We start from the raw sequence: 138,312 nt of genomic DNA, 5'->3' as shown, positions 1-138,312 counted from the left end.
TCAATGATGAGAGAATAGTCAGATGAACTGATAATTGATACAGACATGGTGGTGTGGCAGGAAGTTAAGATTGTCATGAAACAAGAGGTTGTGAGTTCAAATCCCAGGTGAGGACATGTTGAATAATAATTACTGTATAAATGAACACGCGCAATGTGTGTCAAATATGTAAATTGAACACATTGTACGTTACAATCTGTTTGTGTAACTAGATACAGTACACAGGCTTTTTTTGAAGTTAAGATGGCAAAAATAAACATTTGGGGTTGAATGAACATACAGTAAGACATTAAGAGAAAATACATGATTTTAAGTGGACAGAATTGTTTCCTATGTTTTCTCAAGTTGGAACCAACTAAAAATGTCAAGTTCAGGTAACACTTTGACCGTAGAGTTGAGTAAACAAAAGAAAGGCTGTGGAATCATGGTACTTAATTATAATGAGTTGATAACTAGATTTGTTGGTGTTTTTGTAACTGTGTGTGCGTGCACAGCATATGTGAACAAAGAAAGTCGATATCCACAAGTCTGGACACAGAACTGTTGTAATGATTTCGAGAAGTCATTCAAGAGAGGACAACTACAGACTCCAGTAAACATTTTGGCTGTGCTTGTTGTGTGTAAAAAGAAAGCACAACTGTATAATTATTTCCTGAATTTGACTATAGTTGATTTTCAAATAAAATCCTCATCATCATCATCACCATGGCCACCAACACTTCCAACTGCTTGTAATCTATAAGTAGCGTGTGATCGTCCTAATTTAGGAGGGGAGATGAGTACATGCGAGAACAGCTGTAGCGACGTGGCTGTTGCCGTGGAGACACTGCATGACATGTCGTCGTGGTAATTCTGTTCTGTTTGCAGTTCTAACTCACGTTTCCACTGTGTCCAGATTGGCCCGGGGGTTGGTTCCTCTCATTTCTCTGACTAATTGCTCGGAAAGTGGAGACGTTTCTTGACTCTGTGCATCAGTGTGTAAAGAAAGACAAAGGGGGCTTTGTTAATGGATGTGGTTCAGATGGAGAACCACACTCACGTAACTATACCGAACAAAAATATAAACACAACATGAAAACTATTTTGAAGATTTTACTGAGTTATATTTCGTATAAGGAAATCAGTCAATTTAAATAAATCCAATAGGCCCCAATCTATGGATTTCACATGACTGGGAATAGAGATATGCATCTGTTGGTCACAGATACTGTACATAAAAAATAGGTAGTGGCGTTGATCAGAAAACCAGTCAGAATCTGGTATGATCACCATTTGCCTCATGCAGTGCTACACATCTCCTTCGCATAGAGTTGATCAGGCTGTTGATCGTGGCCTGTGGAATGTTGTCCCACTTCTCTTCATTGGATGTACGAAGTTGCTGGATATTGGCGGGAACTGGAACACACTGTCGTACACGTCGCTCCAGAGCATCCCAAACATGCTCAATGGGGTACATGTCTGGTGAGTATGCAGGCCCTGGAAGAACTGGGACATTTTCAGCTTCCAGGATGGGTGTACAAATCCTTACAACATGCATTATCATGCTGAAACATGTGGTGAAGGATGAATGGTACGACAATGGATCTCATCACATTTAAATTGCCATTGATAAAATACCATTGTTTTTGTTGTGCGTAGTAGCTTGTGCCTGCCCATACCATAACCCCACCACCACCATGGGGCACTCTGTTCACAACGTTGACATCCGCAAACTGCTCGCCCATACAACACCATACAAGTGGTCTACGGTTGTGAAGCTGGCTGGCTGGACGGGCTGGCAAATTCTCTAAAATGACATTGGAGGTCAATTATGGTAGAGTAATGAACATTCAATTATCTGGCAATAGCTCTGGTAGACATTCCTGCAGTCAGCATGCCAATTGCACACTCCTTCAAAACTTGAGACATCGGGGCTTTACATTGTGTGACAAAACTGCACATTTTAGAGTGGCCTTTTATTGTCCCCAGCACAAAGTGCACCTGTGGAATGATCATGCCGTTTAATCAGCTTCTTGATATTCCACACATCTCAGGCAGATGGATTTCTAGGATCTTTCATTTCAGCTCATGAAACATGGGACCAACACTTTACATGTTGTGTTTATATTTTTGTTCAGTGTAGTTTACCTGAGACCTAAGGCCTTGCCTTAGCTAAACAAAATAAGCTTCAGTTCTACAGGCTAACACAGTCTTGTGGTGTGCAAGAGACGGGGATTTGAAAAATCCCATGTCTTGTAGAAACTCAATGTTGGGGTCTGACTCGCTAAGTGTTATGTATAGAGACAGAGACAGTACAGTGATGGATCAAGCACAGGTTACTACGGAGGCTGTGATGTAACATGTCATTACAGGCTCCGTCCCAAATGACACTCTATTCTCTAGCTACTGCACTACTTCCACCAGGGCCAATATGGATCCTGTGGTGGGAAAACAGTTGTAGAGCTTTTCTCTGTAGTGATTTCTGTCCTTTGATTAAATCATGCATTTGAATTAGTTTCATAAGTAATGGGGTAACTGGTGAAACATGACAGATACAGACCGTTAGTCACAAAGCACTCTCTTCTTCAAAAGGCATGGTACAAAATGTATTAGTGTAACAGACATTTTACATTTAATTCACTGAAATCCATAGCAACAAAATGGCGCTGCCGAATCAAATTTCAAAAAGTTGTTTCTATCTTACTGGAATACAGCTACATGTGAAAACGCTGTATAAAGATCGACATCTTTGAAGATCTGGTGACGGTGTGGGATGAAAAAACTCCCTTTGCCTTGTGTGTGTTTGTGTTTGTGTGTGTGTGTGTGTGTGTGCGAGCGAGCGTACGCCTGAGTGTAGGACAGGTGCACTGATATTCTTATTGCTCTCAGAACAATAGCTTTTATGGGAGCCAGGAATAAGCTCTTTGAAGCGATGTGCTGCTGTTGTGTGTCACGACTAGTTAGATTCTCCAATACAAACACTGCCCACGCCTTTCTACCATAACAACAACTACTGGACCTATTGAAGTCTGAGCACCAATCATGTTCTGTGTACAGTCGCTGCAGGGGTTAAGCACTGTCAATGAGGTGCAGTTCAGCACAGCCTGATTCCCTGTCACTCAACTACACTCTTAGAAAAAAAGGGTTCCAAAAAGGTTCTTTGGATGGAAAAAGGGTTCTACCTGGAACCAAAAAGGGTTCTTCAAAGGGTTCTCCTATGGAGACAGCCGAAGAACCCTTTTTAGGTTCTAGATAGCACCTTTTTTTCTAAGAGTGTGGCTATGTGGAGTAGACCTCAGCATTGTAAAGAAGTCCTCTTATAAAAATCCCTGGTCTCTGTGTCTCCTAACGCAATATATACATTCACATCTCATTCACGGAATGTGGTGACAGTAGTAGCTGTGGGTGGATTTCCAATCAAGAGTGTATATGAATCATTTAAAGCTGTGTTTGGTGGGTATTATAAAGTGTGTCTGTCTGTGTGTGTGTGTGTGCGTATGTACGTGTGTGTGTGTGTGTGTGTGTAGGGAGGTATGTGTGAAGGCATCATGCAGAGTGTAAACGTTTACAGATTCCTTAATAAGACCAGCAGGACTCCCAGCTCTAAGCCTCATCCCTGTCAGGCAACATGTCAAATAGCATGTCATGTGTTTACCCTGGCCATATGTCTCTACATGCCATATGCTGTTCATTTATACAGCAGAGAGGTGATGTGTCATAGGTATGACTGATGGAGCGACACCACACCAGCTGATTCTCTGACTGCGTCTGAAATGGTACCCTATTCCTAGCATTATGTTGTGTAACACACCCTATTCCTAGCATTATGTTGTGTAACACACCCTATTCCTAGCATTATGTTGTGTAACACACCCTATTCCTAGCATTGTGTTGTGTAACACACCCTATTCCTAGCATTATGTTGTGTAACACACCCTATTCCTAGCATTATGTTGTGTAACACACCCTATTCCTAGCATTATGTTGTGTAACACACCCTATTCCTAGCATTATGTTGTGTAACACACCCTACTCCTAACATTATGTTGTGTAACACACCCTATTCCTAGCATTATGTTGTGTAACACACCCTATTCCTGACATTATGTTGTGTAACACACCCTATTCCTAGCATTATGTTGTGTAACACACCCTATTCCTAGCATTATGTTGTGTAACACACCCTATTCCTGACATTATATTGTGTAACACACCCTATTCCTAGAATTATGTTGTGTAACACACCCTATTCCTAACATTATATTGTGTAACACACCCTATTCCTAACATTATATTGTGTAACACACCCTATTCCTAACATTATATTGTGTAACACACCCTATTCCTAACATTATATTGTGTAACACACCCTATTCCTAACATTATATTGTTTAACACACCCTATTCCTAACCTTATATTGTATAACACACCCTATTCCTAGCATTATATTATAAACTCACCCTATTCCTAGCATTATATTATAAACACACCCTATTCCTAACATTATATCGTATAACACACCCTATTCCTAACATTATATCGTATAACACACCCTATTCCTAACATATTGTGTAACACACCCTATTCCTAACATTATATTGTGTAACACACCCTATTCCTAACATTATATTGTGTAACACACCCTATTCCTAGCTTTATATTGTATAACACACCCTATTCCTAACATTATATTATATAACACACCCTATTCCTAACATTATATTGTGTAAAACACCCTATTCCTAACATTATATTGTGTAACACACCCTATTCCTAACATTATATTGTGTAACACACCCTATTCCTAACATTATATTGTGTAACACACCCTATTCCTAACATTATATTGTGTAACACACCCTATTCCTAACATTATATTGTGTAACATGCCCTATTCCTAACATTATACTGTGTAACACACCCTATTCCTAACATTATATTGTGTAACACACCCTATTCCTAACATTATACTGTGTAAAACACCCTATTCCTAACATTATATTGTGTAACATACCCTATTCCTAACATTATATTGTGTAACACACACTATTCCTAACATTATATTGTGTAACACACACTATTCCTAACATTATATTGTGTAACACACACTATTCCTAACATTATATTGTGTAACACACGCTATTCCTAACATTATATTGTGTAAAACACCCTATTCCTAACATTATATTATATAACACACCCTATTCCTAACCTTATATTGTATAACACACCCTATTCCTAACATTATATTGTGTAAAACACCCTATTCCTAACATTATATTATATAACACACCCTATTCCTAACCTTATATTGTATAACACACCCTATTCCTAGCATTATATTATAAACACACCCTATTCCTAACATTATATTGTGTACATAATAACCAATTCCTAACATTATATTGTTTAAAACACCCTATTCCTAACATTATATTGTGTAACACACCCTATTCCTAATATTATATTGTGTAACACACCCTATTCCCCCTGGGCCTTGGTTGAAAGTATAATGAGGAGTAGGGTGCCATTTCCACCTCTGTATCTCATCTGTCTGCCAGCGTGATGACATCATCTAGTGTGGAGAATGATGACAGTGGACACACTGACTTTTCTGTCTGCTGCCAGCGTGATTGACAGCTCTCGGTAGCCAAAGGCACTTCCCAGCTGCACTCTGTCCCTCCCTCCCTCCTTAGCTGACATCTCCTACAGCCACATGAGCTGGACCATAACATTGACAGGGATTGTTTGGTGTGTGTGTGTGTGTGTGTACTGTGTGTGTGCGTACATGGAAGGGAGTGTGTGTCTCAGTGGCTGTCATCTCCAACCACTGTTGACAAGGCTTGTTTGGTGAGGACTTCTGTCAATGGGGTAGTGTGGTCTTGACAGGGATTGTTGTTTTGGTGGTGCTCTGTGTGTGACGTGTGTGTATGTGTCTGTGTATGCGTGTGTGTGTGTGTGTGTGGTTCTGCCCATGAGGTTGTGGTCTTGATCGTGATCTTTTGGTGGGGCGAGGTCTGTGTGTCTGCGTGTGGTCTTGACAGCGATTGTTTGGTCAGTTTGTTAAGACATTATTGATTACTTTGAGGACTAGAATTTTCCCAGAGACTCCTGGACTCGTATCCACAAAGCGACTCAGAAAAGGTGCTAGGAATCCTGTTAAAACCTGTTGAGACAACAAAAAAACTCCCAGCTCAGAGTAGGTTTTAGGAAGAAAAAGTCTGAGCCATGAGTAAAATCAGCTCATAACAGTTTCTAAGCTGGTAATCAGTACAGTATGAGGTACTGCAAAGGAATAGTAATAATCTTTGACATTGTTGTAAATGATTGGGAATAACCCATTGCTATGAGGCATCACCAGCTGTGCCCGTTTCAGACAACCACGGTGAATGTGACTGTCAAATGTTGCAATGGTAAAACGTTTGATAGAATTCGACTGACACGACCACTTTGCCTACTCTTAAGTCTTTGCTAATATGTTGCTGTGCATGACATATATCATGTCTTTTTAATTTATTTATTTATTCCAAAAGCGCCATTTCTTATAATATTACCGTTAAATCAACACACTCAACACTACCATTTGACAACTCTAAATGCCTTTGGCACAGTTGGCCTCAAATCCTTTGCCGATAATGTTGCATAACATGTTTGAATGGTCAATCATTTTCACCGAACACAATCAAAGTTGACATGGGCCCTAGATGCCTTTACTTTAGGCACATTTTTTAAGGTGTTATTGCGCTCCGAAGGGATTAGTTGAAACAAAGTGACGTAGGTTAGTTAAATAATCAAACGAAAAATGTGATTATTTATTAGCTTATGTGGTTATAAGTACAGTATGTAGGCATATCATGTGAAATAGGGCTCATGTGAAATCATTTTCAAAAGACTGTCGGTCTAGCTTATTTATGGGTTGATCATATAGAAATATCAAAACATTCTTTCAACAACTCCAAAGCAACTGCCGGTAGAACAGGAACCACTGACTACGTTTTCTATTATCAAGACATCTGCTGGTAACGCAACTCATGAGGTGTCCTCAATATCTGTCGACTAGGTGGGACTCCTGTGACTAAAAAGGCTTCATGCATAGCTTTTATTTTTACCCATAAGAGTAGGAGTAAAATGTCTCTATTCTCAGCACTTACCACCAATTTTCTAGTCTGAAACACTTTGTGGATAAGGCCCCTGGTCCTAAGAGCCTTCAGTCTAATGTTCACACGGTGAGGATGTTCTTGAAACTTGCAGTGCGCTACACAGCATGTTGCGCGTTTCATCAAACTCATGTTTCATGTTCTATTCATTCAAGTATCACCCCCATTTTCAAAGAGCAGCTTGCATCGGACATCTATTACCAAAGGAGAGCTCCTCCTCTGTTTCACTCTTTGTGCTGAGTTTACAGCAGATATAGTTCGCTATCTCCCTGTCTGTGAAATGGAGATTGTGAAGAAAGTGTAGCAAAATGGCTACTGCCTGTGCAGCCGTTTTCTCCTGAAATCAAGATGTATGTAGAGTAGCTGTGTGGGGAGTTACTTGTACTTTTTTACATGTAACATTGCAGGATTCCTTTCCATCCAATTAACCTCTGTTGTCTTGGGTTCCCTATGGTTAGAGACAGTGATTAAACACTTGAACTCTGCAGGTGTTGGGAAAAACAAGTGTACCCTTTAACTTGTGTTAGGGCACTTCTGTTCCCTTATCTCCTGGCAGAAATACTCAATCCAAATGAAAGTGTCTGGACCAGTACTGAGATATATGAACAACAAGTAGGAACCACATCAGCAAGTAGCCATTTTGAGAGTTTTTTTATTTAACGGATTAACCTTATTCCCTAACAATCCTAGCCTTGAAACAATGTTAACAAATGAACATATCAAATGCCATTAAATACATAGACTTGTTCTTATTCAACTGTACTCATAAAAAATACATGAAAATATGCAGAAATCCTTAAACACTGGTGCTTACTGGTGGTAAAGGGGTACCAATATTAATAATGCATAAAAAATGAAGCAGTTATATTTTAAATATTGATTTATGTACTTTAAATATTGCATATTGCCTTAAAACGTATAAGGTTTGATATACAGTGCCTTGCAAAATTATTCAGATTTCTTCACATTTTATGGTTACAAAATAGGATACAAATATTTTGTCAACAATCTACACAAAATACTCCGTCAAAGTGGGAAAAAAATATATAATAATATGAATAAAAATGTAATAACTAAAATATAGTCATTGCAGTAGTATTCAACTCTCTGAGTCAATACATATTAGAATCACCTTTGCCATCAATTACTGTTGTGAGTCTTCTTGGGTGGGTCCACAAGAGATTTGTACACATGGAATGTGCGATATTTGCCCATTATTCCTTACAAAATTCTTCAAACTCTGTCAAGATGTTGGGGATCATGACAGAAATGTTCAAGTCTTGCCCTAGTTTTTCAAGCACTGCGACTGTAAAACTGTAACCAGGCCACTCAGGACATTCACTGTCTTCTTGGTACACAAAGCAACTCAGTGTAGATTTGGCCTTGTGTTGTAGGTTATTGTCCTGCTCATATATATTACTTTTAGAAAATAGATATCAAATGAACAATAAGCTTTAAAAAGAGCCCAATCACAACACAGTATGAAGATTTAGAAGGGGTTTTGGGGTTGTTGCACCAAAGGCACTGGTTGGATTGGATATTCATTTTCATCATATAGTTACTGACCAAACATGTTTCCACAGAACTTTCTCTGAACTAGAATAATACAAATCTTCCTCTTCTAAAGTGTTTATGTGGTGGGTCAGGTCCGTGTTGTCTACTCAACATGTGTTGATGTTGCCACTACTTTTCAGGGACGGAATGTGCTCTTCATTGCCTCCTATAAGGTTTATATACACTGAGTGTGCAAAGCATTAGGAACTTTCCATGACAGACTGATCAGGTGAAAGCTATGATCCCTTATCGATGTAACTTGTTAAATCCACTTCAAATCAGTTTAGATGAAGGGGAGGAGACAGGTTAAAGAAGGATTTTTTAAGCCTTGAGACAATTGAGACATGGATTGTGTATGTGTGCCATTCATGAGGTGAATGGGCAAGGCAAAAGATGTATACTGTATGCCTTTGAACGAGGTATGGTAGTCGGTTCCAGGCGCACCGGTTTAAGTGTGTCAAGAACTGCTGGGTTTCCCGTGTGTATCAGAATGATCCACCACTAAAAGGACATCCATCCAACTTGACAGAACTGTGGGAAGCATTGGAGTCAACATGGGCCAGCGTCCCTGTGGAACGCTTTCAACACCTTGTAGAGTCTATTCCCTGGGGGGGGGGGGGCATTATGTTCTTTGTTTTACACACTCAGTGGAAGGAATAATTGAGTTATCCTATCCATGTCCTGTCTCTTGGACGGAAGGTAGCCTATTGGTTAGGTGCATTGGGCCAGTAACTGAAAGGGTCCTGGTTCAAATCCCCAAGCAAACTAGGTGGGAAATCTGCCGATGTGCCCTTGGGCAAGGCCCTTAACTCTAATTGCTCCAGAGTCACTGTCAATAATGGCTGATCCCTGGCTCTGACCCCACTCTCAGGGAGTGAGATATGCAAAAATTATACTTCCAAGGGAAAATGGAAGCACCCACCTAATTAGCTTATCATTCTGTTCATTAAGAAGCAGTAGTTTGATACTGTAGTTTGCCTTGTAAAAGCAGACTGGCGTACCACAAACGCAATAGATGCCCTCCCCAGAGACATGGTGGTGGGCAGGGCACAGTGAAATCAGCTCTACCAGAATTGCTCTGGCAGTTTAGAGCATGCTGTGCTCTACAAGTGGTGTCTTGTGTCTGTGATACTAAACAGTGTGTCCCTAGGGGCTGGAAAAACAAATAGAGCCACAGTAGTAATAGAGCACACACACACACACACACACACACACACACACACACACACACACACACACACACACACACACACACACACACACACACACACACACACACACACACACACACACACACACACACACACACACACACACACACACACACACACACACACGAGAGGGCTGCAGTACAGTGGATTTTCACAGCTTGGAAAGTCAAATATACCCCGGAGTTGATCAACGCTGTGCTCACAGCTCCCCCTGCAGGTCACAGCAGGGAATGGCATTGCCTGTGTGTGTCACCGTGTAAAAAGCTGAACTATAAATAGCCCTATGTGAACAGTGCCACAACAGCCAGAAGTGTGAGGTAATGGGCATGTTGAGACATGTAACCAGTAGGTAGAATTAGACCATGTGTGTGTAGTGTGAGCAAAAATATCCACTATAAAAAGCTTCTGTATGTAAAATATACTATTTTATACGTTCCAGCTTCTATTGAAAAATAACGACTTCACCAAATTCACTGTTCCTCTCTCAGGCTTATACAGAGAGACTCATCCATGATTGTATTGTACTGTAATGTACTGTAATGCTCTCCTGTCTGGTCTACCCAAGAAAGCCATTGGTCAACTGCAAAACATACAGAATGCTGCAGCGTGGGTACTGACCAAGACCAGACGGAGAGCACACATTACACCGGTTTTAAAGTCTCTGCACTGCCTGCCTTTGAGTTTTAGAATGAGTGTGTAGGGGGGATAGGGAGGCAGTGTGTAGGGGGGATAGGGAGGCAGGCACTGTGTGAATGAGTGAGTGTGTGTAGGGTGTGAGTGAGTGAGTGAGTGAGTGAGTGAGTGAGTGAGTGAGTATGTGATAGACAGAGGCAGAGAGAGAGAGTATGCTCACTGAACTCTGAAATGAAATGCTTCACATCGAATTCTGAAATCCAAAACCTAATTCACCTCAGAATAATACAAAAAAAACCTTAATGTTATTCTGGGTTGAGATTGTCTACTAATAATTTATAAGCCTCCGTGACTTTAGCACAAATTACTGACCTTTACAATGATTGACATCCACATCAATATTCAACCACACTGGTTGGTGAGCATCAATACCAAACCCAATTCTGTTATTGCTGAACATTCTAATTGTCTGTGGAGCTGTTTCCATAAATACCTCCAGTATCAATTTATTTGATAGCTTCTTGTAATTTCGAGGCATTTTAACAGTTCTGTCCACTCACCTTGAAAAGGATTATAGGCAATTTATGCTTGATCCAAAAATGTGGTAGGAGGCGGCGTATGGATTGTGTGACAGAATTGCGGAGCTTCCGGAGGCCAAATTGAGCTCTGTACCGCATCGCCGGAGGGCTCCGTATAGCTTTGCATTGACATGATTGGTTGACGGTAGGTGAGGGCGGGAGGTCCTGTATGAACATAAACTCACTTCCTTGACAAATTCCTATACAACAGCTCTACGCTGCTCTGCGAAGCACCAACATGATGAATGCCCTGACTTCTGCAGAGGCCGTATCACCGTAAATGCAGACATCGGATTGACCATGCAGCGCCTTTTAGAAGCAGTTGATGTGTAAGCAATATGGCAGTAGCTCCACTTTGGTCTAGGATTCCTGGAATCATGAGGGAATAACTAGGAAATTCGCAATTCTCCAACCAGGATTTATGGAAAACCAGAAAATGTATTGAAAATTCCTTGAATTTTGCAACCCCAACGTATACCTGTGTGTGTGTGTTTCTTTAGTAACTCAGGGTGGGCCTTCTAGCATCAGCCTAAGAGCACCAGACACCCAGCAAGAGAAAGACAAACTAATCAGGCCTCAGACAAAACACTTTCAAACCTGCTGCCCCCAGCATGTGTTCAGATGGTGGAAATTAGTAAAACATCCTATCCCTTGTTGTTGTTAGAGGATATGTGTGTGTGTGTGTGTGTGTGTGTGTGTGTGTGTGTGTGTGTGTGTGTGTGTGTGTGTGTGCTTCACAGGAGATGGCAGAGAAAGGTAGAGCAGGTGAGTGGGTGAAGACAACAAGGTGATCTGATAACGTAAATGACACAGATATGATCAAATTTGATGTTTGAACAGCAGATAGCCTATATCTTAACAGCCTGGTGTGTGTGTGTGTGTGTGTGTGTGTGTGTGTGTGTGTGTGTGTGTGTGTGTGTGTGTGTGTGTGTGTGTGTGTGTGTGTGTGTGTGTGTGTGTGTGTGTGTCTGCGTACTGGTGTCTGTGTATGAGACTGTGTTGGAAGCTTCAGCATTAGCAAAATTATAAAAATACACTTGTGTCCGTTTCCTGTAAGCTTAGATGACAGATACTGTTTCTTGTACTTTAATCAGAGAAACTAGATGCATCTATGAAACAAATACTTTCAAGCATAGGCTTCATCACTCATAAAGCATTAGACTACACATACTCAACTTTCCATATCAAGCATCAGTGATTGCAATGAAGGGCTATTGATACTATTTTCAGGTAATGTCCATTGTCTTTCCTCTCAACCTCTCTCTCATGCTCTCCAGAACTGCAAACACACATACATGAATGTGTACCTACAGTAAATACATACATTTAAGGATACTTCATTCTGGGCCGTTATGTTAACATTGAGTTGGCCAGAGTCATGGAAGGAGTGTTTGAAGGTCTTCTCTGCAGGTGCTGTTTTGGACCGCAGACAGTCAGCTCACAGTTAGTTAGCTCACAGTTAGCTAGCTCACAATTAGCTAGCTCACAGTTTGTTAGCTCACAGTTAGTTAGGTCACAGTTAGCTAGCTCACAATTAGCTAGCTCACAGTTAGTTAGCTCACAGTTAGTTAGCTCGCAATTAGCTAGCTCACAGTTAGTTAGCTCACAATTAGCTAGCTCACAGTTAGTTAGCTCACAGTTAGTTAGCTCACAGTTAGCTAGCTCACAATTAGCTAGCTCACAGTTAGTTAGCTCACAGTTAGTTAGCTCACAGTTAGCTTGCTCACCGTTAGTTAGCTCACAGTTAGTTAGCTCACAGTTAGCTAGCTCACAATTAGCTAGCTCACAGTTAGTTAGCTCACAGTTAGTTGACTCACAGTTAGGTAGCTCACAGTTAGTTAGCTCACAGTTAGCTTGCTCACCGTTAGTTAGCTCACAGTTAGTTAGCTCACAGTTAGTTAGCTCACAGTTAGCTTTCTCACCGTTAGTTAACTCACAGTTAGTTAGCTAACAGTTAGTTAGCTCACAGTTAGTTGACTCACAGTTAGTTAGCTCACAGTTAGTTAGCTCACAGTTAGTTATCTCGTGTCAGGGTGGCAGCTGGTGACAGGTCATCAGAGGGAGGTGCACAAGGTGTTATCCAGTCTGACTGTTGCTCCGCCTCCTATCCTGCAGTCTAACTCCCCTGTCCTGACCTTCTTTATAATTCCATGGCTCACAGGCAATTAATGTCTCCGAGCCACTGGAATAATGTGAGGTGAATTAACCTCCCAGAACAGACGAGCTAATAGAGATTTGTTTTAACAACTACTCAAGTAACTAACACTTCTCCGCAACACCAACGAGGGGCCTCGATAATATCTGCCATTTAGCAGATGCTTTTATTCAAAGCAACTTACAGTCATTTGTGCTACATTACCATACATTTGTTATGGTTAGGAATGACAGAGACAGCAGGTTCACCAAGACCTCAGTATGAGATGGGTTGGGAGTATGGCATTGTGTTGCAATACTGGCCATGTTATTCTCATTAACTAGCCTTGAAAATATATGAGGAAAGTTGAGAAGATACAGGATTAGTTTCATGATGTTCAAGTTGGATAATACTGCGATTATTAAAGAGGTATCAAAAGCTTTGAGTTGACCAATACAGTGTGCATTGATTTCTACAGAAGTCTTGTGAGTGTCACATTCAGTTGCTAATTGTAAAGGCACAGGGGATTATTCAGGTATTTTATTGTCAAGTGCATCACTGTTACACATCTATCAACACACACAAACACCCACGTACGCAGGCACCCACCCACACACACAGGTCTTTGCTCAGCAGAATAAATGTGTCTGTTCTCTTTGACAACAGCTAATATAGTCATAACAGGACAAAATTAAAACATTACAGAGTCCAGATAGTATCCAATCTAGCACCAATATAGAACACAGCATCCAATCACCAGTCTAACACTGCAACACAAAACCAAGTGTCCAACATTGAACAGTCACTTTAGCAGGCCAGCTCAGAGAGGACAGACCTACTATATACCGTAGAAATCAAGTCATTACTAAGACAACAATCCCTCTGCTCTGGACAATCTTGCAAAATGAAATCATATTTTACTGTAAGCTATATTTATAGCTGCAATAGGAAAACATAACAGCATGGTTGCACATTGTGATTAAACTTGATTATAGAAACAAATGCAGGGACAGAGGAAAGGAGAATAAAGTGGTCCTATTGGTTCATCTAGTCAGCGGTAGGACTTGATGTGTTACTGAGAGAAATGCAGAAAAACGACATGTCCAACCTCTCCCCAATGATGGTTGAATCTGTTCAAGGACATTGGTAACAGCAATTCTGGGGTCAGTGGGTTCCTTAACGTCTTAGTTAAAGATTCACACTGTACGTTAGAGAAGTGCATGCTGTCAGCTTACCAATGTGTCTAGGCCCTCATCCCTTCTCTCTCTGTGAGACTGAGTACAGAGGACGTGTGGTTGGATGCCAGATCCTCTGTGTGGATTTGAGTGAGGGAGATAGAGGTACTCAGTGGGCTGCGCTCCTTGTTTCCGAAAGGGCAAAGCACACACTGCTTCGCAGAGCAGAGCAGCTGAGCAGAAGTTGTCAAGGAAATGAGTTTGTGTTTATACAGGACCTCCCTCCCTCACCTACCATCAACCAATCTTGTCAATGAGGAGGTATAGGGATTTTCTGTATAAAAGAAGCCCTCTGCATTGTTTCAAAATTTGGGAAAAATGTCCACTTCTATACGGAGCCTCCAGAGGCTCCACCTCTATACGGGGCCTCTGGAGTTACCACCTCTATACGGAGCCTCTGGAGGCACCACCTCTATACGGAGCCTCCGGAGGCTCCACCTCTATACGGAGCATCTGGAGGCTCCATCTCTATACGGAGCCTCTGGAGGCACCACCTCTATACGGAGCCTCCGGACTGCATTGCCGGATCAAGCATAAATCAGCCATTACACAATAGGCTACAGATGTTGTTGAGCTAGTTTCAACACACTCTTGAACTAGCGCCACAAATCAAATATGATTTGTCCATTCATTCATTGTCATTTCTGTCTGCCAATGTAATTAATTACCGCCTGATTACTCCCCAGGAATAATTCCAGACATTAAAATCAATATTAATTAGGCTGTTTAATGTGCAAGAGGGAACGAAGACAGCTGGTTGCTGCTGCTAGAAGGTGTACACGATGTAATAGCTGTAAGAACCCATCCAGAGATGCTTCTCTTAAAAACAAACACTACAAATAGGCTATGAATAAAGATATCTAGCTAGCTACTGTCTTTGACTTTGCAATGAAATGTTATGAAGCAAATTTGTTATGAACATCCTCACAAACATCTAGTGCCCCTGTGGTAATTCCAAACATCTAGTGCCCCTGTGGTAATTCCAAACATCTAGTGCCCCTGTGGTAATTCCAAACATCTAGTGCCCCTGTGGTAATTCCAAACATCTAGTGTCCCTGTGGTAATTTCAAACATCTAGTGTCCCTGTGGTAATTCCAAACATCTAGTGTCCCTGTGGTAATTCCAAACATCTAGTGCCCCTGTGGTAATTCCAAACATCTAGTGCCCCTGTGGTAATTCCAAACATCTAGTGCCCCTGTGGTAATTCCAAACATCTAGTGTCCCTGTGGTAATTCCAAACATCTAGTGCCCCTGTGGTAATTCCAAACATCTAGTGCCCCTGTGGTAATTCCAAACATCTAGTGCCCCTGTGGTAATTCCAAACATCTAGTGCCCCTGTGGTAATTCCAAACATCTAGTGTCCCTGTGGTAATTCCAAACATCTAGTGCCCCTGTGGTAATTCCAAACATCTAGTGCCCCTGTGGTAATTCCAAACATCTAGTGCCCCTGTGGTAATTCCAAACATCTAGTGCCCCTGTGGTAATTCCAAACATCTAGTGCCCCTGTGGTAATTCCAAACATCTAGTGTCCCTGTGGTAATTCCAAACATCTAGTGCCCCTGTGGTAATTCCAAACATCTAGTGCCCCTGTGGTAATTCCAAACATCTAGTGTCCCTGCGGTAATTCCAAACACCTAATGTCCCTGTGGTAATGCCAAACAACTTGTGTTTGTTTTGGCTCTCAGTTTGGTCTCATGAAATCTATTTACAGTTTAATCACTTAGAGGTTGTTCTCTCTCCCAACCTGATTAAAAAACAGAACGCAGAGATGATGAAAGGGATAATAACATCACTAAAGGTGATGAATAAGCACTGGCAAGGGGAGCAGCACAGCAAGGTGATGGAGTGTATACAGGACATCTCTAGTAACATCTTATATTACAGCTAGCTACTGTAAGTAACAGAGGTGTAAAGTAAATGCTGTCAAACTGAATAATATGGTCGTTTTGAAAAAACAACATCAGTGTTGTCATTGGGGCCCTAAATGTATTTTAATGCATACTGTATCCCAATTCTACTATCAGCATAAAGACACCATAAACAAAACACCCCCATACACTGTAACTGATCTAAATCCTAGTTGGCAGATGTTCAACTTTTCCCTCCGCTCACACACAGACAACACTTTCAGACATTTCTTTGTCTGAGAAATAGAAAGAGCTGTGGAGGTTCATTGATTTGGTGCAAAACGGAACATGACGAATTCCTACTGACAATGTGAGATTTTGATTGGCACCTTTCTGTCATCAGATTCAAGTCAGCTATCCAACTCTGGTGGCTGCTTGGAGAAACATTGTCAAGCTGTACACCACCATTAAATATGTACATGCAGTGGGAGAGAGAGCAAGAGAGAGATTGACAGAGAAGAGACAGAAAGAGAGAGATAACGGGCAAAAACTAAAAAAAAGAGGGAGAGGTACTATAACACACTACCAACCAACACGAAGTAGAAACTTTTAAGAAACTTTGAGGAGGAAAATGAGAATCAGTCTGACAGAATAACGGTGTTTCATTTGTTCAGACAGAACATGTAGTCAGTAGACCAGGCTCTGAGTTAATAATGCAGTTCATTCATTTTATGAATACCGGAGGGCTACTGTATCACTGAGAGGACTGGGGCAGGAACATGAATAAATAAAGATATGAATGAGGGCACAGTCATAGCTGCCGTTGCACTATTAGTCACCCTAGCATTTCTGGATACATTCATAGTGCTAAACTTTTCACCTCGCAGAACGATACACATAATCATAAATACAGTGCCTTCAGAAAGTATTCATACCACTTGACTTCTTCCACATTGTTGTTTACTAATTCAAAACGGATTAAATATCGAATATTTCTCACCCATCTACACACAATACCCCATAATGACAAAGTGAAAACGAGGTTTTAGAATTTTTTTGCAAATTAATTCAAACTTTTGTACAGAAATATGTCATTTACAAGTATTCACACCCGAGTCAATATTTTGTAGAAGCACCTTTGGCGGCGATTACAGCTTTGAGTCAACCTGGGTACGTCTGTATCAACTTTTCACATCTGGATTTGGGGATTTTCTCCCATTCTTCCTTGCAGATTTTCTCAAGCTCTGTGAAATTAGATGGGGAGCTGTGGTGAACACAGATTTTCAATGGGATTCAAGTCTAGGCTTTGGCTGGGCCACTCATGGACTTGCACAATCTTGTTCGGAAGCCATTTCAGCATTGCTTTGGTTGTATGCTTGGGGTCATTGTCCTCTTTGAACGTAAATCTTTGCATGCCCAGTCTAAGGTCATTTGCACTCTGAAGCAGGTTCTCATCAAGGAAAATTGCCATTTGGCTCAATTCATTGTTCCCTCTATCCTGACTAGTCGCACAGTCCCTGTTGCTGAAAAGCATCCCCATAGCATGATGCTGCCACCACCTGTTACGGTGCGTGAATGAGGACCCAAAAGCGAATCAACTTAAACAGAGCTTCTTTAATTACCAAACATAGGTAGGCTCAGATGGACCGGCAGATTCCGACAGGACAGGACAAGGTTACAGCAAACATGACGACAGTCTGGTTCAGGCATGAATGACACAAACAAACAAGAATCCGACAAGGACAGGAGCAGAAACAGAGAGAGATATTGGGACCTAATCAGAGGGAAAAAAGGGAACAGGTGGGGAACGGGGTGAATGGGTAGTTAGAGGAGACAAGGGACAGCTGGGGGAAAGCGGGGGAGAAAAGGTAACCTAACACGACCAGCAGAGGGAGACAGGGTGAAGGGAAAGGACAGAGACAAGACAACATGACAGTACATGACAGTACCCCCCCACTCACCGAGCGCCTCCTGGCGCACTCGAGGAGGAAACCTGGCGGCAACGGAGGAAATCATCAATCAGCGCACGGTCCAGCACGTCCCGAGAGGGAACCCAACTCCTCTCCTCAGGACCGTACCCCTCCCAGTCAACTAGGTACTGATGACCACGGCCCCGAGGACGCATGTCCAAGATTTTACGGACCCTGTAGATAGGTGCGCCCTCGACAAGGATGGGGGGGGGGGGGGGGAAGACGAGCGGGGGCGCGAAGAACGGGCTTAACACAGGAGACATGGAAGACCGGGTGGACGCGACGAAGATATCGCGGAAGAAGAAGTCGCACTGCGACAGGATTAATGACCTGAGAGATACGGAATGGACCAATGAACCGCGGGGTCAACTTGCGAGAAGCCGTCTTAAGGGGAAGGTTCTGAGTGGAGAGCCAAACTCTCTGACCGCGACAATATCTAGGGCTCTTAGTTCTACGCTTATTAGCAGCTCTCACAGTCTGCGCCCTATAACGGCAAAGTGCAGACCTGACCCTCTTCCAGGTGCGCTCGCAACGTTGGACAAAAGCCTGAGCGGAGGGGACGCTGGACTCGGCGAACTGAGATGAGAACAACGGAGGCTGGTACCCGAGGCTACTCTGAAAAGGAGATAGCCCGGTCGCAGACGAAGGAAGCGAGTTGTGGGCGTATTCTGCCCAGGGGAGCTGTTCTGACCAAGACGCAGGGTTGCGAAAAGAAAGACTGCGTAAGATGCGACCAATAGTCTGATTGGCCCGTTCTGCTTGACTGTTAGACTGGGGGTGAAAGCCGGAAGAGAGACTGACGGAAGCCCCAATCAAACGGCAAAACTCCCTCCAAAATTGAGACGTGAATTGCGGACCTCTGTCCGAAACGACGTCTGACGGAAGGCCATGAATTCTGAAAACATTCTCGATGATGATTTGTGCCGTCTCTTTAGCAGAAGGAAGCTTAGCAAGGGGAATGAAATGAGCCGCCTTAGAGAACCTATCGACAACCGTAAGAATAACAGTCTTCCCCGCTGACGAAGGCAGTCCGGTGACAAAATCTAAGGCGATGTGAGACCACGGTCGAGAGGGAATAGGAAGCGGCCTGAGACGGCCGGCAGGAGGAGAGTTACCGGACTTAGTCTGCGCGCAGACCGAACAAGCAGCCACGAAACGACGCGTGTCATGCTCCCGGGTGGGCCACCAGAAACGCTGGCGAATGGAAGCAAGCGTACCCCGAACGCCAGGGTGGCCGGCTAACTTGGCAGAGTGAGCCCACTGAAGAACGGCCAGACGAGTAGGAACGGGAACGAAAAGAAGGTTCCTAGGACAAGCGCGCGGCGACGGAGTTTGAGTGAGTGCTTGCTTTACCTGCCTCTCAATTCCCCAGACAGTCAACCCGACAACACGCCCCTCAGGGAGAATCCCCTCGGGGTCAGTGGAGGCTACTGAAGAACTGAAGAGACGAGACAAAGCATCAGGCTTGGTGTTCTTAGAGCCCGGACGATAAGAAATCACAAACTCGAAACGAGCGAAAAACAGCGCCCAATGCGCCTGACGCGCATTAAGTCGTTTGGCAGAACGGATGTACTCAAGGTTCCTATGGTCAGTCCAAACGACAAAAGGAACGGTCGCCCCCTCCAACCACTGTCGCCATTCGCCTAGGGCTAACCGGATGGCGAGCAGTTCGCGGTTACCCACATCATAGTTACGTTCCGACGGCGACAGGCGATGAGAAAAATACGCGCATGGGTGGACCTTGTCGTCAGAGAGGGAGCGCTGAGAAAGGATGGCTCCCACTCCCACCTCTGACGCGTCAACCTCGACAACGAACTGTCTAGAGACGTCAGGTGTAACAAGGATAGGAGCGGATGTAAAACGATTCTTGAGGAGATCAAAAGCTCCCTGGGCGGAAACGGACCACTTAAAGCACGTCTTGACAGACGTAAGGGCTGTGAGAGGAGCTGCCACCTGACCGAAATTACGGATGAAACGACGATAGAAGTTCGCGAAGCCGAGAAAGCGCTGCAGCTCGACGCGTGACTTAGGGACGGGCCAATCAATGACAGCTTGGACCTTAGCGGGATCCATCTTAATGCCTTCAGCGGAAATAACAGAACCGAGAAATGTGACGGAGGAGGCATGAAAAGTGCACTTCTCAGCCTTCACAAAAAGACAATTCTCTAAAAGGCGCTGGAGGACACGTCGAACGTGCTGAACATGAATCTGGAGTGACGGTGAAAAAATCAGGATATCGTCAAGGTAAACGAAAACAAAGATGTTCAGCATGTCTCTCAGGACATCATTGACTAATGCCTGAAAGACAGCTGGAGCGTTAGCGAGGCCGAAAGGAAGAAGAGACAGAGGAAACAGGAGGGATAGCAGACATTAAACATTTCACATGACAAGAGACGTTCCAGGAGAGGATAGAATTACTAGACCAATTAATGGAAGGATTATGACAAACTAGCCAGGGATGGCCCAAAACAACAGGTGTAAAAGGTGAACGAAAAATTAAAAAAGAAATGGTTTCACTATGATTACCAGAAACAGCGAGGGTTAAAGGTAGCGTCTCACGCTGAATCCTGGGGAGAGGACTACCATCCAGGGCGAACAAGGCCGTGGGCTCCTTTAACTGTCTGAGAGGAATGTCATGTTCCCGAGCCCAGGTCTCGTCCATAAAACAGCCCTCCGCCCCAGAGTCTATTAAGGCACTGCAGGAAGCTGACGAACCGGTCCAGCGTAGATGGACCGACAAGGTAGTGCAGGATCTTGAAGGAGAGACAGGAGTAGTAGCGCTCACCAGTAGCCCTCCGCTTACTGACGAGCTCTGGCCTTTTACTGGACATGAAGTGACAAAATGACCAGCGGAACCGCAATAGAGACAGAGGCGGTTGGTGATTCTCCGTTCCCTCTCCTCAGTCGAGATGCGGATACCTCCCAGCTGCATGGGCTCAGCACCCGAGCCGGCAGAGGAAGATGGTAGTGATGCGGAGAGGGAGGCGACGGAGAGCGCGAGCTCCTTTCCACGAGCTCGGTGACGAAGATCAACCCGTCGCTCAATGCGAATAGCGAGTTCAATCAAGGAATCCACGCTGGAAGGAACCTCCCGGGAGAGAATCTCATCCTTTACCTCTGCGCGGAAACCCTCCAGAAGACGAGCGAGCAAGGCCGGCTCGTTCCAGCCACTGGAGACAGCAAGAGTGCGAAACTCAATAGAGTAGTCTGTTATGGATCGATTGCCTTGACATAGGGAAGACAGGGCCCTGGAAGCCTCCTCCCCAAAAACAGATCGATCAAAAACCCGTATCATCTCCTCCTTAAAGTCTTGATACTGGTTAGTACACTCAGCCCTTGCCTCCCAGATTGCCGTGCCCCACTCACGAGCCCGTCCAATAAGGAGAGATATGACGTAGGCGACACGAGCAGTGCTCCTGGAGTAAGTGTTGGGCTGGAGAGAAAACACAATATCACACTGGGTGAGGAACGAGCGGCATTCAGTGGGCTCCCCAGAGTAACACGGCGGGTTATTGATTCTGGGCTCCGGAGATTCGAAAGCCCTGGAAGTGGCCGGTGGATCGAGGCGGAGATGGTGAACCTGTTCTGTGAGGTTGGAGACTTGGGTGGCCAGGGTCTCAACGGCATGTCGAGCAGCAGACAATTCCTGCTTGTGTCTGCCTAGCATCGCTCCCTGGATCTCGACGGCTGAGTGGAGAGGATCCGAAGTCGCTGGGTCCATTCTTGGTCGGATTCTTCTGTTACGGTGCGTGAATGAGGACCCAAAAGCGAATCAACTTAAACAGAGCTTCTTTAATTACCAAACATAGGTAGGCTCAGATGGACCGGCAGATTCCGACAGGACAGGACAAGGTTACAGCAAACATGACGACAGTCTGGTTCAGGCATGAATGACACAAACAAACAAGAATCCGACAAGGACAGGAGCAGAAACAGAGAGAGATATTGGGACCTAATCAGAGGGAAAAAAGGGAACAGGTGGGGAACGGGGTGAATGGGTAGTTAGAGGAGACAAGGGACAGCTGGGGGAAAGCGGGGGAGAAAAGGTAACCTAACACGACCAGCAGAGGGAGACAGGGTGAAGGGAAAGGACAGAGACAAGACAACATGACAGTACATGACACCACCATGCTTCATAGTAGGGATGTTGATGAGCTATGCCTGGTTTTCTCCAGACATAGCGCTTTGCATTCAGGCCAAAGAGTTACATTTTTGTCTCATCAGACCACACCATCTTTTGCCTTATACTCTTATGCTCTCAGAGTCTTTCACATGCCTTTTTGCAAACTCAAGGCATGATATCATGTGACTTTTTCTCAGGAGTGGCTTCTGTCTGGCCACTCTCCCATAAAGTGTTGTATTGTTGAAGTGCTGTAGAGACTGTAGTCCTTCTGACAGGTTCACCCATCTTAGCCAAGGAACTCTGCAGTTCTGTCAGAGTGGTCATTGGGTTCTTGGTCACCTCCCTGACCAAGGTCCTTCTTACCTGGTGTCGTGTCTTTGGCTATGCCGGATTAAGTGATATGACATGCTATTCTATAAAATCCTTTCTCCGTAATTAATATTACCTGATTGAGCTAATCATGTAAATGTAATTAACTAGAGGGGCACCATGAAATAATATTTATAGAGCTGTTATCTTCCGAATAAACTCTTAAAGACCTAGTAATATTTTACATCAATAGCAGTCAATATTTAATTGTCACCTTAATTCAGTCTCATCTGAAAGTTGTAAATTCTTGGTTATCTTCACGAACCCTGGTTAACAAGTTGAATCAGCAATACAAAATTGGGTTTAATTATTTATTTACTAAATACCTAACTAATCACACAGAATTACATATACACAGAATTAATTATACCTTGATTACAAATTATGTCATAAAGGAAAACGTTCCTAGCGGGCGGAATAGATATGACAGCTGGCTACACAAAAGAAAAGGGGCTGGGTTTCAGTGAAAGAGTGGGAAGACTGAGGAACAAATGGGAGAAGCTGTGCTATCGTAAATACAGTATCTTATGCATTCTAAATTACCACCCACTTTGAAAAGGAAAATGCAATAAATATTTACTCTGAGCTGCGCTTCAGTAGGTTGGTGGTAGATGGAAGGCCGTGTTGCCCAACCGAGTCCTTTGAAGAATATCTCTGGTGGTAAATTGGATACGTTATAGTAACGTCGTTGTTTGCTAGACGGGATACTCTGTCTGTTCTTTCCTAGCCCGCGTTTGCAGCTGCTGTTGCTAACTCAACGGCTAGGAGGTATCACTTCTGTAGTGAATAAGAGTTCAAAGTTCATACCATTCGCAACCAAAGCTCACGCTGAGGTTGGCTTAGTTCTGTAGTTGACATGTTAGTTCTTTTAACGCAGAGGCTGCAGACCTCACGTACTTGGAACCGGAGGTTACATTTTCGTCAAGGCTTTATATAGTGGAGCGAGAAGGGTGTGTCTGAAAAGTTTTATAACCCATGTCTCTTCACAGTGGCGGGCCACTGATTGAGCAGAGCCCTAACCTTATGAAAACCCAAATCTCTCATTTGGAAGCTAAAATTACATTTAATCTCTTCACCAATAATTTTATATTCAAACATTTAATTGAACAACAAATCCATGTGAATCCAATAACTCTGATGTGTAGACTTTCCACTGTAGAGTTTGTCATCCTATCATTGAGGAGAATGTCTCAGATGACGACCGAACTGACATCATATTCATTAAGTACCACTGCATATGTTCAATTGGTCGGATTACCAGAATATAGTTAATTTCCCCCCATTTCACATCAGTAGGGTAGAGAGAGGAAAAAGGGGGGAAGAGGTATTTAAGACTGTCATAAACCTACCATAAGGCCAACACTTTTTTGCTTGCTACATGATTCCATATGTGTTATTTTATAGTTTTGATGTCTTCACTGTTATTCCACAATGTAGAAAATAGTAAAAATAAAGAAAAACCCTTGACGAGTAGGTGTGTCCAAACTTTTGACTGGTACTGTATGTTAGGTACCATAGATACTCGAACCAGTTTATCCTTCCATTTGTTTGCTAAATAAGTTTTTAAAAAACAACAATCTAGTCCAGAGAAGCTGCGGGAGTTTATCAAATGCAGTCAGATCAACTATTGACCCATGATCCATCTTTGATTTTCATCAAGAAGTTTAACACTTGAATTCCACGGGTAAAGCATACAGGGTCACGGGAGCACACTTTATATGCACGTACAATTCCATTCTCTGCTTGCTGCAAATCAGATAGATCAAGTCCTGGGTCTATAAAAATAATAATTCCTCATGTGCTTGAGTGGGTGGACACCCATCAGGCAATGTATGAAATCAATAGTCAAGAAACACAAAGGTCAATGGACTAGTTCAGGTTACAATGGGTCTGTGAAAAATAGGAGAGTAATGCATCTTTGTCAAAACATTTGTGTCTGTATCCATGTATACAAATGGTGGGTGTTATTTGGTTACAGTGAGTTAGGCCTAGAGACAGTATCTGAGCCAGACATATATTACACAAATGTAACGGATTTTCAGCATGGCCTTTCATACTCAAAACCATTCATATACTGTACTGTATCTAATCATATTCCATATCTGGAATGTCAACAAAACACTATTATTTCCTCTTTAGTTATCACCACAGGTTGCATTTAGAACAGCACCCTTGGATTTATGTGTGTGTGTGTGTGTGTGTGTGTGTGTGTGTGTGTGTGTGTGTGTGTGTGTGTGTGTGTGTGTGTGTGTGTGTGTGTGTGTGTGTGTGTGTGTGTGTGTGTGTGTGTGTGTGTGTGTGTGTGCGTGCGTGCGTGCGTGCGTGCGTGCGTGCGTGCGTGCGTGCGTTCGTGTAAGAACCTACAGGCCTAAACATAAAGTCTACTTATCCTAAAAGCATTATTGGCTCATGTACAACTCCTTCCTCATCCAATAACTCCTACGTTTCCCACACTCCCCTGCAGCTCACAGGACCGGAATAGAAAGTTGCACTAAATTGGACAACCTTATAATCTCTGGGCCGGACTCAGATGAATGACTGGACCCATTTCTGTGCTGCCCTCTTATTCAAAATTGGCCCTATCTGTGGGGGTTAGCTCTTATTCAATACCCATGTTGGCAGAGGGACAGCAGGACGCTTTGGGGATTATTCACTGGGTCAAATTTGTAAACAAAGCCAGAAGCCAAACTGGGGAGTTAAGTTTATGGAAAGTGGCTTGGTGGGGCTGAGTTCTATTTTCAATTCAATCATTTGAGGAAATGATTGGGCTATTTGACCTTCTGAATGTACTGAATTGAAAAGTGATTTGACCCCAACCCTGGCAGTTATCGAGCCATCGCTGTAAAATACTGGTCCCGGTTTCTGGTTTGTTGTCTCTCTTTCAAGTTAGGACCATGCTGCTGCACCATAGATGTTATGTCCTGATCAATGTCTCTGTCTTCTCTCCGCTGCAGGTTATGGCCATGGTGCTGTACTATTGATGTTACATCCTGGTGACTGTGGTCTGTTGTCTCCCTGCAGGTTATGGCCATGCAGCTCCCGGCACAGACGCGGGGAAGGCCTTCTGCATGTTCTATGCCGTCCTGGGGATACCCCTGACCCTGGTCATGTTCCAGAGCCTGGGCGAGAGGATGAACACCTTCGTCAAGTCCCTCCTGAAGCGCATCAAGAAGTGCTGTGGCATGCGCATCACCGATGTTTCCATGGAGAACATGGTGACGGTGGGGTTCTTCTCCTGCATCGGGACGCTGTGCATCGGGGCGGCCGCCTTCTCCCACTACGAGGACTGGAGCTTTTTCCAGAGCTACTACTACTGCTTCATCACACTGACTACCATCGGATTCGGGGACTTTGTGGCTCTGCAGAAGAACCGGGCCCTGCAGCGGAGGCCCCTGTATGTGGCCTTCAGCTTCATGTACATCCTGGTGGGCCTGACTGTCATAGGAGCCTTCCTCAACCTGGTGGTGCTGAGGTTCCTGACCATGAACAGTGAAGACGAGAGGCGGGATGCCGAGGAGAGGGCCTCGCTGGCGGGGAACAGAAACAGCATGATCATCCATATCCAGGAGGAGACACTGGGGAGAGGAGGAGGTGCCAGGAGGAGGCGCAAGGAAACGCAGGGCCAGTACTGCGCCGAGGTCACCGACCTGCCTTCTGTATGCTCCTGCATGAACTACCACTCACATGAGTTTGGTAGCTGTGGGGGAGGGATGGGAGGAGGGATAGGGGGCGGAGGGATGGGCTGTGCCTTCTCCCACCAGAACTCCTTTAGTTCCCAGTTGAACCCCCACCAGTACTTTCACTCGGTGTCGTACCGCATCGAGGAGATCTCTCCCAGCACCCTAAAGAACAGCTTCTTCCCCTCGCCCATCAGCTCAGTCTCCCCAGGCCTCCACAGCTTCACAGACAATCACCGACTCATGAAGAGAAGGAAATCTATCTGAGCTGTGGCACTGCCCATCTGAGCCAAGTGGAAAATAGTGTTTTGAACTACATGTTGCATTTCAATGTTTTTGCCTAAATGCTAAAACGTTGAATTGGAACAGATCATCAGACTGGGTTGGCTTGTCTACACAGGCAACTCCTAGCTTTCCTTTTTATATACAAGTACAATGCATCTCCAATGCTGCTCCAAACCAAATCTCATTTTAGCACTTTTGTTTTGTTTCTTTTGGTTGGTCTAAGGATATAATGTATTGAAGCGATTCGCAGGGATTGATTGAAGAGGAAGGAGCGTTGGAAAGAAATGGCAAACTTGTTGGACATGAATTATTACATTCATTTCTTGTGAGGGATTCAAAGCATGAAGCATGGATACTTATTCTCCCAGGAAATTGTCCCATCAGAGAAATACTAACCAGAACCAACAGATCTTGTTATACATTTTCATATTGCCGGCTCACAAAGATAATATAGCACCCTGGTAACAATGTACCAAATGATGCACACTTAGCATTATAAGGGGGATATGTATTTTTTTAAAGTGAGCATGCCTGTTTCACCTTAACTTAAAATGATTGCAGTTAAGTGCTTTTCCTCCATTGCATCATTGCAGACAGAGATGATACAATTTGAAATGACATCAGGTATTATTTTCTATAAGCAATTCTAGGGAAAAAAATGTAAATGATTTGTTCACAGAACATCATGCCAAAATATTGTTGCCAATCTTAGCATGTGCATTAGATGTCATCAAATGAGTGTGCCATAATTATTTTATGTATTTTGTTAATTTTTTTAAACAGCAGATTTGTATTATTATGGTTTGTGTCTGTAGATGTTTTCTTTCTGGATTTCAGATGATGATTATTTTTTTATAATTCAAGAAAATGTCAGTGTAAAATATGAGGATGTGAAAAGGAATAAGCACGGATTTGAAGGCTTTCCAGTTCGAAAAAGTTGCTATGTGCATGTACTTTGCGAAACTGGTATGCATATAGATGAATGGGGAAAAATAATAGCCTTGCAATTGAAATGAATTTTGATAGCAAATAATCATAATAATTATTTAAAATATAATTTATTTATTTAGCCACTTAAAAGTAATGATGTATAGTGTAGGCTGAACAGTTTATTCGCTTTTCCATAATTTTTTCATTCGGAAAAATTGTACAATAACCTTTGGTCTCAGGTTTTGAATGGATAGCCTCTTCAGGTTCTGCTCCCCGAATCAAATCACAGAATAAATCCCATAAATGCGAATGCACCTGCCAAACAAAACAATACATATTAATTAATTTTTAAAAATAGTACTAATTTTCCAGGAAAAGGATATTGAGATGCATCATCTTACTAAGGGAAACTTGCTGTACTATAGAGAAGCGTGGGTTCAGTGTGCACACGCACACACACACACACACACACACACACACACACACACACACACACACACACACACACACACACACACACACACACACACACTGTATCAAGCCATAGAGGAGCAGGCCATGGAACCACTGCTATTCTGTAAGGATATTAATGTTGATGACAGGTGTAATCCAAACTTCAATTGTGCCACTGAGAATATATACACGCCTATAGCCTACGAACACAATGACAGGCATTTGAGATGTATACAGTGATGTCATCACTGGCTGTCATTTAAATTCAATGACAGCCAAATGGCAATCAATGGGTGAAAAAGGACCAGATGAATTTCTGAAGGAACAATGCAATACTGGGCATTGATTCATTTAGCACAACATGTGCCATTTAAGTCACCCACATTGATAAGTGATAAATGCCATGGATACCATTAGGCCGATTTCCATTGACCCAGGTTTATTAGTAATCAAAAGCAATGTTGAAAAACAAATATTTGCGACGTGTAATGGAAACGGCAAACATTGGAGAAATTGTCTAAAGATCGACAAAAATTGTATCCATTCTACAGGGGTGGATTTACATTTTGCCTAAACTTTCTTCATTGTGACAAATGATGACGGAAATGGTGATTTACGAATAAATGATAACTGCCAAATGATTTTGTCATCACGTAGGTTAACTATAGAGCTTTACTTCACATTTCATTCTAAATGCCAACTGCTTGCTAAATGTATTTTTTCAACTATAAAATAATGGTTTCTTTTCAGGAAAAGGACTGTCCTGACTTTCAAGAATGCCTGAATTGCTTCGCCTTGCTTTTCTGGCAAGTTTCACCATCCAATTATATCAGATCTACAGGAGTTTCACCATGGCAAGGACCTTGGTCGATATGTTGGCAGATGAGAATTATTACAATATGGCAAGTATTAGTCAATTCCTGCATTCTATCCATGCTGGCTTTCGCAGGCTACCTGAGACATGAAAGAGATTGGTGGGAGGGAATACAGGCTGTCGTCAATGTATTAACAAGCAATTTGATTAAAAGGGTAATGGAAACAATTCAACCACTACATTTTTATTCGACACTAGGGTTATGCGAAAAAAGTCGTTTTTTTTGTTTTGTTGATGTGACGTCATTACGTCCTTCTGTTTTTATCGACAAGATAGTTCAATGAAAACGCACCCTAGCAGACAACTGTCGCACAAACGGTATTTTCTATGCGAACTTTCTAAACATCGACAAAAAAATCTCTGGACAGGTTAATGGAAACATAGCTTGTGTCTGTCTTGAATGAGAATAACGAAAACTATTGTAACATTAACATCCAAGGTTCTAGATTGTTCAGATGACCCCAGGAATACACATGTAAATATACAGTACTTTATATCATATATTGTACGTTCTCATCCTTTGGAATAAAACGGCCTTTCCACAGCTCCGATGCGTTACTATTTGTACACATTTTAGAATATGTGCCTTTAAGAAACACTATTTCAATGTTTCTATACCTGTAGGCACATTTTACATCTGAGAAATATATCCAACCTTTTTCCTTATAAAATATGTATCCATCTCTAAGGATTCATGTAGCTTCATACAAATAGAATAACCAAAGCAAAGATTGTGTTTTTTTTCGGCAAACCACACAGACACAATCCAGCTGATTTACAACGTCCAAATAATTTATTTAGGCAGAACTGCCGTAGGTTTGTCCAATTATTGGGGGAAATGATTTGGAATAGCTGGAAAATTCATTGTTTCACATTTTTGCGAAGATACCACATTAGTCTTTTCTTGGTGTAGCTGGTGGACATGCACATGGATATTAAGGGTTGAGAGTCAATGTTAAAGCCATTTTTAGCAATTATGAGTCAGTATTGCACATATTCAATACATCTCTATAATTGTGTTTGTATAAAGTGCATACCAGCATTTGAATGATCATACCATAGTGAGGTGATGCCAACATGATAATGATGTACAATGATTTACCAGAGAGTAAAACAATCATTGTTACTGCCATGAAATGTGCCATATTAACATGCATGGATTAATGCTGAGTGAGTCAACAGATAAATGTTTGTTAAGAACGATATAAAATACATTGTACGAAACGAATTGATTGTTGGTGCCAGCCTTTATATTAGTTGTTGAGTTATCCCCGCTCTTTTGAAATGATATGTTTACCTCCAAGCTGTGCAGCCAGACACATAAATAGTACCTGTATGACTTGGCTGGTCTGGATTGAGATGGTTATTGGTCGATCGTTCTGGATTCTGTATATCCTCCTGATGCCTGTGGTTTAATGTGTCCAATATCTCCATGTGCTGGCCAGATCTCTATCTGTCCAGATGTCCACAGTGCCAAGTTCTCCTATCACTGGGACAAAGACACACATATTGCACAACTAACTAACTATCTGTGTCATAATACACTCTAGAAGGCTGTTGGGTTATTTGTATGATTCCATGTTACTTTTTCTTAATATCTCTAATTTCTTTTAATAAAAAAAAAGATCCTTCCTTTGCAATATAATATAATTATGTTTTTTAGGTCTGACGAACAAATGCCATGTACCATGTTTATTTGAAAATGATGAAAATGTTAAATGCATACCATCTCCAAAGGACAATGTTATATCAATTTGGTTCAACAAATGACCAAATTGACCCAATTAACATTTTTGTTTCACAGTTTTGGAAAACTATTTTCACTCCTGATGTCAATACATGCAGCGATATGGGCTTTCTCTTTTCAATAAATGGGAAAGAGCAACTTGTTGAGAGAGTAAACAACCATTTATGTTCATGTTTTCATTTTTGTGTGTGCATGATTTGGTGTGGTGACTTCCTGGTCAGGTGACCTGGGTGAAGCAATGACACCACTTGAATAAAAACTATGAGCCTCCTTCTCACAAGCCCCAAACCCTTTGACTCTGGTCTGTCTGGTCATACACTACTGTAAATCTATTAAAACACTACTACTGTAACACTAATGTAAATGTTAGCTATACCCACCACACCACCACTCTAACCCGACCCCACAACCACTCTAACCCCACCCCACCACCACTCTAACCCCACCCCACCACCACTCTAACCCCACCCCACCACCACTCTAAACCCACCCCAACGCCGCTCTAACCCCCACCCCACCATAAATCAAATGTATTTATATAGCCCTTCTTACATCAGCTGATATATCAAAATACATCTCCATATATATATCCACAGTCTCTCCGAAAGAGAGAATTAGAGAGAGCATACTTAAATTCACACAGGACACTGGATAAGACAGGAGAAGTACTCCAGATATAACAGACTGACCCTAGCCCCCAGACACATAAACTACTGCAGCATAAATACTGGAGGCTGAGACTGGAAGGGTCAGGAGACACTGTGGCCCCATCCAATGATACCCCCGGACAGGGCCAAACAGGCAGGTTATAACCCCACCCACTTTGCCAAAGCACAGCCCCCACACCCCTAGAGGGATATCTTCAACCACCAACTTACCATCCTGAGACAAGGCCGAGTATACCCCACAAAGATCTCCGCCATGGCACAACACTACTATAACCCCACCACAACACTACTCTAACCCCACCACAACACTACTCTAACCCCACCACAACACTACTCTAACCCCACCAAAACACTATTCTAACCCCACCACCACTCTAACCCCACCCCAACACTACTCTAACCCCAACACAACATGAGTCTAACCCCACCACAACACTACTCTAACCCCGACACAACACTACTCTAACCCCAACACAACACTACTCTAACCCCACCAAAACACTACTCTAACCCCACCACCACTCTTACCCCAACACAACACTACTCTAACCCCACCAAAACACTACTCTAACCCCACCACCACTCTAACCCCACCACAACACTACTCTAACCCCACCACCACTCTTACCCCACCACAACACTACTCTAACCCCACCCCACCACCACTCTAACCCCACCACAACACTACTCTAACCCCACCACCACTCTAACCCCACCCCACCACCACTCTTACCCCACCACAACACCACTCTAACCCCACCAAAACACTACTCTTACCCCACCCCACCACCACTCTAACCCCACCACAACACTACTCTAACCCCACCACCACTCTTACCCCACCACAACACTACTCTAACCCCACCCCACCACCACTCTAACCCCACCACAACACTACTCTAACCCCACCACCACTCTAACCCCACCCCACCACCACTCTTACCCCACCACAACACCACTCTAACCCCACCACAACACTACTCTAACCCCACCACCACTCTAACCCCACCCCACCACCACTCTTACCCCACCACAACACCACTCTAACCCCACCCCACCACCACTCTTACCCCACCACAACACCACTCTAACCCCACCCCACCACCACTCTAACCCCACCCCACCACCACTCTTACCCCACCACAACACCACTCTAACCCCACCCCACCACAACACTACTCTAACACCACCCCACCACCACTCTAACCCCACCACAACACTACTCTAACCCCACCACAACACCACTCTAACCCCACCACCACTCTTACCCCAACACAACACTACTCTAACCCCACCCCACCACCACTCTTACCCCACCACAACACCACTCTTACCCCACCACAACACCACTCTAACCCCACCACAACACTACTCTAACCCCACCACAACACTACTCTAACCCCACCCCACCACCACTCTTACCCCACCACAACACCACTCTTACCCCACCACAACACCACTCTTACCCCACCACAACACTACTCTAACCCCACCACCACTCTAACCCCACCCCACCACCACTCTAACCCCACCACAACACTACTCTAACCCCACCACAACACCACTCTAACCCCACCCCACCACCACTCTTACCCCACCACAACACCACTCTAACCCCACCCCACCACCACTCTAACCCCACCCCACCACCACTCTTACCCCACCACAACACCACTCTAACCCCACCCCACCACAACACTACTCTAACACCACCACAACACTACTCTAACCCCACCACAACACCACTCTAACCCCACCCCAACAATACTATACAGGAACCAGTCTACAAACATATACATTTCCAAATTAATTCCTTAACAAGACAAGTTAGTAAAAATACTTGAGTTCACAACCTTGCCTGTTGGGGGAATTACATTTTACTCCAAGAAGAAGTTATTAATTAATTAATCTTGTGCATTTATATTTTTTAAAAATCACCCTCCAGCAGAGGTAGGATCGATATCTCATTTGAAGCTGAAAAACAAACTGAAGCTCATATTTATTTAAGGCTTCCAGATAGATAGTGGGGCTTAAAACGTCATTTTAGTGTTGGCTAATGGAGCTGTGAAGAGAGTTAGAACATCTCTAGCCCGGAGAGATGGACCCCAGACGTCTACACTGATCAAAATACAAGACACTTTGAGCCAAATAAGATTCAGAAGGACCTAGAGGAATCTGATTTCGACTGGATAAAAATGTGACTGGGGATCTTACTCACTGACTTACGCCTCCATTCCTCTCTATCCTTTCGGTGATTATAAAGAGGAACTGGAATAAACCTCTGTGTGCTCGTAATTAAAGCACAAGACAACTATCGAATTTATTTTAATTCACACCAAACACTAAAGAGATTAACTGTTGTGCTGAAATGCCACAGGAGGCCGATACTTGTCTAATACAACGCCTGGGTGCAGAGGAGATGGGTGGAAAAGTACTGAGAAAGTCACCTTATTACACAGAAAGAAATCAGCAGCAAAGCTCCCCAAGCGTGGTGTGAAATGTAAATGACCCACAGAGACAGACTGAGAACTCATCCTGCCTCAGTCAAGGTGTGTGTAATGACAGGGAAATACAGATATAGGCTGTAAATTGCACTATAGGTCTATATCTGGAAATAGCTGTCAATGTCTGGGGAAGATGCGTATGAATGTTTACTGTGCTCTCTGTGTGTGGTTTTTACAGAAGGGGTTCAAACCCAGGTCTCCCATACACTAGAAGAGCACATTAGCCCGCTAAGCCAAAGTCTAGGCATTGAAATGCAGGAGGGGGTGCCGGAAAGAGGACGCTGACAAACAGAAAAATGAGCAGAGCTCCAGAAGAGGCCTGTGTTCTACCACTGGATGTTCCCATGCCCCTTTTCTCTGCAGTGCAGAGCGTGATGATCACTGCAGTCCTATTTATCCAGCCCCCTGTTCTTATTGTGTCTTCCTCCTCATCCCACACCATGATAATTACACTGCCAGAGCCATGGACGTTATGGATGGAGGAGGACAATAAGAACAGCCTGGGTGGAGGGGCGTTGGAGTGTCAAAGCCTGGTGGGGCGGTGGCGGTGGTGATGCTCTCTGTTCAACATCAAGCCTGTAATTTCACCACAGCTCAAATGATCATCTAAGCAGAGCCACGTTTCCTCTGAATGGAGGAGGGGTTTTTATATACCAGCAAGCAGGTGCTGATGGTGCAACAGAGACAAATGTTCATTTATGTAGGATTTTTTGGGAAGTTAGTGAATACATCAATGACTAACAGGGAAGGTGGAAGATGTGTGTGGGGCGTGAATGACAAGGTTTGGGAGCAAAACTGCCTCAAAGAAAACCAGCTGGCAGAAAACCACCGAAATGTGAGAATTCATGAAAACAAAAATCTGTGGCGTAGGCAGACATACAATGATGGCAGGGCCAGCAAAAATCTTGGTGGAACAACATTTGGGCACTCATAAAATGACCATAAAAGCCTACTCTATACCCTACTGTAATTGATCACACACACAACTAACTTGTGACTTCGCAATACAGACCAAATGGTCATGTAGGCCGACAGTATATAAATTCATGACTTTTGCATTTAACATGCAACTCACATAGACCTACACATAATACCCCATGGGCCTATAATGACTAGATTATGAGACTAGAACATAATGCTCTGATATAACAGTATTAATCACAATAGGCAGCTGTAGCCTATAAAGACTAGAACAGTGGTCACCAACCTTTTCTTGGTCGAGATCACTTTATGAGTCAAAATGCAAACCGAGTGCAATGAACAATAGTCTGTAGGGCCTAACTATAGCAAATGGGTGGAGAAGCACAGGGCAAAGATATATTTCCAAAACTCTCAAGCTAGGCTATTCTACCGGTCAAAAGTTTTAGAACATCTACTCGTTCAAGGGTTTTTCTTAATTTGTACTATTTTCTACATTGTAGAATAGTGAAGACATCAAAACTATGAAATAACACATATGGAATCATGTAGTAATCAAAAAAAGTGTTAAACAAATCTAAACATATTTTATATTTCAGATTCTTCAAAAAGCCACCCTTCCACTGTTCCTCTGGTGCCGAAGCCATGGATGTCGATTAAGGCAGCCACCCCGGCACCTCTCTGATTCAGAGGGGTTTGGGTTAAATGCGGAAGACACATTTCAGTTGAAGGCATCCAGTTGTACAACTGACTAGGTACACCCCTTTCCCTTTGTCTTGATGACAGCTTTGCACACTCTTGGCATTCTCTTAACCAGCTTCATGAGGTAGTCACCTGGAATGCGTTTCAATTAACAGGTGTGCCTTGTTAAAAGTTAATTTGTGAAATTTCTTTCCTTCTTAATGCATTCGAGCCAATAAGTTATGTTGTGACCAGGTATCCAGAAGATAGCCCTATTTGTTAAAAGACCAAGTCCATATTATGGCAAGAACAGCTCAAATAAGCAAAGAGAAACGATAGTCCATCATTACTTTAAGACATGAAGGTCAGTCAATTCAGAAAATTTCAAGACATTTCTTCAAGTGCAGTCACAAAAACCATCAAGCGCTATGGTGAAACTGGCTCTCATGAGGACCGCCACCGTAATGGAAGACCCAGAGTTACCTCTGCTGCAGAGGATAAGTTCATTAGAGTTACCAGCCTCAGATATGTCAGCCCAAATAAACGCTTCAGAATTCAGGTAACAAACACATTTCAACATCAGCTGTTCAGAGGAGACTGTGTGAATCAGGCCTTCATGATCGAATAGCTGCAAAGAAACCACTACTAAAGGACACCAATAAGAATAGACTTGCTTGGGCCAAGAAGCACGAGCAATGGACATTAGACCTGTGGAAATCTGTCCTTTGGTCTCGAGTCCAAATTTGAGATTAGTGGGACTATCATTTGTTTTTCAACAAGACAATGACCCAAAACACCCCTCCAGGCTGTGTAAGGGCTATTTTACTGAGAAGAAGAGTGATGGAGTGTTGCATCAGGTGACCTGACCTCCACAATCCCCCAACCTCAACCAAATTGAGATGGTTTGTGATGAGTCGGTCCGCAGAGTGAAGGAAAAGCAGCCAACAAGTGCTCAGCATATGTGGGAACTCCTTCAAGACTGTTAGAAAAGCATTCCAGGTGAAGCTGGTTGAGAGAATGACAAGAGTGCGCAATGCTGTCAAGGCAAAGGGTGGCTATTTGAAGAATCTCAAATCTAAAATAAATTTTGATTTGTTTAACACTTTTTTGGTTACTACATGATTCAATATGTGTTATTTCATAGTTTTGATCTATTCACTATTATTCTGCAATGTAGAAAATAGTAAAAATAAAGAAAACCCTTGATTGAGCAGGTGTTCTAAAACTTTTGACCGATAGTGTATATGATAAGACTGGTCAGAGGTCAGTTGTTGTAGCCTATTACTTGTGAGGTACGTCAGAGCATAAATTGAAATAACTTTATTAATTTCACTGGACTGATGGTCAAGTGGAGAAGCGCATTTCATGATTTCTAAAAGTGTTGAATAAAAATGTAGTGGTGTTCATTGAATCTGAATGTACTGAAACTGTCTTTAAGGCCCTCGATTAGATCAATGCAATCAGTGATTGATAGAGAGGGGACTGGAGGTCCTTCATGGCGAATTCACTGATATCAAATAACTTGGCAAATGCTCCGGCATCCTCTATACAGTGTCTCTTGAAAAAATCATTTGGCCATTTTACATGTTTTTGCTAGCCAAGTTGGCTAGTGAGTCCACTTAACTCACCGCTCACTAGTTAGCTAATGGTGAGTAGCCTACAAAATGTAGTCTAGTCTACACAGCGATATCTACGGTTTACTGCACATGGTATCAGAGCGAAGTGACACGTGCCACAACCTGCTCATTATTTTGGAATTGATACGTTATTTTGTTTTTATTAGGAAGGTGTTCCTAATGTTTGGTAGGCTGAGTGTATATCCCTTTAGTTTCCCCACCTCCTCCCTACTGCTTAACATGAATTCTATCTGATGGTGTATGCATGTTCAGGCCAGGGATTGACAGAGGTGCCGGTACCTTTCATATTTAGATGCAGGCACTGCTCAATACTGTTTAGCAAATATTCTGTAAGAGGTGCAGGAACTCAACCAGAAGACCATTTTAGGTGCCGGTGCTCAGTTCTTGTGAGCTCCTGCCCAAGTCAAGTGCTGTGTGTAGGTAAAAAGACAAATCCTGCCCTGTGTGGAACCCTGACAAGTAGAGCATACGTGTATTTTTTGCCCAATCTGATTGGGTGGGCCTTGCTCCCGAGCGGGTGGGTCTACGCCCACCCAGGACCACACCCCTGCAAAGAGCTCCACCCCCTTGTTGACAATGAATAAAAGTGACATTTAGGTGAACTGCAGGTAAATAATGTACAAACTTGCTGCTGTTTGAGACTGATGTAGAGATACAGGAACTCCTGCAGGCAGCACACTAGAGTCTCACGTCTAATCTAACCTGTTCAAATAGATTTACACAGGAGTGTGAGTAGGTAACTGCATGCCATATGCAAAAGGCTACCGATTACAACAGGATCACAGACACTTTCATTATTCTAACCTATATTACTCCCATACTCCCATGCATAGTGGCACACATACAATACACTGTAGCCTGCTGTCAGAGAGAAAACTCATCTTCCTCTATCAGTTTATATAGAAATTCATTCTCCATTCAATCCGTTGCTCTGAAGTTCTGCGTTACAGCGTGATTGATACGTAAAGACAATGTTCTCGTGTTAGCAGAGACTGCATTCACGGTAAACTCTGCATTTGTCGGCTCAATGGGTAATGACTTTTACATTTTTAGTGCACTATATCGATACAGATTGAATAAAGCGCTAGCATATTTTATATATTGACAGACTACATCAGGTACACGTCCCGAGCTTCCTCTGAAGTTGTCCAAACCCATACCTCTGGAATCACTACTACACTTCTATCCAGTGGAACAGTGAGATAAATCACACAGAGAGATCCACAATTCAGATAGACTTCAGTAGCCTCTGGCAACATCTAGTGGTGATAACACCACACTAACATCCCCCATTCATTATGATTCACTCCTAAATTCATTTGATTTGAACAAAATGCCATAAGATCTCATGTCTTGTTCTAATCAATAGGCTTTAATCAATAGATCATTAAAGAGTGAAAACTGTACTTGATTAACTAACCTGCATATGAGGAGCCATTGGCACACTACCCTGATCTGCTACATGTTGACTAACTGTTATCAACGATCAAACCAGTACCAGTCCCCAGGCTGGATTGCAAGCTGCTGTCTAGTACCATCACCCTGACTCTGAAACCACTACCTTCATGGTTCTCTCCAGGTGTCCCTGAGCCGGATTTGGGATCATTACAGATGACCCTGTTGCCCGCTGACCCTAATCCTCCTAATGTTCTTATAGCCAGTCAGCAAGCAACTAAAACCTACCTACCTGCCCTGCCTTTTACTGTAGTGTTATCCCAACCCCTGCTTTCAGCCCAGTGCTGGACATAGCACGGAAAGTGAAAACAACAACAACAACAACAGCCTTTCCTCCTGGGCTCTCTCAGGGAAGAAATTATTCGGGCAAAAATTCAAGCTAGAGGAATTTGTCAAACCTGTGAGTATTATAGATAGTATAGTATATCATCATCACTTCCTCCTTCCTAGTTGTGTCTTATTGGGATTATACATATACACTGAGTATAGCAAACATTAGGACCTCCTTCCTAGTTGTGTCTTATTGGGATTATACATATACACTGAGTATACCAAACATTAGGACCTCCTTCCTAGTTGTGTTGTGTCTTATTGGGATTATACATATACACTGAGTATACCAAACAATAGGAACATCTTCCTTATATTGAGTTGCACCCCCCATTTTCTCCTCAGAACAGCCTCAGTTCATCGGGGCATGGACTCTACAAGGTGTTGAAAGCGTTCCACAGGGATGCTGGCCCATGTTGATTCAAATGCTTCCCACAGTTGTATCAAGTTGGCTGGATGACCTTTGGGTGGGGGACCATTCTTGATACACACGGGAAACTGTTGAGCTTGAAAAACCCATCAGCGTTGCAGTTCTTGACAAAACCGTTGCGCCTGGTACCTATTACCAAACCCATTTCAAAGGCAATTTAATATTTTGTGTTGCCCATTCACCCTCTGAATGGCACACATACACAATCCATGTTTCAATTGTCTCAAGCCTTGAAAATCCTTCTTTAACCTGTCTCCTCCCCTTCATCTACACCGATTGAAGTGGATTTAACAAGCGACATCAATAAGGGGTCATAGCTTTCACCTGGATTCACCTGGTCAGTCTATGTCATGGAAAGAGCTCCGTGTATATAATGTTTTGTACACTCAGTGTTTATTGGCAGTAGGACGCATTGTATGATGCTTATTAGTGTACACGTGCAGGGAAATGATCAGGCATTGCTTGTTATATGCGGTCTTTAACCTTCTCAGGAGTGAATGACACTATGTAGAAGAGGCAGAAATGATTGGTTAAATGTGTACAATGTTTGCATCAGTTCCTGTGATATACAGTTATATTCTAGGTTTAGATTAGCTACTATCTTCAGGAGAATGCTATTTTGATGAATTTGCTGATGAATTTGTTTAATGTCATACAAATTATTTATTAGCTATACTTTAACAGTCTTTATGAGAAATCAACTAAGAATATCACATTTTCTACATAAAACTAATGTGAATATTGAGGTCTCATTATTGATTTCAAGTTTTTTTTTAATTGAACAATCAATCAATTTAGAATGTTCCGTTCCTATGCCAATGGTTTTTGAAGCGTTAAATTGGTTATCTTTGTGGAAATCTGCAGTGGAATGTTGGACTCAAGACATTTACAATGAGTATACAAAGCAGACAGTACGACAATAACCTCTGAAGCAGGTATTCCCAAACTGGGAATACCTGGGAGTACCAAGGGGTACTCACAATGCCGTCGGTCGGGGGTACGCCAAATCAAAATCTGATTCACATTTTTTTTCTAAACCATAATTATTATGAATATATATATTTTTCCTCTTTTTTTCTTCACATATTGAATTTCTGAATATATTTGTATATTTATATTTTCCAACGGGGTTATACATTTGGGTGATGTTTTTTTCTCGCCTGAGTAGCCTCGTTTCACTGCCCAAAATAAAATGTAACTATCTAGTGTTCAGCGAAATAACAACACAATGTCAAATACAGGTAACCTAGTCAAATAATTAACATCCAATCACATTAACCATTACACTCTCTGGGAATTCCATTAACGGTCCAAACGTAACAGCTGCTCATGTTTGTATCTGTACTGATGGTGCAAAAGCCATGACAGGGAGACACAGTGGAGTGGTAACGCGCATGCAAACAGTTGCTCCCGACGCCACTTGGGTACACTGCAGCATCTACCGAGAAGCTCTTGCTGCCAAGGGAATGCCTGACAGCTTGAAAGACGTTTTGGACACAACAGTGAAAATTGTTGTTAACTTTGTTAAAGCAAGGCCCCTGAACTCTCGTGTATTTTCTGCACTATGCAATGATATAGGCAGCGACCATGTAATGCTTTTACGATATAAAGAAGTGCGCAGGTAATCAAGGGGCAAAGTATTGTCACATTTTTTTTAAATTGAGAGACAAGCTTAAAGTTTCCTTAACTGACCATAATTTTCACTTGTCTGACCGCTTGCATGATGTCGAGTTTCTCACATGACTGGCCTATCTGGGTGATGCTTTTTCTCGCCTGAATGATCTGAATCTAGGATTACAGGGACTCTCTGCAACTATATTCGATGTGCGGAACAAAATTGAGGCTATGATTAAGAAGTTGGAGCTCTTCTCTGTCTGCATTAAGAAGGACAACACACAGGTCTTTCCATCATTTTATGATTTTTTTGTGTGCAATTTAACTCAAGCTTACGGACAATGTCAAATGTGATATTGCGAAGAACCTGAGTGAGTTAGGTGCGCAATTACGCAGGTACTTTCCCGAAACGGATGACACAAACAACTGGATTCGTTATCTCTTTCATGCCCAGCCTCCAGTCCACTTACCGATATCTGAACAAGAGAGCCTCATCGAATTGCAACAAGCGGTTCCGTGAAAATGTAATTTAATCAAGAAGCCACTGCCAGATTTCTGGATAGGGCTGCGCTCAGAGTATCCTGCCTTGGCAAATGGTGCTGTTAAGACACTGATGCCTTTTGCAACCACGTACCTATGTGAGAGTGGATTCTCAGCCCTCACTAGCATGAAAACTAAATACAGGCACAGACTGTGTGTGGAAAATTATTTAGGACTGAGACTCTCCAATACAACTCAACATTGCAGAGTTATGTGCATCCTTTCAAACACACCCTTCTCATTAACCTGTGGTGAGTTATTCACAATTTTCATACATATAAGGTTTTATATGTAAGATGGTTAAATAAACAGAAAAATATTGATTATTATCATTATTTGTGCCTTGGTCTGTCACGCCCTGACCATAGAGAGCTGTTTATTCTCTATGTTGGTTGGGTCGGGGTGTGATTTAGGGTGCGTTATCTAGGGGAATTGTATTTCTACGGTGGCCTGATATGGTTCCCAATCAGAGGCAGCTGTTTATCATTGTCTCTGATTGGGGATCATATCTAGGTAGCCATTTTTCCCATTGTGATTTGTGGGATCTTGACTATGTTTGTGTGTAGTTGCTTTCTGCACTGCATGTAGCTTCACAGTTCGTTTATTCGCTTGATTGTTTTTGTGCTTTGAGTTCTCTCTTCCTAAATAAAAGGATGGAAACATACCATGTTGCATTTTGGTCCACTCCTTATGACGATCGTGACATGGTCCTATAAGAAATCTTTGTCACTTCCCACGAGTCGGGTTGTGACAAAAACACACACTCATTATTATGTTTAATAAATGTATTGTATAGTGTGTGTGTGGTAGGCTTACAATGATGGCAAAAAAAACATTTGAGAGTGCGCCGACCCTGGTGCTAGAGGGTGTACACAGCTGGAGGTTGAATGTTTGAAGGAGTACGGGACTATAAAACGTTTGGGAACCACTGCTCTGATGGGTCTACTTTATACAGTGCCTTGCGAAAGTATTCAGCCCCCTTGAACTTTGCGACCTTTTGACACATTTCAGGCTTCAAACAAAGATATAAAACTGTATTTTTTTGTGAAGAATCAACAACAAGTGAGACACAATCATGAAGTGGAACGACATTTATTGGATATTTCAAACTTTTTTAACAAATCAAAAACTGAAAAATTGGGCGTGCAAAATTATTCAGCCCTCTTAAGTTAATACTTTGTAGCGCCACCTTTTGCTGCGATTACAGCTGTAAGTCGCTTGGGGTATGTCTCTATCAGTTTTGCACATCGAGAGACTGACATTTTTCCCCATTCCTCCTTGCAAAACAGCTCGAGCTCAGTGAGGTTGGATGGAGAGCATTTGTGAACAGCAGTTGTCAGTTCTTTCCACAGATTCTCGATTGGATTCAGGTCTGGACTTTGACTTGGCCATTCTAACACCTGGATATGTTTATTTTTGAACCATTCCATTGTAGATTTTGCTTTATGTTTTGGATCATTGTCTTGTTGGAAGACAAATCCGTCCCAGTCTCAGGTCTTTTGCAGACTCCATCAGGTTTTCTTCCAGAATGGTCCTGTATTTGGCTCCATCCATCTTCCCATCAATTTTAACCATCTTCCCTGTCCCTGCTGAAGAAAAGCAGGCCCAAACCATGATGCTGCCACCACCATGTTTGACAGTGGGGATGGTGTGTTCAGCTGTGTTGCTTTTACGCCAAACATAACGTTTTGCATTGTTGCCAAAAAGTTCAATTTTGGTTTCATCTGACCAGAGCACCTTCTTCCACGTGTTTGGTGTGTCTCCCAGGTGGCTTGTGGCAAACTTTAAACAACACTTTTTATGGATATCTTTAAGAAATGGCTTTCTTCTTGCCACTCTTCCATAAAGGCCAGATTTGTGCAATATACGACTGATTGTTGTCCTATGGACAGAGTCTCCCACCTCAGCTGTAGATCTTTGCAGTTCATCCAGAGTGATCATGGGCCTCTTGGCTGCATCTCTGATCAATCTTCTCCTTGTATGAGCTGAAAGTTTAGAGGGACGGCCAGGTCTTGGTAGATTTGCAGTGGTCTGATACTCCTTCCATTTCAATATTATCGCTTGCACAGTGCTCCTTGGGATGTTTAAAGCTTGGGAAATATTTTTTTATCCAAATCCGGCTTTAAACTTCTTCACAACAGTATCTCGGACCTGCCTGGTGTGTTCCTTGTTCTTCATGATGCTCTCTGCGCTTTTAACGGACCTCTGAGACTATCACAGTGCAGGTGCATTTATACGGAGACTTGATTACACACAGGTGGATTGTATTTATCATCATTAGTCATTTAGGTCAACATTGGATCATTCAGAGATCCTCACTGAACTTCTGGAGAGAGTTTGCTGCACTGAAAGTAAAGGGGCTGAATAATTTTACACGCCCAATTTTTCAGTTTTTGATTTGTTAAAAAAGTTTGAAATATCCAATAAGTGTCGTTCCACTTCATGATTGTGTCCCACTTGTTGCTGATTCTTCACAAAAAAATACAGTTTTATATCTTTATGTTTGAAGCTTGAAATGTGGCAAAAGGTCGCAAAGTTCAAAGGGGCCGAATACTTTCGCAAGGCACTGTAAGTATTCAATACTATGCTATAATTTAATCTGATGGCTTTTCAGTGTTGACTGGCAATGTTAGATATTCATGTAATGTAAGCGAGTGAGTGATATTAATTTGTGAGTGTGTGTTTTGTCACAGGTCTTGCCCCGACCAGAAGACCTGCTGACCTCTCAGGCTAAAAATACCATGATGAATCTCACCGCCCAGAACCACCGGCTAGCTTCTAAACATGTATGTAATTCCAAAATACCTAAACTCCATCTGTCAGCCACACAGGGAGGGGAAGAGGAGGTGGTGATGGTGGGTCCGCTTAAGACTGGCTCTGCCATGCTGCCAATGCTCGGCCAAGAGGGCCCTGCCACCCAGAGAGACTCCTCGCTCCTAGTCAGGTATGTATTATGTACTGTTGGCTCTCTTGGCTAAGGCAGCTATACATGTATCTTACATTTGTAAAAAAATGAAAAATAATAATAATTCATTCACACAATCGTTCGTTCGTTCGTTCGTTCGTTCCTTCCTTCCTTCCTTCCTTCCTTCCTTCCTTCCTTCCTTCCTTCCTTCCTTCCTTCCTTCCTTCCTTCCTTCCTTCCTTCCTTCCTTCCTTCCTTCCTTCCTTCCTGTCCAGGTCTTTCCTGCCTGGCTCATCCCGAGCGAGGGAAGGGGAGAACCTGCCCCTGCGGCGGCCTCTGAAGCTGGCCCCTCTGGAGCTGCCCAGGCAGGTACAGAAGGCCCAGAGACAGAAGATGAAGGGGATTGGTCTGGAGGCCAAGGGTGCTTCCCGCAAACTGGACACTACGGTGGGGGACCAACCCTGCCCCAGGAAGGTGAAGGCCTGTGGGGTGAGAGGAGAGAGACCAGAACTGGTTAAGGGTGCGGCAGAGTGTGTCTCCACCCCAGCCCCACATCCCCTGCCCCTGACTGAAACAGCACCCAGAGTCCAGCGACAGCAGAAGGTTCTGAGAGCGGAGCTTGCTCATGCCAACCCAATCCAGAGACACACAGGAGGCAGGCTCTCAGAAGATTTTGGCTCTACCATTAAAGACCTCCATCCTCCTCCTAGAAGCAAACCAGTCTCTCCCTCTGCCTCTTTCCCCATCAGTGCCAAAGCTCAGGCCCAGCAGGCGCCACGTGGCGAGGAGAGCGTATGCCATGCGGCCGGCCCGTTCCAACAGGAGACCGGCAAAAAGAGGCGTCTGAGGAGGGCAGAGCGCCTCGAGGAGGATCAGAGCAAATCTAACATGTCAACAGGAGGATTACCTGGGGAAGAGGCCAAGCTGGCCCAAGGGTCCCAGCAGGGAAAATCCCTGAGGGTAGAGAAGACAGAGAACGCTCGGAGGACAGAGAAAGCCCTGATGGAGGCCAGTCGCATGCTGGAGAAGGCTTCCAAGAAGAACGTCAGGCCAGAATCACTGGAGAACCCGCTGGAAGTGTCCGGAAAGGCCCTCAGGAGGATGGCAGTGAGCAACCTCCAGGACGCTGTCCTTTGACCGCTGATCCAGGATCTTTGACCTCTTAACCCCTGACTCCTTTTGACCAGCCCAGGAAGTCGTGAAAACAGACTTGACAGTGTTAAACCGTGTGTTTATTTGTGCTTATCACCTGGAAATTACTATAGAAAAACCCCTGCATCTTACTTCACACAGCATCTTGTATTCATAGCAACAAGCCAGTTACAATTGCCAAGTACCCTGTATAGTATATAAAACAGGATAAATATAGAAGTATATAATGAACAATATTTATTTATTATTTTGTAGAAAGATGACTGTAATAAAAATGTTTGCATGCCAACATGGTACCATTAGAATATGTTTTAAAAAATTGTGACATTTAACCATCGTAGATATTCTGACATTGGCTATTCAATCTCATATTTTGGATGAGATATGTCTAAGAAACTGACATGCATTCAGGGAATATCATCACGGGCTCATCAGACCGATACATTGGCCTCATCTATGACCACGGAAGCAGCTCCATTTAGACCAAACAATGGCATTGAGTAGTAACATATCAGAACTCACAAAACAGAGCCGCAACAGCAATCGGATGTTTACATTGACAACAGCAAATAAAGTTCATGAGATTTGAAATATGCCATTTTCTTGTCTTTTCTGAATCAGCCACCCCATTGGGAACGGTGTGTTTAGTCCTTCAGTTCATTCTCTCATCTTTCTGCACCTTAGCTACTTCCCGTAGTTCATGTAATCTCAGAAGAATGCAGTAGTGGTGCGTGGGTAAACTCACAGGGGAAGCCTATGTGTTGTGATAATTGTGTTGTTTGCTCTATAACCTGTTAGTTCATATGCCTTGACACCGTGATACATAGTCCTCAGGATGAGGCAATAAGAAGACACAATGGAAGAATAAATTCAACCACACACTTGTTTCATCACAAAACTGGAGAGCAACCTCTGTCCGGGGAAATCTACAAATCATATTGCATGTAACAACCAGTTACATGACCTGCAGCATCGTCAAGGGAGTTCATGTTTCCGACATAAAAAAACGATTGATTTAGAACCACGGAGAGTTACCACAAGTCCCAAAGAAAACAGGAGCTGTTCCAGCACCATTTCAACTTCAACATTTCAACATCATCAAATCAACTATGCTTAGTCTAATAATGTGACAATTAAAATAAAACAATTTAGTCCAATCAACGTAAGCTAAATATGATGTGGCTGTCAATGAAACAGATTTCTGTGTGTGTGTGTGTGTGTGTGAGTGTGTGGGGGGGGGTGGGTGTGTGTTGTGTGTGTGCACGCGTGTGCAAGTACAAAACATGTTGACTCACCCTATTTGTAGAGAAATGCCAATGCCATCCTCCTCTCTTTCATGTTGACGAAACGGTCTATCACTCTGTTACTATCACTCTGTTACTATCACTCTGTTACTATCACTCTGTTACTATCACTCAGTTACTATCACTCAGTTACTATCACTCTGTTACTATCACTCTGTTATTATCACTCTGTTACTATCACTCTGTTACTATCACTCTGTTACTATCACTCAGTTACTATCACTCTGTTACTATCACTCTGTTACTATCACTCAGTTACTATCACTCTGTTACTATCACTCTGTTACTATCACTCAGTTACTATCACTCTGTTACTATCACTCTGTTATTATCACTCTGTTACTATCACTCAGTTACTATCACTCTGTTACTATCACTCTGTTACTATCACTCTGTTACTATCACTCTGTTATTATCACTCTGTTACTATCACTCTGTTACTATCACTCAGTTACTATCACTCAGTTACTATCACTCAGTTACTATCACTCTGTTACTATCACTCTGTTACTATCACTCTGTTACTATCACTCTGTTACTATCACTCTGTTACTATCACTCTGTTACTATCACTCAGTTACTATCACTCTGTTACTATCACTCTGTTACTATCACTCTGTTACTATCACTCTGTTACTATCACTCAGTTACTATCACTCTGTTACTATCACTCTGTTACTATCACTCAGTTACTATCACTCTGTTACTATCACTCTGTTATTATCACTCTGTTACTATCACTCTGTTATTATCACTCTGTTACTATCACTCTGTTACTATCACTCTGTTACTATCACTCTGTTACTATCACTCTGTTATTATCACTCTGTTACTATCACTCAGTTACTATCACTCTGTTACTATCACTCTGTTACTATCACTCTGTTATTATCACTCTGTTACTATCACTCTGTTACTATCACTCTGTTACTATCACTCTGTTACTATCACTCAGTTACTATCACTCTGTTACTATCACTCTGTTCATTCACTCAGTTACTATCACTCTGTTACTATCACTCTGTTACTATCACTCTGTTACTATCACTCAGTTACTATCACTCTGTTACTATCACTCTGTTACTATCACTCTGTTACTATCACTCTGTTACTATCACTCAGTTACTATCACTCTGTTACTATCACTCTGTTACTATCACTCTGTTACTATCGCTCTGTTACTATCACGCTGTTACTATCACTCTGTTACTATCACTCTGTTACTATCACTCAGTTACTATCACTCTGTTACTATCACTCTGTTACTATCACTCTGTTACTATCACTCTGTTACTATCGCTCTGTTACTATCACTCAGTTACTATCACTCTGTTACTATCACTCTGTTACTATCACTCAGTTACTATCACTCAGTTACTATCACTCTGTTACTATCACTCTGTTACTATCACTCTGTTACTATCACTCTGTTACTATCACTCAGTTACTATCACTCTGTTACTATCACTCTGTTACTATCACTCAGTTACTATCACTCTGTTACTATCACTCTGTTACTATCACTCTGTTACTATCACTCTGTTACTATCACTCTGTTACTATCACTCAGTTACACACTTTTAGTTTTTGTTGTCCTAGGGTACTGTACCTGGCAAAAATGCATGCTCACTAGCCTAACTTCCATTCATGGGCAACGTTAACTAGTTACGTTAGTTACATTAGCCTTCTACATCTAGCTGCATATTGAACTGCCATCCTCTCAGGCCAGAGGCGCAACAATGAATGGCCATTATAATCACAGGCCAGTAAGGAGAATTAAGTAAAACTACAAGTCCAAATCCGTATCTCTACCCATCGCTAATTAGGGGAAATTGCCAATTTAAGCAAGCTAGCCACCGGTGCACAACAACACAACGAGATGCAACAATTCAAGTTGTTTCTGTCAATGAAGTATGCGCTCAATGTGATTTGATAGGAGTGATGTCAAATCCAAATTGGCATCCCTTGACACTTTTTTGGGTGTGCCAGGACCATTCACAGTTGAGCTCACTCAGTTTATCTCCAAACTGATTGGCTATTATTTTATCGTTTTTGTTTTAGCATCAAGGGAGTCCAAATGTTCGCTGGCTTCCCTTGCGTTCAATGCTATGGGGTGGAAACAATGCCATACTCTTTTGGACCAGACAGCATCAAACAGATGTCCTACACATACAGAGGCAGAGGTGTGCTGCTACGCTCGCTCAGATGCTTCCTCCAGTGAGACACATTCAGCGAATTCTTGCGAATTGAAGGAAAATGATGCAACACAGAGACAAAAGATGCATTTTCTTTATAACTGTTTTTCTTTTTTTCTTGGTGAATTCTTTGGGGAAGTCTGGCTTCCTTTGTCCTCCATGAATACACACCACTGGGAGAATGCAAAAGTGAACTCTTTTCAGAGTCTTTAAGCCAGCCAGGTCAACCGTGATACAAGTCAGTATTCGACGTCCATTCATGTCTGGGGACAGCGAGCGCTGTTAACTTCAAGTAGGTTTCAGGCATTATAGAGGCTGGTGGATGGGCTTAAGCATCGGCCTCTGATTCCAAAGTTTGCAAGTTCCAATCCAGCAATAGGCAAAAAAAAAAAACTTTCTATCTCAAACTTTAACCCTTGCGTTCAGAGTTAATGCCTAACTTTAAGATTTCTGAGTTAATCCCTAAATTTAACTCAAACCTTACAAATTCAGAGTTTTGAGAAACATGGATGAATGTCTAATTCTGACATGAGACTGTGAGAGCTAGTTGCTTTAGGCAGTGTTTTTCCTCCTATCAAAATGCATTACAGCTCTGTGTGGGTTGGGCAACAGAACAAACCCTATCCCTCACTGCAACAAGTGAATCTCCAGGTTCCTTCCACTCTGAAAGAATGACTGAAGAACACTCACATAAAAAGGTCTACATTCTGCCAATCGGAACAGAGGATGCTACTCTAGACATCAAAGCCTTGAGATGATCCATTTCTTTTCAAGTTATTCCCTGATTCTAGATTTAGACATTCCAGACTGTAGTTATGGATTTCATTTAGGTAATGTATGCTGACCCTTGACTAAATCAGGTAGTTTATCATAGAGAAAAGAAACGTCTCCCAAAACATATTTGAGTTTTAAAGGTCAATTGTTTTTGCAGGTATGTCAAAGTGAACTGACAGTGAGAAAACACATGCAAAACCACATCACAGCCATTCAACATAAAAAAAAAACTTCTTATCAAGTGAGTTGTAGTAGGCAAGTTTAATTGACAGACTTGCCCCATGAACCCCAAATCAGGGTACAGAAGACAACAAGAGCCTTCTAACACACTACGTCCTGCTTTGAGTCATGCTGCATTCTGACAGTGAATACATATAATTTGTTTTTATGTATATGTGAACCCTTCGGGAATTGAACCTACAACTATAAGGAGTCAGATGGCTCCTCAACCCTCAACGAGTCACTGACACCAATAGCACATTTAACAACCATCTGCTCCAGACCATCATCCGACCACCAGACTTCATTACCACACATCAGAAAATATTAATAAATCTTGACTGATTCCACATTTTGTTGTGATACAGCCTGAATTCAAAATGTGTTTAAGTTTTTTTCTCTTTCTCACCCATCTACACACAATACCCCATAATGACAAAGTGAAAACACGTTGTTCGAAATCTTGGCAAATTTATTGAAAATGAAATACAGAAATATCACATTTACATACAGTTTAAGTCGGAAGTTTCCATGCACTTAGGTTGCAGTCATTAAAACTTGTTTTTCAACCACTCCACAAATTTCTTGTTGACAAACTATAGTTTTGCAAGTCGGTTAGGACATCTACTTTGTGTGTGGGTACACGCAGCCATCATACCGCTCAGGAAGGAGACGCGTCTCCTAGAGATGAACGTACTTTGGTGCGAAAAGTGCAAATCAATCCCAGAACAACATCAAAGGACCCTGTGAAGATGCTGGAGGAAACAGGTACAAAACTATCTATATCCACAGTAAAACAAGTCCTATATCGACATAACCTGAAAGACCGCTCAGCAAGGAAGAAGCCACTGCTCCAAAACCGCCATAAAAAAGCCAGACTACGGTTTGCAACTGCACATGAGGACAAATATCGTACTTTTTGGAGACATGTCCTCTGGTCTGATGAAACAAAAACAGAACTGTTTGTTCATAATGACCATCATTATGTTTGGAGGAAAAGGGGGAGGCTTGCAAGCCAAAGAACACAATCCCAACCGTGATTCACGGGGGTGGCAGCATCATGTTGTCGGGGTGCTTTGCTGCAGGAGGTATTGGTGCACTTTAAAAAATAAATGACATCATGAGGAAGGACATGTATGTGGAAATATTGAAGGAACATCTCAAGACATCAGTCATGAAGTTAAAGCTTGGTCGCAAATGGGTCTTCCAAATGGACAATGACCCCAAGCATACTTCCAAAGTTGTGGCAAAAAAGGACAACAACGTCAAGGTATTGGAGTGGCCATCACAAATCCCCGACCTCAATCTTAAAGAAAATTTGTGGGCAGAACTGAAAAAGCATGTGCGAGTAAGGAGGCCTACAAACCTGACTCAGTTACACCAGCTCTGTCAGGAGGAATGGGTCAAAATTCACCCAACTTATTGTGGGAAGCTTGTGGAAGGCTACCTGAAATGATTCACCCAAATTAAACAATTTAAAGGCAATGCTACCAAATACTAAGTGAGTGTATGTAAACTTCTGACCCACTGGGAACGTGATTAAAGTAATAAAAGCTGAAATAAATCACTCTGTACTATTATTCTGACATTTCACATTCTTAAAATAAAGTGGTGATCCTAACTGACCTAAGACAGGGAATTGTAACAAGGATTGTATGTCAGGAATTGTGAAAAACTGAGTTTAAATGTAGTTGGCTAAGGTGTATGTAATACTTCTAAGTATTCACACCTCTGAGTCAATACTTTGTAGAAGCACCTTTGGCAGTGATTACAGAGTCTTTCTGGGTAAGTCTCTAAGAGCTTTCCACACCTGGATTGTGCAACATGTGCCCATTATATTAAAATAATTATTCAAGCTCTGTGTTGACCATTACTTGTCAACCATTTTCACTTCTTGCCATATATTTTCAAGCAGATTTAAGTCAAAACTGTTACACAGCCACTCAGGAACATTCACTGTCTTCTTGTAAGCAACTCTAGTGTAAATTTGGCCTTGTGTTTTAGGTAATTGTTCTGCTGAAAAGTGAATGAATCTCCAAGTGTCTGGTGGAGAAGGAGACTTAACCAGGTTTTCCTCTTGGATTTTGTCTTGGCTTAGTTTCTTTCTAATCCTGACAAACTCCCCATTTCTGAATGATTACAAGCATACCCATAACATGATGCAGCCACCACTATGCTTGAAAATGTGTTGTATTGTATTTTCCCCGAACATAACACTTTGTATTCAAAACAAAAAGTGAATTGCTTTGCCAAGAAGATGCGTGTTGTTGCAAACAGGATGCATGTTTTGGAATATGTTTATTCTGCACAGGCTTCCTTCTTTTAACTATGTCAATTAGTTTAGTATTTTCGAGTAACTACAATGTTGTTGATCTATCCTCAGTTTTCTGCTATTACAGCCAAACCAAAGCTGTTGAATACATACAGTGAAGTCGGAAGTTTACATACACTTAGGTTGGAGTCATTAAAACTTGCTTTTCAAACAATCCACAAATTTCTTGTTAACAAACTATAGTTTTGGCAAGTCGGTTAGGACATCTACTTTATACGTGACACAAGTAATTTTTCCAACAATTGTTTACAGACAAATTGTTTAACTTATAATTCACTGTATCACAATTCCAGTGGGTCAGAAGTTTACATGCACTAAGTTGACTGTGCCTTTAAACATCTTGGAAAATTCCAGAAAATTATGTCATGGCTTTAGAAGCTTCTGATAGGCTAATTGACATCATTTGAGTCAATTGGAGGTGTATCTGTGGATGTATTTCAAGGCCTACCTTCAAATTCAGTGGCTGTTTGCTTGACATCATGGGGAAATTAGAAGAAATTAGCCAAAGTTTAAATGCATTTGGTGTAGGTGTATGTACATTTCAGACTTCAACTGTATTGACTCCAGACATTTCAGCTTTTTATTTTTAATACATTTGTTAAAATGTGTAAGAATATATAATTACACTTTGACATTATTTGGAATTGGGTGTAGGCCAGTGACCAAAAATCACATTTTAAATTCAATAAAATGTTGAAAAAGTCAAAAGGTTTGAATACTTTCTGAAGGCACCGTACAAGTGCGTATATACGCATGTGGGAATTGGAAATGTGTTTTTTTGCATATCTCAATTCCCCCTGAGCAGACACACAACCACCACACAATGTTGTCTTAATGTTTACTCTGTTGTGTACTTTAAATGTACTCACCGGTATCCGGTATCAATGCATTCCTCTTGCAGCAGAGGGGGGGTAAAGAAACCTGTTGAGGTGCGGGGAGGTGGGGGGGGGGGGGGGGGGGGGGGGGCGAGAGAGAGGGGTTCTGAGACAGCTATTGGGGAAAGGGACACATGCCATTCTGACAGAATAAGTGGCAACTTCAGTGAGAGAGAGAGAGAGAGAGAGAGGGAAAGTTATGGACAGAGAAAACCAAACCATTGGAGAACAAGACCCCTGCTTCCCCTTTCTTTCCCCTTCTGCAGGGTACATGGCTGACAACACGGAATCTAGGTAACATTACTTCTCAATGTGGTTAACAGAGATTTTCTTAAATTGTTTTAAATAATTTAGCCTTTTCTGAATGTACAACTGGTGTTCTACTACACAAGAGTCAGCTGAGACGAGGAGCACAAGACAATATAAAGCGTCAAGCACACGTGTTCCTTGGTAATCATTTCCCCGACTCAAATACACCCTTCCCCATCATACAGCAAGTCCCCTGATACAGTAGACCCAGCCCACCACGGGCCTCCGCAGGCGGCTAGGGCAGCTCTGCTGTGGCTATCTCTGAGCCAGGGCTATGGCTGGAGGGTTGGATGGGTTGGAAAGAGGAGGCAGAGGCTGAAAGAGAAGCTGTGTGCCTCCTGTCCCTGAGGGCAGCAACACTTCAGATGGTCACAGCCCCAGGAACCGTAAAAAAAACAGACAAAAATATAACCAGAAAGTTGGTCTATAATTGGCCAGGCTTGTCGTGGTTCTTTATGTCCGTGAGCTGAGCAGCTAGAGCAGTACAAGCTCGTCCCCTAGTGAAACCCTACACTTTCCCCTTCAGTCAGTTCCTCCCTGCCACTCTATCCACCTATCCAAGAGGTTGTAGCAGAATCTCACTGACTTTTTATCAACACTACACTGGATTGACATCGTTGTGGATTTTAGGATTACCTGATCCTAATTTCTTTACACCTGTAAAGGAGGTTCCTTGGGGGGTTTATCATTGGATGGGGGGCGTGTTCTTTATGCTGAACTAAGGGACAAGCGCACATGCGAGACTTGGAGGATAGGGACCACACAGAGAGACCTCCAGTGAAACTGAGTGGTCAGCAATCCAGGTAGGATTAAATCAATCTGTCTCATATAAATTGTTTTATTTCTGGGAATTGATAGTTTATTTGGAGGGTAGATTTATGTTTTTGTGCATTTGGATTTTTGCGTTTGCGATGAATTGCTCAGAGGAGCCACATGTTCGATTCTCCATCAGGATTAGCTATCTTTTCCTTTTGGACTGGAAAACTGGTGGTGTTTTTTACATCATTGCTGGATGATGGAAGTCAGGTTTCTGGAATAGACATCTGCATTGTAGTCCCTGGTCTGCCATTGAGAAAGGAGGTGGAAACACACAGGCCCCATGCAGGATACAGACCACACTTTGTACGAGGGGGATCTGGGCTCAGGATTGGGCTGCTGAGCTGACTAAGTAAAATCACCATGTTTTTATCTTTTTAGTCAATTATTTCAAAGTCAACATTTTGAAACTGAGTTGAAAGTGTGATATAGGGAACACATGTGGTGACAACTGGTGGCTGAGGTGTAAAATGCTTAATCTGATCGGACAAAGTTATGCGGAATGCAAAGTAGCACTAAATTAGTGTTAAGTTTCACAATTTGATCTCTCAGATGAGCAATCTGTTGAATAGTTAGTCAAGATGTAGGCCTATCATGTGTCTTGCGGGTGGATGAGTGGATAGTTTTTTAAAAGACAGAAAAGTTTCCCAGTAGGCAATATGCTTTGAGCGGGCGTTTGAGATAGACTATACTTTCATTTTCGTCAGCTTTAAATAAACACTAATTACAGCAATTGCAGCCATTTCACTAATAGGCCTTGAGCTTCTTAATAATGGCAGTAAAACCTAAGAAAGTTCCAGGGCATAAATAGCTCTGTGGTAAATCAGATAAAGTAAGCTAATGCCAAACTAACCAGACTAGAGGTTAAACCTAACGTCATGATGACCATGGTCCTGGCGGATAATGGACAATAAGCAAAGTGTAGGACATCACACAATTGTTATGTGGCTGTGGGCACTCCCCTATGATGTACTGTAACTGTAGAACGCAAGAGAGGAGAAGAGGAATCATATCAACAGAATTTAAACTTGGTCATGCACTGTATGTACAAGATTCGTTGTAAACAAAAAATAAGAAAAAAAAAGGATAAAGCAAGGTCAAAGCATTATGACAGCTCAAGGAGAATGGTAAGACATTGCCACATCATCAGGCTTCCATACACCAAAGCCACACAGAGCTTTCCCCACACAACACTAGTCTAGCGATCTGATGACAGAGTAGCATTGGGCCCACAGCCTTATATTTGTCTCTGGTCCTTGGGCCTAGTTCACTGCTGTTAAATCACACAGAGACACTTCCTGTAAGGATGACTTAAAGATATAGATACGTTTGATGACACAGGCATTGGAACCTCTCTGTGGTGACTCAGTGAGCGCTAGCAGAGTTGATGTGTGTGTGTGTGCGTGACCCACTTCTATATTACACTATGTAACTCCAGGAGCACTGTCACTGATTTCTTTCCAATGACAAACCACTCAGTGGTTCTACTCCCAATCAGTCCAGTCACTGGGTTAGTTTCAATTGGCCTGCTCAACTGGCACATTCCTCAATGAATCTACTTCCAGAAGAGATGCAATACCTTTAGAATAATCCTCAATGATTAAATGAGAGCTTGAGTATAGAATTTTAGCTGTTTGCAAGATCAATATTCCCAAAATAACAGCTGCTTATCTGAATCACAAGACATTTAACATGTTGCATTCCAGTATTGAGGTTTAGGATATTGTGGCTCAGGCAACAGGACATTTCCAGTTGTCTCTTGCACCTGTCTGCTTCTTGGTAGTTTGACAAGATGATCTGTTGATGTCTGGGCATTCCCATGAGCACCAATGATGTAAAAAGGGCTTTAAAAATACATTTGAATTGACCCTCTCTCTCTCTGCCCCTCTCTGTGATTTCTCTACAGGTCATGTCATCTCTCCCGGCTCTTACAGACACTTACCACCTAACCTCTCTCCATTTACTGTAACCAGCATCCTCACCCACTGAGCACCGACCAACACCGGACATCCATGGACGTTGAAAAGTAGTTGAAATTTGGTCAGTTCATCCTGGCCTTGCTGTTAAAGTCCACAGACGGACTGGACCAAATCTGAACCTACCATAGATGTATGTTTCACATGTTTGGACAGCACAGTACAGAACAGTAAAGTAAAGTACAGTATAATGTACTGAACATATCTACTTTACTTTACTGTACTCTACTGAACTCTACTCTGCTTTGCTGTGATGGACAAACTATGAAACATAGACGTCTATGATTGCTTCAGACTTGGTCCGGACTAGCCAAATGTGGTTTTGCTGGGAGGCGGAGCATACTACAATAATAGCCAGTATGTATAATAATACCCAAATATGCAAAAGAAGGATATTGTGTACTTCTGCCTGTGTGTACTTATTCAGGATACATCACCGTGAAGAGAATGACATTCATATCCATAATGTAGCTCCCTTACCATAATTATGTTCACCTGCTGTAGTTCAATAACCAAAATACATGTTTCAAAGCTGACACCCCATTGTTTCTGCAGACATATTTGAATATTAATTGGGAGCAGGTATTCAGCAGAGTTCTTTGGAAAACGTGGCCGCATAAAAACCGGAGTAAGATTTTACCTTCATTTTGTTACCAAACTTTGCATCTGCACAGTTCTTCCGGTAAATGTGTTCACGTGAAATGCGCCGTGTACATTTTCAAAGTAGTCCTTGTGCATAGAATCATGAGATTTGTTCAACTTTGAAATCAACGGTTTTTGTTTGGCATACATTCCAAAGTGAAAACTCAAAGTCAAAGCGTACTTCCGTTACTGTGGAATTTCCCGTCTCCAGGTTGGAAACCTGGATGGTGATCACGTCCTAAGATCAAAACATAACCAGACGAGAGGCCGATATGGAGCTGCGACTGGCATGCAGGGCTTCCCTAGTCCTGGTCGTACTGGCACTGGCTTTCTCAGGACAGAGGGTTGATGCTCAAAGCAGGGCAGGTAAGGGCATCAGCTGTAACTAGCTGGTTCAAATAGTATTTGTTTTCTTTCATATACTTTGAGCCACACTGAGCTTGGCTGGCTCAAAGGAACCAATGGAGTAGTCCTAAAAGAAGAAACCCTGCCCACCTGGCACTCCACAGTAGCTCAATCCTCAAGAGTTATAAAGAAAATAAATACTATTTGAACCCAAGCCTGGTTCTTACTATCTTTATGTACAGTACTGGGAATTCCTCAGGTCTGAATTCTAACATACTACCTTTCACTTCTTCTCAGGCTGTAAGAACGTGCACTATGACCTGGTGTTCATCCTGGACACGTCGTCCAGTGTGGGGAAGGAGAACTTTGAGAAGATCCGCCAGTGGGTCTCCAACCTGGTGGAGTCGTTCGACGTGGGCCCGGACAAGACGCGTGTGGCCGTGGTACGCTACAGCGACCGGCCCACCACCGAGTTCAACCTGGGACGGTACAGCACCATGGACGAGGTGAAGAGGGCCGCCAGGAACATCCGCTACCTGGGAGGGAACACCATGACCGGGGACGCCATCAGCTACACCACCACCAACATCTTCACAGAGCGGGCCGGGGCCAGGCCTGCAGCCAAGGGCATCCAGAAGGTGGCTATCCTCCTGACAGACGGGAGGAGTCAGGATTACGTGTTGGAACCGTCAAAGGCGGCGGCGAAGGCCGGGGTGAGGATGTTCGCTGTGGGCATCGGGGAGGCTCTGAAGGTGGAGCTGGAGGAGATCGTTGCAGAACCTAAGAACGCTCATGTGTTCCATGTGACAGACTTCAATGCCATCGACAAGATCAGAGGGCGGCTGAGGAGACGGCTCTGTGAAAGTAAGTAACCAATCACACAGGCTCTGTGAGAGTAAGAAGGAGACTCTGTTGAGAAGGAGAATCTGTGAGAGTTAGTCACCAATAACAGTCTGAGAAGGAGGCTCTGTGAGAGTAGGTTATCAGGTGTATATTTTTTCTGTGACTACCCTTGCTCTTTAGTTTGTCAGGAAACAAATTCCAGCAAGATGTCTACATTACATACACAATCAGGATGACAGAATTGGGTTTCAAATTCCATTGGAAATGCAGCTACTTCTATTAATCAAAAGCCTAAACATTCTTAATATATAACATATGCCTTTAAAATGCACTTTAAAGATAGCTAAATCTATATCACTCTGAACGTATGTACCCTTAAAACACACTGCAATTATCCCCTTGACTATACACTCCAAAACAAACGTCTTTCCTCTCGACTAAGCCTCCTTCCTGTGCTTCCTCGTCTTTGACTGGATGTGACATGATATGTGTGAGGTGTGGGCGTTAAGCAGAAATCGACTAGTGAATTATAGTTTTTGCAACAGATACATTTTGTTACGGTGCGTGAATGAGGACCCAAAAGCGAATCAACTTAAACAGAGCTTCTTTAATTACCAAACATAGGTAGGCTCAGATGGACCGGCAGATTCCGACAGGACAGGACAAGGTTACAGCAAACATGACGGCAGTCTGGTTCAGGCATGAATGACACAAACAAACAAGAATCCGACAAGGACAGGAGCAGAAACAGAGAGAGATATAGGGACCTAATCAGAGGGAAAAAGGGAACAGGTGGGGAACGGGGTGAATGGGTAGTTAGAGGAGACAAGGGACAGCTGGGGGAAAGCGGGGGAGAAAAGGTAACCTAACACGACCAGCAGAGGGAGACAGGGTGAAGGGAAAGGACAGAGACAAGACAACATGACAGTACATGACAGTACCCCCCCACTCACCGAGCGCCTCCTGGCGCACTCGAGGAGGAAACCTGGCGGCAACGGAGGAAATCATCAATCAGCGCACGGTCCAGCACGTCCCGAGAGGGAACCCAACTCCTCTCCTCAGGACCGTACCCCTCCCAGTCAACTAGGTACTGATGACCACGGCCCCGAGGACGCATGTCCAAGATTTTACGGACCCTGTAGATAGGTGCGCCCTCGACAAGGATGGGGGGGGGGGGGGGGGAGACGAGCGGGGGCGCGAAGAACGGGCTTAACACAGGAGACATGGAAGACCGGGTGGACGCGACGAAGATATCGCGGAAGAAGAAGTCGCACTGCGACAGGATTAATGACCTGAGAGATACGGAATGGACCAATGAACCGCGGGGTCAACTTGCGAGAAGCCGTCTTAAGGGGAAGGTTCTGAGTGGAGAGCCAAACTCTCTGACCGCGACAATATCTAGGGCTCTTCGTTCTACGCTTATTAGCAGCTCTCACAGTCTGCGCCCTATAACGGCAAAGTGCAGACCTGACCCTCTTCCAGGTGCGCTCGCAACGTTGGACAAAAGCCTGAGCGGAGGGGACGCTGGACTCGGCGAACTGAGATGAGAACAACGGAGGCTGGTACCCGAGGCTACTCTGAAAAGGAGATAGCCCGGTCGCAGACGAAGGAAGCGAGTTGTGGGCGTATTCTGCCCAGGGGAGCTGTTCTGACCAAGACGCAGGGTTGCGAAAAGAAAGACTGCGTAAGATGCGACCAATAGTCTGATTGGCCCGTTCTGCTTGACCGTTAGACTGGGGGTGAAAGCCGGAAGAGAGACTGACGGAAGCCCCAATCAAACGGCAAAACTCCCTCCAAAATTGAGACGTGAATTGCGGACCTCTGTCCGAAACGACGTCTGACGGAAGGCCATGAATTCTGAAAACATTCTCGATGATGATTTGTGCCGTCTCTTTAGCAGAAGGAAGCTTAGCAAGGGGAATGAAATGAGCCGCCTTAGAGAACCTATCGACAACCGTAAGAATAACAGTCTTCCCCGCTGACGAAGGCAGTCCGGTGACAAAATCTAAGGCGATGTGAGACCACGGTCGAGAGGGAATAGGAAGCGGCCTGAGACGGCCGGCAGGAGGAGAGTTACCGGACTTAGTCTGCGCGCAGACCGAACAAGCAGCCACGAAACGACGCGTGTCATGCTCCCGGGTGGGCCACCAGAAACGCTGGCGAATGGAAGCAAGCGTACCCCGAACGCCAGGGTGGCCGGCTAACTTGGCAGAGTGAGCCCACTGAAGAACGGCCAGACGAGTAGGAACGGGAACGAAAAGAAGGTTCCTAGGACAAGCGCGCGGCGACGGAGTTTGAGTGAGTGCTTGCTTTACCTGCCTCTCAATTCCCCAGACAGTCAACCCGACAACACGCCCCTCAGGGAGAATCCCCTCGGGGTCAGTGGAGGCTACTGAAGAACTGAAGAGACGAGACAAAGCATCAGGCTTGGTGTTCTTAGATCCCGGACGATAAGAAATCACGAACTCGAAACGAGCGAAAAACAGCGCCCAACGCGCCTGACGCGCATTAAGTCGTTTGGCAGAACGGATGTACTCAAGGTTCCTATGGTCAGTCCAAACGACAAAAGGAACGGTCGCCCCCTCCAACCACTGTCGCCATTCGCCTAGGGCTAACCTGATGGCGAGCAGTTCGCGGTTACCCACATCATAGTTACGTTCCGACGGCGACAGGCGATGAGAAAAATACGCGCATGGGTGGACCTTGTCGTCAGAGAGGGAGCGCTGAGAAAGGATGGCTCCCACTCCCACCTCTGACGCGTCAACCTCGACAACGAACTGTCTAGAGACGTCAGGTGTAACAAGGATAGGAGCGGATGTAAAACGATTCTTGAGGAGATCAAAAGCTCCCTGGGCGGAAACGGACCACTTAAAGCACGTCTTGACAGAAGTAAGGGCTGTGAGAGGAGCTGCCACCTGACCGAAATTACGGATGAAACGACGATAGAAGTTCGCGAAGCCGAGAAAGCGCTGCAGCTCGACGCGTGACTTAGGGACGGGCCAATCAATGACAGCTTGGACCTTAGCGGGATCCATCTTAATGCCTTCAGCGGAAATAACAGAACCGAGAAATGTGACGGAGGAGGCATGAAAAGTGCACTTCTCAGCCTTCACAAAAAGACAATTCTCTAAAAGGCGCTGGAGGACACGTCGAACGTGCTGAACATGAATCTGGAGTGACGGTGAAAAAATCAGGATATCGTCAAGGTAAACGAAAACAAAGATGTTCAGCATGTCTCTCAGGACATCATTGACTAATGCCTGAAAGACAGCTGGAGCGTTAGCGAGGCCGAAAGGAAGAACCCGGTATTCAAAGTGCCCTAACGGAGTGTTAAACGCCGTCTTCCACTCGTCCCCCTCCCTGATGCGCACGAGATGGTAAGCGTTACGAAGGTCCAACTTAGTGAAAAACCTGGCTCCCTGCAGGATCTCGAAGGCTGAAGACATAAGAGGAAGCGGATAACGATTCTTCACTGTTATGTCATTCAGCCCTCGATAATCTATGCAGGGGCGCAGAGACCCGTCCTTCTTCTTGACAAAAAAAAACCCCGCTCCGGCGGGAGAGGAGGAGGGGACTATGGTACCGGCGTCAAGAGCTACAGACAAATAATCTTCGAGAGCCTTACGTTCGGGAGCCGACAGAGAGTATAGTCTACCCCGGGGGGGGGGTGGTTCCCGGAAGGAGATCAATACTACAATCATACGACCGGTGTGGAGGAAGAGAGGTGGCCCTGGACCGACTGAACACCGTGCGCAGATCGTGATATTCCTCCGGCACCCCTGTCAAATCACCAGGCTCCTCCTGTGAAGAAGAGACAGAGGAAACAGGAGGGATAGCAGACATTAAACATTTCACATGACAAGAGACGTTCCAGGAGAGGATAGAATTACTAGACCAATTAATGGAAGGATTATGACAAACTAGCCAGGGATGGCCCAAAACAACAGGTGTAAAAGGTGAACGAAAAATTAAAAAAGAAATGGTTTCACTATGATTACCAGAAACAGTGAGGGTTAAAGGTAGCGTCTCACGCTGAATCCTGGGGAGAGGACTACCATCCAGGGCGAACAAGGCCGTGGGCTCCTTTAACTGTCTGAGAGGAATGTCATGTTCCCGAGCCCAGGTCTCGTCCATAAAACAGCCCTCCGCCCCAGAGTCTATTAAGGCAGTGCAGGAAGCTGACGAACCGGTCCAGCGTAGATGGACCGACAAGGTAGTGCAGGATCTTGAAGGAGAGACAGGAGTAGTAGCGCTCACCAGTAGCCCTCCGCTTACTGACGAGCTCTGGCCTTTTACTGGACATGAAGTGACAAAATGACCAGCGGAACCGCAATAGAGACAGAGGCGGTTGGTGATTCTCCGTTCCCTCTCCTTAGTCGAGATGCGGATACCTCCCAGCTGCATGGGCTCAGCACCCGAGCCGGCAGAGGAAGATGGTAGTGATGCGGAGAGGGAGGCGACGGAGAGCGCGAGCTCCTTTCCACGAGCTCGGTGACGAAGATCAACCCGTCGCTCAATGCGAATAGCGAGTTCAATCAAGGAATCCACGCTGGAAGGAACCTCCCGGGAGAGAATCTCATCCTTTACCTCTGCGCGGAAACCCTCCAGAAGGCGAGCGAGCAAGGCCGGCTCGTTCCAGCCACTGGAGACAGCAAGAGTGCGAAACTCAATAGAGTAGTCTGTTATGGATCGATTGCCTTGACATAGGGAAGACAGGGCCCTGGAAGCCTCCTCCCCAAAAACAGATCGATCAAAAACCCGTATCATCTCCTCCTTAAAGTCTTGATACTGGTTAGTACACTCAGCCCTTGCCTCCCAGATTGCCGTGCCCCACTCACGAGCCCGTCCAATAAGGAGAGATATGACGTAGGCGACACGAGCAGTGCTCCTGGAGTAAGTGTTGGGCTGGAGAGAAAACACAATATCACACTGGGTGAGGAACGAGCGGCATTCAGTGGGCTCCCCAGAGTAACACGGCGGGTTATTGATTCTGGGCTCCGGAGATTCGAAAGCCCTGGAAGTGGCCGGTGGATCGAGGCGGAGATGGTGAACCTGTTCTGTGAGGTTGGAGACTTGGGTGGCCAGGGTCTCAACGGCATGTCGAGCAGCAGACAATTCCTGCTTGTGTCTGCCTAGCATCGCTCCCTGGATCTCGACGGCTGAGTGGAGAGGATCCGAAGTCGCTGGGTCCATTCTTGGTCGGATTCTTCTGTTACGGTGCGTGAATGAGGACCCAAAAGCGAATCAACTTAAACAGAGCTTCTTTAATTACCAAACATAGGTAGGCTCAGATGGACCGGCAGATTCCGACAGGACAGGACAAGGTTACAGCAAACATGACGGCAGTCTGGTTCAGGCATGAATGACACAAACAAACAAGAATCCGACAAGGACAGGAGCAGAAACAGAGAGAGATATAGGGACCTAATCAGAGGGAAAAAGGGAACAGGTGGGGAACGGGGTGAATGGGTAGTTAGAGGAGACAAGGGACAGCTGGGGGAAAGCGGGGGAGAAAAGGTAACCTAACACGACCAGCAGAGGGAGACAGGGTGAAGGGAAAGGACAGAGACAAGACAACATGACAGTACATGACACATTTTTGTGGCCGCTTGCCCCAGTGACTACTGGGTAAACGTTTGGTTAAGATGTGCGGAACGCTGGATAGCCTGAATTACTCTAACCTCAATGTCTTTTCCAGGACCCAGCTCCAGTACTACACATCCTCTGACAGGGACACTTTCAGTACAAATATGTTGCAATATTTGTGTTAGTCATTATAAATAACAACAAATACATATTTAAAATGCCTTGACAAGAAACAGTTATAAGTACTAAAACAGTGAGGTATGTGGCCTGGGGTGGCTCTGGGCAGGTGAGGAAAGTGGAGGGGTGAGTGTGTACTGTACGTACAGGACAGGACAGAAGATGGTTGGTTTGATGCTAACACTCCACAGTTTCCATTCCCCACTAAAACTAGCTGGACGGGAAAGCAGTGTATGCCTGAAACGGAAAAATCTAAACGGGATCCTTGCGACCTCCGTGCTCTGACGTCAAAGTTTACATTTCAAATGGCTAATGTAAGGGCAGGAGTTATGGTAAGGCTAGAAGTTAAAAAGGTTAGGGCTAGGGCAAAGACAGCACAGCGTGTTTTAGAAACTTTGTGGTTAGGGTTTAGGGTAGGGACGTCCCAAGGATTCCGCGTTCACACGGCTGTACCTGACGATTAGGGCCTCCGCACGAGATAAGTGTTGGACCATCATTTTAACATCGCTGTCTCTGAAATGCCACTCCACTGGGAACTGGTCAAATGTCGTGCACTACGAAGGGAATAGGGTGCCATTATAGATGCACTCATTGATTCACTCACTGCTGTTCGAGCACAACAGGACAGCAACACTACGGTTTTCAGAGCTGTGTTTAGTGTTAAGTCAGAATCATACTGTAAGCAGAGCCTCTATTCTTTACTTAAGTCAGACAGGCATCCTTGTGTAGTTAGCGATACTTTACCCACTTGAGTTTGGCAAGGCGCAAGGAGATTCATTTGGAAGCTCTTAACCCTGAGCCTTCCCTTTGAGACCACAGATTCCAATGTTCATATACCCACCTTGGACTCCATCCATAAATTCCTCACTAGTCATAATGCTTCCAGATATGCAATCTATTATAACATGAGGATAAGTGCACCCAGGGGTCACTACACAGAACTGATTTTGCCCAGGCCACAGGTTCATGGCCATCCAACATGTTTCTTTCTGTAGTCTCTATGATCACCATGCTGCTAGTGTATCTAAGAATATCGGTGGGCACCACACAGAGCGGCCCAAGTTATTTTTGCTCTGAAAATTACAGTTCTAATGTTTCAAGTAGGTCCTACAGTGCATTTTAGGGCTTCTACATTGTATGTTTTACCTTTTCATCAAATGTTACCAGCCCACCACTGTTAAACAAAGTGCTGGGAGAATATGCTGTATGTATACAGTATAAACACAGAAACATTTGAACTCAACTAAACGTGAAAGGCGTGTTAGCTAAATCAAAGACTATTTAACTGCCATGATCTTTTTGCTGAGAAAATGTTTAAAAATACAGTACACACGATTTGATCAAAGTATAACACCACTGTAGGTTTGGCTATTCCAGTGCTTTGGCTTCAGAGGATGTAGAGGATGAATGGCTTCCTAGTCTGGAAACCCAAGGCCCATAGGAATTAGATGAAAAAAGGTTTTGTATTTGATTAAATTAATTTTCAATTTCATATACACTGAGTATACCAAACATTAGGAACACCGTCCTAATATTGAGTCAGGACATGGAATCTACAAGGTGTTGAAAGCGTTCCACAGGGATGCTGGCCCACGTTGACTCCAGTGCTTCCCACAGTTTTGTTAAGTTGGCTGGATGTCCTTAGGTGGTAGACCATTCTTGATACACATGGGAAACTGTTGAGCGTGAAAAACCCATCAGCGTTGTCGCTCTTAACACAAACCGGTGAGCCTGGCACCTACTGTACTACCATACCCTGTTCAAAGGCAATTCAGTCTTTTGTCTTGCCCATTCAACCTCTGAAATGGCACACATAATCCATGTCTCAATTGTCTCAAGGCTTAAACATCCTTCTTTAACCTGTCTCCTCCCCTTCATCTACACTGATTGAAGTGGATTTAACAAATGACATCAATAACGGATCATAACTTTCAACTAGATTCACCTGGTCAGTCTGTCTTGGAAAAAGCAGGTGTTCTTAATTATTTGTATAGTCAGTGTATATATATATATATATATATATATATATAATATATATATATATATATACACACATACACTGACTATACAAACACATATAAACATATATACACACACACACACACACACACACACACACACACACACACACACACACACACACACACACACACACACACACACATCACCTGCTCCACTACAAGATACAAGAGCATGGACACACTTGACCTTGCATGACCTCCCATTCCACCCATGACATGGCATTTCCACTCTCAGCAGATATCTATTTCCCAGTGGTGATACAAAAGAGCATCATGGCTGAATTCAAGAGAGAGATGCATTCGGAAAATAACCCAGTAGTTAATGAGCCTCAAAATGCAGATTCAGCTCAAGTTGCTGTTGCATTGTATGTTCCTGCTGGTGTATTAGACCTATAAGAAACCACTGGGCCCCAGAAGCAAAGAGCTCTGCCCTGCATTGCTTCCATTTTAATACCTCTGAGGTGGATCTCTAAATTATAGATGTTGGGCCACAAGGAGAGGGAGCAGCTAGCTCTGCAGTGAGCTCAGTCTCAGACCTTCAGTTATGGCTGCATGTTAAAACACATTGACGCATAATAATTTTTAAAAAATGTAACCTTTATTTAATTAGGCAAGCCAGTTAAGAGCAAATTCTTATTTACAATGATGGCCTAGGAACAGTGGGCTAACTGCCTTGTACAGGGGCAGAACGACAGATTTGACCTTGTCAGCTCTTGGACTCAATCTAGCAACCTTTCAGTTACTGGCCCAACGCTCTGACCACTAGGCTACCTGCTGCATAACTATCTTTTCTAAGCTAGTATTGTAATTGTTGGCCGCAATAGGTATGTAGTATTACTAAAAACTGATTTAAAAACCTCCTATAACCACCAGCAAATCCTCTTCCGTTTATAAGTTTGGAAATGCTTAAATAAAGGAAAACTCCACGCAAAAACTATCTTTTGGTATTTGTTGTTTCATTAGTCCATTGTTAATATAGCCCCAAACTGTTTTGCGTGTCAGAAATCAAGTTTAAGACATTTACTTTCTTTTGCATCATATGTAAAAACACAAATAAAAGTTAGAAGAAAGACGTAGTCTAACAAGTTAACGCAAACTGAACAAGCAAGGACACAAACAATCACAAAACATGAAGCACAGCTCAGAGAGAGAGACCACATCACATGTAGAAATGATCGCTTGCTTACTTCCTTTTCTGCCCCAGTAAACAACTTATTACTAGACGTGAAGACCGTGACACACTAACAGTCTACCAAGGATACACTGTCTACCTGGATTTTCCAATTATGCACTTGACTCTGCATTTACAAAGAACAAGACATGCCAAGAGTCTGAGCCATCCCTGTAAAATGGATACCATAGTTAAGTTAAAGCCTTCCTAACTCAACAAAGTCCTTTTTATAGCTGCGATTAAAGAAAATTACAGGGTCTGATAGTACATGATTGTCAGAGACACGATCTGTTGTGCGGTTTGGGTGTCTGGCTGCTTTACACACACACACACACACACACACATGCACGCACGCACGCACACACACATCTCAGAGTGATGCCAGTGGTGACAGAGAAGAATGGCCACACCCCCAATCAGGGTTAGTTTGCATTGGCAGAGAAGTATTTTCTATTTGAAAGAGGGAATACCCCATCCTGTTTGTTGCTGAGGGAACAGGTATCAATGATGCTGGCACAATGGGATGGAGACTAGTGGCTCAGTTGGAGACGGGGTACAGTATAATGTAAATGTACCCACCTCACTCTACTTTCCTGGAACACTGTATGGTTTGTTGTATGGTGTTCATGTGCAAAAACAGGCAATTTAGAGACATCAATTCTCATTCCTTTGATCTCTAGTGATCAAATCTCTGAAGCAGTTGTCAGCTATGACGATTGAGAGGAGAGCAGACCCACTAGCACTAAATGGTGTTGACGATGTAGTTATTTATATTCCTCAACATAGTAGTGTTAAGACCAGAGGAATTCAGTTTTAACTCACATTATTGGCTTTGAACCGTGATGCTACTGTATGATAAGTCGGCATCAGAGGAACTAACTGCACTTACACACTTATGATTAACAATACATTTGGTTGTGTGTGTGTGTGTGTGTGTGTGTGTGTGTGTGAGAGAGAGTCTAACACGGTCACCGCTGGGGTTGGTGCATGCAGCCCTACTCCTACTGGAGCCAGGGGGAATGTATCTTCTGTCTGGGTGCAGTCTGTCTGTGTCAAATAGACTGTCTCAGATCTACTGGTAGTTTCAATGAAGGATCTCATTTCAATGGGACACTCCCTTTTTTCAACTCTGATCATCTAGTTAAAACGAATAAGCCTATTCAATGACAACTATGTAGCTAACAAGGTTTCTAGGAATCCAATCATGTATTCTTGCAGCGTAAGACAAAATATAATACAAAGTGCTACCTTGAATTACTGTATATGGAAGGCCTAAACTATAAGATTTTCTCTTACCCCAATCTACTTCTGCTCTCTCAGATGTGCTATGCCCCAATATGAAGGTCCAACCAGACCGCTTCAAGCCCAACAGCACCAGCTATGGATTGGAAGAAGTTCCAGGTAAATACAACTTTTCTTCTCCCTTTTTTTCACTTTAAACTTTTCTCAGTGTTTCACATTCATCAAACAGAATGGTCAAATGCAAGGTATCTTAGGTCTGACTGAAAGGATCATTGGATCTATGCAATCATGGTAAATAACAGCATCGGACTATAGGCCTGCTACACAAATACCTGTTTTTTTTTCATTCTTTTTTAATATGTAAGACCAGATGGTAAATGAATTACTTTCTATACCTTCTCCTCTGTCACTAAAGACCTTCCTCCGAGAACACAAAGGAAGAAGTATTTGAGACAAGCTAAAACATATCGATTCATTTATCCATTAGCTGGGGCAGTTTTCCATTGCTATAATGTTACAAAAAGTATCAAAGCTTGCTCCTGAAGTAGCCTACTTCCCGGGAGTTGATCCCACAGACTTTCCATTCGACTACGAGAGGAGGTTGAGCGTTTTGCTAAATGAACAGAAACTATACCACTATCTATGACAACTTAAAAATAGTAATTATGGACTAGTTCTCTATTTACTAGTTATATTAAAGGACCTAAGCAGGTTCAGGTTCTTCTTGTGGTCTCTTTTTTCAGTGGCTGTGTTTCTGAGTTTGAGAAAAGTGGAGCTGTAGTGCTTAACCAGATAGGTAGGATGTTGTCTTACAGTCTTAAGGGATCTAAGTTCCTGTCCATGCCTCCCACTCACATTCACCACGCTAAGAGGAGAAACAGACAGGCATGGGAAGTCTGACTCCTGCTACAGCCTCTTTACCTGGGGAGAGGGAACTGTCAAATCTAGTTTGAAAGGGTTACAATATCGTGAAAGCAGATCAGAAAAGTATTGGAGTCACGACACGGAGATGTCTAACTCACAGAGAACATCCAGCAGTGAGAAATGCTAGCTTTACAGGCTGTTCAAAATGCTAATTTGCCTCGCAATCTAGTGTATCAAAGCGATATGAATAATGACATAATTCAGAGTTTTACTGCTGAATCCTCTTTCCTTTACTGCTCCTGAGTATTGAAACAGCTTTTCAGCCAAGTTCAGGAAAACCCTATCCGGGGGAGAGCAGAGGTTTTACAATGTTGGTTGTAAAACTGTCTGAGAAGCTGAGGCCTTCTGGCAGAGCTGGTGTTTAAAAACAACAGCTTCTCCAGTGGTTCCCGCTGACTAGACCTGATGTATCACATCCTCTAGTAGACAACACCAGGGCGCTAATTATGTGGCTGGGCATTTACTGCAGTATAAAGAGGAAGCAATCAGGATAAATCACTACAACTATGCAGTTGTTTGAAAATGCATCACATTCACAACAACAATAATTGTATGCACCCATGACTTTAGGCTACTGGATAAACGCTTCTGCTAAATGGCATATATAAATACATATATATTATTTAATATATTACGTACAGCTGAATTCTGCAGGAAGACCTGTGTGTGTTTGATTGATTGGCAGATATGGGTTAATACACACATACACACACACACACACACACACACACACACACACACACACACACACACACACACACACACACACACACACACACACACACACACACACACACACACACACACACACACTGCTGTTACTGTTCATTATCTATCCTGTGGCCTAGACACTTCACCCCTACCTACCTACTTTATATGTACATACAGTTGAAGTCGGAAGTTTACATACAGTACATCTTAGCCAAAAACATTTAAACTCAGTTTTTCACAATTCCTGACATTTAATCCTTGGGTGAATTTTGGCCCATTCCTCCTGACAAAGCTGGTGTAACTGAGTCAGGTTTGTAGGCCTCCTTGCTCGCACATGCTCTTTTTAGTTCTGCCCACATATTTTCTATAGGATTGAGGTTAGGGCTTTGTGATTGTCATTCCAATACCTTGACTTTGTTGTCCTTAAGCCATTTTGCCACAACTTTGGAAGTATGCTTGGGGTCATTGTCCATTTGGAAGACCCATTTGTGACCAAGCTTTTACTTCCTGACTGATGTCATGTTCTGTTGTAATCTCCACCCGGCACAGCCAGAAGAGGACTGGCCACCCCTCATAGCCTGGTTCCTCTCTAGGTTTCTTCCTAGGTTCTGGACTTTCTAGGGAATTTTTCCTAGCCACCGTGATTCTACAACTGCATTGCTTGCTGTTTGATGTTTTAGGCTGGGTTTCTGTAGAGCACTTTGTGACATCAGCTGATGTAAGAAGGGCTTTATAAATACATTTGATTGATGTCTTGAGATGTTGCTTCAATATATCCACATCATTTTCCCTTCTCATGATGCCATCTATTTTGTGAAGTGCACCAGTCCCTCCTGTAGCAAAGCACCCCGACAACATGATGCTGCCACCCCCATGCTTCACGGTTGGGATGGTGTTCTTCGGCTTGCAAGCGTCCCCCTTTTTCCTCCAAACATAACAATGGTCATTATGGCCAAACAGTTCTATTTTTGTTTCATCAGACCAGAGGACATTTCTCCAAAAAGTACGATCTTTGTCCCCATGTGCAGTTGCAAACCGTAGTCTGGCATTTTTTTATGGCGGTTTTGGAGCTGTGGCTTCTTCTTTGCGGAGCGGCCTATCAGGTTATGTCGATATAGGACTTGTTTTACTGTGGATATAGATACTTTTGTAACTGTTTCCTCCAGCATCTTCACAAGGTCCTTTGCTGTTGTTCTGGGATTGATTTGCACTTTTATCACCAAAGTACGTTCATCTCTAGTAGACCGAACATGTCTCCTTCCTGTGTGGTATGATGGCTGCGTGGTCCCATGGTGTTTAAACTTGCATACTATTGTTTGTACAGATGAACGTGTACTTCAGTCATTTGGAAATTGCTCCCAAGGATGAGCCAGACTTGTGGAGGTCTACAATTTTTTTTCTGAGGTCTTGGCTGTTTTCTTTTGATTTTCCCATGTTGTCAAGCAAAGAGGCACTGAGTTTGAAGGTAGGCCTTGAAACACATCCACAGGTACACTTCCAATTGACTCAAATCATGTCAATTAGCTGAAGCTTCCAAAGCTATGACATCATTTTCTGGAATTTTCCAAGCTGTTTAAAGGTACAGTCAACTTAGTGTATGTAAACTTCTGACCCACTGGAATTGTGATACAGAGCGAATTAAAAGAGAAATAATCTGTCTGTGAAGAATTGTTGGAAAAATTACTTGTAGATGTTCTAACCGACTTGCCAAAACTATAGTTCGTTTACAAGAAATTTGTGGATTGGTTTAAAAGCAAGTTTTAATGACTCCAACCTAAGTGTATGTAAACTTCCGACTTCAACTGTACCTCGATTACCGCGTACCCCTGCACATTAACTAGGTACTGGTATTCCTTGAATATACACAGTACCAGTCAAAAGTTTGGACACACCTACTGGTTCATGTTTTTTTTGTGTTTTTTTAAACTATTTTCTACATTGTTGATTAATAGTGCAGACATCAAAACTATGAAATAACACATATGGAATCACGCAGTAACCAAAAAAGTGTTAATCAAATCAAAAATACATTTTATATTTCAGATTCTTGAAAGTAGCCACCCTTTGCCTTGATGACAGCTCTGCACACGCTTGGCATTCTCTGAACCAGCTTCACCTGGAATGCTTTTCCAACAGTCTTGAAGAAGCACTTGTTGGCATATTCTGAGCACTTGTTGGATGCTTTTCCTTCACTCTGCGTTCCAACTCATCCCAAACCATCTCAAATGTGTTGAGGTCAGGTGATTGTGGAGGCCAGGTCATCTGATGCAGCACTCCATCACTCTCCTCCTTGGTCAAATAGCCCTTACACAGCCTGGAGATGTTTTGGGTCATTGTCCTGTTGAAAAACAAAATGATAGTCCCACTAAGCACAAATCTAATAGGATGGCGTATCACTGCAGAATGCTGCGGTAGCCATGCTGGTTAATTGTGCCTTGAATTCTAAATAAATCACAGACAGTGTCACCAGCAAAGCACTCCCACACCTCCTCCATGCTTCACGGTGGGAACCACACATGCGGAGATAATCCGTTCACCTACTCTGCGTCTCACAAAGGCACGGCAGTTGAAACCAAAAATCTCACATTTGCTCTCATCAGACCAGGACAGATTTTAACCAGTCTAATGTTCATTTCTAGTGTTTCTGGGACCAAGCAAGTCTCTTTTTTATTATTAGTGTCCTTTAGTAGTGGTTTCTTTTCAGCAATTTGACCATGAAGGCCTGATTCACCAGGTCTCCTCTGAACAGTTGATGTTGAGATGTTACTTGAACTCTGTGAAGCATTTATTTGGGCTGAAAATTCTGAAGCTCTATGAACTCTGGGTCTTCCTTTCCTGTGGCTGTTCTCATGAGAGCCAGTTTCATCATAACGCTTGATTTTTTTTGCAGCTGCACCTGAAGAAACTTTAAAAGTTCTTGAAATGTTCCGTATTGACTGACCTTCATGTCTTAACGTAATGCCATTATATATGTATATATATATATATATATATATATATATATATATATATATATATTATATATTCCAATTTTTATTGAACCTTTATTTAACTAGGCAAGTCAGTTAAGAACAAATTCTTATTTAGAATACCGGCCTACCAAAAGGCAAAAGGCCTCCTGCGGGGACGGTGGCTGGGATAAAAAATCAAATAAAAACATAGTACAAAACACACATTGTGACAACAGAGACACCACAACACTACATAAAGAGAGACCTTAGACAACGACATAGCATGGCAGCAACACTTGAAAACACAGCATGGTAGCAACACAACATGACAACAACATGGTAGCAACACAACATGACAACAACATGGCAGCAGCACAAAACATGGTGCAAACATTATTGTTTACAGACAACAGCACAAAGGGCAAGAAGGTAGAGGCAACAATACATCACGCAAAGCAGCCACAACTGTCAGTAAGAGTGTCCATGATTGAGTCTTTGAATGAAGAGATGGAGAAAAAAAGGTCCAGTTAGATTTATAAAAAAAAAAAATCCAGTCTGCAGCAAACTGAAAAGCGGAGCGACTTGGTCTTTTACCAAATAGGGCTATCTTCTGTATACCACCCCTTTCATTGGCAAGCTATAAGTGAATTATTGATGCCCAGAGCTGGAAACACAGATGGCTTCCACATCATCATATAAAAAATGGGATTGATAGCCCTAACAACTAGAAATGGGCAGATGTTTTAGTAAGTGGTGTCAGCTTTGGTCACTGGACGTTTCCAAGTGTCCCTAAACCTCTCCAAATTGGCATATGTCTGTAAATTAGATCATTCCAGTGCTATTACTTATTTGTATTTCCTAAATGGTATTTATTTCAGTATAAAACACAATTTATACCATGTCAACCTCACTCAAACATTGGTGGTAATATGGGGTATCCATGGTCCATTCAACTGTCCTTTCAACCTCACCAAAGCGTGAATGTGCCTAAAAATTATTGTTCACTGAAATTAAAATGTCAAAATGTTAAAGAAAATCTACAAAACCAACCTCTCTCAATCATTGTGGTGGTGTCGGGGGACATACAAGGGATATCCAAGTGTTTTTTCAACATCTCTGAATGTTTAGCCTAGGCATATCCAATGTATTGGTTCCACACACAAATTAACTGTTTACAAAAACAATATAAAAGCAACAGCTATATATAAAAATATACATAAAAATGTCTTATCAAACACAAACTTGGTTACACACGTGTCTTTCACTAAAAAAGGCGCAAAAATAGAAATAAGCGGAACTATTTACAAATGGCATTCATGTTCATTTTTACATCCCAGGTGTAGATGATACGATTTCACTAGCTTATGCATGCTGTGATAGTCTTTGAAGCAGTCCCTCTTTGCCAGGAAACAAAAAGCGAACTGGCATTTCACCCATTTTTTCTCCCTGTGTTTTGTGCAATGCTTGCAGTTCTTCCTTTTCTCATGTGTGTTGGATAGTTGTGCTCACCTTGAGTGGGGAGTCTTGTGATGGTTGTGAGTTCGCTTTGGGCCCCCAATTCAGCCATTGCCAACACCAGCTGCTCTCGGAAGGCCAACTGGGAGAGAGGGGTTTGACCTTTTGCTTTGGCCATTTGCTTGTGGAGAATGAAAGCATTTACTGTAGCAATGTCCACAAAGTGGAAAAAAAATCTTATACCACTTCCTGGTCTTGTGGAGGACCTGAGAGAGCAACAGATAGGTCGACACCCCCCATGCTGGCATTGTAGTCCTTCACAGAAACAGGAATGGGGACATTTTTCCTTTTTCACCCTCCTTGAGACATGGTTGTTATTGAATGTCTTATGCTGTGTGGTGAGCATGGTTGCTTCCCTAGTGTCCTTCCATTTCACAAAAAGCAGCTTGTCAGTCCTGATCCAACGTATGGTCCCCCTCTCCGCTGTCTTTGTCATGTCGTTTACCTTGGTCTCGGGGAAACCGGTTCTGTTAGGACGAATGGTGCCACAAGCCCTTATTTTATTTTTCATGAGGCCTATTATGAGTGGATGTAGAACCATCAGATGGGGTGATTGAGATAACAGTGGGGGATGAAGACCTTGACCGGCGGGGGTGCTTGCTGATGGAGGGGTACCTCTCAAATCATCAAAATCCTTTACATCCTCCACTCTGTGGTGAATAAAATAAAGGGATATATTGTTGTAAGACACACAGAATTAGTTGACTAAATTTACAAAACTACATTACCGTAGAGTAAAAACACCAAGCCCAAGCTTTATCTGTACAGTAACTCATAGAAGGTGTGAAGCACACACACAATGCAAACAGTAATACTTTGGAGACAAAGGCAGAGGTGAGAACCACAAATAAACAATGGCCATGAGTTTAGTGGCCTCTCATAAGTTACAAGGATGACACTTCAAACCGCCAACAGTGAACTAATATGAAACATAAACAATAACTACTTTGTAATTACAGTATATAACATTGAAATGACTTGTTACATAGGCCTATGTAAACTATATCCAAAGCATCAAAATAGAGCAAATTATTAAAAAAACTAAATACATATAGTAATTTAGCAATATAAAGTCACGAAAATGATTTACTTACAGATTTAAAAGTGTATCCAATCCTTATGGAAAGCAATCTTTGTCGGCCAAGTCAAAATCCTCGTTGTCCAAATCGCTCCCCTGATCCGAGTCCAACCAGTATTTTATTCAAGTGTCTATGTCGGTATACTAGTTCATAGTTGCCTTCTCATTAGCTTCCTGTTCGATATTCTTCGTTTTTAAATGTGTATTTTCTTGAGAAACCATCTTTTATGCTTAAAGCGATGAAATGAAAGCAATGAAATCTGTTTTACAATGTAATGTATTATGCTCGGTAAGTCACATCTCTAAGCCTGGTAGCAATAGTTTGCATTACGCATAAAAGGTTCAAGGCCTTGCTTTGTCCCACCCAGGTCAACTGCATATACCTGGAATGCTTCTATCATTGGCTACAAGACTGCCAAGATAGCCAATCCCCTGTGTAATGGATGCCTACAACCTCACCAAAGCAAGCGAGGTCATATTTTTGATGTGCAAAGATATAGTCACTTGGTGTACATTCGATTTTGCCATTAAGTCATACATCATCAGATAACATTGGCAATAGGCTAGATTTGTTCTTACCAACCTAAGGATGAATTTAATATCCTCCATGTACCTATAGCTCAAACACAGACCAAATAGAATCTTACCTTGCAAGATGTTTGCTGTTTGGTGAAAATGTTGAGTAAAATAAAAATATTGACTCTTGGAGCTGGTGGTAGGTCAGAGTTAGAAAAATAAGACATCCTCATGATCTGTGGAGTCTCGGCTTTCAGTGTGAATCAACACATTCCGTGTTTATTTTGTTTATGCTTCACAACGCTAACCAGAATGTAAGTAGCAGCCATCTTGAAACGAGGTAATTGGCTTGCCTTTACACATTCGTATGGCCATATATAGTGGAAAGTCACACCAAAGAAACGCTATGCTGAAGTACTGAAAATTCCACAGAAGAACATTGTTTCTGAACATTCTCTTAACTATTTGAGAACATTCCCAATGTCAAACTAGTTAGAGAATGTTTCTAGAACATTACCAAATTGAAATTAAATGTAATCATGTTTGAACTTTTAGGAAACATTCTGTTAAAGTAATGAAATACCAAGAAAATAACGTTTTTTGTCAAGCTCCCTAAATGTGCTGACAATGTTCCAAAGCAAAGCATCTTTCCTGCATCATTCCCAGAAAGTTGTGAGAGGGTTGTATGCAAAATAACCACAGGACAACCATGTTCTTACCAATCTCTAAGAAACATATGGTTCTCAGAACGTTATGTGCTGGCTGGGATCAAACTCTACTTGTTTAAAGTCAGAAGCCTAAAATGAGCGTTTGTATGCAGTTATGTCATGGTGCTCCAATGGAACAGTTGTGTGTGCGAGTGTATGTGCGAGTGTGAGTGTGTGTGACAGGACTGAGGTTTCCAGGGTTAGTCACACACCATATTAATGTGGTTTGAAGAAAACACACCCTTTTAAACAACAAACAAGTCACTATGGCCATGCCAGCAGGGCCAAGGGCAGGGTGTTTACTAATGTTGCCAGTTATCTGATCTGATTACCAATGCCAATGCCTATAAATACACAGCCAGTCTGACATACTTCATGAGAAAAGTGGGTTGAATTATATTTGTAGTTTTTGTCTGCTGTAAAATTGTTCTTACAGCAACTGTGTATCTGGTAGTACAGGCATCTTGAATACCCTGCTATGCTGAGTTCATTCATAAGTTTCAGTCCAGACTGCAGACTGCTCTTCATGCAACAGAGAATCACTCTGAAGAGAGTTTTAATCGGGCTACAGTACACATTTTCTCAGTTAGATTTGAATCACATTTCCCATATGTACGTAATTCAGAATAAATATGCCTTGAGAATGTCAATACGGTATACTTAAAATTGTTCAAGAGGCAGTTAAGTTTCATTGTGGAGGCGGTAATGTGAGAGTGCTGCTGAAACCTACTCTGGTTCGGTAGAAACAGCCTTGAAACACACATTAGCAACAGAGGAAAATATAACCCTAAAACATACAGGGGCCCCTTAGCCCTGTCATACCTGATAAACATTCCTCTGACCTGCTGCATCCATCTACTTCCTCTCACAGCAAGGAAGTGACAACTACTCAGACAGACAGGTCTCGCCCCACCCCGCCAAGAAAATGATGGTAGGGGAAAACACTGGGGTAACTAGCCTGTTGGTTCTTTAACAGAGACTTTGAGATCAGATGTCATCTGGGTGGGGCGTGGTCGAAGGAGGTACCAAACCACCCATAATCCAGCTGTGACTTTTTTAATACCTCTGTTTTCTCTTCTGTCACCGTACTGCACTATGCAAATACTCTCCGTGCTCCAGGGACGAGCCATGGCTGTAGCACAGACCTGTAATTTGGATTGGCAGAGGATGCTGTATAATCATCATCCTCCAAAAAGTTATTCTGAACAGCCAAAGAACAGACGGCCAATGGGGCGACCTGGCTCTGTGGGGGACGCAGTGCAGTGACTAGGAAAAGGAAAGACACGCTGCATTCTTTTGATCCGGACAGATGGCAACATCGGAGCGCTGTGCTAAGCTGCCGGTTCATCATTATACACAGTGGGGACATCATGGTCGCCAGTCTATGGTTCAATGGTTCTCTACTGACTTTTTTCAGTATTTATTCAACATGTTGGGTCCTTCCAGTCGACCAAAGTCTATCTCTCAACACTCAGATGTAAATGAGTTAGGCAGGATGATTACTGAGTGACTTAAAGGGTTCCTCTGAATGGTGATTTCACCAGTCAATCTCGCCACTTGTTCAATAGGATCGCTGGATGAGACCCTATGCCTACACCAGTCTGGGAAGTTTTCAATCAAACCAGTTTAATAGCTACTTTGGTGGTCAATTGGTAGGTAACCACAAACTACAAAGAGAATTTCCTTCTGTCTGTAACTATTATTTTCTCAGGTGATGACATATTTGGAGGGAGACCCCAAATATGCATAGTACTACGTCACTTTAGGGTGTGAGAACTGTTTGGTATTTTGAGTGATTATTGCATGTTTTATGCTGGGATGACAAATGCCTATTTGCTAACTCCAGAATCATGAATATTACTGCTATACAATACCTTGGGATCACTCTTGCTCTCTCTCTCTCTCTCTCTCTCTCTCTCTCCTCCCAACCCCTAAATTAAAATGTATCTGTCTCGACGTGATAAAAACGATATACAGTGCATTCAGAAAGTACTCAGACCCCTTGACTTTTTCCACATTTTGCGATGTTACAGCCTTGTTCATAAATGGATCAAATATATTTTTCCCCTCATCAATATACTCACAATACCCCAAATTGACAAAGCAAAAACAAGTCTAGATTTTTTAGCAAATGTATAAAAATAAGGAAATATCACATTTAATAAGTATTCAGACCCTTTACTCAATACTTGTTGAAGCTTCTTCGGCTTTTTGGGTGACACTGCAAGTTTGGCACACCTGTGTTTGGGAAATTTCTAAAAAATTTCTCAGCACATTCTCTCAAGCTCTGTCAGGTTGGATGGGGAGCGTCGCTGCACAGCTATTTTCAGGTCTCTCCAGAGATGTTTGATCGGGTTCAAGTCTGGGCTCTGGCTGGGCCACTCAAGGACATTCAGAGACTTGTCCCGAAGCCACTCATGCGTTGTCTTGGCTGTGTGCTTAGGGTTGTTGTTCTGTTGGAAGATTCATTTCTCCCCCGATTGCTAAGTTTTGCCGGGCGGCCAGCTCTAGGAAGAGTCTTGGTGGTTCCAAACTTATTCCACTTAAGAATGATGGAGGCCACTGTGTTCTTGGGGACCTTCAATGTTGCAGAATATTTTTGGTAGCCTTCCCCAGATCTGTGCCTCGACACAATCTACGGACAAATTCCTTCGAACTCATGGCTTGGTTTTTGCTATGTCATGCATAGTCAACTGTGAGTCCTCATATGGATAGGCGTGTGCCTTCCCAAATCATGTCCAATCAATTTAATTTACAACAAGTGTACTCCAATCAAGTTGTAGAAACATCTCAAGGGTGATCAATGGAAACAGGATGTACCTGAGCTCAATTTCGATTCTCATAGCAAAGGGTCTGAATACTTACGTAAGTAAGATATTTCTGTTTTTTTATTTTTAATAAATGTATATACACTACCATTCAAAGGTTTGGGGTCACTTGGAAATGTCCTTGTTTTTGAAAGAAAAGCACATTTTTTTGTCCTTTAAAATAACATCAAATTGATCATAAATACAATGTAGACATTGTTAATGTTGCAAATTACTATTGTAGCTGGAAACTACTGATTTCTAATGGAATATCTACATAGTCGTACAGAGGCCCATTATCAGCAACCATCACTCTTGTGTTCCAATGGCACGTTGTGTTAGCTAATACAAGTTTATAATTTTAAAAGGCTAATTGATCATTAGAAAACCCTTTTGCAATATGTTAGCACAGCTGAAAACTGTTGTTCTGATTAAAGAAGCAATACAACTGTCCTTCTTTAGACTAGTTAAAGTATCTGGAGCATCAGCATTTTGTGGGTTCGATTACAGGCTCAAAATGGCAGGAAACAAAGAACTTTCTTCTGAAACTCGTCAGAATATTCTTGTTCTGAGAAATTAAGGCTATTCCATGTGAGAAATTGCCAAGAAACTGAAGATCTCGTACAACGCTGTGTGCCACTCCCTTCACAGAACAGCGCAAACTGGCTCTAACCAGAATAGAAAGAGGAGTGGGAGGCCATCTCAAGGGTGATCAAGAATGTGCTTTTCTTGTTTTTTCTAAGTTACCCCAAACTTTTTAACGTTAGTTTATATATTGTGAGAAACGGTATAAATATCATCCTAATTACCCAGTCATTTTCAACCTATAGGTATATTTTATGTTTTTTTGTGTGTTGCTCTGGCCTTGTCATGATCTGTGCTCTCTCTATTGGTGATCAGAAGAAAGTTCTACAAACCACTTTATGTATTTGATTTACTCGGCTACAACTCTAATCATGTTATTTTCTGTCCCGTCTGTTGCAGGGTTCGACCTGATGGAATACTTCAAAGTGGAAAACATACTGGGATCAAGGTTTGATGAGGGCCAGAGCTCCTATGTTCGACTTGGGACCATGCCTATTGTACAACAGACAGAGTGAGTGATCTATTTTGTATTTGCTGTGACAAATACCATGCGAGATCGCGCCAGTAGCGCAGGTAACAAGGCAATGGAAGTCATGGCACAGGTGTGATATTTGGCTGTGTGCGTACATGGGTTGGTAGTTTAAGTGATAATGCCAGAGAAATATTGGCACGGATGTTGTTAGGCCTGAGTTGAAGCTGAGAAAAGCTGCCTGCCTGTCTGTCTCATCCTGACTCCCGACACGTTCATGGACATCTGGAGATCGAATTTGAATATTGAAATAAAGTTGCAAATGTCGGAGAGACAGACGGCAAGTTTTATACAAATGTCCGCTGTAGAAAACTCATAGTGTAGTCTAAAAGAAATCTGAGATAATGTCCAGATCCTTTTAATAGTGGAGTTTAAGTTTATAAATTCCCTGGCTGGGCTGATGAGACAGTTGATTATGAACAGAGTAAATAGGCATTTTAACATCATAGATTTAGCCAGTGGTACCTTGTTGAATAGACACCGGATGGAATGCGGTTTTAACAAATCAGCATTCAGGATTAGACCCACCAGTTGTTAATTAGCAATAAATTAGCACCCGTGTTCAACTATAGGGGAAAACACTGAAATTGGCTTAGATTGTTGACAACATGTAAACTATATTTAATATTCTAATGTTTATTGACAACATAATTACATTTGCACGATGAGCACTTTCTGTCTGTCAAATACATCATTACAGTTGTTGGTTAGCTAGCTAGTTTTTCCATATTAGCATATAAATTAGTCAAAACACCTCAAAACAATTATCAATAACAAGATGCAACGATGCCACAACCGATTCCCCACATAGCAGCTTCTTGTCACTGTTGCTAAAGATCTGACTGTTCAGAATCATAACACTTCTACCTCACCGATGCACACATAATTTTAATGACGTTGTCAGCCAACCCGTCTATACCAATGAGGAATCTACTAAACCCTGGTTCTGGAAGTTACTTTTTTGTATCAGGTTAGAAGAATTTACCAAGCAGGTTAGGCTGCTACGAAAAGTCACTTCCAGTTGTTGCTGTACTCTGTCAAGATCCAACCATTAACCCAGAATTGCTGAGGCCATGTTTTGGCCTTTGTGCCAGTTTATAGACGGTGTTCAATTGAAGTAAAAGTATTTTTCTTTCTCATCAATTATAACGTTATTGTTGACCCCAAATGTTTTATGGGAGTTGAAAAGGTAAGCCAGCAACACCGGTTTGTGATGAAAATCTCAGTTGCAAGCTGATTGATCAAATCAAATCAAAGTGTATCGGTCGCATACACAGTTTAGAAGATGTTATAGCGGGTGCAGTGAAATGCTTGTGTTACTAGCTCCTACCTGTGCAGTAAAATGTCAAACAAGTTCGTAAATAATGAATAGTCAAGAAACAAGAAAGCAAGAATGTCTGAACAAATCCAATTAACAACCCAAATAAAACTGTCTCAGTAATCCAAGTGCAATCTAGTGATATAGTCAGAATGATATGTAGGCCTGTAGCAGTAGATATACCTCAGCTATGTGAACAATCCAGTCATAATGAATGTAGTGTGGATGTGATGATTGAATGGCAACCATCTGTGCTGTTGATGTTTTCCAGAGACGTGTTCCCTCAAGGTCTGCCAGATGAATATGCCTTTGTGACGACTTTCAAGTTCAGGAAGACCTCGAGACGGGAGGACTGGTACCTCTGGCAGATCTTTGACAAGTATGGAATTCCACAGGTGGGTTATCATAGTGGTGTGGGTGTTCATCAACATACCCCGTGCTGAGTCTATTGTTTTGCCAATTGCAGTGCTGGCACATCGACAGAGAGACATGATGATTATTTTCCTGATCATTTGTACCATTGAATCGCATTGGGGATGTTGTGTTATACTGAGTGGAACAGGGGAACCCAAGAGCAGACTCAGACGAGGAGACTGGGATGAAGTAACCAAGGTATTTATTGACACACAGGGAGGCGATGGAGTGCAGGTCAGGGGAAGCTTGGGCGGGTTGCTGGAAACAAAGTAAGCAGGTCTGGAGGGGAATCCAAGGGAGTAGTAGAGTGGGGAATCCAGGACAGAGTAGCAGGATGACGAGATGTGTGACTGAAGACAGGCACCAGAGTCAGAGCGGGCAGAACTGTAGTGGAGAGGAAAACAGTGTCAGGCAAGGAATTCAGGCACAACAGGATCTGACTAGTAACGTAGACTGACTGAGATTACGATCTGGCAGCATGGAAGTGGCAGGGCTGAGGATTTGTAGAAGTCTTGATTATGGAACGGGTTGCAGCTGGTGGGGCTCTGCTCTGACTCCAGCACACCTGTCTATGCCCACACAGAGAGAGGGAGTACTGGGGGAGTGGCAGCAGGTCAAGGAGACACAGGATGAGCAGTAGAGGGCATTGCAGGAGCACATGTGACATGTTTTTTTATTTTACCAAGCAAGTCAGTTCAGAACATGTTCTTATTTTCAATTACGTCTTAGAAACAGTGAGTTAACTGCCTTGTTCAGGGGCAGAACAATAGATTTTTACCTTGTCGGTTCGGGGATTAGATCTTCTAACCTTTCGGTTACTAGTCCAATGCTCTAACCACTAGGCTAACTGTTGTTCCTACCCACACCGAAAACCGTGGATAGATGGCAGCATTCGCGCAAAACTGAAAGTGCGACCCACCCCATTTAACCATGGCAACGTGACTGGTAATTTGGTTGAATACAAATAATGTAGTTATTCACTCCGTAAAGCAATCAAACTGGCAAAACGTAAGTACAGAGACAAAGTGGAGTCACAATTCAAGACAATCACAGATTACAAAGGGAAAACCAGCCACGTCGTGGACACCGACGTCTTTCTCCCAGACAAGCTAAACACCTTCTTCGCCCGCTTTGAGGATAACACAATGCCACCGATTCATCCTGCTCCCAAGGACTGTAGGCGCTTGTTCTCCATGGCTGATGTAAGTAAGATGTTTAAGTGTGTTGACCCTCGCAAGGCTGCCGGCCAAGACGGCATCCCTACCCCGTCCTCAGAACATGCAACAGATCAGCTAGCTAGAGTGTTTATGGGCATATTCAATCACTCCCTATCACTGAGAATGGTGCCGGAGGAGATGGCTGCCATTTTACGGGCTCTTAACCAATTGTACTATTGTGTGTGTTTTTGTGTAATTTGCAACTTATTTTGTACATACTTTTTCTACCACCTTCTCTTATGACTGAAAAGAGCTTCTGGATATCAGAACAGCTATTACTCACCTCATCCAGGATGAAGATTTTTTCTTTAACGATGGATTCTGACGCGAAGGATTCACTTCAGACACTGGACAAGGCCCAAATCCCGTAATTTGCATGAAGAACAGACAGAGATATTGGGGTTGTAGGTCAGGGTGCCTTGAAAGAATTCGACGGTGAGGGGGTAACCCACCTCTACCATCAGTCCTATTAGCCAACGTGCAATCATTGGAAAATAAACTGGATGAGCTCATATCAAGACTATTCTACCAACGGGTAGATATCTTGTGTTTCACCGAGTCGTTGGCTGAACAACGACATGGAGAACATACAGCTGGCTGGGTTTTTGGTCAATCAGTAAAAAAAGAATGTGGTGATCGATGGTATCAAAAGCAGCACTAATGTCTAGGAGCACGAGGACAGATGCAGAGCCTCGGTCTGACGCCATTAAAAGGTAATTTACCACCTTCACAATTGCAGTCTCAGTGCTATGATGGGGTCTAAAACCAAACTGAACCATTTCGTATACATTGTTTGTCTTCAGGAAGGCAGTGAGTTGCTTTGCAACAGCTTTTTCACATTTTTTGAGAGGAATGGAAGATTCGATATAGGCCGATAGCTTTTTAAAGAGAGGCTTTGTTACTGCCACTTTTAGTGAGTTTGGTACACATCTGGTGTATAGAGAGCCATTTATTATGATCAACATAGGAGGGCCAAGCACAGGAAGCAGCTCTTTCAGTAGTTTAGTTGGAATAGGGTCCAGTATGCAGCTTGAAGGTTTAGAGGCCATGATAATTTTCATCATTGTGTCAAGAGATATAGTACTAAAACGCTTGAGTGTCTCTCTTGATCCTAGTCTCCTGACAGAGTTGTGCAGACTCAGGACAACTGAACTTTGGAGGAATACGCAGATTTAAAGAGGAGTCTGTAATTTGCTTTCTAATGATCATGATCTTTTCCTCAAAGAAGTTCATGATTTTAATTACTGCTGAAGTGAAACCTTACCTGTCCTTAGATAATCGCATGGTTTGCTTTCGCCGTAAAGCCTTTTTGAAATCTGACACTTTGGCTGGATTAACAAGTGTAGCTTTAATTTGGTGTATTGCATGTTTTATTTCATGAAAGTTTAATATTTATAGTAATTTAATTTGAATTTGGAACTCTGACATTTCACCGGATGTTGTCAAATCGATCCCGTTAACGGGATTTGATCCCTAAGAAGTTTTTAAGGATCATATCACCTTTATCTTACCTGACACCTTAGACCTACTTCAATTTTTATACCGCCCCAATAGATCCACAGATGATGCAATCACTGTCACACTACACACTGCCCTATCACATCTGGACAAGAGGAATAGCTATGTAAGAATGCTGTTCATTGACTATAGCTCAGTCTTCAACACCATAGTTCCCTCCAAGTTCATCATTCATCTCGGGGCCCTGGTTCTGAACCTCGCCCTGTGTAACTGGGTCCTTGACTTCCTGACGGGCCACCCCTAGGTGGTGAAGGTAGGAAACAACACCTCCACTACGCTGATCCTCAACCCAGGGGCCCCACAAGGGTGTATGCTTAGCCCCCTCCAGTACTCCCTGTTCACCCATGACTGCATGGCCATGCACGCCTCCAACTCAATAAGCAAGTTTGCAGACAACACAACTGTATGCCTGATTACCAACAATGACAAGACAGCCTACAGGGAGGAGGTGAGGGCCCCGGTGGAGTGGTGCCAGAAACATAACCTCTCACTCTACGTCAACAAAATGAAGGAGCTGATTTTGGGCTTCAGGAGAGAGCAGAAGGAGCACTCCCCCATTCCACATCGACTGAACCGCAGTGGAGACGGTGAAAAGCTTCAAGTTCCTCGGCGTACACATCACTGAAAGTCTGAAATGGTCCACCCATACAGTGGTGAAGAAGGAACAACAGTGCATCTTCAACCTCAAAAGGCTGAAGAAATTCAGCTTAAGACCCTCACAATCTTTTACAGATGGATAATTGAGAGCATCCTGTCGGGCTGTATCACCACTTGGTACGGCAATTGCACCGCCCGCAACCGCAGGGCCCTCCAGAGTCTGCCCAACGCATCACCGGGGGCACACTGGGGGCACACTGCCTGCTCTCCAGGACACTGACAGCACCCGATGTCACAGGAAGGTCAAAAAGATCATAAAGACATCAACCACCCGAGCCACTGCCTGTTCAGCCTGCTATCATCCAGAATGTGAAGGCAGTATGAGGTGCATCAAAACTGGGACCGAGCGACTGAAAAACAGCTTCTATCTCAAGGCCATCAGACTATTAAATAGCCATCACTAGCTGGCTACCACCCAGTTACTCAACCCTGCACCTTAGAGGCTGCTGCCCTGTATACATAGACATGGAATCACTTGTCACTTTAATAATGGAACACTAGTCACTTTAATAATGTTTACATACTGCTTTACTCATTTCATGTGTATATACTGTATTCTACTGTATTTTAGTCAATGCCACTCTGACATTGCTCATCCTAATATTTATATAATTCTTAATTCCATTTTTTTACTTTTAGATTTATGTGTGTTGTTGTGAATTGTTAGATACTAGTGCACAGCTAGGAACACAAGCACTTTGCTGCACCCACAATAACATACGTTAAATCTGTGTATGTGCCCAATAAAATTGTATTTTATTTGATAGCATAGAACATGTTATATTTGCCTATCACACGTATAAGAGAATCCTTTCATTCTTAACATATTCATGTTTATTCACTTGATCCTTCCACTGTCGCTTCTACCCAGGTGTCTATCCGTCTGGACGGTGAGAACAAGGCAGTGGAATACAATGCAGTGGGGCTGACCAAAGACGCAGTGAGAGCTGTGTTCAAGAACGAGGAGGTGGACAACCTGTTCGACAGGAACTGGCACAAGATCGCCCTGAGCGTCGAGGCCAAGGCTGTGTCTCTCTACCTGGACTGTAAATTCATCCAGACCCTGCCCATCGGGGACAGGGAGGACATCGATATCCACGGGAAGACTGTGATCGGAAAGAGGCTGTACGACAGCGTGCCCATTGATGTGAGTGACTGGGTGTTACAAATATCAGGGTTGAGGTTAAGAGCAGTGGGAAGGTCAGGGGATTGGAAGTATGCTACAGCAAGTGGTGGAACAACATGGTGGATTAAAGGTGAAATATGTAACTTTTTGGGCAACCCAACCCAACATTGAAATCTGTGTTATAGATCATTCTCATTGAAAGCAAGTCTAAGAAGCAGTAGATTTGTTCTATGCTTCCCATTCTTGAGTTTTGTTTTTGCGTCAAGCAGCTGAAAATACAGTATTTTTGTTTATGGGAAAGATATTTCACAGCAATTTAGATGGTACAATTATTCTCTACACTATACTTGCTTGTTTTGTCACGTAAACTCAAATTACGAGAACTATTAGATTTTTAGCAACCAGGAAATGGCGGAGCGATTTCTGCATAGTGCATCTTTAAGGAAGTACTGTTCATATTGTCTTTTTAGACTAGTGTCCATCTTGTGATTCTGTGTTCATTTACTGTACTGTAATGTACATTTAGCTAACTTTCTGTCCCTGCAGTTTGACCTCCAGAGGATGATCATCTACTGTGATTCCAAACACGCTGAGCTGGAGACCTGCTGTGATCTGCCCACCGGGCCAGTGAGTCAGACAGTCAGACAGACAGGGCACCTGTCTCTGTGGTAGGGCATGTCTACCATAGTTCTCATACTCACCTTACAGTGGTAGGCCACTCCAGTGAGTCAGCCAATCATCTGTCACTGTGGTGGGCCTGGGCCACTCTGCTGGACAGAATGCCTATCATACTTCACTGCTTCCTGAGAGACATCTTTCCTTTTTGGCCTTTTCCCTGTCCTGTACAGTTACCTGGCTCACCTTCAGACGGTAACACTGTTTTTTAATTCCAGTGCCCCAAGAAGGTGGTGACGGAGGCCCCTCCCATAGAGATCCCCACCCCCACCCCTGCAGGTGTGGAGCAGCAGAGAGGACCCCAGGCGGTCAACTGCTCCTGTCCCGCTGGAGAGAGGGTAAGATGCATAGATCAAAATTCAATCATAGGCCATAGCTCCTCTATACTTACTATGGAGATGTTGTTTGATGGTTTCCAAAGGTCTGTTTATGTATTAATATTTTACTGATATGCAAAAGAGATCTCATATTCAATGTGACCACCTGATGAAATAATGGATCAATAAACGTTCCTTCCCCACAGGGAGAGATCGGTGTACCTGGGGTTGCCGGTCCCAAGGGTGATAAGGTCATCTAACGCACATCTTTAATCCATATATCGTGTGTGATACAACAATATTCCCTATTTTCCTGGATCTATTTCTCTGGGCTCGTTGTTGTGCTCTGTCACAATGTCACATGCCTACTCTTACAGGGTGATACTGGTGCTCTGGGAGCAGCTGGACCTACTGGCCTCAAGGGAGCCAAAGGAGAAACTGTATGAAAACATTACTGTGATAATGTCAAAAACATACTAATGCCTCATTTACAAGATCTGCTATCTTCATTTGACCCTGTTTCTCACAGCAGGAAAGTAATCCAGCAGCAACAGGAAATGTGAATTGTTATGTAGATTATAATTAATTGAGAATTTTGTAGGGGTTGATACACATTTTCGTTAGGGTAAATCAAGTCAAATCAATTGGAAATGGCCAACTTTATAAGCCCTTTTAAACGTTGAATACGCTACAATTTGCATTTCCTGCTGAGCTGGAAAAGTGTCTGACAACAGAATATCGAATTAAGATAGCAGATCTGTATGGGCCTCACATTTGAAGGATACGCACTTGATAGTAAACATAGTAAACTGTCATAGTAGCACATAGCTTGTTTACCTCATATTTTAGTTTTTTTTATTGTATTGTGTGAAGTATATGATTAAAAAGTTCCTGCTAGATGATGTGTTCATCTACCTAGATATTAGACTTAGAAGTTTCTGTTATCCTAAGTGGCACCTCTTTTATCATTTCTGCTGTCCTTTCTCCAGCCTCGATAATAATTGATCCATGTTGATTGATTATTTGCAGGGCAAAGTAATAACTGTCAAGGGAGACAGAGGTGAGAAGGTAAGGTCATAGTTTTGACAGTCAAACTCCTCACGTCATAATAATAATGACAATAACAACGCATGGGCATCATCATATCCTAACCCTCTACAACCAAAGATGTCGGTCTCGTTGGATCTATCACACACATTTAACAAAGACAGAATTACATCTCCTAAAGTGCAGTAGCAGTGTAGAAAAGCAATATATTTTTTAGGAATACCAGACCATTCTTTAGGAGTAGGAAAAAAGTCCTACATGTCATAGTGAGAATTACAGGACTGTTCGCCACAGAGGAAGTGTAGCACAGAGAACAAGCCCACGCAGACGCCCACCCGCTCCGTTAGAAACACACACTTTGGGTCTGTTAAACACACACACACACACACACACACACACACACACACACACACACACAGAGAGACACACACACACACTGGGTCGGCCCTACGTGGCATTGCCAGCTGGAAGCTATAGGTTATAATTTCCCCTTCAGCCCATACCAGGCCAGGCATGTAGCATACAGCCAGTCCAGACCACACTAAATCTGGGTTCAAATAAGATTGGTGTCCTTTTTTATGCTTTTTCTGTGATTGAATGAGCTTGCCTGGTGGGTAGTTCCAAAACCACCTGACACTCCAGGCAGGGCTCAATCAAGTGCTCAAAGTATTTGAAATATTTGAAATACTATGTGAACCCAGGTCTAGTCCCGCGGAGGATCCTTAAGATGGCCAGAGTGTAGGCTGGAAAGCAAGGCCACACTTCTCACATCTATGGTTGAAATGCACTTAAAGTTATGTTATGGTTTTGACAGCTGCACCTGTAGCGAGTGTGCTGTAATTTCAACATGTAGGCAACATGTAGGCAGTGTAACTTCCCACTTTGATATCCACAGTGTTAGGACTTGGAAATATTAGGTTCCGACACCAAGATCAGGTTAACAGTCTCAACGTCATAGAATCACATTCCAGCCATGTCGACTCACAACACAAACAGACGCCCTTAGCTAAAAAAAATGATGCATGCCTGAATCCTGGCAATTTATTCATTTGCAGACATGGAGTGGTGGTGGAATTTCCAGGGTGAGTTGGAGAAGAACAGCCACCAAACACGTGGTGTTTTCTGCTTCTGAACTATCTATTAATCTATCTCTATCTGCTAAACCCATAGAAATATCATGACTATTCTATTTCATTCTATTTCTGGAAAATACATGTTTCTACCCTAGGGTTTTTGCAATTCCGTTTGTGTAAACTTTTTAAGCAGACTGCAAAACTTAGTACACCCATAGGCGGGGTCAGAATGGACATGCTGGCACATTGACTGTAAGTGGTAAAAGTGAATTCATCCCTTTTCATGCTCTGATTGCTACTATAGAAAATACACTGACTATACAAAACATTAGGAACACCTGCACTTTCCATGACATGGTCTAACCAGGTGAATCCATGTGAAAGCTATGATCCCTTAGTGATGTCACTCAATAAATCCACTTCAATCAGTGTAGATGAAAGGGAAGAGCAGTGGTGGAAAAAGTACTCAGTTGTAGTACTTGAATAAAAGTAACCTTAATAGAAAATGACTCAAGTAAAAGTGAAAGTCACCCAGTAAAATACTGATTTAGTAAAAGTCTAAAAGCATGTGGTTTTAAATATACTGAAGTATCAAAAGTGAATGTAAAAATTATTTCAAATTTCTTAAATTAAGCAAACCAGACGGCACAATTTTATTGATTTATTTGCGGATCGCCAGGGGCCAACTCTAACACTCTGACATCATTTACAAATGAAGCATTTGTGTTTAGTGTTTCTACCAGATCAGAGGCAGTAGGGATGAGCAGGGATGTTCTCTTGATAAGTGTGGGAATTGGACCATTTTCCTGTCCTGCTAAGCATTCAAAATGTAATGATTACTTTTGGGTACCAGCAACATGTATGGAGTAAAAAGTACTTTATTTTCTTTAGGAATGTAGTGAAGTAAAAGCAAAAGTTGTCAAAAATATAAGTAGTTAAGTACAGATACCCCCCCCCCCCCTCCCCCCCAAAATTACTTAAGTAGTACATTAAATTATTTTTACTTACAGTAAGTACTTCCCACCACTGGGGAGGAGACATGCTAAAGAAGGATGTTTAAGCCCTGAGACAATTGAGACATGGATTGTGTACGTGTGCCATTCAAAGGGTGAATGGACAAGACAAAATATTTAAGTGCCTTTAAACAGGGCATGGTAGTAGGTACCAAGCACACAGGTTTGTGTCAAGACCTGCAAAGCTGCTGGATTTTTCACGCTCAACAGTTTCCCATGTGTATCAAGAATGGTCCACCACCCAAAGGACATCCAACCAACTTGATAACATGATACAACTGTGGGAAGCATTGGAGTCAACATAGGCCAGCATCCCTGTGGAACGCTTTTGACACCTTGTAGAGTCCATGTCCCAGTGAATTGAGGCTGTTCTGAGGGCCAAAAGGAGAGGGTGCCTCAATATTAGGAAGGTGTTCCTAATGTTTGGTATACTCAACAGACTAGACTAGACAGTTGTACAAAAGCAATTTAAAGTATTTTGTGTAACGTGTATTTTCATTATAGGCGGTTGTATGAAGACGTTTTGTTGAATTGTTTCTCTCTTTTGATGAAGAATGCGTCAAAGTGGTACAAGCTCTGAGAGTAATGAAAGGGTACATCGTTTTATGAAGTGAAGTTTTTCTGGTGGTTGAAGGCTTATTGGCACTATGTAATTAAACACTCATATGTTTTTTTGGTTTCTTCTAATTCTTTGGAGGGATTCCTTGGCGCAAAGAATGACATCAGAGCACAAACCAAAACTAGGATGTTGAAAGACTATAGACCATTTTAAAAGCAATATTTCGTTGAGATTGCGGTTGGGGTTGTGTTTGCCTGTGTGTATGAACTGACCTCTGCGTGGAGAACACTGCGGGTCTTCGAGAACCGGACTGGACCGCTGTTAACATAGTTTGGCCCCCAACGCCATTGCTCAAAAGTTGAATCTGTTCCATCTGTTGGTCCTTGCTTGTTTATGTACAGTGTGTGCATTCTTTATGTGAATAACTCTCTGTTTTGTCCCAAAGTCTGTTTTTATGTGTTTATTGTGTACTACATGTTCTAACAGTAATCTACTAATCCCTGTTCAGGAAATGAACCCGACCATGTTGTCTCACAGCACCTCGTCGCTGTCTGCATCTGTTGTTACACTATTACGCCTACGCATCACCGGTGTCAAGCCACTCTATAACCTCCTCTCCTCTCTCTACAGGGGGATCCCGGTAGCCAGGGGACATCCGGTGACAAAGGATCCAATGGGGAGAAGGTGAGATGATCCTAAAGAGTTGTGATACGGATGCTTTTCCCCTGTTCTGTACCTCTCATGACATGTCTGTCACAGAGGTGCTTCATTAAATGGTGAGGCGAGTATCTGTTCTGCTGCTTGTCTGCAAGCAGACTCTACATTTGGACACGTACAGTAGACAGCAATAATATACTTTTTAGATGATTTTGTTTTAAAACCACTTCCAGGGAACCAGTGGAGCGGCAGGTCTTGCTGGGAAAGATGGATCTAAAGGAGAAAGAGTATGAGACAACCACCTTACAATAAGATTCTCCTACAATAAGTAAGTGTTATTATGATGTAAACATTTCTGATTAACTTCTGGATGTTTCTGCTTTATTGTGACAGGGTGATTCTGGGCTGGCAGGCGATCAGGGATTACCTGGACCTCTGGGACCAAAGGTGAGTGATCCTTGTAGTTCTCTTTGTTGATTCCATATAGGTCTCGGACAGTATACAATAGCCAATGTAGTCTCATGACTACATGCAATCTGCTCTTTGCAAACCCTTGTCTTGTGTTTGGATTTGTGGCAGGTTAAGTTAGATTTGTGGCAGGTTAAGTTAGAGTTTAAAGTTAAGAGTTTTATTTGGTTTTGTCTACTCTGATATCAAAGACAGCCTTGTTCTTTGTGTTCTGTGTCTTGGTGGGCGTTTGACATTTGATAGATAATTACCTCTATGCTTGCTATTGATTTACACTGACTTGGTTGGCTGACTTCCCTTGTCTGAGGCAGCTGGAGAGGGAGGGAGAGAAGGGCGAGAGAAAGCAAGTGGGGGAAGAGAGAGAGGAAAGAGAGGGAGTGGAAGAGGGGGGAGAGAGAGTGGTTAGGTTTGGCCAATTTGCTGTGTGACCACTCTGTCCCAGACTCCCAGCCAAAAAGAAGGTCTCCGCTCAGACTAGCGTGGACAAGAGCCCCCTGTTGACAGACCTTTGGAAAGTTAATGTTTTTTAGACTGTACACCAGGGAAATGAGTCATTTATATCAAACAAACTCCTGAACATAGCATGTCCCTGTAACTGTGAATTCCTTGATGATACTAATACTTTTGTATTGTGGTGAGTTTACTCACTACCTACAGTACCAGTCAAAAGTTTGGACACACCTACTCAATCAAGGGGTTTTCTTTATTTTTAAAACTATTTTCTAAATTGTGGAAAAATAGAGAAGACATCAAAACTATGAAATAACACATTGAATTATATAGGTAGCAAAAAAGTGTTAAACAAATCAAAATATATTTGAGATTCTTCAAAGTAGCCACCCTTTGCCTTTTTTAATTTGCACATTTATTTAACTAGGCAAGTCAGTTAAAAAAATATATTATTTTCAATGACCAAACCTGGACCAATTGTGCACCGCCCTATTGGACTCCCAATCACAGCCCGGTGTGATACAGCCTGGATTCGACCCAGGGACTGTAGTGATGCCTCTTGCACTGAGATGCAGTGCTTCAGAACCCTGTGCCACACTTGAGCCCTTGATGACAGCATTGCACACTCTTGGCATTCTCTCAACCAGCTTCACCTGTAATTATTTTCCAACAGTCTTCAAGGATTTCCCACATATGCTGAGCACTTGTTGGTTGCTATTCCTTCACTCTGCGGTCCAACTCTTCCCAAACCATCTCAATTGGGTTGAGGTCAGGTGATTGTGGAGGTCAGGTCATCTTATGTAGCACTCCATCACTCTCATTCTTGGACAAATAGCCCTTACACAGCCTGGAGGTGTGTTGGGTCACTGTCCTGTTGAAAAACAAATGATAGTCCCACTAAGTGCAAACCTGATGGGATGGAGTATCGCTGCAGAATGCTGTGGTAGACATGCTGATTAATTGTGCCTTGAATTCTAAATGAATCACTTAGTGTCACCAGCAAAGCACCCCAACACCATCACTCCTCCTCCTCCATGCTTCACAGTGGGAACCACATATGCGGAGATAATCCGTTCACCTACTCTGTGTCACACAGCAGTTGGAACCAAAAATGTGGATTCATCAGACCAAAGGACAGATTTCCACTGGTCTAATGTCCATTGCCCGTCTTTCTTGGCCCAAGCAAGTCTCTTCTTATTATTGGTGTCCTTTAGTAGTGGCTTCTTTGCAGCAATTCGACCATGAAGGCCTGATTCACACAGTTTCCTCTGAACAGTTGATGTTGCGATGTGTCTGTGTCACGTTCTGACCTCTATTTCCTTTGTGTTGTATTTATTTAGTATGGTCAGGGCGTGAGTTGGGTGGGCAGTCTATGTTTGTTTTTCTATGTTGTGGGGCAGTTCTATGTTTTTTTGGCCTAGTATGGTTCTCAATCAGAGGCAGGTGTCATTAGTTGTCTCTGATTGAGAATCATACTTAGGTAGCCTGGGTTTCACTGTGTGTTTGTGGGTGATTGTTCCTGTCTTTGTGTTTACACCAGATCGGGCTGTTTTGAGTTCTCACGTTTCTTGTTTTCGTTAGTTTGTTCATGTATAGTGTCTTCATTAAAATACAATGAACAACCACCACGCTGCGTTTTGGTCCGCCTCTACTCCACAACAAGAGAACCGTTACAGAATCACCCACCACAACAGGACCAAGCGGTGTGGTAATGGGCAACGGAAAAAGCAGCAGCAGGAGCAGCGCGAGGAGGTATGGACATGGGAGGAGGAATTAGACGGAAGAGGACCCTGGGCTCAGCCAGGAGAATATCGCCGTCCCAAAGAAGAACTGGAGGCGGAGAGGCGCTGGTATGAGGAGGCAGCGCGGCGTCGTGGATGGAAGCCCGGGAGTCAGCCCCAAAAATGTCTTGGGGGGGGGCTAACAGGGAGTATGGCTATGCCAGGTAGGAGACCTGAGCCAACTTCCTGTGGTTACCGGGGGGCTGGAGAGACCGGGCAGGCACCGTGTTATGCTGTGGAGCGCACGGTGTCCCCAGTGCGGGTGCACAGCCCGGTGCGGTACATTCCAGCTCCGCGTATCGGCCGGGCTAGAGTGGGCATCGAGCCAAGTGCCATGAAGCCGGCTCTACGCATCTGGTCTCCAGTGCGTCTCCTTGGGCCGGCTTACATGGCACCAGCCTTGCGCACGGTGTCCCCGGTTCGCCTGCATAGCCCAGTGCGGGCTATTCCACCTCCCCGCAGTGGCAGGGCGACCGGGACCATTCAACCGGGTAAGGTTGGGCAGGCTCGGTGCTCAAGAGCTCCAGTGCGCCTGCACGGCCCGGTCTATCCGTCACCACCTCCACGCACCAGCCCTCCGGTGGCAGCTCCCCGTACCAGGCTGTCTCTCCGGCCCATCCTTGCAGGGGCTCTCTCCTCTCCAGCGCTGCCGGAGTCTCCCGCCTCTCCGGCGCTACCAGAGCCTTCCTCCTCTCCAGCGCTGCCGGAGTCTCCCGCCTGTTCGGCGCTAGGAGAGCTACTCAGCCCAGCGTTGCCGGAGCTTCCCGTCTGCCCAGCGCCGCCAGCGCCGCCCGTCTGCCCAACGCCGCCAGCGCCGCCCGTCTGCCCAGCGCCGCCAGTGCCGCCCATCTGCCCAGCGCCGCCAGTGCCGCCCGTCTGCCCAGCGCCGCCAGTGCCGCCCGTCTGCCAGGAGCCGCCAATGCCGCCCGTCTGCCAGGAGCCGCCAGTGCCGCCCGTCAGCCAGGGGCCGCCAGTGCCGCCAGTCAGCCAGGGGCCGCCAGTGCCGCCAGTCAGCCCAGCGCCAGCGCCGCCAGTCAGCCAGGGGCCGCCAGTCAGCCAGGGGCCGCCAGTGCCGCCAGTCAGCCAGGGGCCGCTAGAGCCCCTCCGCCCGGAGCAGCTGTCCCTCTGTCCCGAGCAGCTGTCCCTCTGTCCCGAGCGGCTGTCCCTCTGTCCCGAGCGGCTGTCCCTCTGTCCCGAGCAGCTGTCCCTCTGTCCCGAGCAGCTGTCCCTCTGTCCCGAGAAGCTGCCCCTCTGTCCCAAGCAGCCCCTCTGTCCAGTGGGGTCATTGAGAGGGGTGGGCATGGTGAGTAAGCCACGGAGGCGGACAATAAGGCGGACTAAGACAATGGCGAAGTGGGGTCCGCGTCCCGCGCCAGAGCCGCCACCGCGGACAGACGCCCACCCAGACCCTCCCCTATAGGTCAAGGTTTTGCGGCCGGAGTCCGCACCTTTGGGGGGGGGGGTACTGTCACGTTCTGACCTCTATTTCCTTTGTGTTGTATTTATTTAGTATGGTCAGGGCGTGAGTTGGGTGGGCAGTCTGTTTGTTTTTCTATGTTATGGGGCAGTTCTATGTTTTCGGCCTAGTATGGTTCTCAATCAGAGGCAGGTGTCATTAGTTGTCTCTGATTGAGAATCATACTTAGGTAGCCTGGGTTTCACTGTGTGTTTGTGGGTGATTGTTCCTGTCTTTGTGTTTACACCAGATCGGGCTGTTTTGAGTTCTCACGTTTCTTGTTTTCGTTAGTTTGTTCATCTATAGTGTCTTCATTAAAATACAATGAACAACCACCACGCTGCGTTTTGGTCCGCCTCTACTCCACAACAAGAGAACCGTTACAGTCTGTTAATTGAACCGTGAAGCATTTAATTGGGCTGCAATTTTTGAGGATGGTAACTCTAATGAACTTATTCTCTGCAGCAGAGATAACTCTGGGTCTTCCTTTCCAGGCTCATGAGAGCCTGTTTCATTATAGCACTTGACTCCACTTGAAGAAACTTTCAATGTTCTTGATATTTTACGCATTGACTGACCTTCATGTCTTAAAGTATTGATGAACTGTCATTTCTCTTTGCTTATTTGAGCTCTTCTTGTCATAATATGGACGTGGACTATTACCAAATAGGGCTGTTCTTTATACCAACCCTACCTCGTTACAACACAACTGATTGGCTCAAATGCATTAAGAATGAAAGAAATTACACAAGTTAACTTTTAACAAGGCACACATGTTAATTGAAATGCATTCCAGGTGACTACCTCATGAAGCTGGTTGAGAGAATGCCAAGAGTGTGCAAAGCTGTCAAAAAGGCAAAGGGTATTTACTTTGAAGAATCTCAAATATAAAATATATTTTGATTATCACTTTTTTGGTTACTACATGATTCCATATGTGTTATTTCCTAGTTTTGGTGTCTTCACTATTATTCTACAAAACCATTGAATGAGTAGGTGTGTCCAAACTTTTGACTGTTACTGTACTTCCTAGCTAAACCCATTGCTCTTCAGGGAGCCTAGCATAGGCCATTGGTGGCTTTCCATTGCACTTTGACTCTCCCACATTTGGCTCAGTCAGAACAGAGGTCAGGGGTCAGGGTTCCCCAAGAGGGTCACAATGCTAACCGGTTGCTGTTTTGGGTGTTCATTGGCCTCTACAGAATCCAAGTTATCTTATCAAGTTAGACACAGCAAAATGTTTTTTTTTCACTCATTTTAATCTCTCGCCCCTCATATGACCTAACGGGCAATATTACTGCTCAACTTGAAATTATTGGGTAATAACATTGCATCTGTTATCCGTCAATATAATGTCTGGTCCTTTGGTTCCTACAGGGAATTCAAGGAGACTCAGGACTTCCTGGTTTATCTGGACCCAGAGGCGTCGGTGTGAGTAGAAGTTACAGTAAAAAAAAATAGCACATATATAAAGCCAAAGAAATGAATGCTTTTGTCTCAGATAAACCTATGTTTTCTAAAAGAGTCTTTGGATGTGACTGTATGTCTGTGTTGTAATATGTTAGGGTGAAAAAGGTTTGAAAGGAGATAAAGGATCTGCAGGATTACGGGTAAGTGTTATTACATGTCCTATATTTGATTCAAATGATCGTCAAGTGTCATAGGTCATCACAAGCATGACTGGTTAAGGAAATCAAATATAACTACATGTACAGAGTTGAGAATAGAAAGCTTCAGCAGGTTTGGTTAACTTTAAAAATAGCAGACACACCTAGCTGGAATGTGCAAATGTGAGTATACCAATTCCCTGCAGGTATACCAATTTAAATAAAGGTAATTAAATGTTTAACAATTGACAGATTTTTTTCCTATTTAAGGGTTAAGTCCATCGTTTCTGAGAAGGAATATAGACCTCCATCTCAGAAGGGACTAATGGTGCAGACAGATGTGAACTGGCTTCCCTGATGCACTCTCCACACTTCCTGTCCTGGGCTTGAGGGGGCGGATCCTAATACACTCTTTCAAGGATAGCGGCCCACAGTACTGTGTCAATGCCTCCTTTAAGGGTCCCTGAAATATAGACTTTCACTGCTGCGGATGGTCATTGACTAGGATGTAACACACTGGTCAATCCCTCAGAGTGATTGTGGCCTGTGATTGTAATAATAATACTGACGTAGCACCCAAAATGCACAGTATGTCAAGTGGGTCGTTGAGGTCTTTGATTGTTATAAGGCTTTTGTGATACAGACTGTCCTCGGCGTTGGGTGATGATGTGAGATGATAGGATTTAGACGTGCTGGTCAGTGTCATAGAGATAGAACGGGGTTAAGGGAGAAGGGTTTTAGACTGTGAGAGTAGAAGATTATTTACATGATGGGTTGTATGAAATGAACTGCCAACCGAGATGAAAACGGTAACACCTACAGTACATAAGGACTTCATTACACACTCATAACCCATGTATACCTGTACCGCATCCGTTGGTCGTTGACATACTGTGCGTCTCTGTCTGCACATAAAGTTAAGAATAATAAACCGTGTACAGTACTGTCTATATATTTAGCACATGGCTTTTCCCCACCAACCCTGACCCAAAGCCATGCAGCAGGTTTGAAAAACATGCCAGCACGAAGCAGGATCTGACAACTCAACAGTGGGGTCCTGTAGGAATACGATGATGATGATGGTGGCTATGTTTTCTGTGTTTCTGAGCTGTCGTGTTAAAGCCATCCGTCAGCCAGTCATACTGTTTTCGGAGAGAATGGACGTCTGGAGAAGCGTTTACTTCTCTGGAGTTGACTGAGGAACTGGTGGTTCAGAACAGGAAGTGGTGGTCCAGAATAGGAAGTGGTCGTTAGGAGAGGCTTCTGGCGGTCAGGGGTATCCATGTTGTTGGCAGATGGAAGAGTCACCAAGCCTGACAGAAATGTGAGACATGTGTAATGTATTCAGCACTAGCTACCTGCTGGTATTGACAATTTAAAAATATATATATTTAACTAGGTAAGTCAGTTAAGAACAAATTCTTATTTTATAATGACTGCCTACCCCGGCCAAATCCTCCCATAACCCGGACAATGCTGGGCCAATTGTGTGCCGCTCTATGGGACTCCCAATCACGGCCAGTTGTGATACAGTCTAGGATCGAACCAGGGTCTGTAGTAACACCTCTAGCACTGAGATGCAGTGCCTTAGACTTCTACGCCACTCGGGACCCCTGATGTTCTTTTGAAACAAAACGGCATGGATAGAATGCAGTACAGCTGGGAAGCTGTGGCAAGGTTATTGTTAGTCATAGCAGGCTACTTTTGAATCTCATGTCTTATGTACCTAGAAGACCCTTTCTATTTTCCATTGAACACTGTTTCTTGATCCTCACAGGGTGACAAAGGTATTGATGGATTCCCTGGAAAACCTGGTGTTCCTGGAAAAGAGGTGAGTTATCGTTTTCTGATAATGTTTTGCAGGGAGCATACCGATGTTTACATGAGAGAAAGTTCCTTTCGCTGGTAGTCTACGTCTCGTTTCTGAAAGCTGTTTGTTTGGATTCACTGTCTAGGGTTTGGGAGGACTGACTGGTGCACCTGGAGCCGCTGGCCTGAAAGGGGAAAAGGTATGGTCTTCTCTCTATTAAACACCGTACTACAACACGTGATCATGAACAATACAACATGTGAATTGGAGCAAAACTTTCCTCAAAGAACAATCAAGAAAACACATCAAACATGAGGTGATGTGCTATGCATAATTTTAGGATTGATAGGACGACACTCTTATCCAGAGTGACTCGCAATCAGTGCATTAGCAGGTAAAACAACCACATAATATCACAATCATTGCAGGTAAACCTTTAAAAAAGAGACCTTATCTGTAAAAGCCTTAGTCAGACTGAACTGTTAAGCTTGTGTCTGTGTTCCAGACATTCCTCTGTTTTCCCTCTTTTTAACCATCGAAGGCAGCCCACTCATCTATCTGTCTTGATAACACTTGTCTGACTATAATTACCACACACACACACACACACACACACACACACACTCACACACACACACACACACACACACACACACACACACACACACACACACACACACACACACACAGTCTTGTACAGCTAACTGTGTGGGGACACACAATTCCACACACACACACCTCAAGCACTGTATGAAAAGTTAAACTTAACACTGCATCCCGGAAACTACTATTTCCCTTGTCATTGAAATGATTAACGTCTCTGTGTCATCTGAAATATTACCCCATAAACCACACAGACGATTTAAAGAGGCAACTTTCGAAAATGTTTCATTTTCTGTGTGGTTTCACTGTCTTGCAGGGAGAGACGGGCCCTGCTGGAATGCCTGGGGATATGGTGAGTTCCTAAACATAGTATGCAGTATGGTTTAATGTCAGGTACTATATACTCCACTAGCATGGATGCCAAGTGCCAACCTGATACAACAACATAGAGTGATAGTCAAAAAACACATTTAAAATTGGATGTAGATTACTGTTTGTTAGTCCTGTTTAGAAGTGCTTTAAAACGCACCTTTATTTTGGCAGGTTCAAAGAGATGGCTTGAAAGGAGAGGCTGTGAGTACAAGGATATAGTCATTTTAGTTTCCTATTTTTTTGTTCAGTATTTTGAGCATGGGTTTGTATCTTTAACACTATTGCCAAGTCTCCATCTGTAGTCATACAGTGTTTCAAGTAAGGTCATGATGTTTTTACACTAGAAAGTACAGAGGTTGAGTTACTACACAATAATGGCTACAGTAACATAGACAGTATAACGTTCCTATGACGTGCAGTATATTGTTACTAAGTGACAACTGTCTCACCTGGACTCTGACTCCGTTATGTCTTTCTGTCTGTTCTATGTTCCAGGGACCGCCAGGACCTCGTGGCCCTCCAGGACCTGATGGTCCCCCTGGACCCCCTGTAAGGAACCACAATTTATTACTTCCTCTGTAGACCCCACCTTCATATTTGACCCAATTACATGTCTCTGTATAGATAACAGATAAATGCAAAATGGCCCAGTAGCTCTGTAGTTTTACCAGTCAGAGCTGAAGTAGAAAATGACAAGCTCTTTTCCCCCCAGGGTGCAACTGGTCAACTTGGTTTACCTGGCGAACCTGGAGAGTTTGGCCAAAGGGTAAGAGTCTTATATTTGTTATAGGATTTACAGTATATGCCTTTGATTACAGTAGTACTGTAGGCCTGAATCTGACTTCACTGGTACTTTAGTCATAAGATGTTTAGGAGTGGCACAAACAGTAGGTTTCTTCCCATACTCACAAAACCACAGTTAACTTTTTTTGTATGGCACTCAAAGGTTTATTTTTTCTCTCCGTACCAAAGCACTGTAGTCATAGTGACTGTATGTTGACGGTACACAGTCATCTGTATTACAGCAGTACAAAGCAATTGGACTGCTGTTGGATTCCTCCCTCTGTTTTCTACAGGGACAGTTTAGGAAGTCAACTGTCTCACGGAAACAGGGATGAGCTGTTGGACTGCTGTTGGATTCCTCCCCTTGTTTTCTACAGGGACAGTTTAGGAAGTCAACTGTATCACGGAAACAGGGATGGTGCAAAACATTTAAGAACCATAACATCCATGTTGATATCCTAAAAGTAAATAAAGTTATATTCTATTCTAGGCAAGCAAATCCCCATGATAACATTAAACCATCATTTTCTGTATTGCCGTTGTCAATTTGGTATTTTTGGCATATATCTCTGGATATACCTAATGGGTTCATGAGCAGCTGGCTACTCTCTTGCCTCCTGTTGTGGTGGAACTGCCTACAGTGCATTCGGAAAGTATTCAGACCCCTTAACTTTTTCCACATTTTGTTACGTTACTATCACATTTGAAGGTAAGACCCAGGGGCAGACAATGTCAAAGCAACAAAAGTTGATTAATTCGAACACAGGCAGGCAAAGGTACAGGATGGCAAACAGGCTCAGGGTCAGTGCAGGCAGAGGTTGGTAATCCAGAGTGGTGGGGCAAAGGTACCGGACGGCAGGCAGGCTCGGGGTCAGGTCAGGCAGAGGTTGGTAATCCAGAATAGTGGGGCAAAGGTACCGGACAGCAGGCAGGCTCAGGGCAGAAAACATTAATGTAGACGAGACAGGAGCAAGTGGAAAAACGCTAGTAGGTTTGAGGAACAAAACGAACAGGCAACAGACAAACAGAGAACACAGGTATAAATACACAGGGGATAATGGGGAAGATGGGCGACACCTGGAGGGTGGTGGAGACAATCACAAAGACAGGTGAAACAGATCAGGGTGTGACAGTTACAAAGATATTCTAAAATTGATACAATTATTTTTTCCCTCATCAATTTACACACAATACACCATAACGACAAAGGAAATACAGTTTAAAAAAATCTTTGTACATTTATTACAAATAAAAAATGGAAATATCACATTTACATAAGTATATCTGACTTTTTACACAGTACTTTGTTGAAGCACCTTACAGCCCTGAGTCTTCTTGGATATGACACTACAAGCTTATGACACCTGCATATGGAGAGTTTCTCCCATTCTTCTCTGATGACCCTCTCTCGCTGCCCAGCTATCTTCAGGTCTCTCCAGAGATGCTCGTTCAGGTTCAAGTCCAGGTTCTGGCTGGGCCACTCAAGGACATTCAGAGACTTCCCGAAGTCACTCCTGCATTGTCTTGGCTGTGTGCTTAGGGTCGTTGTCCTGTTGGAAGGTGAAACTTTGACCCAGTCTGAGGTCCTGAGCGCTCTGGAGCAGGTTTTCATCAAGGAACTCTCCGTTCATCTTTCCCTCGATCCTGACTGGTCTCCCAGTCCCTGCTGCTGAAGAACATCCCCACAGCATGATGTTGCCACCATCATGCTTTCCCGTATGGATGGTGCCAGGTTTCCTCCAGACATGACCCTTGGCATTCAGGCCAAAGAGTTCCATCTTGGTTTCATCAGACCAGAGAATCTTGTTTTTTCATGGTCTGAGAGTCTTTAGGTGCCTTTAGGCAAACTCCAAGAAGGCTGTCATGTGCCTTTTATTGAGTAGTGACTTCTGTCTGTCACTACCATAAAGGCCTGATTGGTGGAGTGCTGCAGAGATGGTTGTCCCATCTCCATAGAGGAACTCTAGAGCTCTGTCAGAGTGACCATCAGGATCCTGGTCACCTCCCTGACCAAGGCCATTCTCCCCCGATTGGGTGGCCAGCTCTAGGAAGAGTCTTGGTCGTTTCAAACTTCTTCCATTTAAGAATGATGGAGGCCACTATGTTCTTGGGGACCTTCAATGCTGCAGACATTTTTTTGGTAGCCTTCCCCAGATCTGTGCCTCGACACAATCCTGTCTCGGAGATCTATGGACAATTACTTTGACCTCATGGCTTGGTTTTTGCTCTGACATGCACTGTCAACTGTGGGACCTTAATTAGACAGGTGTGCCTTTCCAAACCATGTCCAACCAATTTAATTTACCACAGTGGACTTCAATCTAGTTGAAGAAACATCTGAAGGATGATCAATAGAAACAGGATGCACGTGATCTCTATTTCAAGTCTCATAGGAAAGGATATGACTACTTATGTAAATAAGGTATTTTTTATATGTATACATTTTTTAAATTTGCAAACATTTCTAAAAACCTATTTTCGCTTTGTCATTATGGGGTATTGTGTGTTGATTGATGAGGGATAAAACATTGTTTAACCCATTTTAGAATAAGGCTGTAACGTAACAAAACGTGGAAAAATTCAAGGGGTCTGAATACTTTCCGACGGCACTGTATATACTCGTGTACCGTCAATATTTGAAACCTTTCAACAGTCACATTCCCCTACTGTATTTACATTCTAGTCATTTAGCAGACTATTATCAGATCGACTTACAACGAGTAGTAGATCCACCGCCTCAGACCTGTCAACACACTACAGCAGGATGAAACGGAGACACGAAGCCTTGCTCTGATAGCAGTGACTACCCCGCAAGCTGGGAACAATCCCAGGATGTTAGCTAACATTCCTATTAAGGTCTAGTTAGGGTTTTATCTAACATTACGATGATAACATCCCCCAGAAAATATAATGCTGTTTTTCCAGGAAGTGTTTAAAATGAAATATCCTTGGAATGTTCTCCTAACTTTCTAAAATGTTGTCCACAACACTAAAATGTTGTCCACAACATCTGTATCAACCACCACAGAACATTCCTTTAAGGTTCTTATTACCAGGTAAAGTAATAACAAAATGTGTTCTGGGAACGTTCTTCCAACATCAGGCGAATGGACAGATTCTGTCTTATTAGAACTTTTAGGGCAACCTAATAAATGTTCTGGGAACGTTCACAGAACCAACTTTGGTTTGGTGGGTAATCTGACTGAGCCAGACCTCCTGCAGGGAGCTGTAGGATGTTACGTCAGCTGGAGTTGATTTATTTCTATGAGCGTATAATATAAACTACAACGTGGAAGTTACTGTTTACTAGACCTTTAATCATGTCAGCATATGAAACAGCAGTTTACACCAGTTTTTATTCATTTTCCTTCCGCTCCCCAATTTACTTAAAACTCTATTTCTTTATTTCCCCATGGGCTTCACCTGAGCACCCCTAGTGGCTGGAGTGCAACTGTATTAAGGCCCTTACATTTAGATAGTACACAGTTGATGGAATGAGATGTCTTCTAACTATGACAAAAGGAGCTCTATCGGTCACTGTATGTGTGGAGGAATACCCTCGTCATAGGACTTTGATGGTTACACATTTAGAAAATGACATGACAGGTTTCTCATATGAACGTGGTGATGACACTGTATTTATTATGAAGGCATCACCGTACCTCCGTAGTATTTAGCAGACGCACAATTATCCAGAGTGACTTTTTTACATTTATTTGTATTTATTTCACCTTTATTTAACCAGGTAGGCTAGTTGGCTAGTCATTTACAACTGCGACTTGGACAAGATAAAGCAAAGCAGTGTGACACAAACAACAACACAGAGATACACAAGGAATAAACAAACGTACAGTCAATAACATAATAGAAACATCTGTATACAGTGTGTGCAAATGAAGTAAGGAGGTAAGGCAATAAATAGGCCAAGATTGGCGAAGTAATTACAATTTAGCTATTTACACTGGAGTGATGTACTGTATGTGCAGATGAGGATGTGCAAGTAGAAATACTGGTGTGCAAAAGGGCAGAAAAACAAAAACAATATGGGCTATTTAAAGATGGGCCGTGTACAGCTGCAGCGATCGGTAAGCTACGCTGACAGCTGACGCTTCAAGTTAGTGAGGGAGATATAAGTCTCCAACTTCAGTGATTTTTGCAATTCGTTCCAGTCTTTGGCAGCAGAGAACTGGAGGGAGAGGCGGCCGAAGAAGGTGTTGGCTTTGGGAATGACCAGTGAAATATAACTGCTGGAGCTCATGCTACGGGTGGGTGTTGCTATGGTGACCATTGAGCTGAGATATGGCGGAGCTTTACCTAGCAAAGACTTATAGATGACCTGGAGCCAGTGGGTTTGGCGATGAATATGCAGCGAAGACCAGCCAACGAGAGCATACAGGTCGCAGTGGTGGATAGTATATGGGGCTTTGGTGACAAAACGGATGGCACTGTGATAGACTGCATCCAATTTGCTGAGTAGAGTGTTGGAGGCTATTTTGTAAATGACATCGCCGAAGTCAAGGATCGGTAGGATAGTCTGTTTTCCGAAGGTATGTTTGGCAGCATGAGTTAAGGATGCTTTGTTGCGAAATATGAAGCTGATTCTAGATTTAACTTTGGATTGGAGATGCTTCATTTGAGTTTGGAAGGAGAGTTTACAGTCTAGCCAGACACCTAGGTATTTATAGTTGTCCACATATTCTAAGTCAGAACCGTCCAGAGTAGCGATACTAGTCGGGCAGGCAGGTGAGGGCAGCTAAGGTAACTGAGCTAAACAACTACCGCCCCGTAGCACTCACTTCCGTCATCATGAAGTGCTTTGAGAGACTAGTCAAGGACCATATCACCTCCACCCTACCTGACACCCTAGACCCCCACTCCAATTTGCTTACCGCCCAAATAGGTCCACAGACGATGCAATCTCAACCACACTGCACACTGCCCTAACCCATCTGGACAAGAGGAATACCTATGTGAGAATGCTGTTCATTGACTACAGCTCGGCATTCAACACCATAGTACCCTCCAAGCTCGTCATCAAGCTCGAGACCCTGGGTCTCGACCCCGCCCTGTGCAACTGGGTACTGGACTTCCTGACGGGCCGCCCCCAGGTGGTGAGGGTAGGCAACAACATCTCCTCCCCGCTGATCCTCAACACTGGGGCCCCACAAGGGTGCGTTCTGAGCCCTCTCCTGTACTCCCTGTTCACCCACGACTGCGTGGCCACGCACGCCTCCAACTCAATCATCAAGTTTGCGGACGACACAACAGTGGTAGGCTTGATTACCAACAACGACGAGACGGCCTACAGAGAGGAGGTGAGGGCCCTCGGAGTGTGGTGTCAGGAAAATAACCTCACACTCAACGTCAACAAAACTAAGGAGATGATTGTGGACTTCAGGAAACAGCAGAGGCAACACCCCCCTATCCACATCGATGGAACAGTAGTGGAGAGGGTAGCAAGTTTTAAGTTCCTCGGCATACACATCACAGACAAACTGAATTGGTCCACTCACACAGACAGCATTGTGAAGAAGGCGCAGCAGCGCCTCTTCAACCTCAGGAGGCTGAAGAAATTTGGCTTGTCACCAAAAGCACTCACAAACTTCTACAGATGCACAATCGAGAGCATCCTGGTGGGCTGTATCACCGCCTGGTACGGCAACTGCTCCGCCCTCAACCGTAAGGCTCTCCAGAGGGTAGTGAGGTCTGCACAACGCATCACCGGGGGCAAACTACCTGCCCTCCAGGACACCTACACCACCCGATGTCACAGGAAGGCCATAAAGATCATCAAGGACATCAACCACCCGAGCCACTGCCTGTTCACCCCGCTATCATCCAGAAGGCGAGGTCAGTACAGGTGCATCAAAGCTGGGACCGAGAGACTGAAAAACAGCTTCTATCTCAAGGCCATCAGACTGTTAAACAGCCACCACTAACATTGAGTGGCTGCTGCCAACACACTGACACTGACTCAACTCCAGCCACTTTAATAATGGGAATTGATGGGAAATGATGTAAATATATCACTAGCCACTTTAAACAATGCTACCTTATATAATGTTACTTACCCTACATTATTCATCTCATATGCATACGTATATACTGTACTCTATATCATCGACTGTATCCTTATGTAATACATGTATCACTAGCCACTTTAACTATGCCACTTTGTTTACATACTCATCTCATATGTATATACTGTACTCGATACCATCTACTGTATCTGCCTATGCTGCTCTGTACCATCACTCATTCATATATCCTTATGTACATATTCTTTATCCCCTCACACTGTGTACAAGACAGTAGTTTTGGAATTGTTAGTTAGATTACTTGTTGGTTATTACTGCATTGTCGGAACTAGAAGCACAAGCATTTCGCTACACTCGCATTAACATCTGCTAACCATGTGTATGTGACAAATAAAATTTGATTTGATTTGATTTGATTTGATCGGTTGAAGAGCATGCATTTAGTTTTTGCTATAATTTAAGAGCAGTTGGAGGCCAGGGAAGGAGTGTTTTATGGCGTTGAAGCTTGTTTGGAGGTATGTTAACACAGTGTCCAAAGAAGGGCCAGAAGTATACAGAATGATGTCGTCTGTGTAGAGGTGGATCAAAGAATCACCAGCAGCAAGAGCTACATCATTGATATATACAGAGAAAAGAGTCGGCCCGAAAATTGACCCCTGTGGCACCCCCATAGAGACTGCCAGAGGTCCGGACAACAGGCCCTCCGATTTGACACACTGAACTCTATCTGAGAAGTAGTTAGTGAACCAGGCGAGGCAGTCATTAGAGAAACCAAGTCTGTCGAGTCTGCCGATAAGAATATGGTGATTGACAGAGTTGGAAGCCTTACAGACTTACAGAAGTAATTAGTGCTAAATCAAATCAAATGTATTTATTTATATAGCCCTTCGTACATCAGCTGATATCTCAAAGTGCTGTACAGAATCCCAGCCGAAAACCCCAAACAGCAAGCAATGCAGGTGTAGAAGCACGGTGGCTAGGAAAAACTCCCTAGAAAGGCCAAAACCTAGGAAGAAACCTAGAGAGGAACCAGGCTATGAGGGGTGGCCAGTCCTCTTCTGGCTGTGCCGGGTGGAGATTATAACAGAACATGGTGAAGATGTTCAAATGTTCATAATTGACCAGCATGGTCAAATAATAATAATCACAGGCAGAACAGTTGAAACTGGAGCAGCAGCACGGCCAGGTGGACTGGGGAGAGCAAGGAGTCATCATGCCAGCTAGTCCTGATGCATGGTCCTAGGGCTCAGGTCCTCCGAGCAAGAGAAAGAAAGAGAGAAAGAGAGAATTAGAGAGAGCATACTTAAATTCACACAGGAGACCGGATAAGACAGGAGAAGTACTCCAGATATAACAAACTAAGCCGAGCCCCGCGACACATAAACTACTGCAGCAGAAATACTGGAGGCTGAGACAGGAGGGGTCATTTTTTCACCTATTCGGCTCGTGGAGTCAAACCAGGGACCTTTTAGATATTAACCAAACTCTCGTAACTGCTAGGATTCCTATCTACTTTGTCCTCCTTACTACCTCTACCAGAGCGCTAAGTCTAACCTGTTCACTGTGGGCTATTCAGAGTGGATCCCCTGGTCTAGTCTACTCTCTTCTGTTCTGTTCTGAGCAACACAACAGCTGGTTACAGCTTGGTCTATTTTCCCTTTGACCTTTTGGGATGTTTTGTCATGGCTTGAAGCACTTAACTGTACCTCAGTGTGTTTTTACTGTTGCTGAGATCTTCACTTTGGTGGGAAGGGGGCTGGCCCAGAGCCATTAACAATTTCAATGACAAGGGATATAGTAGTTTCTGGGATGTAGTGTTAACTGAAGTTTAACTTTTCATACGGTGCTTGAGGTGTGTGTGTGTGTGTGTGTTTATTGAGGATGTGAAGTCACTGAGGGATTTCTGCTGTGATAATGGTGCTGTCATGGCCGACAGGGCCAGTCACATGGTTGATCATCTGTGTAGTGGACCTTCCCTGGCTCCTCACACGCTTCACAGTCCACACCGCAGCCATCATCAGTCAGCTGTTTCCCTGACAAGCTTCAAAGAATTGTCCACCCGCCCATACTTTACATTAACAGTATCAGTCACAGCAGTAGGGCCATCGCACGTTAAACATGACGCAGTATCTTACAGAATCCTGCAGAGGGCAGTATATCACAGTGCATTCAATGAGAGAGAGAGTCGGATTCAAGTACAGGAGTTGCCAAAGCAGCAGAGGTTTTAAAGGGTTGATTTTAAGTGAATAAACATGTTATCCAGCACAAGTTTATTTTCTACCAACGTTACGTTTTTTGTATGTATGATGGTTGATTTTGTGTCTTCCTTTTTCAGGGCAAGAAAGGTGAAAGTGGATTACCTGGTGTTGACGGGCTACCCGGACCACCGGTAAGAATACCAGTTTATGTCTGTGTGCTATCCACGGCAGGCACTCTTTATTGTGTCCTACAGTATCAGATCATTTACAGATATATTCCGTGACATAAACATCTGTTGGAACATGAAGCCTATGTGTAACAGTAGGATTCCCTGCATCATAATCAAATCAAATCAAAGTTTATTTGTCAAGCGCGCTGAATACAACAGGTGTAGACCTGACAGTGAAATGCTTTCTTACAGGCTCTAACCAATAGTGCAGAAAAGGTATTAGGTGAACAATAGGTGAGTAAAGAAATAAAAACAACCGTAAAAAGACAGTGAAAAATAACAGTAGCGAGGCTACATACAGTAGCGTGGCAACATACAGACACTGGTTAATCAAGCTGATTGAGGTAGTATGTACATGTAGATATGGTTAAAGTGACTATGCATATATGATAAACAGAGAGTAGCAGTAGCGTAAAAGAGGGATTGGCCAGGGGTGGGTGGGTGGGACGCAATGCAGATCGCCCGGTTAGCCAATGTGTGGGGGCACTGGTTGGTCGGCCCAATTGAGGTAGTATGTGCATGAATGTATAGTTAAAGTGACTATGCATATGTGATAAACAGAAAATAGCAGCAGCGTAAAAGAGGGGTTGGGGGGAGGGGGGGAGGGGGGGCACACAATGCAAATAGCCATTTGGTTACCTGTTCAGTAGTCTTTTGGCTTGTGGGTAAAAACTTTTGAGAAGGATTTTTGTCCTAGCGTTGGCACTCTGGTGACGCTTGTCATGCGGTAGTAGAGTTAACAGTCTATGACTGTGGTGGCTGGGGTCTTTGACAATTTTTAGGGCCTTCCTCTGACACCGCCTGGTGTAGAGATCCTGGATGATAGGCAGCTTAGCCCCAGTGATGTATATACCCTCTGTGGTGCCTCGCGGTCGGAGGCCGAGCAATTGCAGTACCAGGCAGTGATGCAACCATGCTCTCGATGTTGCAGCTGTTGAACGCTGAGCTGTAGTCAATGAATAGCATTCTCACATAAGTGTTCCTTTTGTCCAGGTGGGAAAGGGCAGTGTGGAGTGCAATAGAGATTGCATTATCTGTGGATCTGTTTGGGCGGTATGCAAATTGGAGTGGGTCTCGGGTTTCTGGGGTGATGGTGTTGATGTGAGTCATTACCAACCTTTCATAAGAACTCTTTTGACACAATGAATGGAGTATGTGTCAGTTATCATCACACCTCTTAAACCTTGGGCTCATTCAATGGCATTTCATTCTTGATGTTAACTACTCAGCATGGACTGCGTACCTGACACAACTTCTCTCTCAGTACTAGCATCACTAAACACTTCCACTGGATGGAAAATACTGTATTCTCGGCCTCTTCAGAACTCATCCACACTGCATAAATTAATTCATATTCAATATCACTCTTAAAAGCAATAATTAGCGCCTTAAGGCCTGGAATTTCTTTAGACAAGGTGACCACCCTACCAGCAGGGGTGGAAAAAGTACAGAATTGTCATACTTGAGTAAAAGTAAAGATACCTTAATAGAAAATGACTCAAGTAAAAGTGAATGTCTCACAGTAAAATACTACTGGAAGGATAAGTCTAAAAGTACTTGGTTATAAATATACTTTAAGTATCAAAAGTAAATGTCATTGCTAAAATACAGTTAATTATCACAAGTACAATGATAAATTATAAAAAATTCATTATATTAAACAAACGGCACAATTTCTTTAAAAAAAAAGTATTATTTTTATTTTAGTATTTTTTTTTTTACAGATATCCAGGGGCACACTAACACAGACATAATGTACAGACAAAGCATTTGTGTTTAGTGAGCACCAGATCAGAGGCATTAGGGATGACCAGGGATGCTCACTTGATAAGTGTGTGAATTGGAAAAAGGTCTTGTCCTGCTAAGCATTTGAAATGTAATGAGTACCTTTGGGTGTCAGGGAAAACGTATGGTGTAAAAAGTACATGCTTTTCTTTAGGAATGTAGTGAAGTAAAAGTAAAAGTTGTCAAACATAAATAGGTAAGAACAGATACCCCCACAAAATTACTTAAGTAGTACTTCAAAGTATTTTTTACATAGTTACTTTACACCACTACAGTACCTACCAGGAATAACTCATCGCCCTACTATTATATTTCCACGATTTGCAGCTGACAGAATATCAGACCAACCTAGAATACAGTACTGTACTTTACAATACTCTCCCCTCTAGTGGCTGATGCTGGTACTGTATGTCTTGCCTGTTGGACTGAGGTTGTTGACTGTTTTTGTTGAGGATGCTGTGTCTCTTTATAGGGTTCCCAGGGGCCTCCTGGAGGGCAAGGAAGACCTGGACAAACTGGACCTCCTGTGAGTTTGGTGCACCAACAATCCATTGAAGGCTGTACAGCAGTTTACTGTCAGCAGTCATCCCAAAAGCTCATCCAAAGCAAATGTAACCCACATAGAGGAGATAGAAATAATAGAAAAAATAATGTTCCATTTTCTTTGCTCAGGGTCTACCTGGTGAGATTGGATTTTCAGGGAAACCAGGAGAGGCAGGCAAAGCAGTAAGTTTACAGTATATTTTTTCCACGTTTACAGGTTACATGTTTGACATGTTATATATAATATGATTCACTAAAGTAACATTGAGTTGTCTAAGCACTCATGTCCCAGACTTATCCCAGTATTTATTGTTGGAAGGGTTTACCTGGAAACGATGGGCTGGACGGACTTCCAGGCAATGACGGAGCCAAGGTCAGTGTAGTATTAGTAGAAGTAGTGATTCATGTTTTATAACCAACTGAAAGTTTCAGGTCTTTATTCCTCACAAAACAGTAAGGAAACATCTAATAACATGTAACATTCCAAAGTTCTAGAGGATGGTATCCTTACCGACACGTTTAGGTTCTCAGAATGTTGTCACATGGTAATGCCATGACCAACCTATTTGCAGCGTTGTGACAACGTTCTGTGTTAGTTAGGATAATATCTGATACAATGCCATAACTGTACTAAGCTGTGTTATTCATTCATCTCCATAGGGGCCTAGAGGAGAGTCTGGATTGGATGGCTTCCCTGGTAAACCTGGTCCTAAGGTACAGTGATACTACTCTTTGTCCAAAATGGCACCCCTTTTCCTATATAGAACACTCCATAGAGCTCTGGTCAAAAGTAGTGAACTACATAGGAATTACAGTCGGGTGCCATTTCAGATGCAACCTCTGTCTGGACACCCAGGCCATATCAATGGTACTTCATAAAAGTAATGCAGCAGACTGAAGTTTATATAGAGTCTATAAAGGTGACTTTTAAAGTATCCCCTTTCACCTAATTTGGAAGGATCATTAAATAGGAGCTGGAGTTGTTGAATAGAAACCATCTGAGATATACCTCTGCGTTTATAGACAATCCTTTTTCATTGCGCATGGCTCCTTACAGCCCCCCACTTGAATGCAGACGTAGTTAATAGACAGTGTGACAGAAATGTTAATTGTGGTCTGAGGAATCTTATGATCTCATGATTACCGAATGTGTCCCTGCTATAGGGTGAGGAAGGACCACCGGGACCAAGAGGACCTGGAGGAGAGGGGGTGAGTTACTAATACCTGGCTATAACCTTACATTTTTTTATTTATTTATTTATTTTATTTTATCTTTATTTAACCAGGTAGGCAAGTTGAGAACAAGTTCTCATTTACAATTGCGACCTGGCCAAGATAAAGCAAAGCAGTTCGACAGATACAACGACACAGAGTTACACATGGAGTAAAACAAACATACAGTCAATAATACAGTATAAACAAGTCTATATACAATGTGAGCAAATGAGGTGAGAAGGGAGGTAAAGGCAAAAAAGGCCATGGTGGCAAGGTAAATACAATATAGCAAGTAAAACACTGGAATGGTAGTTTTGCAATGGAAGAATGTGCAAAGTAGAAATAAAAATAATGGGGTGCAAAGGAGCAAAATAAATAAATAAATTAAATACAGTTGGGAAAGAGGTAGTTGATTGGGCTAAATTATAGGTGGGCTATGTACAGGTGCAGTAATCTGTGAACTGCTCTGACAGTTGGTGCTTAAAGCTAGTGAGGGAGATAAGTGTTTCCAGTTTCAGAGATTTTTGTAGTTCGTTCCAGTCATTGGCAGCAGAGAACTGGAAAGAGAGGCGGCCAAAGAAAGAATTGGTTTTGGGGGTGACTAGAGAGATATACCTGCTGGAGCGTGTGCTACAGGTGGGAGATGCTATGGTGACCAGCGAGCTGAGATAAGGGGGGACTTTACCTAGCAGGGTCTTGTAGATGACATGGAGCCAGTGGGTTTGACGACGAGTATGAAGCGAGGGCCAGCCAACGAGAGCGTACAGGTCGCAATGGTGGGTAGTATATGGGGCTTTGGTGACAAAACGGATTGCACTGTGATAGACTGCATCCAATTTGTTGAGTAGGGTGTTGGAGGCTATTTTGTAAATGACATCGCCAAAGTCGAGGATTGGTAGGATGGTCAGTTTTACAAGGGTATGTTTGGCAGCATGAGTGAAGGAGGCTTTGTTGCGAAATAGGAAGCCAATTCTAGATTTAACTTTGGATTGGAGATGTTTGATATGGGTCTGGAAGGAGAGTTTACAGTCTAACCAGACACCTAAGTATTTGTAGTTGTCCACGTATTCTAAGTCAGAGCCGTCCAGAGTAGTGATGTTGGACAGGCGGGTAGGTGCAGGTAGCGATCGGTTGAAGAGTAATGAAAAATCATTATACTCAACTAAAAGTTCCAATCTCACATGCTCTTCATCTTTCTGTGTGTGTGTGTGTGTGTGTGTGTGTGTCTTACAGGGAAAAGTTGGTTTAACTGGACAACCAGGTGTTGTTGGACCAAAAGGAGAGAAAGGAGGACAGGTGAGTTTGATCTCATAAGCACAATTAAAGCTACACTCCTGAATTGTGCATCAGCCCAATGACAGCTTGCATCTACATTCCCTTGTGTACTATGCTCCTGTTTGTGTCTTGTGTTTTCTTTTTTAGGGTGACCAGGGACAAGGCGGCTCTCTCGGGCCAAAGGGTGACAAAGGTGACAAGGTAAGACAGAGATACAGTATGAGACATTGATTCACAAAGACTCATGTAAACAGCTAGCTACTGTATGTCACAACATCATCTAAAAGCCGTACAGTCTCTTACCTTTACCATTACTAGACAGTCAGTAACAATGAACAAGATTCTTGTTACTGTGTGTTTTGCTTGACGAGTGATTGGATGAGCATGGTTATTAGCTTAAAAGCTATGTTTGCTGCATGAAAGATGTTTGCTGCTTGTATCCGAGAGTGTGTTTGTCACAGAGACTTCCTCTTCACTTTGTCTCACTAAGGACCACCAGGACTAGTGTTTTGTAATGATTTAATTAACATTCACACACTATGTGTGTGTGTGTGTGTGTGTGTGTGTGTGTGTGTGTGTGTGTGTGTGTGTGTGTGTGTGTGTGTGTGTGTGTCGCCTCAGGGTGACACGGGACCCAAGGGAACTCCAGGAATACCAGGAAATGTGAGTAAAGTAGAGGGATGTTGATTGGTGCAAATGACCATATTAACCACAGGAGGTTGGTGGCACCTTAATTGGGGAGGACGGGCTCATGGTAATGGCTGGAGCGAAATTGATTGAATGGTATCAAACACATGGTTTCCATGGTTTCCAGGTGTTGGATGCCATTCCATTTGCTCCATTCCGACCATTATTATGAGCCGTCCTCCCCTCAGCAGCCTCCACTGATTTTAATACACTGTAAAATAACTCAGGGAAGGACACAATGTATTGTAGTAAATTCGAACAGTGGAAATTGACATGTTTGTGAACCGAATCATCTTTCTGTCATGCATATATCAGAACAATAAAACATTTGGATCCATGTACAACTAAGCAAACAAAAAACTTCCTGGAAAAATGGATTATAATTTGAAGATGCTTGTTGGCTAACTTGTCTCTGTTTTTCTCTCAGGTGGCCAATGTTATCCCTGAGCCTGGTGAGCCTGTAAGTACTGTAGAAACGAACCAGATCTCACAGTCTCCCTTCAGTATTCAACATTTGTCCGGGGGGATAGGGTTAAAACAGAAAAACATGTGCCCAGCACTGGGACCGAACCCACAATCCTCAGAGCCGGAGCGTGTGCTTTAAGGCGGTGAGCCTACTAGATATAATTGGCTCACGCGTAGCCCCTAGTGAATGGTATTGAAGGCATTTCTCAACATCCTGGGGACCAAGAGAAACAATGAATACTGAAGTCGATCTGGTGTGACCTTGCTGGTTAGAAACAGCTCTGTGTTAGACATTTTCTCCAGGCATTTAAATTAAAATTCTCTTTAATTTTAAATTTTACCCCCTTTTCTCCCCAATTTCGTGGTATCCAATTGTTAGTAGTTACTATCTTGTCTCATCGCTACAACTCCCGTACGGGCTCGGGAGAGACGAAGGTCGAAAGCCATGCGCCAACCAAGCCGCACTGCTTCTGCTTCTTAACACAGCGCACATCCAACCCGGAAGCCATCCGCACCAATGTGTCGGAGGAAACTGTCATGTACTGTCATGTTGTGTCTTGTCTCTGTCCTTTCCCTTCACCCTGTCTCCCTCTGCTGGTCGTTGTTAGGTTACCTTTTCTCCCCCGCTTTCCCCCAGCTGTTCCTTGTCTCCTCTAACTACCCATTCACCCCGTTTCCCACCTGTTCCCTTTTTCCCTCTGATTAGGTCCCTATATCTCTCTCTGTTTCTGTTCCTGTCCTTGTCGGATTCTTGTTTGTTGTGTTTCATGCCTGAGCCAGACTATCGTCATGTTTGCTGTAACCTTGTCCTGTCCTGTCGGAATCTGCCGGTCTATCTGAGCCTACCTATGTTTGGTTATTAAAGAAGCTCTGTTTAAGTTAGTTCGCTTTTGGGTCCTCATTCACTCACCATAACAGAAGAATCCGACCAAGAATGGACCCAGCGACTTCGGATCCTCTCCACTCAGCCGTTGGGATCCAGGGAGCGATGCTAGGCAGACACGAGCAGGAAGTGTCTGCTGCTCGACATGCCGTTGAGACCCTGGCCACCCAAGTCTCCAACCTCACAGAACAGGTTCACCATCTCCGCCTCGATCCACCGGCCACTTCCAGGGCTTTCGAATCTCCGGAGCCCAGAATCAATAACCCGCCGTGTTACTCTGGGGAGCCCACTGAATGCCGCTCGTTCCTCACCCAGTGTGATATTGTGTTTTCTCTCCAGCCCAACACTTACTCCAGGAGCACTGCTCGTGTCGCCTACGTCATATCTCTCCTTATTGGACGGGCTCGTGAGTGGGGCACGGCAATCTGGGAGGCAAGGGCTGAGTGTACTAACCAGTATCAAGACTTTAAGGAGGAGATGATACGGGTTTTTGATCGATCTGTTTTTGGGGAGGAGGCTTCCAGGGCCCTGTCTTCCCTATGTCAAGGCAATCGATCCATAACAGACTACTCTATTGAGTTTCGCACTCTTGCTGTCTCCAGTGGCTGGAACGAGCCGGCCTTGCTCGCTCGTCTTCTGGAGGGTTTCCGCGCAGAGGTAAAGGATGAGATTCTCTCCCGGGAGGTTCCTTCCAGCGTGGATTCCTTGATTGAACTCGCTATTCGCATTGAGCGACGGGTTGATCTTCGTCACCGAGCTCGTGGAAAGGAGCTCGCGCTCTCCGTCGCCTCCCTCTCCGCATCACTACCATCTTCCTCTGCCGGCTCGGGTGCTGAGCCCATGCAGCTGGGAGGTATCCGCATCTCGACTAAGGAGAGGGAACGGAGAATCACCAACCGCCTCTGTCTCTATTGCGGTTCCGCTGGTCATTTTGTCACTTCATGTCCAGTAAAAGGCCAGAGCTCGTCAGTAAGCGGAGGGCTACTGGTGAGCGCTACTACTCCTGTCTCTCCTTCAAGATCCTGCACTACCTTGTCGGTCCATCTACGCTGGACCGGTTCGTCAGCTTCCTGCAGTGCCTTAATAGACTCTGGGGCGGAGGGCTGTTTTATGGACGAGACCTGGGCTCGGGAACATGACATTCCTCTCAGACAGTTAAAGGAGCCCACGGCCTTGTTCGCTCTGGATGGTAGTCCTCTCCCCAGGATTCAGCGTGAGACGCTACCTTTAACCCTCACTGTTTCTGGTAATCATAGTGAAACCATTTCTTTTTTAATTTTTCGTTCACCTTTTACACCTGTTGTTTTGGGCCATCCCTGGCTAGTTTGTCATAATCCTTCCATTAATTGGTCTAGTAATTCTATCCTCTCCTGGAACGTCTCTTGTCATGTGAAATGTTTAATGTCTGCTATCCCTCCTGTTTCCTCTGTCTCTTCTTCACAGGAGGAGCCTGGTGATTTGACAGGGGTGCCGGAGGAATATCACGATCTGCGCACGGTGTTCAGTCGGTCCAGGGCCACCTCTCTTCCTCCACACCGGTCGTATGATTGTAGTATTGATCTCCTTCCGGGAACCACCCTCCCCCGGGGTAGACTATACTCTCTGTCGGCTCCCGAACGTAAGGCTCTCGAAGATTATTTGTCTGTAGCTCTTGACGCCGGTACCATAGTCCCCTCCTCCTCTCCCGCCGGAGCGGGGTTTTTTTTTGTCAAGAAGAAGGACGGGTCTCTGCGCCCCTGCATAGATTATCGAGGGCTGAATGACATAACAGTGAAGAATCGTTATCCGCTTCCTCTTATGTCTTCAGCCTTCGAGATCCTGCAGGGAGCCAGGTTTTTCACTAAGTTGGACCTTCGTAACGCTTACCATCTCGTGCGCATCAGGGAGGGGGACGAGTGGAAGACGGCGTTTAACACCAAGCCTGATGCTTTGTCTCGTCTCTTCAGTTCTTCAGTAGCCTCCACTGACCCCGAGGGGATTCTCCCTGAGGGGCGTGTTGTCGGGTTGACTGTCTGGGGAATTGAGAGGCAGGTAAAACAAGCGCTCACTCACACTCCGTCGCCGCGCGCTTGTCCTAGGAACCTTCTTTTCGTTCCCGTTCCTACTCGTCTGGCCGTTCTTCAGTGGGCTCACTCTGCCAAGTTAGCCGGCCACCCTGGCGTTCGGGGTACGCTTGCTTCCATTCGCCAGCGTTTTTGGTGGCCCACCCGGGAGCATGACACGCGTCGTTTCGTGGCTGCTTGCTCGGTCTGCGCGCAGACTAAGTCCGGTAACTCTCCTCCTGCCGGCCGTCTCAGGCCGCTTCCTATTCCCTCTCGACCGTGGTCTCACATCGCCTTAGATTTTGTCACCGGACTGCCTTCGTCAGCGGGGAAGACTGTTATTCTTACGGTTGTCGATAGGTTCTCTAAGGCGGCTCATTTCATTCCCCTTGCTAAGCTTCCTTCTGCTAAAGAGACGGCACAAATCATCATCGAGAATGTTTTCAGAATTCATGGCCTTCCGTCAGACGTCGTTTCGGACAGAGGTCCGCAATTCACGTCTCAATTTTGGAGGGAGTTTTGCCGTTTGATTGGGGCTTCCGTCAGTCTCTCTTCCGGCTTTCACCCCCAGTCTAACGGTCAAGCAGAACGGGCCAATCAGACTATTGGTCGCATCTTACGCAGTCTTTCTTTTCGTAACCCTGCGTCTTGGTCAGAACAGCTCCCCTGGGCAGAATACGCCCACAACTCGCTTCCTTCGTCTGCGACCGGGCTATCTCCTTTTCAGAGTAGCCTCGGGTACCAGCCTCCGCTGTTCTCATCTCAGTTCGCCGAGTCCAGCGTCCCCTCCGCTCAGGCTTTTGTCCAACGTTGCGAGCGCACCTGGAAGAGGGTCAGGTCTGCACTTTGCCGTTATAGGACGCAGACTGTGAGGGCTGCTAATAAGCGTAGAACTAAGAGTCCTAGATATTGTCGCGGTCAGAGAGTCTGGCTCTCCACTCAGAACCTTCCCCTTAAGACGGCTTCTCGCAAGTTGACCCCGCGGTTCATTGGTCCGTTCCGTATTTCTCGGGTCATTAATCCTGTCGCAGTTCGACTTCTTCTTCCGCGATACCTTCGTCGCGTCCACCCGGTCTTCCATGTCTCCTGCATCAAGCCCGTCCTTTGCGCCCCCGCTCGTCTTCCCCCCCCCCCCCCCCATCCTTGTCGAGGGCGCACCCATCTACAGGGTCCGTAGAATTTTGGACATGCGTCCTCGGGGCCGTGGTCACCAGTACCTCGTAGATTGGGAGGGGTACGGTCCTGAGGAGAGGAGTTGGGTTCCCTCTCGGGACGTGCTGGACCGTGCGCTGATCGAGGATTTCCTCCGTTGCCGCCAGGTTTCCTCCTCGAGTGCGCCAGGAGGCGCTCGGTGAGTGGGGGGGTACTGTCATGTACTGTCATGTTGTGTCTTGTCTCTGTCCTTTCCCTTCACCCTGTCTCCCTCTGCTGGTCGTTGTTAGGTTACCTTTTCTCCCCCGCTTTCCCCCAGCTGTTCCTTGTCTCCTCTAACTACCCATTCACCCCGTTTCCCACCTGTTCCCTTTTTCCCTCTGATTAGGTCCCTATATCTCTCTCTGTTTCTGTTCCTGTCCTTGTCGGATTCTTGTTTGTTGTGTTTCATGCCTGAGCCAGACTATCGTCATGTTTGCTGTAACCTTGTCCTGTCCTGTCGGAATCTGCCGGTCTATCTGAGCCTACCTATGTTTGGTTATTAAAGAAGCTCTGTTTAAGTTAGTTCGCTTTTGGGTCCTCATTCACTCACCATAACAGAAACACTGTGCACTTGGTGCACCTGGTGTGCACTGCGTCCAGCCCACCACATTAGTCGCTAGTGCACGATGAGACAAGGATTTCCCTACCGGCCAAAGCCTTCCTAACCCGGACGACTCTAGGCCAATTGTACGTTGCCCCATGGACCTCCCGGTCGCGGCCAGCTGCATTAGAGCCTGGACGCAAACCCAGAGTCTCTGGTGGCACAGCTAGCACTGCGATGCAGTGCCCTAGACCACTGCACCACCCGGGAGGTCCTCAATGCATTTTTTATGTAGGCTTTAGTTGATTGTCGCCAGTCCTAGAAACTGTACAAAACACGTATTGCTATACAGAAATATTACACAACCTGGATGTGCATTTATCCTGTTTCTTTCTCCCCAGGGAACACCTGGAGAGAGAGGAGAAAAGGGAGAGCAGGGGAATCCAGGAGATATTGTGAGTTCAGAATAGAAGGAGCCTTTTACAGTTCCAATGGAGTAACATTAGGCTGCATTTGGGGAAAATCAGCAGTTCTCCAAACTCTCCACTGGATGCCAAAAGAGATGCGAGCCGCTGAAAGTGTCCCCTTTATTTGGTAGAGTCAGATGGACATCAACTATGCTGCAGTTCAGTGGTGGAAAAAGTACTTAACTGTCATACTTGAGTAAAAGTAAAGATACCTTAATGGAAAATGACTCAAGTAAAAGTGAAAGTCACCCAGTAAAATACTACCTGATTAAAAGTCTAAAAGTTCTGGTTTAAAATGTACTTATGCACAGTGGTGGAAAAAGTATTCAATTGTCATAAGTCAAAGTATTTCTATACATCAAATTCCCACACTTAGACATAATTTACAAACTCAGTATTTGTGTTTAGTGAGTCCTCCAGATCTGAGGCAGATCAGATAAACAAGGAGTTATATTGATAGGTGAGTGTATTGGACCATAATGCTGTCCTGTCTGAGCACTCAAATGAGGACTTTTTGGTGTCAGGGAAAATGTATGGGAATAAAAAGTACATATTTTCATTAGGAATGTGGTGAAGTAAAAGTAAAAGTAGTCCAAAATATTAATAGCAATGTACAGATACCCCCCAAAAACGACTGAAGTCGTACTTCAAAGTATTTGTATTTCAGTACTTTACACCACCGCTGCAGTTACAGTGCTCTACCACTAGGATGGACACTGTTCGCTTTGAAAGGAATCGTATGGCATTGCAAAATACGGAATCATTTGTTTGATGTTGAACACCATTCTGGGGATGTTACTAACCTGTGTGTTGTGTGAAGGGTCAACGAGGAGTGCCTGGTGAACAAGGCTTTGCGGGACTGCCCGGACCACAGGTAAGGACTTCAGTCAAACAAATGTTATTTATATTTGGACACTCATCTATTCACAACCGATGTAGACAATACCATAAGGGCCCTATAAAATACGTACATTTTTTTTGGCCTAACACCATTTTGTACAATGCTTAAAGAATGACTGCTTTTAAAAAGCAAAAGTGATCTGCTTTTTACTACAAAGTGCAAATAGGATACTTTTGGTTATAAAGTCAGTCTCGTCTAAGACAAAGTTTTGAACATCCATGTATCACAAAGGGTAAATTAAGGCCTTGTGGTGAACAGCTGCGGTGATTGCTCTTTATCCAATAGCATAGACACTGAGACAGACACGTCACCATTTCCTTACTTGAGAAATACTGCATCAAACTCCTTAGTTAGATGTAAAATTGCGCAACTAAAACATCCTCGGCAAAAACATAAAAATCAATGACATATTTCTTGAGTTATCTTAGATTCATTCTTGGGATTTTGAGGAGGTTAAATAGACTTCTGCATCTACAGAGTCTCATAGGGGACAAACTTCATTAATTGGTCAGGAAACACTCCTTTAAGACTGAAATCTAATTTTTCTAATGAGCAACAGAAAAACACACATGGCAATCAATATGTTAAGTTGCTTTTTAAACCACATCAGGAGGCCATCTTTGAGGTCAGGGCAAAATTCTAAGACATTTTAGTGACCCTTTAATTCAATTGCGCGCCTAGCAAGAGGCTGTTGTTTAGCTGTGTTTTTGTAGCGCTCATATGAGAGTTTGCAAAACAAATACCCTGAATTGATGCAAATAATCATGATAGCATTTTGCCAGGTAAGCACAGCCTACTTTGTAGTTAACATTTAATTGAGAAGACGGTTTTCCTTGGCATCATCGCTAGGTGTAGTGTACGACTAATATACCACGGCTAAGCGCTATTCTTAGGCATGACGCAACGCGGTATATATCCAGGCTGTATCACATCCGGCTGTGATTGGGAGTCCCATAGGGCAGCGCACAATTGGCCCAGCGTCGTCCGTGTTTGTTTGGGGTAGGCCGTCATTGTAAATAAGAATTTGTTCTTAACTGACTTGCCTAGTTAAATAAAGGTTCAATTTTAAATAATGTAAAAAATGTATATTGGCCATGTATCACAAACCCATAGAAGCCTTATTGCTATTATAAACTGGTTACCAAAGAAATTAGAGCAGTAAAACTAAATGTTTTGTCATACCCGTGGTATACAGTCTGATATACCACGGCTTTCACCCAATCAGAATTCAAGGCTCAAACCACCCAGTTTATAGAAAGTGGTAGACACTGCACGCACACAGACAGGGGCATTCTGGTCTTCAGAAAGTTGCAGGAAATACGAATCGCTGATATATTCTGTTCATGTCTAATGAGAAACTTAGGCAAATTAATGCATTTTCAACACATTTAGTTGATTCGCCATGAGCTCAATCATTGTTTTTATATTGTCGAATTTCATCACGGATTGTAAAAGGACCTACATAAGGTGTCCTCCATTGGAAAATAGAAATCAAACCTCGACATAATTTGAAATATTATACTGAATGATTTCCGCTTCCTTCATAACCTTGTTGGTTATCCCCTTCAATTCAGGGACCTAAAGGTGACATTGGCCCTAAAGGGGAGACTGGGAGACAAGGAGAGCCTGTAAGTTCTGGGACCTTACTGCTGCATATCTGTCTGATAATACTATTACATATAGACAGTTGTGAATGAAGCCTTGTTTCTATTCCAGGGTCCTCCAGGATTGCAGGGTACACAGGGTACCCGTGGACTGCCTGGCAATGCGGTAGGTTCACTTTGTGAAAATGACAGCCCAAAAATATTTTAAACATATGGAATTTGTGTGTTGGTGCTCGAGGACATCCCTAATGCTTTAAACTAACCTTTGACCTTATGTGTGCCCTGAACTTCTCTCTCTGTCTATGACACAGGGCATCCCTGGAACCCTTGGACCACCTGGAATAGCTGGACAGAGAGGAGAGAGGGTCAGTAACCTTATCACTGCTTTGCTATATGGAAAAACAGGTGATCTCAAATGTGTTGTTCTAGGGACATCATATTGTAACCCGTAACTCGTGTGTCCTAGGGGCCTTCTATTGTAACTCGTGCTGTGTGAATGACTAAGCTATGCTATGCAACACTATGCTATGCTCATCTCCCTGTGTGTGGTGTGTTCCAGGGAGAGATGGGGAAGGAGGGTCGTGGTGGCCCCCCAGGCCCTCCTGGAGATACAGGCATACAAGGACCCCCTGGCCTACCCGGGAAGGGCAAGGACGGACAGAACGTAAGACACAGAAACATCACTGTATAAGACGTTCAAACCTCATTGTTACGTTCAAACCTCAAGTTTTTCCTGTCTGTGTGACCACAATAACCAAGGACTCTAAGAAATATGAACCAGCGTTTGTTGGCACATATCCACTCAGGAAATTAAGATCTCAGGCTCTGGGGTTCCAAATTAAAAGCCATTCACATCCTGTACGAGTATTGGCTGCACATGTACATAAATCAACATGCATTTAAGTACAACCATACTGCAGTATGACAGCTTATGTTAGTGCGGTACCACCTGCATTATACAGTTATGCCAACGGTTTGACCTGGAACCTTTTTACTCATTTTCTACACCACAAACATATGGTGATAACGCTGAGAAAGCAAACAAACAGAACATACACTGTTTCTGCTTTATCACATTCAACTAATGAAGGAACCCAGCAGGACATGTGCTGTGTGTGTGTGTGTGTCCATTTTACTACTGTCAGCTGCTGCTCTATAACACATAACACATAGCCCTCATGCACACACCAGTACAGTACACTATTTGCACAAAGACAGTGATTATTCTCCCATGTGTTACATTGGTTTCTATTACCCTAGTCCAGGGAACTGTAGGACCATGTCTTTTATTCTATAAGACTTTAAATGCCAAGTGTTTGATTTGACCAGCCAGCGGGCTCATAATAGTGTTATGTGTGATATTATATTACAGGGTGATCCTGGACAGCAGGGAATTGAAGGACAGCCCGGCCAGAAGGTAATGTCATTTTAAAGTTGGGTTGGGGTGGAAGGGAGGGAGGGGTAGAGAGAAACATTAGTGATTTGAAGCCTAGAGTGATTCTGGTGACAAAAAGGTTTTCTTTTTCTCTAGCTTAGGAAGAAAACAATCCATTTTGGTTGGACAAAAGCAATTTTCTTTGACCACCATACCGTGACTGACACACTGATTTAATAACAACGTTTTTGGGAGCAGGAGATTAGTGGGGTGGGGGGATAGAGAGAGTAATTAATTGAGGATAGTGCAAGGCCTTGCATGCACATTCTGTTGATTACATCTCTGTAGTTGTTAAACCATCCTCCATGGTCACCTTTACAACCACCACACTGAATACTAAAACTTCAGATTGGATTCTCTGTTGCTAGAAATAAACACGAATGTGATGTATCTTGCCTGAGCAGCCAAGACCTGCAAAGATCAACAACCTCTCTGCTCAGCACAGCAGAACTCTCTGAGCCAAACATTACGATAGTACAGCAACGTCATCAGAGAGTATTGGCGATTGCATTAAGAAGACACTGGTTAGATGGTGACCAAGCTTCTGTTGGTGTCTTATTGGATGGTAACGAAGGTTCTGTCTGTGTGTTCCAGGGCCAACCCGGATCCCAGGGACTTCAGGGGGTTCCAGGGAACAGGGGTCCTCCAGGAGAAGGCAAAGTTGGACCCCCGGTATAGACAACCACTCTACACACATAACCACGCCACACACACACACACATTCAATCTTGCAGCATATTTTGAACATTGAGAACATCTTTATCTTTTACAGGGACCTTCAGGGCCAAATGGTGCAGTTGGACCGGCGGTAAAAACATTTTTGTCATAATTAGAGTCCATGTGAAAACATGAACTGAGTAATGTTGAAAGAAAAGTTCAACTGACTGCTGTTTGTTTCCTGGTTCAGGGCATGAGAGGTCTGTCAGGCGTCGCTGGTACACAGGGACCTGCAGGACACAATGGTTTACCAGGACGACCAGGAGAGAAGGGATCCCCAGGAGAGCCAGTAAGTTTACCAGTACAGTTAATGGGGTTGGAAACGTCCCAACAACACTGCAAACTCAGGCCAAATACTGTACCTTCACTATACTGTACCTTCACTATACTGTACCTTCGTTTTCACTGCACTGATGGAACACCTATGAGTACGTATTCAAACAAACTATGTGAAAATCAGTCCAATCAACCTTTGTATAATAATGGATCAAACTAATATAAACCATATTTTTCAGGGAGCAGCAGCAGACTTGTCGGATTTGAATCTGAAGGTAAGGAGGAGAGCGCTGTTACCATAGTACTGTTTCCTCCATCTTTGATGATACAGTGTATTCTGAGACAGAAGGATTCTTTCATCACTCAGTGTTTCTCCTTGTCCTTCAGGATGTGTGTTCAGACTGCCCAGCCGGAGCCCCGGGACAGCCTGGTCTGCCAGGGACACCAGGGGACAAGGGACAAGCTGGACCCCCAGGGAAGAATGGACAGGACGGGTACCAAGTAAGGACAAAGTCAGAGCACCATGCTATTCCATCTGTTGTATGATAAAGGCACATCCTGAATCATTAATAGGAATAATAGGATCCTCTCTACAGCACTTCTTCAGACTCTAAACACTACAAAGAGAACTTATGGCTAGGCGGCCCGCCAGCGGGACTGTCGACTACTTCCGGTGAAATTGGAGGGCGCGCAATGAAATAAATAATCATAAAAATGGATATTAAACATTTAGGTACATACAATTATCTTATATCGGTTAAACGCTTAAATTCTTGTTAATCTAACTGCATTGTCCGATTTACAATAGGCTTTACAGCGAAAGCATGCCATGCGATTGTTTGGGGACGGCACCCCACATCAAAATAAATTCACAAATAGCAATGAAATATTCACTTACTTTTGAAAATCTTTCTCTGATTTGCAAACCAAAGGGTCCCAGCTACAACATGTAGTATCGTTTTGTTAGATAAAATCCTTCTTTTTATCCCAAAAAGTCTGTTTAGTTGGTGCCATCGATTTGAGTAATCCACTCGTTCAACTGCAGAGAAAGAAATCCAAAAAGCTATCGCTAAACTTTGTTAAAACTAGTCAAAATATGTTTATATTTAATCATCAGGTACACTAAAATGTAATTTAACTATAATATTTAATACGGAAAGAAGTATGTTCAATAGAAAAGTGATATTAGCAGGTGCACGTCCTCTTCATCGTGCGCGCGCAGACTGATTTCCAACTCTTTGTTCCTGTATCAAAACTCAGAATTCTTCCTCGTTTTGGAAGAAACAAGTCTGAAACCTTGAACAAAGGCTGTTGATGCCTAGTGGAAGCCATAGGAATTGCAATCTGGGAGCTGGATTTAACTTTGGCCTCTCAAAAAAATAAAAATAATGTTGGTATTTCTTTGGATTTTCTCCTACCATATCTATTGTGTTATAGTCTCCTACATTATTTTTAACATTTCTACAAACTTCAGATTGTCTTCTTTCCAATGTTACCAATTATATGCATATCCTGGCTTCAGGGCCTGAGCAACAGGCAGTTTACTTAGGGCACGTCAGTCAGACAGGAAGTGGAGTTAAATAAATCTTCTTCAGGATAGGCGTATGGCGTAGGAGAATAGCGAAGAGTCTCCTGTATCCATCACACTGTGTTTGACTGAAGTGGTGGGAAGGTATGAGACTGGCTCTCTCAGCATCGTTAGGCTTCCTGTCGTCTGGGGGGTATAGTGAATGATCAGGACCTGGAGACAGGGCTGCTGATGGTCTTTTTGGAGAGGGAGAGAGAGGGAGAACCAGGGTGAGAGACAAAGACAGACAGACCTGAAAGAGAGATATAGAGAGATTAACTTTAGCTAGCCAGGAACTGATGGTGTCTGCGTCATTGTCATTGCAGGGCCAGGCAGGCCCAGCCGGAACCTCTGGACCCCCAGGAGCTAACGGAGAAAAGGCAAGTCCTCCTCAACCACACCCGATTATTACCCACACACTTTTACCTTCCATGGAACATAAATTATTGAGTTGAAGACCTGAAAACATCTAGTGGTTTGTGTCTGTTATGTCCCTTGCTATACAACACAGTGGCCAGAGGTGATATGCATTATTTATTTACTGTTTGTCCTACAGGGTGTGAAAGGTGATAGAGGACCCCAAGGAGGGCCTGGAGACAAAGGTGAAATAGGCCACACCGGACCCCCTGGCCACCCCGGTGCTGCTGGCATCATGGGGAATCCTGTGAGTACATGTACCTGCCTGGTGGTACTACCAGTGCCTACCATAGGCCACCATCTTTTCTATTTAGTAGACTAGTCTCATATCCCTGTGTGCTGTATTGCCAACTCCTATGGTCATTGCAGTAGGATGAATGTTCTTTCTGACTCTTCCCTCTTCATCTCTCTGTAGGGTAACAACGGTCAACCCGGCCCCATCGGTCCCCCAGGAGCCCCTGGAGAAAAAGTCAGGATGTTGTCAATGTGTTTCATTTTCAGACTACATGTCATCAGTTTAATATCGGCCTCGTCCCACTGGCTGGCCATATAGGTCAACTGGGCTGAGTGTTGTTTTGGCAGAGGTCATTAATCATGGTTGTGTTGTTGTTGATTTATCCTGGTTGAATCTGTGGAACTATCTTGTGTCTGTTTCCACCCTGCAGGGCAAGGAGGGGATGAAGGGAATCCAGGGGCCACCAGGTCTACCAGGCTTAATGGTGAGAAACACTGTTGATAAACTATTGTGAAGGAGTAGAAATGACCTGCTGAAGACATACAATATTATTGATACTAACAATACTAGTACTACCTCTATCTCAAGCTAACCATGATAACATACGTGGAACTTATGGAGTGGACTATAAAATAAACAGTTTGAAAATTGAGTCTAAATTCTAAAAGCTGAATGTTCCACAGGGTCAAATGGGCAAAATTGGCAAAGATGGCCGCCAAGGAGAACAAGGAGAATCTGTGAGTACACATGATATGGCCAAGATATTATTCCCAACATATTCTGTATGTCCTGTACTGTATATATAATTAGGGCTTAATTTCCAGGGATACATTCTGTACATAATCAGTCATAATGGTCTCTGGCTATACATGGCACAATATGTGTCCCCTGCATATTTAATGCACATAATTCCCTTGGTGTGTGTAATCTAACCATGTGGTGTGATCTCAGGGTAAACAAGGAGAGCCAGGACCACAGGGACAACCCGGACTCAGGGGAATGCCTGTGAGGAACTTAAACTGTGGGGAGGATTATTTAACTGTGTGGTTAATGCAAATATAACTTCACTAGTATTCATGTTGATGATTATCTCCATGCAGGGCTTCAAGGGTCACAGAGGAGAGCCTGGACCACCAGGGTCAAAGGTCAGTCCTTTGACTCCCATGTCACAATAGTCAACACATTAGATGACTAGGCCATAAAGTGTTGAATATGAATGTGGGCTTCTGTCTTCCCTGGTCTGTCAAGCTCAAATCATCTCACTCTCAAAATTGCGACACATGCCTACTCTTATTAAATCTCACTCAGCTCTCAGCTCTAGGATACGATATCTGCCACAGCAGTGTGACCAATAGCATGTCTCAGTATAGTGTGACCAATGGCATGCCTCATTACAGACACCACTGAGGCACTGAATCACAGTGCCAGGCTCACATCCCCGCCAGCCTTTTCTCTGACCGAGATGGACCAAGTGCCCAAGTGCATCACCAGAACACCTCTATTAAGACAGAGGATTATGTTGGATTGACTCCTCTCTACCTCCACGTCAACCTAAGGATTTTAAAGAATACATTGTACGTACTGTATAAGAGTGTCTCGCCTTGACCCCAGACTCGTACATCCAGGCCATCAAGGTCAAGGCGTTGGAGTTTTTCCTCTAATCCCCATAAATTTGACCATTGGAGCCCCTTTCTATAGCTATAATCAAAACATTTTCTTTAGAACTAAATTAGGAAAAGAGGGGCCTACTGTAAATTGATTGACTAATATATTTCTGTCCTTAACCAATCAGGGGGAAGATGGAAAGGAAGGCCGTAGCGGACCGGAGGGTAAACCTGGCCAAGACGTGAGTAAGAACATGAATTTAGCCAATCATAACTCTGTAATTATCAACATACAGGGAATGTCTCACTAATATATGCGTTGTGTTTGTTTTTGAAGGGTAATATTGGACCACTTGGACCAGAGGGCCTTGCTGGCCGGAGAGGGGAGAATGTAAGTCACCTTTACACTGCAGTTGACAAGCGTTTATCTGCTGACACTAGAAAGTGACACTAATGTCTGTCTGTATTTCTCCCTCTCCCTCCCTCTCTCCCTCCCTCTCTACCTCTCTCTCCCCCTCTCCCTCTCTACCTCTCTCACTCTCTCCCTCCCTCTCTACCTCTACCTCCCTCTCTACCTCCTCCCTCTCTACCTCTCTCTCTCTCTCACTCTCTACCTCTCTCGCTCTCTCTCTCCCTCTCTCTTTCTCCCTCCCTCCTTCCATCTCTACCTCTTAACCTCTCTCAAGGGTAAACCTGGTGAACCAGGACCTTCAGGAAAGCCCGGAGCCCCTGGTACTCCTGTGAGTGATTATTTATATACAGCACTGCTCTTAACTGCTCTTAACATTGCATACATCGCTTCTGTGAAAACAGAAACATGCACATGCAGTGAAATGCTGTTTGTATTTCGCGAACACAGCAGCTTCCCTCTACCATGTATCTGGTACTCCACAGCCAGCTAGATCAAGCCCCACAAAGCCCTTGTAAATATGAATATTAATCACTTGCAGCTGTTTAGTCTTCCACTGCAAGATCTTTTAGGAGATTTACCTCCAACAATAGCAACGTTCATAAGAATGTCAGAGAGCTAAACGTCAGGTTAATCTCACCCAGTCCCTTTTAACGAGTAGTGCTGCCTGTGAGATAATGGCACCGGAAAGGGTGGCTGCCTTTTTATGGGATCTTAACCAACCGTGCTATTTTGTTTGTTTTTTCGCCTTGTTTGTAACTTATTTTGTACATAATATTGCTGCCACCATCTCTTATGACCAAAAATAGCTTCTGGGAGCTTCTGGACATCAGAACAGCGATTATTCATCTTGAATTGGAAGAAGAATTTTTCTTTAATGAGTCGGTTGAGAGGGATTGACTCCAGACACCCAAACAGACCCTCATCCCGTCATTTGCAGGATAAAGAAACAGAGGATTTTCACAGAAGGAGATCGGGGTGACTTGTGAGGATCAGGCAATGAGTGGCTAATCTGCCTTTGCCATCGGTACTATTGGCCAACGTAAAATCTCTGGATAATAAAATGGACGAACTAAAAGTGCATATACCCTACCATGTCTTCACTGACATTGTGAACCTCTCCCTGTCTGATTCTGAATTACCAACATGTTTCAAGCAGACCACCATAGTCCCTGTGCCCAAGAACACTAAGGTAACCTGCCTAAATGACTACTGACCCGTAGCACTCACGTCTGTAGCCATGAAGTGCTTTGAAAGACTGGTCATGGTTCACATCAACACCATTATCCCAGAAACCCTAGCCCCATTCCAATTTGCATACCGCCGTAACAGATCCACAGATGATGAAATCTCTATTGCACTCCACACTGCCCTTTCCCACCTGGACAAAATTAACACCTATGTGAGAATGCTATTCGTTGACTACAGCTCAGCGTTCAACACCATAGTGCCTTCAGAGCTCATCACTAAGCTATCTCCCTCTTCAACTGGATCCTGGACTTCCTTCCGTTGTAAAGGTAGATAACCACACATCCGCCACGCTGATCCTCAACACGGGGGCCCCTCAGGGGTGCATGCTCAGCCCCCACCTGTACACTCATGACTGTACGGCCAGGAACAACTCCAACACCATCATTAAGTTTTCCAATTACGCAGTTGTAGGCCTGATCACCGACAACAATGAGACAGCCTATAGGGAGGAGGTCAGAGACCTGACCGTGTGGTGCAAGGACTCAACGTGATCAAGACAAAGGAGATGATTGTGGACTATAGGATAAGGAGGACTGAGTACGCCCCCATTCTCATTGACGGGGCTATAGTGGAGCAGGTTGAGAGCTTCAAGATTTGGCATGGGTCCTCAGATCCTCAAAAGGTTCTACAGCTGCACCATCGAGAGCATCCTGATGGGTTGCATCATTGCCTGGTAAAGCAACCGCTTGGGCCTCCGACCTCAAGGCACTACAGAGGGTAGTGCGTATGGCCCAGTACATCACTGGGCCAAGCTTCCTGCCATCCAGGACCTCTATACTAGGCGGCGTCAGAGGAAGGCCCTAAAAATTGTCAAAGACTCCAGTCACCCTAGTCATAGACTGTTCTGTCTGCTACCTCACTGCATGCGGTACCGGACCGCCAAGTCTAGGTCCAAGAGAAGTCTAAACAGCTTCTACCCCCAAGCCATAAGACTCCTGAACATCTAATCAAATGGCTACCCAGACTATTTGCAGTGCCTTCCCCAACCTCTTTTGCGCTGCTGCTACTCTGTTATTATCTATGCATAGTCACTTTAATAACTCTACCTACATGTACATATTACCTCAACTACCTCGACTAACTGTTGAACCCACACATTGACTCTGTATCCGTACCCCCTGTATATCGCCTCACTATTGTTATTTTACTGCTGCTCTTTGTTTGTTTTTGGTTTTTGAGTGTATTTTTCTTAAAAATGCGTTCTTAGTTAAGGGCTTGTAAGTATGCATTTCACTGTAAGGTCTATCTATACCTGTTGTATTCGGCACATGTGACAAATACAATTTGATTTGATTGTTCAACTACAGTATGACTACGCCATGTGAAAGTCCCCGTGTTTCTGTGTGTATTACAGGGTCCCGCTGGAGCCAAGGGAGACCCTGGGAACCCAGGATTACCAGGCTTTAGTGGTCCAAAGGGACCTTTGGTAAATAGCGATTCCTGCTCCTCAACGTCATTACTAGTGTGCTAAGCTACTGTTGCTACACCTCCTAGTCCTTCATGTTGGAACAGTCTCAGTTGATGTTCAGCCATAAGAGGATTTCAAGTTGTGATGCAAGCATTTCTGATTTGATCAAATTTATTTTTACTTAAACGTCTCTTCCATCCATCTCTCTATCTATCTAGGGTCCTACTGGTCCTGTCGGCCCAGAGGGAAAACAGGTAAGAACCGCTGAGTGATTGATTGATTGGTTCGTTTTCATCAGCTACTTTTAGTATCTTTACACTATGAAATGGATATGATGTGGAACATGGATTGGGAGATGTCTTGCCAACGACACTCTAAACAAACTCTTTTGTCTGTTTCACAGGGTATGTCAGGCAGAGCAGGAGAACGTGGAGTCAAAGGAGAGCGGGTGAGTACATACAGGAGCAGGCCCAACCACAGACCATAAATAGACCATTGTTTATATTGTCTCTGAGTGTGTTTTGTTGGATGTCTTTGTAGGGCGACTCAGGTGGGAAGGGAGATAAGGGATCTGTTGGAGATCCAGGTATGCCTGGTAACCCGGGGCCCCCAGGCCGTAAGGGCCACACAGGGATGATGGGTATGTCCGGGCCCCCAGGAGAGGTGGGACTTACCGGGCCTCAGGGAACACCTGGAAACCCCGGACAACCTGGACCACGAGTGAGTAGTGACTTGAATACTTGCAATGGCTCCCCAGAGTTAACCGCCAGGTTTTAGCTCAGCAGGTTAACGGTCTTGTTATTTACAATATATTCTGGTTCATATCCAGTCACAGTCAAAGTGCTATAGAAAATAATACAGACATCTGGAAATTGATGACGTAAACATGCTAATTTCTCCTTCCAACAGGGAGAGTCAACATCACTGGAAACAATGAGAAGGCTGATCCAGGAGGAACTAGCTAAAGCGTTAGATGGTGAGACTGGTGTATTGTTAGGGACAATGGGACATTAGTGCAATCTGCAATGTATGTTTGACCTCATATGAGCTGTGCAAGTTCTAATCGTGTGTGTCCGTGTGTCCCACCTCCAGACAAAATGGCGTACCTGATGGCCCAGATCCAGCCGGCCCATGTGAAGAGCACGGCAGGTCGGCCAGGACCTCCAGGCCCCTCGGGGAAAGACGGGAGCCACGGTCGCCCCGGACCCCCAGGGGAGCCTGGCATGCCAGGGCAGAATGGAGGAGACGGCATGAGGGGACCCATGGGTCCTAAAGGTAACTGATCCAAAGTGAAGAACCATTATTATTGGTCACACATACTGTATTTCTTGGTTCAGATATACAGACAATGTGAGAGCATAAGACTAAAAAGTGTGATATTGTCAAACCACTACATGAGAGGTTTCAGGTTTCCACAAAACACATTTACACCAACCATTGATATTAGGTACCTTTGGTGGTCTTGATTTAGACACTGTCTGTAAGAGCATCATTGTGAGTGTTGTCTGTCATCTCTATGCCGTCCAGGTGAGAGAGGATCCAGAGGAGACAAGGGAGAAGACGGAGTTGGACAGAGAGGAGAGATTGGACCATCAGGTCCTATAGGTACAGTACTGTTGATCTAGTACAGCAATATATCAATGGAATGTCTCTATTACTACAATATCATTCTAAATGGATGTTTGTTTGTGTCCATCTTGAGATCCGTAGTTGCTAAACTATGCACTATCCAGCACGAGTGGGGTGAGTGACTGACACTTGAACTTCCTAAGAAAGCAGCAGTTGCTTCAGTGTGACTTTGCTACTCCACCCCCCAGGTCCAGCAGGTATACCAGGCTATAGTAAGGACGGGCAGCCCGGGGCGGCTGGAGCTCAGGGAGAACCAGGGAATCCTGGCCCCCATGGCCAGCCAGGCCCCAGCGGACCCCCAGGACAGTGTGACCCCTCCCAGTGTGCCTACTACGCTAGTCTGGGATCACGACCCCACACCAAGAACGTCAAGGGGACTTAAAGAGACAGAGACACACTAACTGTTTCCAAAATGGCAACCAATTCCTTGTATAGTGCACTACTCTGGTCAAAAGTAGTGCACTATAAAGGGAATAGGATGCCATTTGGGATGCAGTTAGAGAGCTACAAGTCCAGCTATTTATGATCTGGGATGTGTCAGGATGAACCAAGAACTTTTCTTTCTATAAAAATATATCTCCTTAGTTTGGAGGGAGCTCGAGAGAAGTGTTCTGCCTGCCTGCTGGTCAGAATTAATTTGTTTTTGTTTTTGTGATGGTTGGGGGTGAAATGACCAGGGGAAGTGGGTGTGGAGGGTTGGTTTGTGTCTGATATTTGGTAATATTATCTTCAAGAATTACGTTATTTGTTCAACTTAGACGGACTGCCATTGTTCCTATCCGGCTCGAAGGACCATGTAAAAGACCCAGTCATGCTTACTGGGCCTGGGTTCAAATAGGATTTGTTTTCGCTTGATTGAGCTTGCCTGGCACAATGGAACCAATGGAGTCGTCGTCAAAAGTGAAAACCCTGCCGATCTGGCACTTTAGGCAGGCTCACTCATATGCTCAAAACTATTTCAAAGAAAACAAATATCATCTCTACCCATGTCTGGTAAAAGATGGAGCCACAGTTACAGAACGGCCATTTATACCATAATAGCGTTGTCAGTCTCCCAACGTACACAGTCGTAAGTCTGGTATGGGTTTAACATCAGATTCAACCCATCAGTCAGTAGCCACATCATTGATCCAGCAGTAGGCAGCTCCTCTGGAGTCAACTGGTAGTGATCCAGTCAAGTTATTTATATTGATGGGAAGGGAACATTGGCCTGAATGAGGCACAATCTGAAATGTCAATATTAAGTTTCATGGACAGATCTTTAATGAGGCTGTGGATGGTGGTGAAAGACTACATACTTTGTTTTGCCTTGCCTGTAAGCTTCTAATAGTGCAATTGTCTTGAATAATGAGAGACGGGCCACCAGTACTGGACAGGGTGAATACTGAACTTTCACATTCTCTGGATATCTGTAGAATTACTATCTTGACCTTTATTACAATCTAAGATAGTGTGTCAGCAACAAAACAATTTGTGACAGATTTAATTACCTATTGTACAGTGTTTGTTCATTGTTCCTCCAAAGGGAATCCAACTTCATGAATGCGTGTAAGGCCTTTAAGTAGACAAGACTCGTAAGACTTTCAAAGGGAAATGTAAAACTACAAAAGGAAAACTACATTTCCCGTTTCTACCTAAATGTCTCTGGTGATTCCACAGAGTAGTAACCAGTCTGGAGAGAGAAGGTATTAAAACCACAGCTTTTGTTCCACTCGTTCCTCAAACGTTGCTTGTTTCCTGGTATCACGCTACGTTCTCTCTAACGTGTCACTTCCTCCTGCTTATTAGCCAGTCCCTCTGTGGCACAGGCAGGCCATGGACACAGTGACTCAGATAAAGACATTGTTTTAACTAAATCGTTAAGTGCTATACAACATGAGTTCCTTCTTCCCTGTTTTGTGATTGGTAAAGTCAGTGAGTATTCTGTCTGAAGGATGTCTTTCATCACTCATCCCATGTCCCTGGTGGACCAATTATACCCTCTCTAAAACTCACAAGATGAGTTGAGGGAGAGTCAGTAAGAAAAATACAATAGATTACTCACTGCTCACTCTAGGGGAATTATTTTGGCTTGAAAAAATGTAAGACATCAATATTGAGGTTCCGAAATGTTCATCAGATCACCAATAAAGTAAAATAGATATATTGTCTTTTAGGCCTTACATGGATGTGAGCCTGGATCCAGCATGTATTTCTAGAACACAGTAAGAACACCCACAGTGTTCCAGAACCCAGGCCAACACCAAAAGTGTTCCAGAACCCAGGCCAATAGCCACAGGGTTCCAGAACCTAAGCCAACACCCACAGTGAAAACACTGCTTGGCCATCTGTACCTCCGGTCACTTCATTGAAGGTCTTCCAAGGTGCTCTCCTGACTATTTATAGCTAAACATACAGTGTCTCCATTGCCCACTGTACTGTAGCCCATAAAACTGCCTCATGATCCATGGCAGTCAAAGGAACAAAGACAGTATGCTCTTCACTGACTTGCATACACTTTACTACCACATCACAGTGAAGATGTGTGGACTTCGTTATGAATTACATTTCAGAATGCCAAATAGGAGAAATATAATAGTAACATAATGGTTTTGTAAATGGAAAAAGTTGTTAGCCCATGGATATGAACATTAGAATGTCTGGTGTTTGCTGCCAGTGCTCCCCATAGAAAATGATGCAGAGGTGTGCGTTTCTAATTATGTTTGGCTTGTTTCCTCATTTCATATACATTTGTGATAATTCAAAACAACCAACTGTATGTAACTGATTTAGAGTTTTTGTTAATTATACTGTTAAATTATTCACAGTTTGAAATACCAGTAGCTTACCGTATGTGGAATGTTAAAAATGGTTTTACGATGGTAATCCTTACCTGTTTATCCTAAAAGAATGGTGCTAAAATATCCTGAATTAGTGGCTGGTATGCTTGTATGTATTGGAAAGGTGTATTATGTACTGTATCATGTTGTAATAAAGACTGGAACAGATCTTTTTTTTAGAAAAAGGCTTTTGCTTTCCTTTGTGAGTAATCTTTCTGTGTCCTCTTATAAGTGCGGGTATGAATTGAATTCTCAATTGTTAGGTTTCCTACTTAACCTCTTTGCTCAATGTCGAATATTACCAGCTAATTTACCGGCAGAGCCTGCAGCCATATGACAAGTTCATTGCTTCTTTTGAATGTCAATCGCAACTTCGACAGACCCATTGAAATGAACAGTAATCGCTCAGTTTAAAATGTTCTCCCGTTATCATTAGCATAGCATGCACAATTGGCAGTTCTGTAAAATATCTAACCAATTTTTATTGCTAATCAGAATTGTAATTTTTCTGAAACGATCTATCATGCATGTTTTGGTATGCTAGTGTTTTATGGACAACCTATCGCCTATTATTCTAAGAGATGCCAGTAGATCCATGATTAGACCTATGAAGACAAATAGATGCCATTGAGAGGTGGGGGGTGATGGGAGGAGGAGGTGGAAGAGGAGGAGGAGGGGTGGAAGGGGGAGGGGTGGGGAGGAGGAGGAGGGGAATGGGAAGGAGGAGGGGGAGGAAGAGGTGGAGGAGGGGGAGGGGGCTAGTTCTAGCCTGCAGTAGCCCAATTTCCTGTTTCAGCCAACGGTCAGCAACCTTC

At 43.6% G+C, this 138,312-nt stretch overlaps 2 protein-coding genes across 3 annotated transcripts in view; both read left to right on the top strand.

Moving 5' to 3' along the window:
- Window positions 1–31,095, top strand: part of LOC110496384 (potassium channel subfamily K member 9-like) — a 43,754-nt gene extending 12,659 nt beyond the window's left edge. Inside the window, exon 2 of the mRNA XM_021572253.2 lies at window positions 25,813–31,095. Within this exon, the coding sequence (XP_021427928.1) occupies window positions 25,813–26,735 (923 nt within the window). The 3' untranslated portion in view covers window positions 26,736–31,095. The remainder of the gene's footprint in view (window positions 1–25,812) is intronic.
- Window positions 31,096–54,112: 23,017 nt separating this feature from the next.
- LOC110496383 (collagen alpha-1(XXII) chain) lies at window positions 54,113–137,676 on the top strand. Of its 2 annotated transcripts, XM_021572251.2 has the most exons (65): window positions 54,113–54,402; window positions 56,322–56,455; window positions 56,947–57,019; window positions 57,245–57,399; window positions 57,676–58,242; window positions 68,497–68,577; window positions 80,612–80,723; window positions 82,331–82,454; window positions 86,737–87,012; window positions 87,538–87,618; window positions 87,885–88,004; window positions 88,190–88,234; window positions 88,361–88,423; window positions 89,013–89,051; window positions 92,306–92,359; window positions 92,566–92,619; window positions 92,726–92,779; window positions 97,865–97,918; window positions 98,053–98,097; window positions 99,872–99,925; window positions 100,050–100,103; window positions 100,824–100,859; window positions 101,051–101,080; window positions 101,375–101,428; window positions 101,592–101,645; window positions 110,036–110,089; window positions 112,386–112,439; window positions 112,586–112,639; window positions 112,776–112,829; window positions 113,117–113,170; window positions 113,621–113,665; window positions 114,905–114,967; window positions 115,094–115,147; window positions 115,568–115,609; window positions 116,061–116,093; window positions 121,160–121,213; window positions 122,046–122,099; window positions 123,701–123,754; window positions 123,843–123,896; window positions 124,042–124,095; window positions 124,290–124,394; window positions 125,103–125,147; window positions 125,760–125,837; window positions 125,938–125,973; window positions 126,073–126,171; window positions 126,398–126,433; window positions 126,546–126,659; window positions 128,052–128,105; window positions 128,282–128,389; window positions 128,558–128,611; window positions 128,808–128,861; window positions 129,061–129,114; window positions 129,329–129,382; window positions 129,478–129,522; window positions 130,170–130,223; window positions 130,319–130,372; window positions 130,668–130,721; window positions 132,996–133,067; window positions 133,268–133,303; window positions 133,453–133,497; window positions 133,590–133,769; window positions 133,959–134,025; window positions 134,142–134,324; window positions 134,577–134,654; window positions 134,867–137,676. In XM_021572251.2, exons 4-65 carry the CDS (start codon window positions 57,306–57,308, stop codon window positions 135,058–135,060), a joined length of 4,875 nt encoding a protein of 1,624 aa, XP_021427926.2. In that variant the 5' UTR covers window positions 54,113–54,402; window positions 56,322–56,455; window positions 56,947–57,019; window positions 57,245–57,305; the 3' UTR covers window positions 135,061–137,676. The 2 variants fall into 2 exon arrangements, with proteins under 2 accessions (XP_021427926.2, XP_036808841.1); XM_036952946.1 differs by lacking the exon at window positions 56,947–57,019.
- The last annotated feature ends 636 nt before the right edge of the window (window positions 137,677–138,312 follow it).

Source organism: Oncorhynchus mykiss, chromosome 18 (assembly GCF_013265735.2).
Source record: "Oncorhynchus mykiss isolate Arlee chromosome 18, USDA_OmykA_1.1, whole genome shotgun sequence".
Classification (NCBI taxonomy): domain Eukaryota; kingdom Metazoa; phylum Chordata; class Actinopteri; order Salmoniformes; family Salmonidae; genus Oncorhynchus; species Oncorhynchus mykiss.
This window is presented reverse-complemented; position numbering and strand designations above follow the sequence as displayed.

What these genes read in the sequence shown, in the direction of transcription:
- LOC110496383 (XM_036952946.1), top strand. Translation starts at nt 57,306, where the DNA reads ATGGAGCTGCGACTGGCATGCAGGGCTTCCCTAGTCCTGGTCGTACTG. An exon ending in CTGGCCGGAGAGGGGAGAAT is followed by an intron (nt 130,373 to 130,667) that starts GTAAGTCACCTT and finishes ACCTCTCTCAAG; the next exon opens with GGTAAACCTGGTGAACCAGG. An exon ending in GGGACCCATGGGTCCTAAAG is followed by an intron (nt 134,325 to 134,576) that starts GTAACTGATCCA and finishes TATGCCGTCCAG; the next exon opens with GTGAGAGAGGATCCAGAGGA.